The 106,044-nt window shown below is 41.8% G+C and overlaps 3 protein-coding genes and 1 pseudogene across 5 annotated transcripts; 2 read left to right on the top strand and 2 right to left on the bottom strand.

Moving 5' to 3' along the window:
- Positions 1-10,453: 10,453 nt before the first annotated feature.
- On the bottom strand, positions 10,454-56,675 carry MCM8 (minichromosome maintenance 8 homologous recombination repair factor). 2 transcript variants are annotated; one of them, XM_003821352.5, is made up of 19 exons: positions 56,270-56,675; positions 55,142-55,294; positions 54,773-54,877; positions 52,604-52,686; positions 52,047-52,196; positions 50,098-50,201; positions 48,596-48,794; positions 44,297-44,382; positions 37,478-37,629; positions 37,039-37,234; positions 33,029-33,059; positions 31,849-31,989; positions 27,010-27,151; positions 21,852-22,047; positions 20,018-20,237; positions 18,892-19,101; positions 17,666-17,742; positions 11,345-11,534; positions 10,454-10,736 (listed from the first exon to the last, which is right to left on the bottom strand). In XM_003821352.5, exons 2-19 carry the CDS (start codon positions 55,287-55,289, stop codon positions 10,644-10,646), a joined length of 2,523 nt encoding a protein of 840 aa, XP_003821400.2. In that variant the 5' UTR covers positions 55,290-55,294; positions 56,270-56,675; the 3' UTR covers positions 10,454-10,643. The 2 variants fall into 2 exon arrangements, with proteins under 2 accessions (XP_003821400.2, XP_008973066.2); XM_008974818.3 differs by lacking the exon at positions 10,454-10,736 and adding an exon at positions 15,261-15,356 and having other exon boundaries at positions 11,429-11,534; positions 56,270-56,632.
- Positions 56,676-56,698: 23 nt separating this feature from the next.
- Positions 56,699-69,456, top strand: TRMT6 (tRNA methyltransferase 6 non-catalytic subunit). Of its 2 annotated transcripts, XM_034947480.3 has the most exons (11): positions 56,699-57,018; positions 60,767-60,894; positions 62,386-62,495; positions 63,047-63,138; positions 63,269-63,352; positions 63,617-63,741; positions 64,514-64,872; positions 65,264-65,349; positions 65,946-66,048; positions 66,152-66,238; positions 68,565-69,456. In XM_034947480.3, exons 1-11 carry the CDS (start codon positions 56,891-56,893, stop codon positions 68,754-68,756), a joined length of 1,494 nt encoding a protein of 497 aa, XP_034803371.1. In that variant the 5' UTR covers positions 56,699-56,890; the 3' UTR covers positions 68,757-69,456. The 2 variants fall into 2 exon arrangements, with proteins under 2 accessions (XP_034803371.1, XP_054960909.1); XM_055104934.1 differs by lacking the exons at positions 56,699-57,018; positions 62,386-62,495.
- Positions 69,457-77,934: 8,478 nt separating this feature from the next.
- Positions 77,935-81,768, top strand: LOC100979731 (KN motif and ankyrin repeat domain-containing protein 1-like; annotated as a pseudogene).
- Positions 81,769-81,908: 140 nt separating this feature from the next.
- On the bottom strand, positions 81,909-97,346 carry CHGB (chromogranin B). The gene is made up of 5 exons (XM_003821349.5): positions 95,554-97,346; positions 90,870-90,916; positions 90,323-90,416; positions 83,171-84,936; positions 81,909-82,298 (listed from the first exon to the last, which is right to left on the bottom strand). Exons 1-5 carry the CDS (start codon positions 95,600-95,602, stop codon positions 82,221-82,223), a joined length of 2,034 nt encoding a protein of 677 aa, XP_003821397.1. The 5' UTR covers positions 95,603-97,346; the 3' UTR covers positions 81,909-82,220.
- Between the last annotated feature and the right edge of the window lie 8,698 nt (positions 97,347-106,044).

The following is a 106,044-nucleotide window of genomic DNA, read 5'->3' as shown; positions in this document are numbered from 1 at the left end:
GCAACAGCAATGTAAAAATTTTAAAAAATTTAAAAACTATTTAAAAACACAGTTCTCATAGGTAAACATTGATTCTGGATAACCCTGGCAAGAGGGAGTGGGCAGGATTCCAGTCTCTCCCTTCCTTTCATGAGATTGCCTTTATTCACTCTCCGCTTCCTAAGACACTCATTGTGTCTTGGGACTTCTTTCTATTCCCTATATTCAGTCTGTACTTCATCTGCCTCTAATCCTTGGCACTGAGGACACAAACTTGCTTTTGTGTTTTTTCCATTTGTTGCTCTGATAGGTTTTATTTCTATTACTTATGGTATTTGTCCAACCTTTTATTAATTTTTTCTAAATTAATTCTAGTTACTGTGTTGATTTCTTCAACTTCCATACTACTATTTATGGTAATCTAGTTTTATCCAGGCTTTGTGCCCTCAAGAATAACACCATTACCTGAGCTCTTCACTTATTTGCCTTATTGTTTGGAGCTAGCATTCATAGGTTTCTGTTTTAGATACCATTTTAGTTGTATATATTTTTTGTATATTTCAAAATATGGAATTAAATTATACTGTTATCAATGTTTAAAATAGAACATCCCCAAAATTATCTATGTAGCAAATTTTATGTTCTTCCTATTTTTCACTTCAATATAAAATTAGAGAAAAAAACTCCAAGATACAATAGAGTCTGCCAATTAAAATATAATAAACTGTTTTGTATTTAAAAAGCCAGCTCTACTACAAACTGCTGATGGCTAATTGTCTTTAAAAAGTAGGAAAATAAAGTGGCTGGCATTTTGGCCTGAAGGACAATGTCTGCTCAATACTTATGACTAAAGAGTAACATGCTTTTAACAAACTGTTTCCCTAACATTTTAAGACGGGAGAACATCCAGCTATCAGTCTTTGATCTCATTTTCTAGAACTTGACAGAAGTCAATAAATGAACAGGTTAATCTGGGATAAAGGATGGAGAAAATGCAGAAACCCAGTGAAGTAGAGTTTAGAGCAGGGCAGGGGGCAGAGGAAACCAAAATATCCTACAGTTAGTAACTGGTTTATAATGTTCATTTCCTGTTTTATGAATTCTGTAATAATTTCTATCCAAGTAGATTAAACACACAGGCACCTCATATGTCTGAAGGGACTGGGAATATCTGTCATTGAACTTTTTTCCCAAATGGGGAAAAAATTAGAATAGTAAGTCTGTAATAAAAATATAAATAAAAATCTATATATAAATTCTAAGTTTCATGAAGTTCATTTCAAATTTTTCTCTCTCCACCCTTGTATCAGAATTATTTTCATAAGTAACCAAAATGTACTGGTCAGGTGTCTTATCCCAACTTCTGTAGTCAATCATGTAGTGCTTACCCCAAGAGAACGTGAAAAGAGAAAGGATTGTTCAATCTTGAATAATTGGCCTGTTAACTATTTAGCTCATCCTTTCATTGATCCTTTGCTGAGTTGTGAACATAAAAATTCTGCCCCTAGAGGGTAGTGTTGTCTTGCCACTTTTAATGTTTTCCTTGGTTAAGTTGCAAAGTGCTGTGTATGACTGTGCTGTATATTGGAACAAATTACCTCTTTGCTACAACTTCTTGGAACCTGTTTTTAGGCTTTCTGGTTTTGTTTTTTTGTTTTGTTTTGAGATGAAGCCTCGCCCTGTTCTTGCCCAGGCTGGAGTGCAATGGCGCTATCTCGGCTCATTGCTACTTCCGCCTCCCAGGTTCAAGCGATTCTCCTGCCTCAGCCTCTCAAGCAGCTGGGATTACAAGCGCATGCCACCACGCCCGGCTAACTACTCTGTTTTTAGTAGAGACAGGATTTCACCATGTTGGTCAGGCTGGTCTGGAACTCCCAACCTCAAGTAATCTGCCCACCTCGGCCTCCCAAAGTGCTGGGATTACAGGTGTGAGCCACCATGCCCGGGCTGTTTTTAGGCTTTTGAAAATTCTGCAACCCAATCATTCTTTCTCACTTATCACTTCTATTTGAAGTTTAAGCTTTTTGAGAAGAAAATCTTATTCCAAATCTATTATGAATATTTTCTGCCTGGGGATAAATGAACAAAGTCTAGATATATGTGTACTGCGTTCTTATATCAGATATGCAGTGTAATGTAGTGTTACTTGTGTTATTTAGTCTAGGACACAATAAACTTGGGCTACTTTTTGTTTCCTAAAACCAGAAGAAGATAATGTAAAGAAGGTAGTTTTGCAAATGAGTCTTATGTAAATATTGATTGGAAGTTAAATCAAATTAAAACAGCTGGATATGGTGGCTGATACCTGTAATCCCAGCACTTTGGGAGGCCGAGGTGGGTGGACTGCTTGAACTCAGGAGTTCGAAACCAGCCTGGGCACTGTGAGGACCACCGCCCCCCCCCCACCCGCCCCACCCCGCACACCGTACCCCCCGGCTCCCCCCGCCCGCCATCTCTACCAAAAATACAAAAATAAACCTGGGCATGATGGTGGGGGCCTGTGGTACCAGCTACTCAGGAGGCTGAGGTGGGAAGATCGCTTGAGCCCAGGGAGGCAGAAGTTGCAGTGAGCCGAGATTGTGCCCCTGCACTCCATCCAGCCTGGGTGACCCACCGAGACCTTGTCTCAAAAAAAATTCTCTAGGAATCAATGAGAGTTAAATCTTACAGGAGTAAGCTGTAATTACCAGGCACTAAACCCAAAGATGTGTTTTGAATAACCAGGAATCCAAATAAGGCACAGGTTTCAATCATTGTAATAAACGCACCGTCCCACAGCCTAAATAGGAAAAAACTAAATGATGGGATTTAAGATTTGAAACACATGTAAGCAAAAGAGTGCATTGCTGGTAGGGCCAAGCACCTTGGGCATAGCTCCTCAGGACTTGCAGAGATTAACTCCACCTAAACTCTATAATTTAGATTACTGTTTAAATTATCAAGAGATCTAAACTAATTCTCCTTTTCATTTTTGTTATTTTATTTTTTATGTAAGAGACAGGGTCTTACTATGTTGCCCAGGCTAGAGTGCTGTGGCTCTTCACGGGGCGATCCCACTACTGACCGGGACGGGAATTTTGACCTGCTCCATTTCTGGCCTGGGCAGGTTCACCCCTCCTTAGGAAACCTGGTGGTCCGCCACTCCCAGGAGATTAACATGTTGATGCCGAACTTAGTGTGGACACCCAGTCAGCATAGCACACTATAATAGCCCAGAATTCCTGGCTTCAAGCAATCCTCCTGCCTCAGCCTCCTGTGTAGCTGGGACTACAGGCATGTGCCACTGCACCTGGCTAAACTAATTCTTATGTCAACTTCTAGTGCCAACCTTTCCACATTTCTTCCTGAAAATGTATTGATGTCACTAGAATATGTGAACAATTAAGTCATTACTAAGTTTTTATATGGTTGTTTTGGAACCTTTAAAAAAAAATAACATTCTCATAAGGCAGGCATTATCTACAAATAAGAAAGTAAAAAGGGTTGGTTTTAATATTTTTTTCCTCTCTGCTCATATTTTAAAGGTGATAAAGGGATTGTTAACATCATTTAGTGTACAACTAGCTTTATTTTCCATTCCATTCCTCCTTCCTGTAAAGATTTAAGAATCTTGTTTTCCTTTTGTTACAGGGTCCCCAACCCCTGGGTTGTGGACCAGTACCAATCCATGGCCTGTTAGGAACCAGGCCACACAGCAGGAGGCGAGCGGCAGGCAAGCGAGCATCACCACCTGAGCTCTGCTTCCTGCCAGGTCAGCAGCGCATTAGATTCTCATGGGAGGGTGAACCCTACTGTGAACTGCACATGCGAGGAATCTAGGTTGTGCGTTCCTTACGAGAATCTAACTAATGATGACTTGAGGTGGAAGTTTCATCCTGAAACATCCCCCCATCCAGGTCCGTGGAAAACTTGTCTTCCTTGAAACCAGTCCCTGTTGCCAAAAAGGTTGGGGATTGCTGGTTCAGAAAGCCTTGTTTTAACATTACATCCAACTATCCTTTCTATTCAGATCATGTGACAGAATTTCCAAAAATGGTAAACCACCTGTTTCCCTCTGGTCCTGCGGAAAAAAAATTAAACCAGTACTGTGGTCTCTTTAAACAGTTTATTTCTGAGAAGAACCTTCAAATGCGAGCACAAGATAATTTTTTCCCCTCCAAATCCTAGGCATTTTAGTTCATTTAAAATGGGTTTATGTAATACCTGCAAATGGAACACAAACATAACCATTTTTTTCTTTCTTCTCTCAGCCACATGAAGAATTTTGTTTTTGAACATGGTAAAATATTCTTCAGCTATTAATTTCCTGTACATACTTCATAGTCCTTATTGTTTATATTTTGGGTTTTTTTTTTTTTTTAAGAGACATTGCACTCCACATAGACTCGCTCTGTACCTAGTCTGGAATGCAGTGGTGTGATCATGGCTCAGTGCAGCCTCAAACTCCTGGGCTCAAGCAATCCTACTGCCTCAGCCTCCTGAGTAGCTGGAACCACAGGCACATGCCACCATGCCCAGGTTATTTTTTTTTTTAAGAGATAGGGTCTCCCTATATATTCCCTGGGCTGGTTGGTCTCCAACTCCTGACCTTCAACAGTTCTCTTGCCTCGGCCTCCCAAAGTGCTGAGATTACAGATGTGAGCCACCATGCCCAGCTCTGTTTACATTTTTAAAAACCATGTCGCCACACAAGCGAGCATTTTTTATTCAGTTAAATCAGATTGTTTAATAACCTTAACTGTGAGGCTGGGCACAGTGGCTCACACCTGTAATCCTAGCACTTTGGGAGGCCGAGGTGGGCGGATCACCTGAGGTCAGGAGTTGGAGACCAGCCTGATCAATATGGTGAAACGTCTCTACTAAAAATACAAAAATTAGCCGGGCGTGATGGCGCGCACCTGTAATCTCAGTTACTCAGGCTGAGACAGGAGAATTGCTTGAACCCTGGCGGCGGAAGTTGCAGTGAGTCGAGATCTCACCATTGCACTCCAGCATGGATGACAGAGCAAAACTCCATCTCAAAAATAAAAAAACAAAAACCTTAACTGTGGCATACATACTGAGATGTAAAAAAAGATTCTAGAGCCACCCACAGTCCTTGGCTGAAGGCCTCCTTCCCTCATCTGCAAAGCCAGCAATGCTGCATCTGTGCCTTCTTCTGTAGTCACATCTTCCTCTGGCTCTCTTCTGCCTCCCTCTTCCACTTTAAAGGTTCTAATTATATTGGACCCATGCAGATAATCCAAGATAATCTCCCTATTTTAAGGTCACCTGATTAGCAATCTTAATTTCCCCTTGCTATGTAACCTAACACATTCACAGGTTCTGGGCATTAGGATGTGATGTCTTGCAGGGCGGGTACTATTCTGCCTAGCAAACATGTGAATGCAGTGTTCTGAGGTGCTTCTCAGGACTTAGAAGAGTCATTTTAATACTAAAGATAATATACATTCTCTAAGGAAGAGGAGTTTGCAGACTATCCAGTGTTTTCAATATATCTAGATGTTTCAACCTGAGGAAGCTGATTACTATATATATATATATATATATATATATATATATATGGAGAGAAAGAGTATATATATATACTCCATAGAGTATATATACACTATATATATATACTCTACTCTCTAGAGTATAAAGACTATATATAGTGTATGTATATAGACTATATATAGTGTATATAGAGTATATATACTCTATACATATCTATATAGTATATATATACACTATAGAGTGTATATATATACTGTAAGTATATAGTATATATAATATATAGAGTATATAGTATATATAATATATATACTCTATATAGAGTGTATACTCTAAAGTGTATATACTCTATAGAGTGTGTATATATATACACACTCTATATAGCATATATACTGTATATGGAGTGTATATATATACTCTATATAGTGTGTGTATATATATATATACACACACATATATACTCTCTCTATATATATGACATGTTGAAATTACTATACATTTCTAGAAGCAAAGACTAAGAGTCTGTAGTCCCAAGGAATTACTCAGTGACTTTGCAAGTCTATGTACTAAGAATAATTCTGATTTAAATGTCAGAATCTGGCTCAGTTTTTGTTTTAACCTTTTTTTTTTTTATTTTTAATCAGTGTTATGTATACATATGGTAAGTAACTCCATGGTATAGAAAAACTGATGATGGAAATCAATAGGTGCACTCTGCCTTTCCATTCCCAAGCCCACACTCTAGAGCAAGCCTGGTATAGCTTTTGTTTTCAGTTCTTCTGAGGGTTAAATAAAACGAGTAGGTAGTTTTGTGAATTAATATTGCCTTATAATTTTAAGTATAGTACATGACCCAGGTGGAGTGCTTTAGATACAGATGTATGAGTGATTAGTTGCAGGAAACACAAACTACTGTAGCTAGCCACATTTAAAAGGACTGTAAAACAGGGAACTGGATGCTTGCAATATTGTCACAAGGGCTAGGAGTGGGTTCCATACTGGGTCTCCAGAATTAACTCCCAGAAAAACACTGCAGGTCTGTCTGGCTTGCCAGAGGCGCTGCTACCCCACAATAATGAGAAAGGTGAAGAATCAGGGTTGCATCCACCACGCCACTTGCCTCAACAACTGACTGCAAGAATTCTGCTGCAGGGAAATTAAATGTCTCCTCAACCACACATGCCACCAGAACACAAGCAAGAGGAAGATGGCTCTCTCCTCAGTTCTGCAATCCAAATCTCACACATGGGTGTCTGATCAGTGGAACCCAATTCACATCTGGAAATCTACCTGCAAAGGGATTCTGGGAAATGTGGTTATTTTCTCACCTTCCAGCCCCTGCATTATAGGAAGGCACACTAGGAGAGCAGAATGGACACTGAATACCAAATCACCGTATCATTGTATCTACATTTATCCACCTCTTTGGCTAGTCAATATCCACACCATTGTTTATGAATTCAATGCATTCATAAACAATATATGAATATTGTTTAATATTCTTCTGTATAACAACAGCAACTATAACATGCTAATGTAAGTATGATATTTCCCTTCTTTATCAAAGGAGAGCTATAAAGATCCATCAATCACAGGGTGGTGTTTATTCCTCTTCTGGTTCAGTTATACCCTCACCTTGGTATCTCTATCCTAAAAATGAAATGATCACGTTGATTACCACCAGTACAATTTACTTAACACAACATTGGAAAAGAGAGGAGGCTGGGCATGGTGGCTCACACCTGTAGTCTCAGCTACGCAGGAAGCCCTGGAGTTTGAGACCAGCTTGGGCAACAAAGGAAGACCTCATCTCTACTAAAAATCAAAATTAGCTGGGCATGGTGTTGCATTCCTGTAGTTCCAGCTACTCAGGAGGCTGAGGTAGGAGGATTGCTTGAGCCCAGGAGATCAAGGCTTGATCATGTCACTGCACTCCAGCCTGGGCGACAGAATAAGACCCCCATCTCTTAAAATTTCATCTCGCAGCCAGGTGTAGTGGTGCATGCCTGCAGTCTCAGCTATTCAGGAGGCTGAGGTGGGAGGACTGCTTGAGCTGAGTAGTTCAAGTCCATACTGGACAACATGGCAAGACCACCATCTCTTAAAAAAGAAACTTTTGGCCGGGCACAATGGCTCACGCCTGTAATCCCAACACTTTTTGGGAGGCCGAGGCAGGCAATCACCTGAGTTCAGGAGTTAAAAACCAGCCTCACCAACATGGAGAAACCCCGTCTCTACTAAAAATACAAAATTAGCCATGGTGGCACATGCCTATAATCCCAGCTACTTGGGAGGCTGAGGCAGGAGAAACGCTTGAACCCAGGAGGCGGAGGTTGCGGTGAACCAAGATCACGCCACTGTACTCCAGCCTGAGCAAAAAGAGCAAAACTCTGTCTCAAAAAGAAAAAAAGAAAAAGAAAAAGAAACTTTCATGATGTAATGTTTTCTTGCTTTGCATGTTTCTGTTCTGACATTTGTACTTAGGATTTGTTTTAATCAGCAATGGTGACATAGAAACAATTGCCTATGGAAGATTACTTTCATCTCCCAAGAGGGCATGCCATGCCACACCAGGCCACATGAGGAAACACCAAAGTCAGTCAGGCAGTAAAGAAGCAAGTGAAAAGCCTAGGCCAGAGCTTTGTTGCTACAGCGGTTGAAAGGTGTGGGGACACCCACTATTGGGCAGGAAGTGAAATACTATATGTTGGGGTTTGTGGTTGGAGGGACTGTAATGTGATGTTTGCACACCCATAAAAGCTGGATTGTAAGGGAAAGCTAAACAACTTTTGTTGTTAGTTTGGCCCTGTGATTAATGGATGCTAAATACATAATCTAAGGAAACACGGAACAATTTCTTCTGAAAATGTAGGTTTATGTCTTTTTAAAAATAAATTTATATAATAGCCTTAACCTTTGAGACTTATTTTCCTCTTTGAACAATAAATTAGTATATTTTCTCTTCTGTCTACCACTTTATTTTGGTTGATATTATTTATGTGTTGACTTTTGTGAAATGTTTTAAATTCTATTAATAGATTTTTTTTTCAGCTTTAAATATCTCTTATTTATTTAGTTTGGAGAAAGAGTCTCACTCTGTTGCCCAGGCTGGAGTGCAGTGGTACGATCTTGGCTCACTGCAACCTCTGCCTCCCAGGTTCAAGTGATTCTCCTGCCTCAGCCTCCTTAGTAGCTGGGACTACAGGCACACACCACCATGCCTGAGTTATTTGCTTTAAATATCTTTTAACCCCTAGCTTTTAAAGACTTCACTATATTTATACTACTATCTACTTTCTCCATTTTTTTTTTTTCTTTAAGAGACAAGGTCTTGCTCTCTTGCCCAGGCTGGAGTGCAGTGGTATAATCATAGCTCACTGTAACCTCAAACTCTCAGGCTCAAGTGATTTCCTACTTCAGCCTCCACAGTAGCTAGGACAATAGGCATGCACCACCGTGCCCAGCTAATCTATTTTTTGTAGAGATAGGGTCTCAATGTGTTGCATAGGCTGGTCTCAAAACTGGCTTCAAGTGATCTTCCTGCCTTGAACTCCCAAAGCTCTGGGATTATAGATGTCAGCCGCTGCACCTGGCCCCTTTTGATTCCTGATTTTTCCTTCCTCACTTAAAAATTTACATTGTGGTCTATGGCAATAGTCTCCGCATCTTAGTTCTGGTCCTATAGTTAAACATCTGATATACACTGCCAGTTCTTTTTATTTACATTTTCCATTCATCTTCGTTTGCGGGAAGCCATATTTTAGTAGATTCTCCAACAATGGTTCACATTTCCTGAGTTCTTGGATGTTACAAAGTGTTTGTTGGATTTATACATGATTGACAGTTTGGCTGGCAACCCTGTAACATTTGAATCCTCTCACAACATATGAGAAATTCTGGTCTTATTGATCCCACCACCTGAAAGTAGAACCAGGAAAACTCCCTAGCAGCCTATGAAAGGGGCATATAACATACCCTTTTTCAATCAGATGTCTTTGTATGCGACTTCTTTTTTGAATTCAGCAAGTTAGGGAGGCATCTCATGCAGAATCCTTTTGTTGCTGTTCCGGTGTGGGTGGGGGCATTCTTCTACCTATTCCTGCTGCAGAAGTGGCAAAGGTGGGGCAGGGAGGCAGCAGCACTTTCTTCCAGTGCCCTGTGTGGCAGTGGAGTCTCAGCAGCTTCTTCCTTAGTCCAATTCTAAGGCACGGTTTTACAAATTGCTGCTGGAAGCTTACCCTCCTGGTTCACCTGCCTTCTAATAATTCCGTGAGCTAAACAAAATTCTTTCAAAAAACTTCTCCTGCTTAATCAGTCTGTTTCTATTGTTTCAAGCAAGACTACAAACTACAGCCTGTGGAATAAATAAGACCTATTATTAAATAGCTAAAAACAAAACTCAAGTATTTTGTATTCTTGACATGGGAAAATTTTATGAAATTCAAATTTTAGTGTCCATAAATAAAGTTTTATTGGAACACAGAATATGTAATATATTCATTGGTTTATGTATTTGTATGCCTACATCTGATATGCAAAACTATGAAATATTCATACATATAAAAGGCAGGTCAAAAATATAACTATAAAAAACTTATAATTTACTTTTAGCCCTTTGGAGAATTTATTTAACAATTAACACATGGCTACCACTACAATTTTTTTTATTTTTTGAGTCAAGAGTTACTTTATTGCCCAAGCTGGAGTGCAGTGATTGGTGTGATTGTGGCTCACTGTAACCTCAAACTCCTGGGCTCAAAGAATCCTCCTGCCTCAGCCTCACAAGTAGCTGAGACTACAGGCATGTGCCACCATACCCAGCTAAGTTTAAATTTTTTTTTTTTTTTAAAGAAATGGGGTCTTGCTATGTTGCCCAAGGTTGGTCTCGAACCCTGGCCTCAAGGAATCCTCTCACCTTAGCCTCCTGAGTTGCTGTGATTACAGTGTGAGCTACTGCATCTGGAGACTTTATCACTTCTTAAATTAGTTTATTATATTTAATGCTTTTTTCCTATTATAATACTTTTGGGACATCATTTTTCAGAGAACAGTATTTGACTGTGTGTGTGTGTGTGTGTGTCTGTCTGTCTGTCTGTGCATGCGCGCATATCTTCACTGAGATGGCTTTAATCTGCAATAAACCCAGGAGGCCCTAACTTGGTGAAGTCCTTTTACATAGTTTGAAGCTGGTAAACTTTTGGGCCTTTTTTCAAGAGGTAACCCTGGTCATTTAGTGATCCAATAAAATTTTCAAAATCAGCAACCTGGAAGAAAACATCAAAAGGTTTAGCCCATTAAGTAACATGTCAAAATATTACTTTTAAAATAAATCTCTCAAATAATAATATGTACCTGTAAAGTTTCTTGGCCAAATAAAATTATTTTTATTTCTTACAGAGCAAACTGCCTATATTTGAGTTCTGGATTCTATAATGCCTAAATAAATAAAAAATAAAAATTCCAATATGCAGAGAATATTTTACATTTGTTTTAGGTTAGCTGAAAAACAAAAATCAAGCTAACTTTTGAAATTAAGAAGTTAATTTTCCATAATGTGTAACAGCCCATGTTTGAAGTGCTATTACATTGATTTTCACGAGAACTTTGAAGTAGGAATTGGTATAATCATGTCCATTTAACAGATGAGGGATCCAACGTTAAAAGATGTTAAAATGACATATCCACAAGAGACAGTCAGAAAAACATAGAGACTGTCTTACTACAATGTTTCCCTCTGACTATCAAGATGCTGAAAAGCCTTTGAGAAGAAGCAGGTATGAATCTTAAATAAGTAAAAACTGTTTCTGTTCTACTATATATTAACAAGGACCTCCTGAAATTATTACAAAAGAGATTAACTAGTTTAACATACCTGAATGTTTAGTTCTTTGGCAATCTGCCGAAGTTGATGAAATTGAAATATATTATTATAAGTTCTTTCAGCAACGTTGTTGAGAGCAGAAATAAATCTTTTCGCTGTTGACCTGTTGCTCATTCCAGAACCATGCTGGGATCGCTCAAAATCTAGGTTCCCAAATTCATCAGAGTAAGTTCCTAGCATGCTTAAAAAGAAAGGAAGAAAAAATTACCCAATGTAGCACTGCCATAGAAATTGTTGTCCTGGGCTTTCAGGTTACAGAAGAAAAATTTGGAAGTAGCCACAAGGCTCACTTAGCAAACATTTCAACATGTGTTTATTAAGGGGCCACTCTGAAATTCACTATGACGGATTGATAAGGAATAAAAATATTTTGGACACAGTTACTGCTTTTAAGAAACTCCTAAATTTGAAGAGAGAAATGCATAAAAACACAATATTGATAAACTACAATATAAATACCTGGGACATTCTTTTTGATTCATGAAGAAAAGAAATTCTAAATATAATAAATTTAGACTTCACTGAATAAAAATGTGTCCTATCTCCTGGAGCAGCATCTGGCCGCACCAGTATTTTAAATAAAAGGTATTTAAAATACTCTAGGAATGAACTAGAAAGGTTATGGTGAGTTGCATTGATACTGGTTAGATATTAAAGGATGCACCTATTACTGCCAGATTTCTTCTGCTTTCTCTTATTTTCACAATATCACCAAGGAAAGAAGTACGTACTTGATAGTGAATTTTAGCTAAAGTCTGAAAACACTAGTTAGAAACATAATTAACCATCCTGTTTAATCCAACTCTATTGCTGATTCCCCGCCTGAACAATGGGATAGCTATATTTCACAGCCAGACTAATTGGCAAAACTGTTATTTAATCAGGAATTAATTAATTAGTCAAATACATACTGGTCACCTGCTGGGCAACAGGCTTACAGTGGTGAACAAAACAGGTATAATCCCTTCCCTTAATGAGCTGCCGGAATGATTTTAATGGGTTATAAACAATAAAGCTCCCTTTTGTTCCTTGAACAGTTAAAAGCCTACATTATGCAAATAGGAATGAGTCATTCAAATAAAACTATTAAAATGATAAAACAGTAAGATGGTAAGTGTTTTCCTCTGAAATACAGCATAATCTCTTTTAAGATGAACCTCCCATATGCTTGTTTCTCATGAGAAAGTTGTTAAAAATGCTTTCAGTTAATAATAATAGGTAACATTTGTCTTAATTATATTTGTTTAACATAGGCTATCCCACTTAACCCTCCCAGCAATCCTGTGATTTAGGAACTATTCTTATTCCCATTTTACGGATGAAAAAACATTCTTATTAGGCTGGTGCAAGAGTAATAGAGGTTTTTGAAATTGCTTTTCTTATGGCAAAAACTGCAACTACTTTTGCACCAACCTATGCTAAGCTTAAAGTGACTTGCCAGAAGTTACACAACTAGTAAGTGGCGTATCTCAGATTTGAATCTGCTACACTGCTTCAGATTTTAAAAAGCTATGTAAAATATTTGAGCCAGTTTCCTGAAATAGAAAAAAACAATGATCTCTCACCTTTAAAGGTGGCTCTGTTCTCTTCTGCTACCTAGTATGTTTTCAATTTTAGGAGAAAGCTTATGTGAACTGTCTACTAAATATAAGCATTTAGTTTTTTAAAATACAGCTAAGTGCTCTGGTAACTCAGACAAGCTATGTCACAGTTTAAGAATTTTCTTATTCAACTGTTGGCTTCCCAGTTAAAATGTAATCTTAAAAGGTTTAAAACCACATTAAGGGCAAAGATTGAACGAAGCTGAAGAGATGAAAACTCTGAAATGGAAGATTTAATGAATGAATGAATCATTACTAAGGTCAACTTTACTATCAGTGCAGGACATTTACTGAAGGCCTACTTTATGACAGGCATGATTCTGGGCCCTGGGAATATACTGGTAAATGAGTCAGATAAGGTCCCTGCTCTCATAAACTAAGGACGGAATGCATGTTGAGCATAACAAACAGATAATTCATAATCTAATTTCATTGTGTTTCACTGGATCTTGATCTCTACCATGAACATAGTGTCAGGTAATTCCAATCAAACTATTTTCTTTTTCCTGAAAATTTTTATGAATGCCAGTAAACATACTGAGACAATTCAGGGAAACAATCTGGTAATGTCATGTGGGTACTGTTTACACTTAATAATATGACCTCTTTTTTTCAGGGGCCCAGATGTAAACTGATCTGAAACTTGTTCAAATTTACCACCAAAGCAATTCTGGGAAGCAGTACGAATACAGAGTTCCATGAGGCAACACTCAAGAGTTCCTCTTGGACAGGAAAGCACATGCAAACACTGTCCAACGTGAGTATTCAGACATGCAGAGAAATCTTATACCAAGTATAACCAACCATAAATGGGCAATATAGCATTTTTATTGAAAAGGTAATTATAGCCTAATTTACTCTGCTTAAGCATGATGCTCAGATAGGAGAACTAATCTACCGTGTCCACAGACCAATGAATTTACTGTGGGGAAACAGTAAACAGTTGAGGTGACGCCTGTGGTCTAAGGCCTGCAGAAATTGAGCAATGGTAAAGCCTCAAGAGGAGAATGTTACAGGTTAAGAGAGAAAAGGAGCAGGGTAGTGTACCCCTTAATTTGCTCGACAGATGAACAGTCTACAAAGTAGAAACATGACATTCAGGAGAGCCAGGCACCAGAAGACCCAGAGGGCCAGAGATCATTAAAAGGAAAAAGAAATCAGGAGTGGGAATCTCAGCCACACTCCCAAAGGTGGAGGGTTCAAGTGCAGGATGCAGAGAAAGCAAGATGCACACATTCTAGACTGTAAGTCAACAGGCAACTTCTCATCATTAAATAAGAAGTGCCTATTTTTGGTCTTTGTTTTTTTTATAGGAAAAAAAGTTAAAAAAAATTCTGAAATTTTGGTTGGGTTGTGACTTACTTTCCTAATGGGAAAAAATATCTCTGCTAGGTCAGTCTCTAGTCTGGTCTCTTAGAAAGCCATACCCACAAGAAGTCAGGCAGACAACTAGATTTTGTGGCCATTCTTTTACTTCATATGCTAGCACACCATGCCCCTAGCAGCAAGTTGTATGAGAAAGTCTAGTAAATTCCTACACTATCTGGTTGCTTATAAATGGCAACTAGAGGGTCTCCAACATAATGAGATCAACTGGAGAGGGACTAAAGCCAGGTTGGTAAAATTTTCAGCTACAAGATCCCTCAAACCCTAGTACTGAATCACATAAAGAGAGAAAATTGATGGGTCAAGGACTGTGTGATGTCAGGCGCGGTGGCTCCCACCTGTAATCCCAGCACTTTGGGAGGCCAAGGTGGGCAGATCACCTGAGGTCAGGAGTTCAAGACTAGCCTGGCCAACTTGGCGAAACCCTGTCTCTACTAAAAATACAAAAAAATTAGCTGGGCGTGGTGGCAGGTGCCTGTAATCCCAGCTATTCAGGAGGCTGAGGCAGGAGAATCGCTTGAACCCAGGAGGCAGAGGTTGCAGTGAACTGAGATCACGCCACTGTACTCTCCAGCCTGGATGACAGAGCGAGACTCTGTCTAAAAAAGAGAGAGAAAAAAAAAAAAAGCACTGTGTGATGCCATACCAATAGGATACTTAGACACAGAAGGTAAGTTGTTAGAAATTAGCTGAAAGGGTTGGGAGTCAATAATTATTAATTTTTCTTATTATGAGGCAGTTACTTTGGTGCCACCAATAAAAAATTAAGAGCTGTCAATTCTAGAATCTTTAAAGCTTTCAAAGACAGCCGGTAGAACCTCACGGTTGCTTACAAACTCTGAGACTGAATTAAGGAGAAAGGTTCCTCTTCTTCCATGGACTCCCTCTAAGGGCAGGAAACAAGCTGCAGATTCTTGTACCTTCAGGAGGTGACATGGGTGCCCTTCTACCCATCTGCATACTTCTAGAGGCAGCAGAGAGAAGACAGCAGCCTCCAGGGATGGGCCAGTACCAGGCTGGGGACAAAGAGACAACTAGGTAAAGTCTCTCCCTATGAGGAAAAGACAAGAAGAAAAGGATCTGCAGCTAAGACATACTGCACAATTTAGATGGAGAGCACTGAGGACTAGACCATAAAAATTCTTTGAAAAGGGTAATTTTGGAAACTTCTTATCTAGGGTGAGATCTGCCAGTTTTTGAGGCCTTCGGTTTATGGTATAACTCAGAGAAAAGGGGATCTGTTCGGCCTCATCTGAGTATCAACAAAACTTGCACTATCAGGCCAGGCGTGGTGGCTCATGCCTGTAATCCCAGCACTTTGGGAGGACAAGGCAGGCAGATCACTTAAGGCCAGCAGTTTGAGACCATCCTGGGCAACATGGTGAAACCCCATCTCTACTAAAAATACAAAAATTAGCAGGTGTGGTGGCATGCACCTGCAGTCCCAGCTACTTGGGAGGCTCAGGCAGGAGAATTGCTTGAACCCAGGGGGCGCAGGCTGCAGTGAGCCAACATCACACCACTGCACTCCAGCCTGGGCGACAGAGCCAGACTGTCTCCAAAAAAAAAAAAAAGACTTGCGCTATTGATAGTAAACAGTGTTTACTGAGTGTTCTCTAATGTATCAGAACCGTATTTGTCACTTTATTGAGCATCACTGCATGACACCTCAGAGCACAATCCTTTGTGGTGTGTTTTACACCAGAGGAAACTGAGAAGCAGTGTGTAACTTGCCATGGCAGCTCCAGGTTGAACTCCAAAGCCCTTGCTCTTCCAGCTATGCTGCACTTTTATTCACAGCCAAAGGGGAACAGCTGGGCAAAACCACCTGGTTCTGACACCATGCAAACCTCAGAATCAGCAGCTACTAGGACAAAAGAATTCATCTACCTTAGAAGAATTAGAAATTACTTAACAAAATAAGATAATTTCATCTTCAATATATTTTTTGGTCTTGAAAAAGTAGATTCCTAACAGATAATGTATTTTCATTGCTATCAGAGGATATTAAAAATGCATTCTAAATGAAAAAAGCAAGGTATAGTATGTATATGGTATGTTGTTATAGTTACCATTTGTCTACAAAGGGGAAAAAAGAATATATAGATATGTAGTCACACAAAAAACTGCTAATAATTGCCACTGGCTAGCAGGAAGAACGGGGTAACTATTAAGCTGAGTAGGAGGAAACTTTTTCCACTATATACTTTTTTTTTTTTTGAGACAGAGTCTTGCTCTGTCACCCAGGCTAGAGTATACAGTGGCACAATCTCAGCTCACTGCAACCTCCACCTCCCAGGTTCAAGCAAATCTCCCGCCTCAGCCTCCCAAGTAACTGAGATTACAGGCGCTAGCCACCACGCCCGGCTAATTTTTTGTATTTTTAGTAGAGACGGGGTTTCACCATGTTGCCCAGGCTGGTCTGAAACTCCGGACCTCAGGTGATCCACTTGCCTCGGCCTCCCAAAGTGCTGGGATTACAGGTGTGAGCCACCATGCCCGGCCTATACTTTTTGAACTTTGGAATTTTGAAGCTTATGAAAGTATGGACCTATTAAAAAATTTTTTTTATCTGGAATAAAAAAAACTACCTAAAATAATATTACTGATTTTTAAAAATCTATGTCTAAGGTAAACATATATGCTCAATTAATTTTTCTTTTCTACCTTCTAGGAATCATTATCTACTAAATGATGTAAAATGCAAAGGATACAATTTAGCAATATTTATCAAAAACCTATAGTATTTACTGTTGAACCCAGAAATATCGCTTCTGAGAATTTATCATGTAGGTGCACAACTTACCCACATATGAAGTATCTTACGTAGAACATTACTCATTGTAGCATTATTTAAAAGCACAAGAATGGAAAATATTTATGTGTCAATAGGGGACTGATCAAATATACTATATAGTATATCTACACAATAGAATACTCTAGCTATAAAAAAAGAGTCTCTAATAAAAAAAGGTCTCTGGATATATTGTTAAAATTCAAAACCAGTACAGAAGAGTATAAACAGCGGACTGTGGAAAAGCAATGGGTGTCTGGGTGAAGGGCGAGTAGGTGGTAAATAGCTCTTCTCCAGTAGGTTTTGGAACTGATTTTAGCACTATGTAAATGTATTACTCATTCAAAAAAATTTCTAATGTAAAGATTATTTACACAGTGAGAAATATTTTAAACTAAGAAACGGTACTCTGTTTAGGAGGAAAATAAGTGACCCAATGGGCTAAATAAAAGTAGCCTTGGCCTATCACCTAATTTGAGATGGGAAGATAACTGGTATTTCATGTAAAACAATTTGAAATTTTTATCTTACCTATATTTCATAATTTCCACTATATCCTCAGCATCTTCTTTGGTTGCTTCCTCTCTCAATTCCAACCTTGCTCGTGCCTTTAAAAGAAAACACCATTTTCAGATGATGAAAGATGAATATATTTACCATAGTATGTCTAAGCTTTACTTCATTTACTCATTTTACACAAAAACTGACCTTTAGGCGAAGAAGGTTATAACATCAAAAGTCAAAATATGAAAGTAATTCTCTGGGCTGGGGGTGGTGGCTCACGCCTATAATCCCAGCACTTTGGGAGGCTGAGGTGGGAGGATCACTTGAGCCCAGGAGTTCGAGACCAGCCTGGGCAACAAAGTGAGGACCTGTCTCTACAAAAAAATTTTCAAATTAGCTGGGTGCGGTGATGTATGCCTGTAGTCCCAGCTACTTGGGAAGCTGAGGTGGGAGGATCCCTTGAGCCTGGGAGGAGAGGCTGCAATGAGCCTTGATCATGCCACTGAACTCCAGCCTAGGTGACAGAGGGAGACCCTGACTCAGGGCAAACAAACAAAAAAAATCTGTGAAACCTTGACTATGAAAATTACAACTCACTTAAAATAAGGATAAACCTCATTTTTACTTATTAACGTATATTTCTGAGTAATCATTTCAGGAGATTTGATGATGAAATATACTTGGTTTTCCCTTGCCTTTTACTTTTAGGAAATCATACCTAACCAATATGGTAAAACAACAAAGAAGAATTAATCAGATTTTAGGAGCAAAAAGCCCAAACTCTGAGCTAGCTAATTTTTACTGCCAGAGTTCTCTTAGTATTTCAAAATGTGAATAGATATTACTGCTGTTAAAAACACAGGAACTATCCTTGTGGACCTGTCATGTAAAAAATAAAATACTCAAGATACCTGACACATTCCATGTTCCCATATACTCAACTTGGGTCTCATACTCCTAGTTAACCTAACCACTTTTCAGATATTCCAGGAGTCTCCTAAGGGTCAGTCAAAGAAAAACAAAAGAAAAGTTGCATGCTAAGTAATTGATTCTGTGACTAGAAAGAAGTAGCTATACTTGGATATGTTATAGACATGACAAAATCTTTTAAAAAACTTTCATCCATCCATTTCTAACATCTCTCTATAGAAAGAAAAATGGAGTCAATTATGCAGAAAATACTTCAAAAGAGAAGTCAAGGCACACCCTTCCCCTTTAAGCCAAAAAAAGCATGACCATAAAAAGAAACAAACCTCTGTCAGACGAATCAAAGATTCCAGCTGCCTGGTAGTGATTGGTGAGCTATTTAACCTCTGGCTCTGTTTCCGGAGCTCAAGGTAAAAATCTTGAAGAACTTGAGCAGCTTCTGTGGATAGCCTTGGGTACACATACTGCCGAGCATAGCCAATGTACTTTCTCAATAGCTGGTGGGGAATGGGATCTATTGTTTCTCCAGGAACCACCTGAAGCATGATTAAAAGGCCCAAGATAACAAAGATAAGTAGCAAATAAAATATTTCTGCTAAAATAACTTGTTTAGGCCAGGTGCAGTGGCTCACGCCTGTAATCCCTGCGCTTTGGGAGACCAAGGAGGACACATCACCTGAGGTCAGGAGTTCAAGACCAGCCTGGCCAACACAGCAAAACCCCATCTCTACTAAAAATACAAAAATTAGCCGGGCGTGGTGGCACGTGCCTGGAGTCCCAGCTACTTGGGAGACTGGGGCAGGAGAATCACTTGAACCCGAGAGACAGAGGTTGCAGTGAGCCAAGATCACACCACTGCACTCCAGCCTGAGCGATAGAGTGAGACTATGTCTCAGAATAAGTAACTTGTTTAGATACATATACAATTCTAAAAGACTCTCCAAATCAACCAAACACTTTATCTGTAGGTCTCATCTTAGCTGACTTAGATTCCTTTTTTTTTCTTTTTTTGAGACAGTTTCGCTCTGTCACTCAGGCTGGAGTGCAGTGGTGCGATCTCAGCTCACTGCAACCTCCGCCTCCCAGGTTCAAGCAATTCTCCTGCCTCAGCCTCCCAAGTAGCTGGGATTACAGACACGCGCCACCATGCCCAGCTAATTTTTGTATTTTTAGTAGAGATAGGGTTTCATCATGTTGGCCAGGATGGTCTCGATCTCTTGACCTCATGATCCACCTGCCTCGGCCTCCCAAAGTGCTGGGATTACCGGCATAAGCCACCGCGCCAGGCTGACTTGGATTATTTCAAATGAAGTTTACATAAACTCTAGTATGGAAATATTAAAAAGTTCTGGTAAAAAAAAAGTTTGTATTCTACTGCTCTACAATAAGCCACACACTGAACTTTGACATTCAAACAGAACCAAACTGAATAAGGAGAAGAAACATTTATACCTTTAGTCTTTCTGATAATGGTTTCTCAGAAACTACTTCAAGTACCGAAGTATTTGAATCTCGACTATTCATACGAGCTACTGTGGCACTGCTAATGGTTCTCTGCTTTCCAGCTCTTATTGCAATCACATGTTCAGAGAGTAAGTGATCATGATGCTCATTTGGAGTATCTAACAGGATAAAGACCAAATCAAATCTGGATAGTAGTGCACTCCCCATTCTATGAAGCATGAAAGAAAGAAGAAACAATGATTGGAATCAAAAGGAAAAACTAGAAAACTGTTTACTCACTTGTTTACTACTCAAGTTCCACGCAGAACTTGAAAAACCAAGATTTAGATTAAAGAAATAAGCAAATAGCTTCTTGGATTCGATATATCCAACCACTGCAACATGGGCACAAGAATTACATGTATCTACCCTGGGTAGGTTGAGGACATGGCTCTTTCTCACACCCCCAAACCCACTGAATTCTTCATGTCCTATTATCACTAATTGGCAATACTGCTACATGGGATATCAGAGGTTAGCTAGTTCAGTATTTTGTTCATGATACCATTAAAAAACAGAATCCAAGTCTGCTGGATTTTTGTTCAATAGATCTTTCTGATTTTTCTAATATAGCACTTTGTCATTTTACTAAAGAAAAACTACCAGTAGGTTGATTTTTTTGGTGGTGGTGGTAAATACCCTAAATCTCCAAGTACACATTGTGTATTTCACTATGTATCAAAGACTGTTTCTATATTGATACATTATTAAACAACAGGAAATTAACTCCACCCCCACTAGGCTTAAGGCTCTAATTTTTCAGGAGGTACTCTTTTGTCTTTTTCTCACTTTTGTATCACTTAAATATATTTTTCCTTTTCCACACATTTTGTCCAAGCTGTACAGAATGAATTAGAAGAGAAAGCATACATACAGATATAAACATTGTTTTTGAAAAAAGCAGGATCATACCACATATTTAAGTTTGTTAATGTGCTCTTCTCACTTAATAGTACAGCACAGACATGTTCCCCCATTAGTACATACAAAGCCACTTTTGTTCTCATAATCACTACAGTCTTATTATAGTTTTAAGGTGTTTCCAATGTTTGGCAGCAATAATGCTGCAATACCCATGCTATAAACCTATCGTTGTGCACTTGTATGACTATTTCTGTGAACAGTAGTCCTAAAAGTAGAGTGGCTATAACAAACAGAATGTGCATTTAGAATTGTGATCAACACACCAAGGGGTCCCACAAAATAATAAATTGTGTATGTGAGAAACAATTTCTTTTTCTTTTTTTTTGACATGGCGTCTCACTCTGTCACCCAGGCTGGAGTGTGGTGGCACAATCTCGGCTCACTGCAACCTCCACCTCCCAGGTTCAAGCAATTCTCCTGCCTCAGCCTCCCAAGTAGCTGAGATTACAGGCGGCTGCCATCATGCCTGGCTAATTTTTGTATTTTTACTAAAGATGGGGTTTTGCCATGTTGGCCAGGCTGTTCTCAAACTCCTGACTTCAGGTGATCCACCTGCCTCAGCCTCCCAAAGTGCTGGGATTACAGGCATAAGCCACCCGCCCAGCCACTGAGGAACCATTTCCACACTACTTTGCCAAAAATGATTAATATTTAAAATGTTTGCCAATCTGGTGGATCTCATTGGTACTTCATTGTTTTACTCTGCAGTGTTTAAGCACATTTTTGTACATTTATTGGACATTTATAACTTCTGTGAAATATCCATGTTTTTCTCCTGTAGTTCTGTGAACTATTTCTTTTTCTTATTGAATTAGAGTGATTCAATATATTAAAGGTATAAATATTTGAAGAGACTTACTTTAAATTCTCAGAAACTGTTTTGGCTTTATTGTAATGTCCTCCAACTGGATTTGCAGCAGCAATAATGGAAGTTCTCGCAGGAAGGCTACAAACCACACCAGCCTTAGCAAGACTAATACTTTGCTGCTCCATGGCTTCCAACAAGGCTTGATGTTGATTCCCCATCTTATCAAATTCATCGATTCCACAAATACCTACAATCAAAGTAGAATAAAGCAGAAAAAACATTTTTTCTTTGGTCGAGTTCTAAGTTTTATAGGATAGAAATTGTTTCACAATAATTATTTCCATTTGTTTCAGCAGTTAAAATTATAAAATGTCATACAATGGAGAATTACTGTTTGTTCCGCAGCAAGTTAATACATTTGTCTTATTTAACTGAGTTTTGTGTAATAGTTATTCCTTTAGCATTTTTCATACGCAAGGCACTATGTTGTGAGGATTACAAAAATGAAGAGGAGGTAAGAGTAATTCTCAAAATGCTTAAGGAGTTAAATTCAAATGGGTGAGATGTTACTTACATACACACACACACACACACACACACACACACACGCACAATAAGTATACCTCAATACACATATAATAAGTTTATTATGTTTAATAAGTATATTTCAAAACCTATACCAGGTATTGACTATACACTTGAATGCACTTATAGGGAAATCACTTAATCTCTTTAAACATAATACAATGCACCACCACTAACTAAAGGCACTGTATGTACCAGGAATGTCATGTCTATTGCATAAGTTATTGGAGATTCCCTAACATTACCTCGTAATATTTGTCTTCCTTTCTCCCCATACCAGTTAGTTTAGTATCTGGGGGTCACATCTGAAGGGCTTTGCTGTGGTTAAACCCCTCCATATCTACTCTATACCTAAGTAAGCCTTACTAGCACAGAGGAGTATATGGAAAATAACTGCTGATTAGTCTTTTTGACCCCCAGCTGCTAACCTAACTGGTATGGGGAGCAGGGAAGACAAATATTATAAAGTAATGTTAGAGAGTCCCCAATAACTTGTGCAATAGACATGACATTCCTGGCACATACAGTGCCTTTAGTTTATTTCAACAGATTTTCTTCTATCCTTGAATCCATTTCTGGTTTCATGTTTGGGTGTTCTACTTCATGGAACCAATTATGTTGAATTTCCTTTGTTCTCTATCTCTGTTACTTCCCCTCTAATTGTATTAAGCTTTGTTCTTTTGCATTCACTGCGATTATCTCAAGCCTTTCCTCTTTATAATTTCTCATTCAGCAGTGTCAATTTTATATATTAGTTTAATAACATTGTTAGTCATCAATTTGTCTCTCATAGCCTTATCTTTTTGTTTTGAGCTATTTCATTAATGTTCTTATCAAACATGAAACACTCATGGGAAATTTTCATTTGTTCCTTAGATTATAATTTTGTCTACAGTGAGGTCTTTTACTGGGCATATTAAATGTATTTCTTTCTTCCTACGTTATTTCTTCACAGCTGCTATGCTGTCTCTTTGTCTTGCTCATGTATAATAATGGCTGCTCTGTCCAAACCTATTTTTTCCGACACAGTATATATGAATTCTTGTCAATACGCTTTTCCCAATGTAATTTTGACCCATTTTTTCCTTTCCAGCTACAGTTTGCACTTTTTGGTAACGTAATGATTTAGGAGGGGGAAGCTAGGGGGGCTTTGTTGAACTTTGTGCCACCTTTCTTGCTGATCTCTTCTGAGAGTTCACCCCCCTCTGTTGGGAATGTGTCCCATATTCATGGCAGGGGATCCCAGTGCATTAGCCTGTTCCTGCTGTTCAATGTGGGGCTCTGGGACATAGTGAGCCTTCCCTGCCTGTGCTAAGATCCTAGCAGTGGTACACTCACAGGCTTTATCTCCACCTTTCCCTGAGCTGCCTATTGCTCTGTCTGCCTATACCTCTCTGGATTCATGGTATTACTGGAAATTATCAAGATTGCTAATGCAATTCCTCAGAGATGGGGTAGGAACAAAGTCAAGCTACTTCCTACTTTGGCTGTCACTTTTCAAAGTATAAAGCAGAAGCTGGTAAGCCTTTTCCGCAAAGGTGCAGAAGTATATATTTTAAGTTTCACAGGCCATGCACAACCTTACATATTCTTCGGCTTTTCTGTTTGTTTGTTTGTTTGTACTTTACAATCTTTTAAAAATATATAAGCCAGTTTTAGCTTGTGGACTGTACTAAAACACGCTGTTGGCTGGTTTGACCTGTGGACCAAAGTTTAATGACCCCTTGTTTTAAAGCATAAAACATAAACTTTGAATTTTTTTTTTTTTTTTTTTTTTTGAGAGACAGAGTTTCGTTCTGTTACCCAGGCTGGAGTACAGTGGCACCATCATGTCTCACTGCAACTCCTTGGTTCAAGCGATTCTTGTGCCTCAGCCACCTGAGCAGCAGGGATTACAGGCATGCGCCACCTCACCCAACTAATTTTTGTATTTTTAGTAGAGACAGGGTTTTGCCATGTTGGCCAGGCTGGTCTCAAACTCCTGGTCTCAAGTGCTCTGCCTGCCTTGGCCTCCCAAAGTGCTGGCATTAAAATTTTTTTAAAAAACCTCCAAATCACCTTCTACTTCTAGTTAATGAAAAGTTTCATGGTTTCATGAGTATCATCTTTTTATTACTATATTTTACCTGGTAACTTAGCAAAGATATTCTCACTTCTGATGAGCTATATAATAACGAGATACATGTTTTTGGTATTTATTTATTCAGCAAATATTTACTAGATATAAATGCAATAAATTTATAAATTCAATAAACTGAATGCCTTCTATATACCAGTACTATGTTCTAGGAATGCCAAGTATGGCACTGAAAAGACAAAATTCCCTGCTCTTGGAAGCTTATGTTCTACTCAGCCAATAGGGGTTCTAGGCAATAAAAAAGTAAACAATATAGAAGGTAAAAAGTGCTATGGAAGGAAAAAGTAGATTAGGGTAAGGAAAATAAGGTCTGCTAAGGTGCAGCAGGGGCAGGGAGGTTATAAGTTAAAATACGGTATTTAGGGAAGACCTCACTGGGATCAGGACAGTTCAGCAAAACATTAAGGGGGAAGAAAACAAGCCTTTGCAGCTCTATCTGGGGTAAGAACATTCCAGGCAAACGGAACAGCAAGTACAAAGGCTCTTATGAGGAAATGTGACGTGCCTGGTGTGCTGGTGGTGTCCAAGGCAGAGCCACCAATGGAGCTAGAGAAGAGGAGACATGGGAAGCAGCAGATAAGGAGGCAAAAGAGGTGAAAGGCCAGAACATGAATGGCCCTGGGCCACTCTCAAGACTTTGGCTTTCACTCTGAGCGAGACGGGCAGTTACTGGAGGGTTGTGAGCAAGAGTAACACAATCTAATTTTTAATGAGATTACTGTATTAAAAATAACAGGAAGGGGCAAGCGTGGTTACAGGCATGCCAATTAGATTACAGTAATAATCCATGTGAGACATGATGGTGCCATGGACCAGGGTAATGAAGAAGTGGTTAGATAGCAGATATATTTTGACGGTACAGCCAACAAGATTTGCTGACAGATTAATGTGGGGTATGAGAAAAAGTCAAGGATGGCTCCGTGTTTTCTGATTTGAGCAATTATAATGAGAGTTGTCATTTACTGAGATGAGGAAGACTGTGAAAATAGATTTGAAAGGCAAAATCAGGATTTTAATTTTAGACATGTTAAGTTTGAGAAATTTGTGGAGATACTGTGTAGACAATAAGAAGTATGTGCCTGATATTCAAGGGAAACGAGATTATAAATTTAGAATTTTTCACGGATAGGTAGGTAAAGCCAATGAAACGATACAAGATCACCAAGAAGGTAAATACAGACCTAGAAGACAAAAGGTCCAAGAACTAAGCACCTTAGTTAACAACAGGTAAGAGGTTGTGGAGATGAAGAACCAGTAAACGACTGAGAAAGAAGTAAAGAATGAAGTAAAGTGGCCTGGAAACCAACGAGAGTTTCAAGGGTCTCAAGGAGGAGGGAGTGATTAACTGTGTCAAATGTGGCTACCAGGTCCTGGGTTCAGAAATATGGAAGTCATTGGCAAACCAGAAGGAATGAATGACCTTAACTGGACTGGAATCTGGACACTGCCTGACACATGCATGGAAACATGTTTTCCCAATAAGGTGAAGGCATCACAAAGAGAAACTTAGGTGACAAAGCCCAACGTAGAGGTTTCTTCTTGCTGGGCCCTATGCCTGGATTTCTTATCACCTGTCACTCAAATCCTGAAAAAAACCAATGAGTTCAGTTACAATACGGCAAAACTATTCATTCTCAAGTAGGCCAGGTGTGGTGGCTCACGCCTGTAGCCTGTAATCTCAGCACTTTGGGAGGTGTGGTGGGTGGATCACTTGAGGCCAGGAGTTCGAGACCAGCCTGGCCAACATGGTAAAACCCCGTCTCTACTAAAAATACAAAAATTAGCTGGATGTGGTCACGCACACCTGTAATCCCAGCTACTCAGGAGGCACGAGAATGGCTTGAACCTGGAAGGCAGAGGTTGCAGAAAGCTGAGACTGCACCACTGCACTCCAGCCTGGGTGACAGAGCAAGACTCTGTCTCATAAAAAGAAAAAAACATCGGAAGTAACACCTGTAATCTCCTATTGCAAGTCCTCTGTGAGCAAAGGATGACATCCACCTTTTTGTCAGTGCCAAGGTTTCTAAACTATTTAGAGTTAAATCATAGTAACGCATTCAATAAGTATTTACTGTGCCCCTATGTACTAGGCAATGGGAACATGGCAGTCCACAAGACATCCAAATCCCACCATACAGGGAGCTTACTACAAAGCTTCAAAACAGGCTTTTAAAAAAAATGATCACAAATGTGATAGGTGGTATGAAATGGGAAGTTCAGGGAGCTACACATATTTATTTGATTTTTACATATACTTGTATCTGCTATAAGATTCTGAAAATGAATGACATTAACTACAGTTTCAATTCTGTAGTATAAAAATGATGATACTGCATTTCCAATCATTATTTCTGACAGTGTCAACTTACTGGTTAGGACTTTGCTATCTAAATGTTTCTCTTAAACAGAATGTAAAGAAATTAACTGAAAAGGAAAAGGCTTTTCAAAAAGTCCCAGAATCACTAATTATTCCCTTTGGCCTCTCACCTTGATCACCAAGTACCAGGGCACCAGCTTCCAAAGCAAAATCTCCAGAGGAACTATCTTTTGAAAGAGTTACCGTCAGACCAGAGGTGGTCGTGGTGTTACCACAAACATACACGCCACGTGGGGCAACATTGCACGCTGCCTAAGGAAACAAAAAGTTTAAGAGAATCATCCAAAGTAAAAGGGAAGTAATAGCTAACAGCAGTTGCTCACAAACGTTAGGTATATGCTAGGTATTCTTTTAAGAGCTTTAGTGTACAAGGTGCACCATCACCAGCAGAGAAAGGTATTATTATATCCTGATTTACTGATGTCAAAACCAAGGCCAACAAAGAGTGAATGAGGAACTACACAGCTATGAAGGTGGAAAGTCAGGATTCAATCAAACCCAGGCAGTCAGATTCTGAAGTCTGTGGTCATATAAATACTCAACACAATTCCAATTTATGCTTCATTTTCAAGTTCGAAAAGCAAAAACATGAGTACCAATTTTAATTTTGAAGGTTCCAATGCTTCTTTAAACATCAGGTAATAAAATGACTTAATACATGCTCACCTTCTGAGCAAACATGCTATAACAGGCCAGAAAAGTAAAGAGCACAAGAGTTAAAAGCATAGCTCTCTGGAGTCAGACAGACCTGTTTAAATCGTGGCTCCACCATGCACCAGCTGTGTGGCTCTCAGACCTCTCTGAGCCTCAGCTTCCTTATGTTTTATCACAGCATTGCCCTGAACAATAAATGAAATCATGTATGAAAGGCATTTAATTTGGTACCTGGCACATAAGTGCCCAATGTAAAACTGCCGTGTATGGCAGTGCACTGCCCAATTCCAGGGGACAGTATTCACATCTCGAACACCCACTGTTATCCTATGCTGCTGGCTCAATAAATAGTAATTATCATTATTTTTGTTACTTATATAGTCTTTCCGAGAAACCTTATAACACACAGAGTATGATGGTTTACTAGGTGGTAAGAAGAAAACACAAAAATATAAAGTAAATGGTTCATAACAGTTGGTGTTAGCCTAATTTTTAATTTGTTTTGTTATATTTATTATTTTTGAGGCAGGGTCTCACTCTGTCGTCCAGGCTGGAGTGCAGTGGCACAATCCTAGCTCACAGCAACCTTGAACTCCTGGGCTCAAGTGATCATCCCACCTTGTGATATCCTACCTTGTTTTAACCTGAGTGACTCTCTCCTAGCAGAGAGAGAGCCGGACAGACTCCAATTTAGTTTCTTCACTTGTAAACCCTTTCACCTCCCTCCAGGCATAGCTAGTGTAAAACTGACTCAAAGCACGTCTAGGAATGCACCTGTTGATGAGATGCTGAGGCGAGTTGCACCAGCAGCTCCTGGGGGCACGCGCAGTGCATGGCACCCAAAACCCCTACATTTATCTCTTTGTGATAGTTTAAGCCCCTGTACCTGGAACTGATTATTTTTTTGTAACTGCATTTGTAACCAATAATTTTTTTAACTTTCTGCCAGTTCTGCTTCTGTAAAAATTGCTTCAGCTAAAATCCCCCCTCCCTATTTAGACCATGGTATAAAAACAAAACTAGCCCCTTCCTTGGGGCTGAGAGAATTTTGGGCGTGAGCTGTCTCTGGGTCGCCGGCTAATAAAGGACTCTTTAATTTGTCTCAAAGTGTGGCGTTTCTCTATAACTCGCATGGTTACAACAACCTCAGCTTCCCTAGTAGCTGGGACTATAGGAGCATGCCACCATGACTGGCTAATTAATTTTCTGTAAGAAACAAGGTCTCACTATGTTGCCCAGGCTGGTCTAAAACTTCTAGGCTCAAGTGATTCTCCCACTTCAGCCTCCTGAGTAGCTGGGACTATAGGCACATACCACCACACCTAATTTTTTTTTAAATTGTTTTTAGAGATGGGATCTCACTATATTGTCCAGCTTGGTCCTCCTGCCTTGGCCTCCCAAAGTGTTGGGATTACAGGCATGAGCCACTGCACCCAGCCTGTTAGTCTCGTTTTTAAAAACCCTGGCTTAGTGTGGCTTACATGCCATACTCTATACTATTTAGGATGTTTAATTTCCACTAACATTACAGATTCTATTTTTAAATTGAGCCAAAGGCATTATTCCAGGTCTGAAAAACAAGAAAAACTGCCAATGTAACTTCTTGGTATTAACACTTTCAATACCACTAGACACATTTTAGAACAACTATCTGCCAAGAAACATTTATTAAAAAAAAAAAAAAAGGCCAGGCGTGGTGGCTCATGCCTGTAATCCCAGCACTTTGGGAGGCTGAGGCGGGCGGATCACAAGGTCAGGAGATGGAGACCCTCCTCGCTAACACGGTGAAACCCCGTCTCTACTAAAAATACAAAAAATTAGCCGGGCGTGGTGGTGGGCGCCTGTAGTCCCAGCTACTTGGGACGCTGAGGCAGGAGAATGGCATGAACCTGGGAGGCGGAGCTTGCAGTGAGCCAAGATCACGCCACTGCACTCCAGCCTGGGCGGCAGAGCGAGACTCCATCTCAAAAAAAAAAAAAAGAGAGAGAGCAAAAAAAGGAAGTTTTATATACTGCAAGCAGTATGTATAAATTATGAGATTTGTACAGATAAGACACTCTAGGGGTTAAAACAGGCTCCCACCTATAATTCACTAATTCCAAAGTTACACACACAAACATGTATAATACCACACAAAAGACAGAAAAGAAAGCTGTAACAATTCAGATCCCCACTTGCATCTTTTCCTCCATATTCTAAACATAATGTTTTCTTTTCTTTTTTTTTTTTTTTTTTAAAGACAGGGTCTTGCTCTATTGCCCAGGCTGGGGTACAGTTGCATAACGATGGCTCCCTGCATTCTCCAACTTCTAGGCTCAAGCAATCATCCTGCTGCAGCCTCCGGAGTAGCAGGGACTACAGGTGTGCACCACCATGCCCAGCTAATTGTTTTATTTTTTGTAGAGATAGGGTCTCACTTTGTTGCACAGGCTGGTCTCGAACTCCAGGCCTCAAGTAATCCTTCCGACTTGGCCTCCCAAAGTGTTAGGATTATAGGCGTAAGCCACTGCACCCAGATTCCTGTTCATGATGAGCTTTGTTTCACCTGTAAGGGGTACCCTGAGCCTCTGTTGTCAGGCTACATTGTAGCGAGGTCTCAGAGCAGAATTTATTTTTTAAAAAGTAGCCCCAGATGGCCAAAAGGAACCAAACATAGATGAAATATCTATGGAATTATAATAATATCTAGGAATTAAAATGACTGGTTTAACACTCAACCACAGGCAATAAAGGATGACTCAGATATGAAGGACAGTGGGTTTATAATGTAATGACAAGATCAAAGCAGTTCTCAAGGCTGGCTGCATATTAGAATCATCTGTGGACTGCTGTACACATATAAACACTAGGACCCTAATAGAAACTCTTAACTCAATTGGCTTGCAGTGGGCTATGGTATTTTCAAAGAGCTCCAAAAGTAATTAAGATGTGCAGCCAGGGTCCCAATCCTTGGAAAAAGATTTAGGAGCCACACTACTACAACTTACTAAAGGGCCAGAGAAGCCCTGGTCAATTTTCCACATCGAGTGAAGAAGGGGGCCACAGGCATTTTTAGAAAGCACAGTGGCTGAGCACAGTGGTTCACACCTTTAATCCCAGCACTTTGGAAGCTAAGGCAGGTGGATCTGCTTGAGCCCAGGAGTTCGAGACCAGCCTGGGCAACATGCCAAAACCCCATCTCTACAAAAGAAGCATTAGCCAGGCATGGTGGCACATGCCTATAGTCCCAGCTACTTGAGAGGCTGAGTTGGAAGAATTGCCTGAGCCCAAGGTGGAAGCTGCAGTAAGCCAAAGTTGCGCCACTGTACTTCAGTCTGGGCAAAAGAGGGAGACCTTGTCTCAAAAAAATCAAGTAGAAAGCACATTACGGCTGGCTTACCGGGTGTCACTTTAAGGAAACTACAAGCATACCAATAAGCAGCACCTTCTAAAGCCATCATAAAACCCAGGAAAGGAAAACCACTAGGCTCTGACTGGCAGAGGCAGAATTTTCTTGGGGATCTGCAAATGACCGATCACAGCAGTTGCCTTGCTTTGGGCCGAGCGTGGTGGCTCACGCCGGTAATCCCAGCACTTTGGGAGGTTAAGGTGGGTGGATCACTTGAGGCCAGGAGTTCAAGACCAGCCTGGCCAACACAGCAAAACCCTGTCTCTACTAAAAATACAAAAATTAGCTGGGCGTGGTGGTGCGCACCTATAATCCCAGCTACTCAGGAGGCTGAGGCACAGGGATTGCTTAAAAGCGGGAGGCAGAGGTTGCAGTGAGCCCAGATCATGCCACTGCACTCCAGCCTGGGCAACAGAGTGTGACTCTGTCTCAAAAAAAAAAAAAAAGGTTGCCTTGATTTGGACTCAGAAGCAGCGGAGATGTATACAGACAGATCCCACACCTTTAGCAGACTGTTCTTAAAGCCCAATACAGTGTTTATGTACTTGTATGAGGGAGAATAGGTGACCCTGCTTTAACTCCCCTGAACTATTCTGTTCATAGGTGAGGTCACATAACAACAACAACAAAGACTAGCAAAACAATGGTTAGAGAAATGGTTAATATTTCCTAATAGTTGATGTCTCAACAGACCAAGATGTTTGTACAGCCTCTGTAACAGGAGACTGGCTCAATTTAAAAATATGGTCAGATGTAAGTTACATATTACTCACACAAATTCCAATTCATTTACACCACCTAACCATGTCCTCTGGAACACACACTACATGCTTTGAGAAAATTCACTTGTGAATTATTAACGCATTTTACAAGCAAAAGAACAAACACTAAATGACTGATTGTCTACCTGTAGCATCTGACTTTTTCCTAGGCCTGGATCTCCAACAACAAGGATGTGTGGGTCTCCCCGAATTGGAATTCTGTTTTTGTCATCTGCGTATTTCTGGCTTCCTCCAAAGAGTGCTAATGCCAAACCTGCTTTAACAAGCTCAAGTGCGAAAAAAGAACAAAAAACAGAAGTAAGGAAAACATAAAGGTGACTAGTAAAGGGGGTATTCCTCCTTCTATAATATTAATTTGTTTGGGGATTGTTTTAAAAGCATGATAATTTTTTTCTAAGAAAAGGAAGTCTAAAAACAAACTTCTATCACGTAAATGATTAAAAAGTAAAAACTTGAAAGCATATAAAATCAGAGAGCTATCTTAGAAATTACTAAGACCTACCTTGCAAGGCATAAATCCATTCCACAAAAAAGAGAAATATTTGTTTTTGCTTTAATACTGGCAGTGTCTAGTCACTTTAAAAGCCCATTTCTTACCAAAAGTAGCTGGGTCTGGTGGCGCATGCCTGTAGTCCCAGCTACTCAGCAGGCTGAGGTGGGAGAATTGTTTGAACTTGGGAGGTGGAGGTTGCAGTGAGCTGAGATCGCACCATTGTACTCTAGCCTGGGCGACAGAGCAAGACTCCATCTCAAAAAAATAAATAAATAAAATAAAAGCCCATTTATATTTACTCTAGTTGGTAAAAGTTTTTTCTTAAAAGGAGCTATATGGCTGACACCTATAATCCCAGCACTTTGGAGGCTAAATTGGGTGGATCACTTGAGGCCAGGACTTACAGACCAGCGTGGGCAACATGGCAAAACCCCATCTCTACACATCTCTACAAAAAATACAAAAAAATTAGCTGCACATGGTGGTGCATGCCTGTAGTTCCAGTTACTCAGGAGGCTGAGGTGAGGAGGATGACCTGAGCCCCAAAGCTGGAGGTTGCAGTGAGCCATGACTGCGCCATCACACTCTAGCCTGGGTGACAGAGCGAAACCCTGTCTCAAAAAATTTAAAAAATTTTTTAAAAAAAGGAGCTATAGTTTGCTTGCCTCCCATATCATTAATTTACAAATAAAGATTCATATTAAGATATAAATAACTGGCCAATAGAAATTTGCTACTTTCTGTAAAGTTTTTATATGTTATTTTTGCTAACCTTATATACTTTTTGAGTAAAGATAAAGTAAAATACTTACTTCATGACCAAAAATGACAGGGCAAAGCGAGCTGAAAAACAGAACACAACTTATAAATTCTAATTTATACTTCATTGATCCATTAGGAGATCTCCTTTACAATTTGTTTAACTTGCTTAATATCAACAAAGACAAATGTAAAAAATTTACATCCCCTCAACTGAAATTTTATTCTTACAGTACATTTCTCAAAATTCTTGGTTAATCTATAAAGGTTAGAATTTTTTAAAAACTCTGCATAAGGAAAAGAGGATACTTGCAAAGCATCTTAAAGTAACTAAATACAATGTTGCTCTTCTTACACAACTAGCCTTAAAATGCGTCACAATCATGGTCTTCCATTTTAGGATACGGGATTATATTGTATTTTATGTGAACAGACATCTTGAGACTGTGCAGCCAAGTCACTGAAAGGAGACTAAGAAGTGAACTCAGTATATAATACTCTAAGATGGGATAAAATTTCATTTTTTTCAGTTCAAGTCAAAAGGTCAAATTAAATAAGAAAATGAGGCCGGGTGCAGTGATTTGTAGAACCAGGAAGTCCAGAAAGGTGGGATAACTAAAGCATGGGCTTCCAGCCTACAGGTAAATCTAAACATTTTCTGGTTGACAATTGGTTGAGTTTGTCTAAAGACCTGGGATCAATAGAAAGGAATGTTTGGGATGCAAGAGGTTGTAGAGACCAAAGTTTTATCATGCAGATGAAGCTTTTAGCTAGCAGGTTTCAGAGAGAACAGGCTGTAAAATGTTTCTTATTAGATTTAAAATCTGTGTTGATGTTAATGCCAGAGAGGTATAATAAGGCATGTCTGACCCCCACTTCCCTTTGTGGCCTGAATCAGTCTTTCAGGTTAAATCTTAAGAGCCCTGGCTGAGGAGGAAGTCTGTTTAAATGGGTGGGGGGCCTTGGAATTTTATTTTTGGTTTACAGGTTCATGCCTGTAATCCCAGCAAGCACTCTGGGAGGCCAAGGTGGAAGAACTGCTTCAGCCCAAAAGTTCAAAACTAGCCTGTGCAACAAAGTGAGACCCCAATATCTATAAAAAAAAAAAAATTAAAAATTAGCCAGGCGTGGTGGCACACACCTTTAGTCCCAGCTACTTGTGAGGCTGAGGTGGGAGAATAACTTAAGGCCAGGAGTTTGAAGCTACAGTGAGCTCTGATTGTGCCATGGCAATCCAGCCTGGGCAACACAGCAAGACCCTGTCTCTAAAAAAAATTAAGAGAAAGAGTATAAAACAGTACATTTATATTTGTCAATTTTATAAACAAGGAACAAACAAAAATAGGGTGGGAGAGAAAATCAGGAGTAAAACGTGAGTCTTTATTCCCTTTTAATATATGTAAACACAGAAGGAGGTGGTGGTGTGCTCATATCCCCTTGGCACTCACTGTTCAGTATGTTCCGGCTTCCTACTGGCATCTGCACCTGTCTGCCAAAGACCTTTCTATGGCCACACAAGCATCGCCGGCAGGCAGGATGGGCAGGCCAGAAGTGCTGCGGTGTTTAATACTCCTGGGGGCAGTCCCAAATGTAGGCCCTTAAATGGACAAATACTGAAGCTGGCTTTCCACAGTGGAGTTTTCCACTGGCCCAGGAGGATTATGTCCCAGATGCTAGTGGGTCACCTGTTCGTTAAGGCACCTACACTGGCTGCCATCATTTCCCTACCAGTAACTCCAGAATCACCTCCCAAGTAAACTATGTTGATCCAAATCATTGCTTCTGAAGGAACCTAAACTAAAACATAAACTTCTACTGTCACCTAGGCTGGGTTGACAAACTTTTTCTTAAAGGGCCAGAAAGTATTTTCAGCTTCACAGGCTATACTGTCTCAGTCACAACTATTCAACTTGTAGTGTGCAAGCAACTGTGAACAGTAATGTAAGTAAACTGGGTGGGGCTGTGTTTTAATACAATTTGACTTACAAAAACAGGCAGCCTGCCTAGTTTGCCAATCTCTGCTAGACTGATAATAGAGGACCATGAAAAATTCTAGTTTTGATGCTGAAATCACAAACATGGAGGGGGAAAAAGCAAACTGTGGGAAGAAAACTAAAGTTTTCCATACTTACTCTTCTATAAGTATGGGAGAAGAGGGACCACTAAAAATGTTCAGTTTTAATTTACAACTGTTAAGAGGAACCAAAGATGTTTGGATTGTCGACCAGGTTGCTTCCTTGGCCACCTGCTCAAAGGACTCACTCCAAGACCACCCCAGCAACCCTAAGTTAGAGCAGCCTCTCTTCCAGGGTGGGTCTGAATGGCTTTTATTCAGAGGGAAGTAGGATTTAAGGACAAAAAACCCCTGTGGAGCACTATTCTTTACTCAGTCAGCTAATTAACATATTAAAGCCAGAAAGAAAAAGCATCAAATCCTCTTACAGACCTGAGCCTACTGAACAGCAAAGCATGACAAAATCTTTTTTTTTTTTTTTTTTTTTTTTTGTGAGACAGTCTTGCTCTGTTGCTCAGGCTGGAGTGCAGTGGCGCGATCTCAGATCACTGCAACCTCCGCCTCCCAGGTTCAAGAGATTCTCCTGTCTCAGCCACCCAGGAAGCTAGGATTACAGGCACCTGTCATCATGCCCAGCTAATTTTTCTATTTTTAGTAGAGACAGGGTTTCACCATATTGGTCCAGTTGGTCTCGAACTCCTGACCTCAGGTGATCCACCCGCCTCGGCCTCCCAAAGTGCTGGGATTACGGGCTTGAGCCACTGTGCCTGGCCAAGATCACTTTTTATAATATAATGCATTTCAAAACGTTCTCAGTTCTTTACCTCTCTTAGATATATCTATTATTCAGTCTCTCTCATTTTCTCCTATTTCTTCAAAATTACCCCACAGTTGTCAAAAAATTATCAAAAGTAACAGTATGTTGCAGTAGTTATGTTAAGTACACTATAAAATCCCACTTAATCTTTAGAACAACCTTCTGAGGTAAGTCTTATTATTTCCATTTTAAGGTGATACAAATAAAGGGGAAATTAAGTAATATGTCCCAGATCACACTGGAAGTAAATGCCCAAAGCAGGAGTCTAACTTAGGTTTGTCTCCAAAGAAAAGCTCTTAACCACTAAAGCAAAAAATGCCTATACTTTGCTGCTTCTCCACGGCATGGCAATAGCATGGAAATAAAATTATCAAATACTTTTTGAATATATGTTAATTCGATTTGAATCTCTATGAGCAACACCCTACATAGAACTAATTGAAATGGCTTTGGAATTCACTGTTCCCTCACTCTTCCGTTGAGCGACAAACTTCTTGTATAAGACAGTAAATATTCTGTATTGTTTAAACTAGAAATCAGCAAATTTTTTCTATAAAAGTTTAAAGCAAAAATATGTGAGCCATATATACATTCTCTGTCACAACTATTCAACTCTGCCACTGTAGCACAAAAGCAGCACACTATGTAAATGAATGAGTGTGGCTATGTTCCAGTAGAACTTTATTTATGGACACTGAAATCAGAATTTTTTTTTTTTAAGACAGAGTTTCACTCTTGTTGCCCAGGCTGGAGTGCAATGGCACGATCTTGGCTCACTGCAATCTCCATCTCCCGGGTTCAAGTGATTCTCCTGCTTCAGCCTCCCGAGTAGCTAGGATTACAGGTGCCCACCACCAAGCCTGGCCAATTTTTGTATTTTTAGTAGAGACAGGGTTTCACCATGTTGGCCAGGCTGGTCTCGAACTCCCGACCTCAAGTGATCCGCCTGCCTCGGCCTCCCAAAGTGCTGGGATTACAGGCGTGAGCCACCATATCCAGTTGAAATCTGAATTTCATATAAGTTCATGTGTTGTGAAATATTCTTTTAATTTATTTCAACCATTAAAAAATATAAAAACCATTCTTAGTTCATAGGCCATACTCAAGGGGATGGAGTGCTGGATTTGGTACAATGGTTTGCCGACCATTTTGACTAGTTTTTTGTTACCTGTAGCCAAGAGAACCCCCAACATGCATCTATGTAATAAAATTTCAAATGACAGCATACATACTTGACAATGAGTTTAAACAGGTTTTCTTCAGCTTGAATCTCTTGGATGGCATAAAGGTCTTTAAGTGAGAACTCCATCAACATTCCACGCTTACACCCATCCTCAGAAGTCTTTGTTTTCTGTCCTTTGCTATTACTAATAGAATTTGCTTCAATATACAAAAGGAACATACACTTGTCATTCTTATTTCGAGAACCTGTAAATTAAAAGTGTTAAATACAATAGTTGGTATTTTCATTTTCCCTACAATGACTCAACTAGAATATAAAACAAAGTCATAGGGAGCTACAAATACATGTTTTTTTTAAAAGGGAATATTTCATCTTATGTAAGCAACAAGAAATTCCTCAAATTATTTGAGGTTCAGGAGCATCTTAGAAAAGATGAACGTTGATGAATCATTATTGAGAGACAAATAATGAAAAGAGTTGTACCATACCTTCTTCCGCATTTGAGACTTTGACAATTCCAGTAATAGTCACTGTGTCTCCCGGGACACAGCTATCCACAAGATCATGAACAAGCTCACATTCTATTGTTCGTGGAATCCGACCTGCTTCTCTCTGATCATCAGACATCAACTCCTGGATTCTAAAAAGTTTAAATAGTTTTCAGTTAGAATACTTACTTTGGATGGTTTCTGCAAGATATTAACTATTCAGGGTTCACATGATGCTGAGGAAGATAAAAGCAGATTTGCTTATTAACAGTTTAATGGTATATCTAAAATTACTTCAGCAGTTTCCAATTCAAGATAGCCAAATGAACATATGTATTTGCCTAGCCTCCCTCCAAAATGTCCACCAAAATGAGTCACTAAAAATTTGGGGGTATGTAGAGGTATCATCAGCAAATGAGATATTAATGAAATTTTTGAAAACGGCAAATGGTAAAGATGGATAAAACAAAATAAAGTCCAGAATACACATGGGCAAAAGCTATAAGCGTACAAGAAAAGTGGGACCCAACATTCTTAGCAGAGCCCCAGAGAAGCTTCCAAGTTGGATGTGGCAGGAATAGAGAGCAGGAGTAGATGGCTGGAAGAAAACAGTAATCAACAGAAAGACAAGTCATTGAATAGCTGTTGAGAATTTTTGGAGAAGGTGAGTGGACAGGTGGGTAGGGGAAGAATGCGTACTTTATCATCTGGCAAAAACCAGAGCACTGTTCTAAGGAAACAAACCCATCCCTTCTATGAAGGGAGCTAAACTGTGCAGTGAGAATATCAGAGCTTCAGAATAAAGATTCTTCATTCTACCATTTGAGAAACCCAATTCCAATTCAAAAACACATTCATAAAGCAAAATCTGATAGCCCAAACCCCTATCTTTGTATTCAGAGGTAAAGTCTTGTGAGAAAAAACTACTACCTAAAAAATTGCAAAGGAAACCTATCCTACCTACTTCAAATACTTTCTCATTCCTCATCAGACATTTGAAAATTAAATGGCAATAATTCAGGGAGTATTAAAAACAAACTGCCTAAGAGTTTTGAGAAAATATTGCCATGATAAAACAGGAATAAGCCACTACAAAAAGGGAACTATGGGGAAACAAGTACAAAATCAACAAAATTTAAAGCATGTACATAAAAATCAAGCATTTATAGAGAAGACATAAGAAAAAGCCAAAGAAATCTAGAAAACAGAACAAAGAAAATGAAAGAATGAGGAAAAAGTTAAAACAAATAATCCAAGGAATGCATCTGATAGGAAGCTGAGAAATCAGTCAGATATTCTAGAGTTGAAGACAAAAGATCCTGCCAATCAAGCAGGATAGAGACAACTAGATACACTTTCACTGTTTCACAGCATGATAGATAAAATGGTTACAAAGAGGAGGAAAAGTCCAGTCCTCAAAGGAATGAGAATCAGATGAGCACCAGACCTCTCATAAACAGCAGAGAAAATTAAAACCAAATAGACTTCAATAGCTAGCAAACTCTTAGCCAGACTAAGATCCAAATAAAGACATTTTCAGACATGCAAGGGCTTAGAACTTTTTACCTGTCCTGTATACTTTCTGAAAATTTACTTGGGAATATTCCTTAGAAAAAAATGCAATGAAGCAAGATCCCAGGATGAAGCAGGAATGCAGGTCTGGAGAACTACTGATCCAGACTCAAGCAGAAGGAAAGTGTGTTTTTTTGTTTTTGTTTTTTAAGAATAAAAGGTGGATTCCATGTATTCCATAGTATATTGAAGAGAGAATGGAAAATTTTGGTGAAATGGTACAGGCATACTCTAAGAAGTAAAACCAGCACTTAGAAACCTTAGGAAAAATAAAGTACTAAATGACAAAGTTACAGTCCAAATATGATGCACACTAAAATGTGGGATAATTCCAAATAACTAGCAGAGTATAAGAAAAGATAATTTGATGCTTGAGTCATTTTCATTTAAGGGGTAAAAACCAACAAAACAAAACCCAGTGACATAAATTACAGCTCCTTTGCTTGGCATTTGATCATTCACTTGGTTCTTTGTTGAGCTATATTTACATTTTTATGTTAATAAAATGGGAAGGGAAAGGAGTAGAAGGACCGCTGTAATAAGGACTTACCAGACGAAAAGGGGTGTTTGATATTGGGACAAAGCTGGAGGTTTTATGTTAATTATTGTGGTAATAAAGTTAATGGCCCCTAAATTGGAAGAGACAGTGGAACGTGAAGATGGTTAGATCCACAGAGGCTTGTGCATGTGCTAGGTTTTTTGCTAACGGGGGATAAACCGTCCAGCCAGTTCCAGCACTGGCTTCGACCACTGAAGACGCAAGTAGGAGTAGAAAAGATGGAGGGAGAAGTCAGAAGCTCATATTATTTATCCCGGGGAATGCCATATCGGGCATTTTTATTAACATAAAAATGTAAATGCCTGTTTATTGTTTTTGTTAGACATGACCTATAAATAAACTCTGGAAGACATTATAATTAGAAGACAAAAGGTAAACCTTGACAATTTAAAGTAATGTCGGAACTGAGAAAGTCTAGAAGATAAAAGAACAAGTATGTTTCTAATGTCCTGAGCTCACATAGAATGACTGCAGTAAAGCGAAGGATGAAAGACACAAGAATGATATCTAAAGTTATGTATAATGTAACAGCAAGTTGTGGGGACTGTGCCTTTCCACACTGATTGAATTTTTAAAAACATGCACATGTTATTATATTAAAGCTTTTTTTACTTAATAATTAATGTAAGTACAATCATTGAATATTAAAATAATAACTTTGGAATACATTCATCATACATCTAGACTACCTCTCAATGTTTTTCAGGTCATGGGCCAGGCGCTGGCATCCACCTAACGTGCACGACTTCAAACCTTGCTCCAAAGATCACTCACCACTTCACAATCAATTCACCCCCCCACACCCACTTTTTTAAGATGAGTCAAGTGCAGTAGTGAGAAGGGAGGAAAGAGTAGAACAAGAAGTTTGATCTGTAAGTGACTGTGAATAATCAACTGAAATAACTTACTACCTCCAGACTAACCCTTTGTCCCTCTTAAGTGGTAAAAGTCCCACAGACTGGGTTGGAAATCAGGCTCTACTATACTCATAGGCCACACGATCATACTCAAGAGTCTTAACCATTTCCTCTTTTATAAAATGGGGTGTTTGTAAAGATCTCACTATAGTACAATTAATTATTATATATGTTGGTCTTAATTTTTCAGGGAAGAAGGGGGTGAAGCAGTTAGCAGCAGATCATCTTATCTTTTCCCTAGGTTCTTAGTTCTTAGGACCATCTCATTTCAGCCAGGTTTGCTAGAGAGCACTGACTTCAAAACCATTCATTATTTTATATTTAGGGATGAGCTATAGATCTACAGCTAGAAAAAATGTAATCAATTATGGGATGAAAAATACATACACAAAGAAAACTCTGACTTGCAAAAAAAAAAAAAAGCTATTAAAAAACCCTATAGTAAAATGCCCCATTGCAACATTGAGAACATAAAATGAAACATGCCATTTCAAAGGAAGTCTTTATTTGAAAACTTCAAAACAATATTATTTCTATCACAGCTCAATATGGAATGAAGCATACAGCTTTGCTTATGGCCTGTATCCAGTTCAATTAATCACATAATTGAGATATAAAATCAACTATTTCTCATTAGGACACAATATTTGCATAATGAATCCTTTCTGGAATCTGACAGAGAATAAATTTCAAATAAAGACAATTAGGCTAGGAGCGGTGGCTCACGCCTGTAATCCCAGCACTTTGGGAGGCTGAGGCGGGCAGATCACGAGGTCAGGAAATCAAGACCATTCTGGCTAACACGGTGAAACCTCTAAACTAAACCTCTACTAAAAATACAAAAAAATTGAGACCGATCACGTGAGGTCAGGAGTTTGAGACCAGCCTGTCCAACATGGTGAAACCCCATCTCTACTAAAAATACAAAAAAAAGGGACACGGAGACCGGGCTGGAGCCAGACGAGCTGTCGGGTGGCGGCGCCGCAGCCATGGAGGGAGGCGGCGGCGGCGGCTCGGGTGGCTGCGCTGGGAGGCGGCGATGAGAGGCTCGCACGCCTCCAGCCCGGCCCCGGCCCCCCGGGACGGAGAGCCGAGCAGCCCCGGCTCTGGGCTACGGACTATGGGCGAATAGCTCTGACCACCCGGCGAAGCATGCCGCCTGCCTTAGGCCTCCCAAAGTGCCGAGATTGCAGCCTCTGCCCGGCCGCCACCCCATCTGGGAAGTGAGGAGCGTCTCTGCCTGGCCGCCCATCATCTGCGACGTGAGGAGCCCCTCTGCCTGGCTACCCAGTCTGGAAAGTGAGGAGCGTCTCTGCCCGGCCGCCATGCCATCTAGGAAGTGAGGAGCGCCTCTTCCCGGCCACCATCCCATCTAGGAAGTGAGGAGCGTCTCTGCCCAGCCGCCCATCGTCTGAGATGTGGGGAGCGCCTCTGCCCCGCCGCCCCATCTGGGAAGTGAGGAGCACCTCTACCCGGCCGCGACCCCGTCTGGGAGGTGAGGAGCGTCTCTGCCCAGCCGCCCCGTCTGAGAAGTGAGGAGACCCTCCGCCTGGCAACCACCCCATATGAGAAATGAGGAGCCCCTCCGCCCGGCAGCCACCCCATCTGGGAAGTGAGGAGCGTCTCTGCCCGGCAGCCACCCCATCCAGGAGGGAGGTGGGGGTCAGCCCCCACCAGGCCAGCCGCCCCGTCCGGGAGGGAGGTGGGGGGGTCAGCCCCCCGCCCGGCCAGCCGCCCCATCCGGGAGGGAGGTGGGGGGGTCAGCCCCCTGCCCGGCCAGCCGCCCCGTCTGGGAGGTGAGGGGCGCCTCTGCCTGGCTGCCCCTACTGGGAAGTGAGGAGCCCCTCTGCCCAGCCAGCCGCCCCGTCCGGGAAGGAGGTGGGGGGGGTCAGCCCCCCGCCCGGCCAGCCACCCCGTCCGGGAGGGAGGTGGGGGGGTCAGCCCCCCGCCTGGCCAGCCACCCCATCCGGGAGGGAGGTGGGGGGGTCAGCCCCCCGCCAGGCCAGCCGCCCCGACCGGGAGGGAGGTGGGGGGGTCAGCCCCCTGCCCGGCCAGCCGCCCCATCCGGGAGGTGAGGGGTGCCTCTGCCCGGCTGCCCCTACTGGGAAGTGAGGAGCCCCTCTGCCTGGCCAGCCGCCCCATCCGGGAAGGAGGTGGGGGGGGTCAGCCCCCCGCCCGGCCAGCCGCCCCATCCGGGGGGGAGGTAGGGGGGTCAGCCCCCCACCTGGCCCGCCGCCCTGTCCGGGAGGGAGGTGGGGGGGTCAGCCCCCCGCCCGGCCGGCCACCCCGTCCGGGAGGTGAGGGGCGCCTCTGCCCGGCCGCCCCTACTGGGAAGTGAGGAGCCCCTCTGCCCGGCCAGCCGCCCCGTCCGGGAGGGAGGTGGGGGCGTCAGCCCCCCGCCAGGCCAACCGCCCCGACCGGGAGGGAGGTGGGGGGGTCAGCCCCCCGCCCGGCCAGCCGCCCCGTCCGGGAGGTGAGGGGCGCCTCTGCCCGGCCGCCCCTACTGGGAAGTGAGGAGCCCCTCTGCCCGGCCAGCCGCCCGGTCTGGGAAGGAGGTGGGGGGGTCAGCCCCCCGCCCGGCCAGCCGCCCCATCCGGGAGGGAGGTGGGGGGGTCAGCCCCCCGCCTGGCCAGCCGCCCTGTCCGGGAGGGAGGTGGGGGGGTCAGCCCCCCGCCCGGCCAGCCGCCCCGTCCGGGAGGTGAGGGGCGCCTCTGCCCGGCCGCCCCTACTGGGAAGTGAGGAGCCCCTCTGCCTGGCCAGCCGCCCCGTCTGGGAGGGAGGTGGGGGGGTCAGCCCCCCGCCCAGCCAGCTGCCCGGTCCGGGAGATGAGGGGCGCCTCTGCCCGGCCGCCCCTACTGGGAAGTGAGGAGCCCCTCTGCCCGGCCACCGCCCCGTCTGGGAGGTGTACCCGGCAGCTCATTGGGAATGGGCCATGATGACAATGGCGGTTTTGTGGAATAGAAGCGGGGGAAAGGCGGGGAAGGGATTGAGAGATCAGATGGTTGCCATGTCTGTGTAGAGGGAGGTAGACACGGGAGACTTTTCATTTTGTTCTGTACTAGGAAAAATTCTTCTGCCTTGTGATCCTGTTGATCGGTGACCTTACCCCCAACTCTGTGCTCTCTGAAACATGTGCTGTGTCCACTCAGGGTTAAATGGATTAAGGGTGGTGCAAGTTGTGCTTTGTTAAACAGATGCTTGAAGGCAGCATGCTCGTTAAGAGTCATCACCACTCCCTAATCTCAAGTACCCACGGACACAAACACTACGGAAGGCCGCAGGGTCCTCTGCATAGGAAAACCAGAGACCTTTGTTCACTTGTTTATCTGCTGACCCTCCCTCCACTATTGTCCTATGACCCTGCCAAATCCCCCTCTGTGAGAAACACCCAAGAATGATCAATAAAATAAATAAATTAAAAAAAAAAAAAATACAAAAAAATTAGCCAGGCATGGTGGTGGGCGCCTGTAGTCCCAGCTACTCAGGAGGCTGAGGCAGGAGAGTGGCGTGAACCCAGAGGGAGAGCTTGCAGTGAGCCAAGATCGTGCCACTGCACTGCAGCCTGGGTGACAGAGAAAGACTCCGTCTCAAAAAAAAAAAAAAAAGAATTATTTTAACATACAAACTCTTCATCAAATAAACCATCTATTATACACTATTATACACTTTGTCATTTAGATAAAACGTACAATATAATACAGTAAAATTATGGATTTTCTCAACAGTGTGACATCTAAAGCCTGCCTTTTATGTAACAGTCTGATCGCTTACTTGATTGACTGCCAGTCCATTGTAACTGTGAGAGGAGAGCTGCGGAGAGCAGTAAATGACCTGCCTCGACACACAGGCACAGGACACTGAATGAAACAAAAGTAATTCACATTCAGATTTTGATAAACTATAATCACACCTCAGGAAAATTCAGTTAAAACATTTCATTTAATATTGTTTTAAAAGTTGGTCTCAGGATGCTAGTAAAGTAAAATCCACTGAGAGATTAATGACTTTCTATTTCCTCCTGCAACAATTTAATATCGACAGCTTTTGAGGCACTTTCCAATTGATCCTTCTCACTTACTGTTCTCATCCTGCTATGGGTATGCAAGGTGCTTTGCTTGCCTCCCAGACGAAGCACTTATTGCTTCCTCTGTGCCCATGCCACCTCTCGCTCCTTCAACAACCCTCTCATTCTGTCCCACATGCCCAATGCCAATCCTCTCCTTTTCAAAAGGCTTTCCAGGGTTTTCTTTAATCCCCAGCTTTCTCATCTAGGCTCCTTTTGCACTTTCTGTAGAGTGTAATATTTATTATGCCACACAGGCACTTGTTTGGTGTTTGGATCTCAAGAAGCATTTATAAATTCAGATTGTGGCAGACTGTATTTGCCAAATATGATCGCAACAATATTTATCTTCAAGCCTTTTTAGAACCTTGCTACTCCTCCATTAAGAAATGAAGGCTAATTCCTTCTCCTGGAATTTGAGAAGGCCTGTGACTCACTTTGTAACCAACAGAATGTGACACAGTGATGTTGCACGACTTCTGAGACTAGCTCACAAAAGGCAAGGCCATTTCTGCCTACCAACTGCACTTCTTGACTTGAAGCTGTCAGCAGCCATATAAGCAGACTGAGTGCCCTGAGCTGCTATACTGTGTGCAAGAAGCCCAAACTAGCCCACACAGCCACATGGAGAAGAAGATGCCTGGCCAGCCCCCAGCCACCTTGCTGTACTCCAGCCACCATCTGACTACAACTCCATGAGAGGCATGGAGCCAGAACTAGCCAGTTGAGTAGTTCTTCCAAACTCCTGATCCACAGAAATCATGAGAACTAATAAAATGATTGGCTTTATTTTCAGCCACTGAGTTTTGGAGTGATGTGTTACGCAACAATAGTGGCGGGAATAGAGATCAACTGAAACAGCCATCTTTCTGTCACTTCAAAGCCCCACAGTTCAGACAAATGGAGGACCTCTTCACGACATCACTCATGAGTCAATGCTACTACCTAATTTATTAGGGGGCATGAAAATACACTGAACAAATACTGTCTAGAAAATATCTGATTTAAGGAGGTCAAGGCTGCAGTGAGCTGTATTCATGCCACTGCACTCCAGCCTGGGTGACAGAGTGAGACCCCGTCTTCAAAATAAAAGGAAGAAAATACCTGGTTTAAATCAGGATTTAAATTCTGGCCTCTAAGCTAAAGGTTATACCTTGAACCTTAAGCCAAGACAAACACCAGATGAAACCCATCTATCAACACCACTGATTATTCAGAACCAATAGCTGAATCTCACATACCCTCTTCTTCTAGTAAGAGAAAGAAGCCTTAGGAATTTCAAACATAAACATCTTATGTTTCCCTTTTTAATTCTTCAAGGGACGATTTACCTCACTAAGGATTCAACCCTTCACATGAGCAAAAATTTAGCAAATGTTAAATTTATTAAAGCCCAATGGTGATAAAGATGACTCTGGGTACCACCGAGGAAACATTATACATCCATGGTAACAAGGGCTTAATTAATAAATGGTGTCAGGATAAATAGCTTTTCACCTAAAAATTATATCACCAGTTTGTTTTTTTAAGAGATGGGGGTCTCACTATGCTGCCCAGGCTAGTCTCAAACTCCAGGGCTCAAGCGATCCTCCTGCCTCAGACTACTGAGTAGTTGGGACTACAGGCATATGCCACCATGCCCAGCTTATATCCCTAGTTTTATGCCCTTCACCAATGGCTTAAATTCCAGATGGACAAAAGATCTAAAGATAAAAAACAAAACTTAGGATTCTTAGAAGCAATGTAGGAAATATGTTTATAATGCTTGAGTGAAAAGGGCTTCTTATTTATTTATGTATTTTTTGAGGCGGAGTTTCGCTCTTATTGCCCAAGCTGGAGTGCAATGGCTTGATCTCGGCTCACTGCAACCTCTGCCTCTTGGGTTCAAGCGATTCTCCGGCCTCAGCCTCCCGAGTAGCTGGGATTACAGGCATGTGCCACCACGTCTGGCTAATTTTGTATTTTTAGTAGAGATGGGGTTTCTCCCTGTTGGTCAGGCTGGTCTTCAACTCCTGACCTCAGGTGATCTGCCCGCCTCGGCCTCCCAAAGTGCTGAGTTTACAGGCATGAGCCACCAAGCCCAGCCGAAGAACGGCTTCTTAAGCAGGGCATAAAATATACAAATTATGGAGGAAAAGACAACAATTTGATCATGTCAAAATGTAAAACTGTACAACAAAAAAACCCACAAAGTTAAAAGACAAACCAAAGACTGGGAGAAAATATCTAATGTATATAATCAACAATAATTAGTATCTAGAATGTATAAAGAACTCCTATCAATAAACTAATAGAACCAGGCACAGTGGCTGGCACCTGTAGTCCCAACTACGTGGGAAGCTGAGATGGGAAGATCACTTGAGCCCAGGAGTTCAAGGTTGTAATGAGCTATGATCATGTCACTACACTCCAGCCTGGGCAACAGAATGAGACCCCATCTCTAAAAAACAAAATTAAAGAATAAACCAATAAACAGGAAAATGAACATTAGATATAAATAGAAAATTCGATAAAGAAACTGAATGGCCAGTAAAGATATGAAAAGATGCTCAACCACAACAGAAATCAGAAAAATTCACATTATAAATGCAGTATTATTTATACCTAACAAACTGTCAAAAATGTACAAGTCTAACAATACCAAGTGTTAATGAAAAGACAGAGAAATGGTAACTACTTAACACTACCAGCAAAGATTTAAGTTGGGAACAATACTCTGGAAAGTAATTTGGTAACATCTAATACAGTTAAAAATAAGTACAGCCGGCCAATCCCAGTACTTTGGGAGGCTGAGGCAGGCGGATCACGAGGTCAGGAGTTTGAGAACAGCCTGGCCAACATAGTGAAACCTTGTCTCTACCAAAAATACAAAAATTAGCCAGGCATGGTGGCGCATGCCTGTAGTCCCAGCTACTCGAGAGGCTGAGGCAGGAGAACTGCTTGAACCCAGGAGGCGGAGGGTGCGGTGAGCCAAGATCGCGCCACTGCACTCCAGCCCGGGCAACAGAGCGAGACTCCGTCTCAAAAAAAAAAAAAAAACAGTACAGCCTACAACTTAGTATTCCTCTGCTAGGGAGACATGTACAAGAATGTTCTCTGTAGTACCATTTGTTCTTATAAAAAACTGGAAAGAGCACAATTGTCTACCTCCAGGAAAATGGATAAATTGTGGCTATTTATTTAAAGCAACACTCCACAATAGTAAAAATGAAAGAATTTGATATGTATTAAAATAGGTAGAACTTCAAAATAACCAAGTAAAAAAACAGCTGCGTGTTACATTCAGGATACCATTTACGTAAACACAATACAAAAAACTAACTCTACACACGTAGTCAAGAATAAAAATGTAAACTTGAAGAATACATGCCAATTTCAGCATAGTGGTTGCATCTGGGGAGCAAATAAAGGGAATAAAACTGAGAACAGAGAGACTTCAACTTTATATAACCATATTTTTGTTACAAATTAAGCTAAAATAACAAAATATTAATATTTGCCAAATCATAAATGTTAATTACATTATTCTCTGCACTTTTCTATAGCTTTAAAATCCAGTTTAATAAAGGCTAATAAAGATTTAAAAAAACCCATCACTTCTAAATAGTAGAAGAAATAAAGGGGAAAAAAACTTGGTGTGTATACCTAGAAGTCAACAGAAATATGAATGGAAGGGATGCATATTATCATAACTTCAGGATAATGATCATCCCTGGGAATGGTATAGGTAAAGGGTAAAAAACAGACACTAATTGTGCCAGTAATGCTTTATATCATTAAAAAATGTGTCCGGAGCTGAAAAATGTAAATTCGGGGTGATGAGTAGTGGAATGTTTTATTTATTTCTGTATTTTTCTTACCCTGAAGTATTTCATAATATAAAAGCAGAAAATTGAAAATAAAAAATAAAAATAAGCTCTGTGTTCAGAAACACTGGGAAATGTTTTCTGTATTCTGATTTGCCTTCTTTACCAAGATAAATAAAGAAGCAGTTAAAGAACTATTACCTTTGTGGGAAGACTGTATTTTCCATCTGGAAGAGGAAAGCTCTGAATTTCTCCACATGCAGCACAAAGAAAAGCCATCTTGGTGCAAAGAGGCTTTATATTACTGACACGAACCACTGTCCCTCTTAGAGCAATGTATTTTCCATAGTAATTTGCTCGGACATTCTTGAGCTGTGTCAAAGGCTCATAGTTGTACACCCTAAAGACAAAACAGGAAGTAATGAACAGAAAGTTGATGTTTTTTATATTTTCACAAGTTCCTTTTAGGAGCAACTATGGAATTCTCAAACCAAATAATCCCTTCGATATATCAGAAATATCACAAGAATTAAACCATTCTTGTTTTGTTTTGTTTTGTTTTCTTGAGACGGAGTCTCGCTCTGTCGCCAGGCTGGAGTGCAGTGGTGCCATCTTGGCTCACTGCAACCACTGCCTCCCGGGTTCAAGTGATTCTCCTGCGTCAGTCTCCCGAGTAGCTGGGAGTACAGGTGCGTGCCACCACACCCAGCTAATTTTTGTATTTTTAGTAGAGACAGGGTTTCACCATGTTGGCCAGGATGGTCTCGATCGCTTGACCTCGTGATCCGCCCGCCTCGGACTCCCAGTGCTGGGATTACAAGCGTGAGCCACCGTGCCCGGCCAAACCATTCTTAACAAGAAACAACACTAAATCTTACTTTTTCTTCTCGTCTCATAGGCTGTTCTCAAGGAAAAAAGAAAAAAAAAATTTAAGGAAAAAAATAATGCCAAAAGGAAAATCTACAGATTCAAAAACCTTTGGGTTTCTAAGTTCTTTTTAAAGAACTGCTAGGAAATTTTCTTCTATAAATTCTGGAAAAGAAAAACAAAACGCTGATGATTACCTTATAATGAATTCTTCTAATGAATTTAAAATCTTAAAGATGAATTCAAGAAAAACAAAATAATTTCATTATTCCCTTGTATCTAACAGAAACCTAATAATTTAACAAAGAACACTTAGTGTATTACAGACTGAGTATATCCCTTATCCAAAATGCCTGGGACCAGAAGTATTTTGGAATTTTTGGTCTTCCAAATATTTGCAATATTACTAGTTGAGTATCTCTAATTCAAAAATCTGAAGTGCTCCAATGAACATTTCCTTTCAGTGTCATGTCAGGGCTCAAAGTTTTGAATTTTGGAGCATTTTAGATTTCAGATTTTCAGATTAGGGATACTCAACCCATACATGGATTATTAAACTTACACAGCAGGGTCTTGATAAGTTCACATCCAAAACCAATGTTTACAAAAATCTGCAGGTTAGGAAATCAACATTTTCTTCCTTATTTAGGAAGTATCTGTCATGATGTCTTTGAATAATTTTCAATGAGTTTATTTCAGTGTGATGATCAATGAGATGGCAAGGAACTCATGTCCTTTTTACTGATTTCCTCATTTTTATAAAATGAGCGTTTTCATTCTTAAATGGCCTTCAATGTCCCATTCTAAGTAATACTTTAATACATCAAATTCCTCACCTTGCATGAATATGTGGCACATTTACCATTGTTTCTCCATCACTAGACAATCCTTCCTGGGCTTGTAACTCAGCTGCATGCCTTTCAAGGTCCTTAGTTAACACCTAAACAGGACAGATATTTACTCTGAAGTTGGAAAACAAAACATCCTCTTTATAAAGAACTCTATTTTTATAGAGAATATAAAGTTTATGGACAGAAACAGAATAAAAACAGAAAACTTTAACAGCCCTTTAAAAATCTAATATTTAATTATGACTACTTACTTTATAGTGGATGTTTTACTTTGGATTTTGCTGTCCCTGTGCTGAAAAACTCCAGCATCCCAGTCTGCTACTTTCTGTCCCAACTAAACCTAACATTAAAAGCCCTTATATTAGTCCCCAAAACCATCACCTCTTGATACTAATTAAAAAAAAAAAATGCATTCCTATTTCTCTATATTCACTGATCAATCAAGACACAGAAAATAAAAATGACCTTTAAAATACCTAATACTCACTCCCTTGGCATTTAACATTAAATAATATAAACAGGCTGGGCGCAGTGGCTCACTCCTGTTATCCCAGCACTTTGGGAGGCCGAAGTGGGTGGATCACCTGAGGTAAGGAGTTTGAGACCAGCCTGACCAACATGGTGAAACCCCATCTCTACTAAAAATACAAAAATTAGCCAAGCGTAGCGGTGCATGCTTATAATCCCAGCTACTTGGGAGGCTGAGGCAGGAGAATCACTTAAACCCGGGAGGCAGAGGTTGCAATGAGCCAAGATCACCCCATTGCACTCCAGCCTGGGCAACAAGAGCAAAACTCCATTTCAAAATAAATAAATAAATAAACAACAAACAAACATTTAATACCACTTGTACACAGCAGTTTGCTGGCAACCTAAGAGGCAAAATAAGATGCATATATACAGCTGTAATTGTCATAAGGACCATAAAGATGTACAGACAAAATACCATGCAAGTTTTGAAAAGTGGTCATGAGAAAGGTTTTACAGAGAGACAACTGAGCTAGGCCCAAATAATCTGTCCATGTGAAGGGAAGGGGATTCTATATTGAATGGACAGCACAGGCAAGAGGTAGAAGAATGCCCCTCTGAATGCCCCAGCACTTTGTGTATGCCTATCCTGAGATTTGCTATTCATTACCTTGAAGCATGTATCTGTTTGCTAGCCTAAAAAATGTTTTTGGCCGGGCAAGGTGGCTCATGCCTGTAATCCTAGCACTTTAGGAAGCCGAGGCAGGTGGATCACAAGATCAAGGGATCGAGATCATCCTGGCCAACATGGTGAAACCCCGTCTCTACTAAAAATCCAAAACTTAGGATACAGTGAGGTTACAGTGAGCGGAGATCATGACACTGCACTCCAGCCTGGCAACAAAGTGAAACTCCATCTCAAAAAAGTAAATAAAAAATAAATTTAAAAAATTAAAAAAGTTAAAAATGTTTTCATATATGTTGTATTACCTGACCCTGAAAAAAAACTCAGGCAAGCACAGTACAAATTGTTATTTACATTTGATATACAGGGACACTCAGTGGTTTGCTTCATGCCACAGAACCTAAATCTAAGGTTGCTCTTTTTTGCTCTAAGTTCATAACTGATAACACCATGATTCCTTGTTTTATCTTCCCTATGAGATTGTATAACTTCTTGAAAGAAAAGTTTAATTTCTGCACAATCTTTAGCAAGATTAAGCAAATCCAAATAAGTTGGAAGTAAATATTTCATTTAGATAAGCTGTTGTATATAGAATGAATGGTATCTTTCAGAACGGAACTGCAACCTCTCAGTTCTAGCCAACATCTTTTCGTAAAAGCTAAGTATCTCTTATAGAAAGTACAGTCACTGTAAAATCTTCCTTTAAACTTAGACAAGGTGTGCATGTGTGTGCAAACATTAAAAAAGTTTAGACAAAAGTATGCATAAGACAAATAGTTACCTGATGTATTGCCAAACCCATGCAAGCCAAGGTTTTCTCAGGTGCATCTCTTAGTTCAGTTGCTATATCTGGTATCAAGTTAGTTACTTCACCACCTTCTGTCAGTTCTTTAAAATCCACCAAAATACTTCCCTTTCTTTCTATTTCATCCTATAAAATAAGTATGAAAACAATAATTGCTTTTCTGTAGTCAATTACCATTAACTGAGCATTCTATTACAGACTTTGAGAAAGCATACAATGTTTATATGTGATAATGGTAAGTATGACATAAGTATAAGCTTTGTGCCAAGCATGGTTCTGATATTTTAAATATATTAACGTATTACTGCCTCTTAACAATCCTTTGAGGTAGGTATTTATACCTCTATCTCCAAATGAAAGAAAACTGAGGCACAGAGAAGTAATTAATCAAAGTCCATACTGCAGGTAAGTGGCAGAACTGAGGTCTGAACCAAGGAAGTCTGACTCCAGTGCCTATGATCATAATCACAAGTACCTCGAATACATTGGTAAGATGGCACATGACTGGTAGCTTTGCTGTAGAGGACTCTTACCTTGTCATACAAATCAATATGCCTTGTGAAAAATTTTTCAAATGCTTGAATCTTCTCAACCAAAGGAGAGCTATCGCTGTAAACTAATCCAACAAATATGGCATTAGCACAAATAATCACACATGTACATGCATATTTTTCATGAGACAAAAGCAGCACTATATACATGGTAGATGATTTTTTTCTAATTGCTTTGTATTTTGATTACATTCATATAAGAACTAGTATAGAATGTAAACTTAAGATTCTAAAACAAATTTAGGTTTGCATAATGTGAAATGCAGACAGAAACTCTCTCTCTCTAAAAGCCCCACTATCTGGGAAACTTTGTTTTGCATCTTTGACACCTAATAGGACATGTTAGTTCAGATAATTTAGACAATAAGCTTAAACTAAAAATTATAATAAAGCCAAAGCCAGACACATAAACTAAGCTCTTACTCTGACAGAGCTGAAGACAATCACGATCACAGACTTTCCTGAGATCAGGAGACAGACCAACACTTGACCCTGGTGGCAAAACTGAAAAGCTTTTTTTTTTTTTTTTTTTTTTAACACTCTAAAGTTCTACATTTTCAAATATGTCTCTCACAGAAGAACAGTACAATAAAGTAGTTTGCAAGCACAGATGGTGAAGGCTAAGGCACCTCTTGAACTCCATCTTTAGGACTGTCCAAAGATCACTTATAGTGTTCTGAGCTATCTGCTAGGGGAGCAATGGGAGTGCTGGTGGCTAATACATCCTAAAGGAACAAAAGATCATTCATGAAACAGATTCTATTGATGGAAAAAAACGAACAGATTTCCAATAAAGAAAACATTTGTAAAGTACTCTATTCATTCACAAAATGACTACTGCATGCCTGGTATGGGGCAGGGAGGGTCCTGGACCTCAATCATCTAGTTTTCCTAAAAAAAAAAAGTATGCGGCTGGGTGCAGTGGCTCACGTCTGTAATCCTAGCACTTTGGGAGGCCGAGGCGGGCGGATCACGAGGTCAGGAGATCGAGACCATCCTAGCTAACACGGTGAAACCCCATCTCTACTAAAAACAGAAAAAATTAGCCAGGCGTGGTGGCGGGTGCCTGTAGTCCCAGCTACTCGGGAGGCTGAGGCAGAAGAATGGCGTGAACCTGGGAGGCGGAGCTTGCAGTGAGCCAAGATCGCGCCACTGCACTCCAGCCTGGGCGACAGAGCAAGACTCCATCTCAAAAAAAATAAAATAAAATAAAAAGTATGCACACACACACACATACACACCCCTCATGAGACATAAGAAACAAATGGGTATTTCAACTGCACAAAAAAGACAGTTCCCTGCACCTATACAGACTGATGTAGGTTAACTGGTATTCCTAATTATCAAAGGGAGATTCCTTACCTGTGTTTCTACACAAAGCTGTATTTGTTATTGTCCCTTGATTTCAAGCCCACTGTTCTACTTCCTGCTCTGCGATGCTATAATTCAGATCTGTACCCTACATGTCTCAGATTCTCTTTAAATTCTGCCAACTGAAGGCACTTTAGAGGCTGGAAGGTGGCAGGAAGAGAAAGGAATTTATTCTTGTTTCCAATTCTTTTCAGCATCTCTGCAGCTGCAGAAGATAACAATAGTGCTAGCCTCCAGTTCCAAGCACCACTGAGTCATGCCCCCTCAGTTACCAGTGGCAACCAGCTTCATTTGCCTTAGTGGTCTAAGCACAGCTCTGTAAGGTAGCCTTCAGAAGTCCAAGCATAGCTTTGTAGGGTGCCCCTCAAAAGTCAAAATAACAGCTATGCTGTGACCTCTCCAACCTTTGAATTCCCACATTCTGGTAACCTCAGAACTTCTTTTACTCTCTTAGCCATAAGGATGGTTGCTGCTTCCTGAATTACTACTTTCTGGGGGGTTACCTCAATACTTCCTTTCTGCTCTTTCAGTCTTCCATTTTTGTATCCAATTTCTTGTATTAAGTCCCCTTTTTGAAATACCTAGCATGGTTTCTGCTTTCCTGACTGATATAAAGTCTAAAATGCTTTTGAAACATAAACATCATTTAATTGTTTGGGTGAACTAAGGTTAAAGCAGGTATATGTTAGTAAGTGAATTACAGTAATACAAGATGTAGCATCCAAAGACAAGTTAAGAAAATATGATTTATGGTGCTTTTTTGTACTTTTTAAACCCTACCTTCAGAGAAATAAAGCTTCCAGCCTTTATATGGTATGAATCGATCCAATGTTGACTGCATTGACTGTGGGGTCTTTGTTGAAAGCAAAAACTGTGGGGTTTGTTCTGAAAAAAATAAAATACTAGGTTAGTAGAAACAGAGTGAACATTTTTCCAATATGCTTCTCTTTCCAAATGAGACTCTCATTAATAGAGTATCCAAATTAGAGGTTTTAGTAAAAATCTGGGACATCAATGTTCAAATACTTACTAAGGAGTAGCATGAAATAAAAGACAAACCAAAGTATGAGATAAACCGCCTTGTATGATAGATGTGAATTGCTTCCTTCATTAAGTGAAAAAAATTGAACAATCATTGACCTCACCTACCAGAAATACGTTTTCCTGTGGTTTTACTCAGATCAGGTCTGTGTTCTCTTTCTCTCCATTTTCCTGAGAAGTTCCCACCGCCTCTTCCCCTTTTCCAGCTTTGAAATCTTCCTCGTCCAAATCCTCTGCCTCTATACTCTCCATTCATCTCTCCTAAAAGATAGACATTAAAAAGGTCTTCACCAAAACTGTAAGGAAAATAGTGCTCCTAAAAATGTATTAATAAAAAGGGAAAAATTAATGTATTCTAGGTTCAAGAGTAGCAAACAGGCTTGCAAAGTTGTACAGCTATGATACAAGACCCAAATATTCTGCAGTTAAGTTTCTAATCTCTATCGCTTTTTAAGGTATACCATAATAGTTTAATAACTATTAAATATGGTTTACATATACTAGACACTCACAGGTTAAAAATAAGGACAGGTACTGTACCTGTTTACAAGTCCCCACTACAGAAATGAAAATAGGACAGGTAGTTAACTCTATGAAAACTTATTTGCAGTATTTGAGACTTATTATCATACGGCAGGACAGGATGAACATAATTCTGGCCTGTGAGACACTAGGGATACATCATCATAGCTTCTTACATACAGTCAATCCTGCAGTGTCACATCCACTTCTTGTGCAGTTTTTCTGTAAATCCAAAACTGTTCTTATAAAATACACGTCTACTTAAAAATGATTCATATCCTAAGTATACAAGTAAATATATACCTGTACACTGCAGTGCAATTCATTATCAAATAATCTACCCAAATCCTTACTTAAAAGGGGTTTAGTTAATAAAACAAGATAGTGACTAGAAAGTTCACGATTTAACGGCATGACAGGGCTCCAATAATTAGGCATTACACATTATGACACTGATGCTCAAAGAAATTAAGCAAACCGATCAAGATCAAAGTTGTTTGTTGACAGTACAGAGATAAACCTTTCAGCCTCCCAAGCTGAGGCGCTCCTTCAACAACGCTGCGTGCCATAAAACGAGACGATATGCTGAGAACAGTAACAAATTCAAAAAAACGTTAAGAAGTAGGACTGGAGAAAGAGTAAAAAGAAACAGTTGGGCACCTGTGCTTCTTCAAATACTACTTTATTTACATCTCCTAAGGCTAAAGTTCTTACTTGCTCGGGACAGAGCTCCCAAAGCTCTCCCAGTTCACAACTGGGCCGGCTCCAGGATACGCGCAGATCTGTCCGGCCGGATTCTCCCTCCCTCCCTCCCTCCCGCAGAGAAGCACCACGGGGCTGAGAGTCTCCGGGATCTTAGCTCCTCAGGCGACTCCTGCCAAGTCCGCAGTTCTCTTCAGCCGCAGCTTTCCTGTCGTCCCCGCGCGGTGCTGAACCCCACTGTCTCAACGGCTCGGGAAACTCAGTTTCCCCACTGCAGCTTCCAGAAGGTGTCTGTAGCGCACAGCGCCGCAAAAATGCCTCAAGCGAAAACCAGGTCTTCCCCTAAATTCTTTTTTGGCGCTTCAGGGATCCAACTTCCGCTCAAAGAAGCGGCAAGACGAGAGGGGCGGGGCGGAGTGCAGCCAATCAAGGAGTTTGGCCAGACGGAAGCCGAGAGGGTTCCGGAAGCGGTCTTGAGGTCTGGGCCGGAAAGCGGAAGCGGCGTGCAACACGTGGGGGCGGTGCCGGTCGGAGGGCTCCTAGTGCGCCAGGTTGTGGGAAGTGAGGCTGGCGGTGGCGACAGCCGAGGAGGAGGGGCGGGACGCCGTGGAGCACGGCGACCGGCTGAGCGTCATGGAGGGCTCAGGGGAGCAGCCGGGCCCACAACCACAGCATCCCGGAGACCACCGCATCCGCGACGGCGACTTCGTGGTGCTGAAACGTGAAGATGTGTTTAAAGCAGTACAAGTCCAGCGGAGAAAGTAAGTCAGATCGCTGATTTTAGGGGTCTCCCGCCCCCACCTTGTAGATACCCCCTCCCTCCAGGTTTCTCCACAGAATTCTCCCGCCAGGGTGCCATTCTTGGCTCTCTCGGTCCCCATTCCCCGCCCTCGTTGTCTCCTCGGGTCTTTCTGTCACAGAAGGCTTTTCCACCAGGATCCCGTCCTCGAACCTCATAATCTCCCTTAACCCTCCTGTTTTTCCCGGAGCCCCCTCCATGATTTCATATCTGGCCGTCCACCTTCAGCATCCTTTTCAGTCTTTCCACAGAGTTCCTTCCCCAGAATTCCATTCTTGGCCCTAGGGTGCCAATGCCTCCCTCTCCACACCCCTAATCACCTGTCCTGAAGTTCTTTCCCTAGGACCTTGGGATCTTCACTGTCTTTCCAGAGACACCCCCTCCTTTCTTCACTTTAGGATCTCATCCTTGTCTCCAGAGTCTCCTTCAGGTTCCCCCTTTTTTTCCACCATAGAATCTCCTACTTCCCTAATCCCCCAGTCAGGATCTATCCCACAAAAAATGAAACGTCTCCTACCTAGTCTGGCTTTCTATCCTCTTCTCTACCCAAGCAGGATACACAGAATCGATGAAGGAGACAATTCACCACAGAGTGTGGAATCACTTTGAGTTTGCCTCGTTTTACTCACCAAAGGATTCAACGCTGGGAAAATTGCTAAAAAGCAATTTGCTCAAGGCCTCAGAACTCGAAATTAGGTTTGGTTTGTGCACCTGCTGACTAGTATCGCTCTGTTTTATAGTAGTAAAGAAGTGGGATTTTGATAACTTTCTGGAAGGGCTGGTGAGGTTGTTAAGTCCTAAGAGCTTATTAATGGTGAAAATTTATTGGGATATTTGGATTAATTTATCTGAGAAATACAACCACAGTGTTTTTGTTTTTGAGACGGAGTCTCGCTTTGTCACCCAGGCTTTAGGGCAGTAGTGCAATCTCGGCTCATTGCAGCCTCTGCCTCCAAGGTTCAAGCGATTCTCCTGCCTCAGCCTCCCTAGTGGCTGGGACTCTGGCACCATCACACTCGGCTAATTTTTTTTTTTTGTATTTTTAGTAGAGACGGGGTTTCACCATGTTGGCCAGGCTGATCTCGAACTCCTGACCTCAGGTGATCCACCCGCCTCGGCCTCCCAAAGTGCTGGGATTACAGGTGTGAGCCACCGCACCTGGCCACAGTTTCTTTTGAGCTAGGTTATTGTATTACTTTTGACAGAGATAAGTTGAATGCAATGTCAGGAGAACAGCTTTCTGCAGACTGGGAAGTATGAGATTTGGAATTTCTGATAAGTACTTACTTCAGATGAATTCTTTTACTCCTGGTTTAAGCAAACTGTTGACTGGTATTTAAGGTGAAGCAAGCATCATAAAATAGTCAAGAAACAAGTCTCCAGAGCACTAAGCTGGTGATAACCAAGCTTTTTGCACAAGCACTAATTTAGTAAAGATAAAAAGTTTCTTTTATGAGGGGTATGTTTCTTTTAGTCCGGAAATGTAATACCTGCACCAACCTTTAACCATTTTTAAATTCTTCTTTTTTTTCTTTTTTAAACTAATTAATTTTTTTTGCAGAGACAGAGTTTCACTATGTTGTCTAGGCTAGTCTCCAATTCCTGGGCTCAAGTAATTCCGGCCACCTCAGCCTCCCAAAGTGCTGGGATTACAGGCATGAACAGTGGTTGACCTTCCCCTTTTGTGGTGCCAAAAGGGTTGGAGACCACTGCCCTAAACATTTATTTGGAAATACTTTTCAACAGGCCCTCTTCTTCGCAGAAGTCATAGTGGCAGTTTCCATTTTATTTAGGAAATGACTCTCTAAGCTCAGCTGCATCCCAGGTCAGACTCCCTCATCACCCTTGGGGCTACACTCATCTGATTGGGCAAAAAACAGTCCAGGCTCTCTGAGAAGTAGATTCTGCAAATCCTACTCCTTCCCAGTAAAGATGTGGCCTCCTTATCCCTCTAACTGGGCCCCACATTCCCGACTGGGGCAGTGACCTGTCAAACCAGCCAGTTTTAAGTGACACGCATCATCCCCTCTGCATATCACATAGGCTTGCAGAGAGGTAAACCCACCCATCTCAGATCCAGTGTTTTTGTTTGGTTTGTTTGTTTGTTTGTTTTGTGAGATGGGATCTCACTCGGTCCCCCAGGCTAGAGTGTAGTGGCGTGAACTTGGCTCACTGCAACCACTGCCTCTTGGGCTCAAGCAATCTTCCGCCTCAGCCTCCTCAGTAACTAATTTGTGTACTTTTTGTAGAGAAACTCCTGAATTCAAGTGACCCTCCTGCTTCAGCCTCCCAAGTAGCTGGGACTACAGGTGTGTGCCACTACACCTGGCTAATTTTTTTATTTTTTGTAGAGACGGAGTTTTTCCCCGTCAGCCAGGCTGGTCTCAAACTCCTGGACTCAAGTGACCCACCTGGCCTCCCACAGTTCTGGGATTACAAGTGTGACCCTGTGACCCACCACACCTGGCCAGATCCAGTGTTTCAATAGCACCTAGATGATTAAAGGATGAGGGTAGGGGGTGCACATCTGGGCTGAGCTGAATTGCAACATCTGAGGAGGTTTACATTAGCAAATATTTTGAGTGTCTGTTACATTCTGTTGTATGTAAGTATCTAGGGACCCAGCAAATAACAAGAATTGGCCATATCTGAATCGCTTACGATCATACAGGATTTCCCTCAGATGGTTTGAGTAAGCTTTAATGAAGATGCGACGCAAAAGTGTGGCCGATTTAGGGAACCAATAAAGGTGACACACCCAGAGACCAGCAATGGTGGTAAGCCTCTGACACGGGAGCGTGGGTGATGTGGCAGTATATTCTGTCGTAGTCAGCTTCCTGGCGGCACAGAGAAAGGAAGAGAAGGAGTGGGATGGGGCACAAACAGAATTAACCACCACCTGATTCCCAGAATTCAGTGTTCTGTGCACATGGGCCATGTCCTGAAGCTAGGTGGGCTTTCTACCGTCCTTAGGTCTTTGCTGGAGTAGACCGTGTGGTATAGTGGAAAGAATGAGGCTTGGGGTCAGACACAGATTTGAATTTGAATCCCAGCTCCAACAACACCTTGCAACTGTGAATCTTGGACAAGATACTTCTCCCTGGGCCTCGGATTGCTCTTCTGGAAAGAGCTATGTCCCAGGATTACCGTGAGAATTAAATCAAAAAGTGTGAATCACACCTAGCACACACTGCCTAGCCCCTGGTTGGCACTCAGCAGATGTTAGTTTTCTTTTGAGAAGAAAGGATTGTGTTCCTGTGGGATTTCTCTTTTAAATTGCAATAAGATAAAAAATCTATGTCATAGGAAACCTCAAGTTGCCTGGTCCTCAGTAGAGCATTGTCAGTGTTAGGCTCCATTTCCAAGTGTGTAGATTGTCAGCGTTTATTTGCAAGTATAATTTGCTTTTATTAGATAATTTTCAAATAAAATGGCCGATCAGACCAAGCCCAAGAAATTTGTTAAATCCTTGTTACTTCGATGAGTCTTTGCTTCCCCTTTCCAAAATTCAGTGTTCTTGTGGCTTATTCATTAATTTTATGTCTCTATCCCAACCAGGTTCTCTCTAGTTCCTTTGTTGCTTTATGTTCAGAGATAATGCTGCTGATCATCCATTGTGGAGACCACTTTTGAAATAAACTGTAGTGAACATGTCTTTTCTGTACTGGATACAAAAGATATTCAGTTAATTGATTACTTTTTTTCCCTAGAAAAGTAACTTTCGAAAAACAGTGGTTCTACCTGGATAACGTCATTGGCCATAGTTACGGAACTGCATTTGAAGTGACCAGTGGAGGAAGTCTACAGCCCAAGAAGAAGAGGGAAGAGCCTACTGCAGGTGCACATTTTGGATGCGTGAAATAGATGCTCTCCAACTGACTAGTCAGAAACATCTCAACCTCCACCTAATTCCCAAGTGCTAGGCCATGCTATCCCAAAAGAAATCTTAACTCATAATCTAAGAACTGCAGCTCAGTGGAGTGAAGCAAGTACTGCCTTTGGCCATGAGATAACCTGGATTCTGGCTCCAGCCCACCATTAAATGGTTCTCTGTTCTTGGGCCAGGCATTTAATCCTATGAGTCGTTGCTGCGTCATTGCAAGAACATAATGTAAAGTTCTTTCAGTGCCCAGAAGTTATGTAACAGCTGTGAGGTGGTTAGCATATGGTGTAGAGGTTAAGAGGTCTGATTTTGGGTCCAGCTAAGTTCAATTTCTACCTTCATCACTTGCCTTGTACCGTTGGGCAACTTATTTGATTTCTGTGAGTCTTATATCCTTATACATGTAAAATAGGGTCATAAACACATTTAATGCCTAGGTTGTATTGAGTGTTCTATGATATGACTCATAGGAAGTTCTGAATAGTGTCTTGCTTTTAGTAAGGGCCCATAATTTTAGCTATTACTATTATTATTTCTTAACAACCTCTTGTCCAAAAGCTGCTATTGTTAATTAAAATTATATTTATTAAAATGAACATTGAGAGTATCTTATTAATTAAAACACAAGTAATTATTTGAAGTTAAATACTATTAAAGTTTTGAGTCAAACCTGTTATTTAGATACATTTAAATTAATATCCATATTTTTACTAAGCACCAAATATATGCCAGGTATAATTTGGCACTGCAATTATAGCAGTTCATAAGATAGACTGTCGTATAAAATGTGCTTACCAGTTGGAACACCAAAAATAATCAGGTAGACAAGCAAACAGCATGATTTCTGATGGTGAAGTGACACATGCTATGAAGATAATAAAGCGGGGGCGTGTACTAATTCAGTAAAGCGAGAGAATGAGCTCAGCCTCAAGTGATAGAAAGGATCCAGCCACTCAGACATCTGTCATAGAACCTTCCAGGCAGAGGAAGCAGCAGGTGCCAAAAGCCTGCTGTGGGACCTTGCTGGGTGTGTTCAAGGAACAGAAAGAAGGCCATTGTGGCTGAAGCTAAAGTGTCAAGAGATCAGGCCAGGAATGATAGGCAGGGGCCAGATCATTTATGACCTTGCAGGTCATCTTTGGAGTGTATTCTTATTGCTATGGGAAGCCACTGTATGGTTTTAAGCATGGGGTAGATGAGTCAAATTGCATTTAAACAAAGAGCACTCTGGCATCCAGGTGGATAGTAGGGGGGCAAGACTGGGAGCAGGAAGATGACTTAGAGGCTTGGAGTAGTTTTGGCAGGAAAGGATAGTGTGATGGGGGCAGTGCAGCTGGGAGGCCAGACTTGAGTGGCTGATGGACTGGATGTGGATATGAACTCAGAAAAAGAAAGTGTCAAATAATTTCAGACCATAAATGTCAATAGAGCAATTTCTTTCCTTAGAGACTAAAGAAGCGGGCACTGATAATCGAAATATAGTTGATGATGGGAAATCTCAGAAACTTACTCAAGATGACATAAAAGCTTTGAAGGACAAGGGCATTAAAGGAGAGGTAATATTCAAAGGATTTTTAGTTTTGTTTTTGTCTGTTTGGCATTTAGGAAACTGTTTGGTTTTTAAAGCAGACTGTACCTAAGGTAAAACAAAAAAATAACGTTATAGCTTTGACAGAAATAGGTTGAAATGTACATGTTACTCAACATTTCAAAGATTTTATGTCTTATATACAGAAATATAAGTGAATGACATTACTAATGTCAGTGGTAGAGAATGTAATAACAGTGCATATCAGGATTTAACTTTGTTCCTTTTCAGTAATGTTTTCAGCCAGTGTCTTCAGAAATTAGTTTCCTTTACCTCTCTTCTCCTTTTGTTGGATATCTCTGTTCTTTTACCTTGGTTTAAGTGGAGTTATAAAGTACTTGTATTTTATTATGAATTCCAAATAGAGTATAGAAATATAAAGTTCATCTATTTGGACTTCTGTGGAAAAGGGATTGGAGAATCAGACCATTGGATCCATTCTTGGGTAAGAAGCCTTTGGAAATTACTTGTTTTGTGAAAGTAAAGTTTCAGAAAATCTACCTGCTCCTTTTCTTATAGGAAATAGTTCAGCAGTTAATTGAAAATAGTACAACATTCCGAGACAAGACAGAATTTGCCCAAGATAAATATATTAAAAAGAAGAAAAAAAAGTAAGTAGTTTTTATTTTAAAAGGCCGACAATATTAAACTTCTTATATGTTTATAAAATATACATTTTATTACAAATAAAATATTTTAAGTCATTTTTTTAAATCAGCGTTCTGTTTTTTCTTCCCCCAGATATGAAGCCATCATTACTGTTGTGAAGCCATCCACCCGTATTCTTTCAATTATGTATTATGCAAGAGAACCTGGAAAAATTAAGTACGCTTTGTTTCCTTTCAAAAGTATAATTGGGGGAAGTATGTCTTTAAGAAAGTCATGATTTTAAGTAAAATGAAAAAGCTTGCTCACCTGCATAAAGTATCCTCCTACCTCATAAATTGTAAGTCCTTTTACTGTCACCTCCAAAGCAATCAATAATCTTATCAACACAATTTTAATAAAGCAAACAAAACTTGAAAAATGATGATTAAAATAATAGGCTTTACTTAGCTAAAAATGAACAAATTATTGTTTTTACTTTAGCCACATGAGATACGATACACTAGCCCAGATGTTGACGTTGGGAAATATCCGTGCTGGCAACAAAATGATTGTGATGGAAACGTGTGCAGGCTTGGTGCTGGGTGCAGTGATGGAACGAATGGGAGGTAAGATTTAATATTTCCATTTTCAACAAAACCCCACCCTGATGTGAGTAAAGGTGGTCCAAAAATGTAAACTCATGGAACGCCAAATTGAATTACTTCAGGGTTAACAAAGTGACTTGGGTGAACCTGCACGGCTCCTAGCATGGGGACCTTCTTACACAGTCTCCATCACCCAGCCCCCCACCCTTGGGTACCCCCAAACCCATGGCAATTGTCCTTTCTAGCTTCACTGTCAGTGGGCATGATGCTGGAGCCTGTGGCTGGCTAGGGCTTTCGGGACAGTGATTTTAGTAAACTCCTGGGTAGCTGGTGCTCATTTCATTGGGCCTAAATTGAAGGGATTGAGTGGGAAGATTACTAAGCATGTATTCTCTCTGGAAGAATACAACACAGCCTGATTTGTCTGGTTTTTTTCTGACCCCATAGAAGGTAAGAACTTGTAACTGCTCCATTTGAGGATCGGAGTGAGGGGAAGCAGAGTCAGTCACCGATCATGTGACATCCAAATTTGCAGACACAGGGTTTTACAATAGTATCAAGTGGGGATAAGCTTCTCTGAGTCTTCCTGCTATCTGCTTTAGAATTATATTGCCTCCATTGGTAATACTCATAGACTCCAAACAGACTCCCTGAGGAGCTGCACCATCCTTCAGCCTCTGAATAAAGTACTAATAGAAAGACCTTCAGTCTCATTACTGTGGAGGACTCACTGAGGGTTTACGTGGTCTAGAGTCACTCCACGGGCAGATGTTTGTTTCTTTTATCTGTTCAGGTTTTGGCTCCATTATTCAGCTATACCCTGGAGGAGGACCTGTTCGGGCAGCAACAGCATGTTTTGGATTTCCCAAATCTTTTCTCAGTGGTCTTTATGAATTCCCCCTCAACAAAGTGGACAGTCTTCTACATGGAACATTTTCTGCCGAGATGTTATCTTCAGAGCCAAAAGACAGTGCTTTGGTTGAAGAAAGTAATGGCACACCGGAGGAAAAACAGGCTTCTGAACAAGAGAATGAAGACAGCATGGCAGAGGCCCCAGAGAGCAACCACCCAGAAGACCAGGAAACAATGGAAACAATTTCTCAAGATCCAGAACATAAGGGGCCTAAAGAGAGAGGAAGCAAAAAAGATTATGTAAGGATGCCAAGAGTCCCCACCACCCCCATAATCTCAGTCCCTCAGTTAACTTCAGTTAAGTCATGAGATTTAGTTTGGCTTTGGTGTATTAGCTCCCAAGATGATAACTATCAAAACAGAGAACAAGTGTGTGTACATGTATACAAACGTGTGATTCGGTCTTTGGGATGGAGCTTTAGGATACAGAAGCGTTGCATAGATAGCTTAATCATGGTTTTTATAGTATATAGGCTTTCTTGTGTATTTGCAACTTCCTTATAAACAGCCTGCTTCTATTGGTTTAGTCCAAGTTGATAAATATTGTTGAAATGTTTTGACAGGCCAGAGCATTTCCATAAATTTGACTGAAAGACCCCAGTACATTGATTTCTTATTTTTCTTTCTGAAGATTCAGGAAAAACAGAGGAGACAAGAAGAGCAGAGGAAAAGACATTTAGAGGCTGCCGCTCTGCTGAGTGAAAGAAACGCAGATGGGTGCGTTGATGGAAGAAGGCAGGAGACTCCTCAGTGCCTGTGGGCTCTGCTTCAGACAGATTGGCATTCTCTTCCTCCTTGTCTGCTTTGATTCTAGTGGGACCCGAGATGAGGATTTTGTCTTGGGGGTTTTTTAAAGAAAGGAGGCTGAGGCTGGCAGGGGTGGGGAATTGATGATGCTGGTTTCAGAGTTTCAGAAGAAATTGAATCTTCTCCATCACTGCATCAAGATGGGCCTTGTGGTCCCACTGGATGCAGGGGATGGGGCACTCAAATGCTGCGATACAGGCTATAACAGATATCCACAAAGCAGCTTATGCAGTGTTGGATTTGTTTCCAGGTGACTTTTTTTTAAAAATCAAGAATGTCATTAAATGCGACTTAGAGTTGCCAAGTACCACAAGAGCTTCTAACCTAGTTCGCGTTTCCTAGAAAGAAATAGCTCATGATTGTATTCTGTTTTGGATTTCTAGAATGTTATATTTAAATCTCTTTGTGAGTCATGCAAATTAAATACATCATTTTAAATGCATTTTAAAACCTGTGCTCCACTTTGAGGGTGTAGAGAAATAATTTGTCTGGCATTTTCCTTACAGTTTAATTGTAGCTAGTCGTTTCCACCCCACTCCCCTGCTGCTGTCTTTGCTGGACTTTGTGGCCCCTTCAAGGCCGTTTGTGGTCTACTGTCAGTACAAAGAGGTAATACTGGAATGGAATGGGCAGGAATTCTTATGTCTGAATGTTGATTCTTAAACTGCATCCCAGGAAGTAGTTCTTAACAGAATTCTGTTTTTGTCTGCAGCCTCTGTTGGAATGCTACACAAAACTGCGGGAGAGGGGAGGGGTCATCAACCTCAGGCTGTCTGAAACCTGGCTCAGAAATTATCAGGTACGTGTTCTTACAGCCAGTCCCAAGAGCTGCCCTCCCGAGACTTGACTGTCCTTGCAGTAGTACTAGAAGTCATTAAATAGAGTTATCTCAGCCAGGCACAGTGGCTTATGCCTGTAATCCCAGCACTTTGGGAGGCCAAGGCAGGCAGATCGCTTGAGCCCAGGAGTTCAAGACCAGCTTGGGCAACATGGTGAAACCCTGTCTCTACAAAAAAAAATACATAAATTGGCTGGGCATGACCCTGTATCTACAAAAAATATAAAAATCAGTCAAGCATGGTGGCAGGTGCCTGTAGTCCCAGTTACTCAGGAGCTGAGGTGGAAAGATTGCTTGAACCCAGGAGGTCGAGGCTGCAGTGAGCCGAGATCCCACCACTGCACTCCAGCCTGGGTGACAGAGTAAGACCCTGTCTCAAAAACAAAACAAAATAAAAATAGAGATGTCTCTGTTTCTTTCTACAGGGATGGAGATTTCTCATGGCTGTTACTCAGAGAATATGCCCCTGACTTTTTGTGACCCTTTTTTTCTCTTGTTATGTCAGAATATATTACTCTGTAACTCTGCCCTAAAGACATTTAAAATGCAAACCATTATGGTTCTTATTTCCCCAAGGCCTCAATATCACTGTGGATGATGTAATTGACAATAGCAAAATTCCCAGGTGGATGAGAAACTGGCCCTTTCCTCTCTGCCAGGATGTTTTTGCAGCAAGTTTTCAGGATTTACTGGTGGGCTCTGTGTCAGTTCAGGTCTTCTAGAAGACATATGCTAAGATGGAAGTTGAAGTGTAAGAGATTTATTGAGGGAAATGCCTTAGAAAGATAAGGGGAGAGGGAGCAAGATTGGTGGTGCAGGTTGATGCCTGGGCAAGGAGTGGGTAGAGAAAGGAGGATGGTAGGAAGAGGCTGCAGTGCTGCTCTGGAGAAAGTCTCCATGAGGCTGATGGCGAGCCCAAGTGGAAAGATCGCCATTCAAGGAGCCCTGTGTTAAGCAGAAATGCTCCAGCTCTGGTACCCATGCTCAGTTACTGACTGGAAGCAACCCATGGCCTCCCTCAGTGTGAATGCTGCAGTGGATCCCAAAGGAGCGGCAGCTGGAGATGTTCTACTGCCTGAATGCCTCTCAGCCGTTCCCTCATGAAGGGAGATCTGAGGGGAGCACCTCCATGCTGCCGTAGGCCCCGTCTCATTGCTTGGTGTCTTACCACACTGTAGTGGGGATGCTGTTGAGCCTTGGGTAACCCTGCCCTTTGTGGAGGTTGTCTGTCTTGGCTAAGGTTACAGGAGAAAGGAGAGAAGCTGCCTTGGCAGAGTTAACAGGGTAGCGGGGAAGGGAGGTTTGGAGTGTAGTACATTCAGTAGCAACTTCTCCATAGACCCAAGCTCCATTATTGGCCATGAAGCTTCCTGAAGCCAGGAGAAAGAAAGCTATATGCACAGTTCTAGAGTACTGCCAGGACCATTACCCATTCTCCACCAGAAACATGCTTCAGTTTCTAGATAAACCTGGGCTGAACTGAAAACTGCTTCAGTTCTTTTTCTTCTCTTTTTTTTTTTCATTTTTGAGACAGAGTCTCGCTCTGTCGCCCAGGCTGGAGTGCAGTGGCGCGATCTTGGCTCACTGCAACCTCTGCCTCCCGGGTTCAAGCAATTCTCCTGCCTCAGCCTCCCGAGTAGCTGGCATTACAGCTGTGTGCCACCACGCCTGGCTAATTTTTGTATTTTTAGTAGAGACGGGGTTTCACCATGTTAGCCAGGCTGATCTCAAACTCCTGACCTTGTGATCCGCCTGCCTCAGCCTCCCAAAGTGCTGGGATTACAGGCGTGAGCCACCATGCCCGGCCAGTTTTATTTTTCAAAAGAAAATCAGTTAAACCAATTTCTACACTTTTCTTTGCATTGTAATGTGAAGAAATGGGTCCTTAGAAGTTGGTCCATTTAAAGCCTGGTGCCGTGGCTCATATCTGTAATCCCAGCACTTTGGAAAGCCAAGGCGGGAGGTTCACTTGAGGCCAGGAGTTCGAGGTTACAGTGAGCCAAAATCTCACTACTGCACTCCAGCCTGAGGAACAGAGTGAGACCCTGCCTCTTAAAAAGAAAGAGAGAGAGAGAAAGGAAGGAAGGGAGGGAGGAAGGAAGGGAAGGAAGGAAGGGAGGGAGGGAGGGAGGGAGGGAGGAAGGGAGAAGAAAAGGAAGAAAAAGAAATGTCCATTTAAATCATCAAGAGAACCTGTGTTGTTTAAATTCTGATTTTTGGTATATGTGTTGTTAGCATGGACTTTATTGTCTTAGGAAAGCATGAATGTCTTTTCTGTCTTGATTAGGTTTTGCCAGATCGAAGTCATCCTAAACTGCTGATGAGTGGAGGTGGGGGTTATCTTCTCTCCGGCTTCACCGTTGCCATGGACAACCTTAAAGCAGACACCAGCCTCAAATCTAATGCAAGCACTTTAGAATCACACGAGACTGAGGAGCCTGCAGCTAAAAAACAAAAATGCCCAGAGTCTGACTCTTAACCCTTTTGAGAATTGCTCTGAATTTTGTTCTCAGGCATTATACAGTTAGTAATTAAACTTTAAATGCCATTACTACTTGTTTTTTCATATCCCAAGAATAAGAACATGTCTATGTACCCGTTTCTAGAAAGGAGGAGTATATGCCTTTTGTCTATTTCTGACACAGATGCATTTGGTCTGTCAAAACTGCAACCATGGGGTATGTAGTATGACCAACTGCATTTAACAAAACTACTCTAAGTACTTCTAAATATTCTGTGCAAATATCTTGAGAACTTCAACATCCTAAAAATGTGTTTCTACAAGACTTTATATTTTAAGCTAAGTGGAATAATACAACGTAACTAAAACATGGCGGGTACCGAAAGGAGGGCAATTCATGGAAGAAATTTCCTCTGTTCATTCCGTTCTCTTCAACCTGAGCAATATGGATGTGTGAGTGTGTGATTTATTATGGTACCAAAAATGTCCGCCTTCTTTCCTGCAGTGGAATAAGCTTTTTTGAAATGCTAAGGTTTTATTTTAATAGTTGACAACCTGGGAAAGTTCTGAGTATTTATTTTACTGCTCTTTTTTGTGCATAGAAAGGTTTAGTAGGGTACTTTTTTGCATTAATTTGCCAATACTCTTATTCTTTGTTCTAAATAAAGTGACTAGAATTTTTGTGTACTATTCAATTAAAGGAAACAAATGTCTTTTCCCCCTCTGTGGTCTTATGGATACACATTTGCACACACACACATGTATGTATATAGATGTTGGTATATATACACACATATATTTATATATACATAGATATATACATACACATGCAAGTGGAGACATAGATTGTACCACCTGTATGAATATGTATGTACACATGGGGACAGAAAGAGTGTGCAATCTATTTGAACTATATCAAAGTCTTGTGCAGGACTTAGACCAGTTCTCATTGTATTAGTGTCATTCCTTGTCAAATGTCCCTAAAGTGCCTTTCTTGATTATTAATGCTGAAGAACTCTGTCATGATTAGATGGTTACCCTTTCTAAGCTCTGAAAAACTCTTAATCATTTGATCATGTGCTGTAGCAAAGAAAGTGTTTAGAATCAGCCAAGGCTCTTGTTCATTTGAGAGATTGAGTCTTGCTCACTGGAACATGGTCATTGTTTGCGTTGCTCCTGTCATAGAATAGGCCTGTATCATACAGCAAGGAACATCTCAGAAAAAAAATTTTTTTTCCAAATAGCATGTGCTATGCCAATGTGATTACTAAGTACAATTTTGAGTCCTTTATCCTAATTGCTATTAAAGAATAAAAATGTTGGCCGGGCACAGTGGCTCATGCCTGTAATCCCAACACTTTGGGAGGCCCGGGCAGGCGGATCACCTGAGGTCAGGAGTTCAAGACCAGCCTGACAAACATGTTGAAACCCCATCTCTACTAAAAATTCAAAAATTAGCCATGCGTGGTGGCTAACGCCTGTAATCCCAGCTACTTGGGAGGCTGAGGCAGGAGAACCGCTTGAACCCGGGAGGCGGAGGTTGCAGTGAGCCAAGATCACGCCATTGCACTCCAGCCTGGGCGACGAGTGAAACTGCCTCAAAAAATAAATAAAAATGAAAATGTTTCCTACTGTGATTCTTCTAACAGTGATGCAGTCAGTGATGTCATGTGGGCTTTCGGCCGATTGTGACATATGGTCTGTCTATTGTAGAGGACATGCCTGGATTGGCACCTCACGGAACGTGTTGCAAGCTGGTGTCACACACACATATAGCTAATCAAGTTTGGACAAGGAGAACAGAAAACTGCATAGATTAGAATCAGTAGTGGCTGGTCTCCTGGTTACTGGTTTGCAAGTTGCATTCCATTCCCTAAGTCTTTTCTCTTGAGTTTCTTGAGCAAGGGGTCTGGGGTCTGAGCTACCAAGGCCCTGCATTCTCATGTTACCTTGTGAACTCATCTTACCAATGCCAACAGCATAAGTTAATCTGTATTTTTTTTTCTCATTCATATAGTTTACTTAATCTGAGTACAGATGACTGAATTCTGTGGTTTGCAAACTTAGCAATGGAAAACTTAGAATCCCCTGGAGGGCTTGGTAAGCAGAGGCCATTGGACCCTCCACCCCACAGAATAAAATTTCAGTACTTCCGGAGTGGTACAGAGCATTTGCATTTCAAGTAGTTTCCAGGTGATACTGGTGCTGTTGGTCCAGGAACCGCCCATTGGGAACCACTACCGTGTGCATGCACTTCATGGGTACAGTTAAATACAGGATGTTTTTGTCTTGTGTTTAAAGTGGACATTCACCTTTGGAGCAGATGAACGGATAATTTTATGATTTTTGGACATCCAGCCACCAGAGGAGTTATGTAGAATAGCACTTTAATGAATGGCAATCAAGAAGTCAAAGACAAAAATCATTCTGTAACATCCATCCTGTTCCTCCACTGGACTAGGGTACTTGGCAATATAGCATGGCACCCATTACAGGGCATTTTTTAGCTTAAAGGTACACTAAAATTGTATGAAGCAAATACTGAGCAATCATTCATGCACTGGTTGTATATTGAAAAGCCAAAAATAGCCTTTTCTCAATACATAGTGAAGCTTTGGGGAAAAAATGGAGTGTTTGCATGTTGTTTTAAAGTGTTGGTTGTAAATATTGTAAGAACAGTACTAAATACTAAAACGCATGTCCTAAAAATCCATGATCAGGATTCACTTTATCCTGATTTTGTAATGCATTTAAGTGCAGTGCTAGAAAGGAACAGAGTGTATCTAATAACTTGAAATATAATGTTGCTCTAGGCTAGTATTAATTTTTATAAAAAGGATTACAATTTTCCTTGAACTTAACTATGTAGCACAGGTCAGATGGTGAGAGAGGTAAGTCCCTGAATAGCTACTTAAAAAGCAACCAGTAACCTTTTAACTACCATATTAACCTTTACTAGGCACCCACAGCTATCTGAGTTTTTATGAGAAAGGGCAAAATCTTTGAAGCATAGGAAATGAATATCATACTCTACCCACTCCTTTTGGAAGGCCTTTTTTACAGTTCTATTAATAACCTGGGGCTTTTTTGTTTTTGTTTTTGTTTTTTACTCTTAGCTGAGATATCATTAAAACAAGACTGGAAAGATTTTGACATTTCATTTTTGCTTTGACAGGTAACAAGGTGCTGTGGATATTTTGTTTTGAAAGAGGGGTAGGTCAATCTGTTGGATGTTTGGTCTACATAGTGTTATAATTCTAAGCCAACAAACTTTAAAAAGTGGAGAAATTAATCCAGGGGAAATGATAGCAGGCATTCTTTTGCCTTTTGGGAATACTTTTCCTTAATCAAATGCTTAGGTGGGTAGTGACCTCTCAGTGCTCTCCTGTCACCTGTGAGTGACACAAAATAGGAGCTATAAACTAGATTAAATTAAATTAAATTAAATAATTAAATTATATAGACCAGACTTGTTGGCTCACGCCTGTAATCCCAGCCCTTTGGGAGACCAAGGAGGGTGGATCACTTGAGGTCAGGAGTTTGAGACCAGCCTGGCCAACATGGTGAAACCCCTTCTCTACTAAAAATACAAAAATTAGCTGGGTGTGATGGCAGGCACCTGTAATCCCAGCTAGTTGGGAGGCTGAGGCAGGAGAATCACTTGAACCTAGGAGGCAGAGGTTGCAGTGAGCTGAGATCACACCACTGCACTCCAGCCTGGGCATCAGAGTGAGACTCTGTCATTCATAAATAAATAAATAAATAAATAAATAAATAAATAAATAAAAGTCATATGGTGACAGATTCAAGAAAAGAGATAAAAATAAGAAAGAATATGATTAATTTAAATCAGCGGGCAGCAAATCTGGCCCACTACAAGTTTTTTGTATGGCCTGTAACGAAAGATTTTTACATTTTTAAGTGGTTGAAGCGGAAAAGTAAAAAAAATAAAATAAATGTGTGACATGGGAAAATTACATGAAATTCAAACTGAAGTTTTATTGGAACGCAACCACTCTTAATTTGTTTATGTATTGTCAATGGCTGCTTTCACACTGTGGCAAAGTTGAATAATTGTGATAGAGCCCATATGGTCTCAAAGCCTAAAATACACACTTTCTGGGCCTTTGTGAAAAACTTTGCTGATCACTGATTTCAGTGGTGTGATGAGACGGATTGTGGCACTGGTGGAAACGGGAGAGCAGCCCTTTGGAGCAGCCACAGTGGGAAGCAGGTTTGGTGTGAGCAGCAAGCAACAATGGACAGTAGTGTGACATCCAGAGCTCCTTCTCAGTCCGCTGGACCTATCAGCAGTGTCTGACACCATCCATCCCTCTCCTTGCCAGGCTTTTCCTCCCTTGGCTTCTAGAACACCACTCTCTCCTGGTTTCCCTCCTACCTCTCCAGCCTTTCTTTCTGTATCTCTCTTACTGGTTCTTCCTCATCTCTGAAACTTCTAAACATTGGCATGCCTCAGGGCTCAGCACTTGCACTTCTTCCTTTTCTTGTCTACACTCACTCCCTAGGGTGTTTGGAGGATTTGGGGACTGATCAAAGAGAAAGACATGACCATGAGATGGCAGCAGCACACACATATTTTATTGGTGATGGTGACATTCTGACAGGTTTGCATAGGGGTAGGGGGATGTCCCTTAGAGCAAGAGTCTGTCCAAAGAGCACACACTACAGGTGTTGCTACTCGGGAGAGGAGGAAAGGCAAGGATACCCCCGAGGGAGGGGAGAGTCAGAAACAAGGCTTATGTGTCTAGGTGGTGTTGCACAGCAGCACAGAGGGGAGTCTCTGGGTCAGAGAGCTCCGAAGGACAGGGACGGCTTGAGGTTTGTGTTTTTGTTTTTGGCTTTATTTTTCTGAGACAGGGTCTCACTCTGTCACCCAGGCTGGAGAGCAGTGGCATGATTTCAGTTCACTGCAACCTCCACCTCCCAGGCTCAAGTGATCCTCCCACCTCAGCCTCCCAAGTAGCTGGGACTACAGGCGCATGCCACCACACATAGCTAATTTTTGTATTTTTAGTAGAGACAGGGTTTCGTTATATTGCCCAGGCTGGTCTCGAACTCCTGAGCTCAAGCGATCTGCCTGCCTCAGCCTCCCAAAGTGCTGGGATTAACACCGCACTTAAGGTCTTATAACCACAAGGCTCTATGTTATCAATGGCCAACAGATGCTGGGTATAGTTTCACCGGGTATGTACCAGGAAGGCCCTGAATGGCTAAAAATTGGCGTCAAATTTGTTTAAAATAATTGGATGTGTAAAAATTTGAGTTTGGCTTCTGCAGTAATCAGTGTCAGCCTGCAATGAAGAAATAAACAATCTATGAGCCAATACACAGAGGCCATCTTTGACTCATTTATATAACTCTAGGTGATCTCACCCAGTTTTAAGGCTTTAAATACCGTCTCTATGATGATGACTCCCACATGCAGTCTTCAACACAGGCCTTTTCCTCCAGCACTGGCTCATATACCCAGCTCAACACCTCTGCTGGGTATCTATTCACGTCTCAAACTTAACAAGTTCAAATCTGAGCTCCCCATCTCTCCCCTCCCAAACCAGTCCCTCCTGCAGTCTCCCCATCTGTTTTCCCAGGTGCTCAGGCCTAAAGCCTTGGTATTCTCCTCTCATTCCCTCATGCCACACCAAAACCAGCAGCCCTACCTGTCAGCTCTGTCTCCAGAATAGATCTAGAATTCTACCACTGCTCCCCATTCCCAGTGCCACCACCTTGGGCCCTGCCATCACAATGACCCACCAGGGCCATTACAGTGCCCTCCTTATTGGTTTCTGTGTTTCTGCCTTCACTTCCCCTACAGCCATCTCTCAACCCAGCAGCCAGTGTTGTTATAAACATAAAGCAAATCCTATCAGTCATCCGTTGAGAACTCTCCAATTGCAAAACAAAAGTCCTTACCAGGACCTACAGAGAGCCCTGCGTGACCTGGCCCCTGCTGCCTCTCTAAGCTCACCTCCTACGACGGTCTCCCACTCTGGCCTCTTGTTCTTCTTCAAACATGCCAAACACATTCCCGACCCAGGGCCTTTGCACCTACTATTCCCTCTGCCCGAAATGTCCTTGCCCCAGGTGTCCACATGGCTCACACCCTTTCTTTAGGTCTTTCATCAACAGATACTTTCTCAGTGAAGCCTGTCGTATATGTGAGTGTCAGGATCCTGGACTGCAGAATTGTAATTACTGCAATTAATTAATTATTTCAGCACCTGAAATCTCCTGATTATATTATGTGTTTGTTGTTCGTTTGTTTGTTTTGAGACAGAGTTTCGCTCTTGTTGCCCAGGCTGGAGTGCAGTGGCACGATCTCAGCTCACTGCAACCTCCATCTCCTGGGTTCAAGTGATTCTCCTGCCTCAGCCTCCCGAGTAGCTGGGATTAGAGGCAACTGCCACTACGCCCAGCTATTTTTTGTATTTTTAGTAGAGTAGAGTTTCACCATGTTGACCAGGCTGATCTCCAACTCCTGACCTCAGGTGATCTGCCTGCCTCGACCTCCCAAAGTGCTGGGATTACAGGGGTGAACCACCCACCCGGCCTCCTGATTATACTATGTTTTACAGTGGCATGGTGTGTATTTTCATTTTGTAATAATAGGACCCTTTCTCTCCTCCTGTCCCACCTCTGTGTTATAACTCCTTCTCGATAAACTTGTCATGATATTATAAATCATGACAATATATTCAAATAAGAAAATAAATCTAAAAGTTAAATTACAGGTGGCTGCATCTGCACACAGATTTAGAGGATGTGGCACTGAGGCCATTGTTTCTCATTGTATTAGATACCTAGGGCTGCCATAACAATGTGCCACAAGCTGAGTGGCTTAAAACAACAGAAAAGTATTCTATTGCATATCTGGAGGCCAGAAGTCTGAAACCGAATTGTTGGCAGAGGCAGTGTTCCCTCTGACAGTTCTAGGGCAGAATCCTTCCTTAACCGTACCAGAAAAATCTGGTAACCCAGGCATTTCTTGGCTTGAAGAGGCATAGCTCCAGTCTTTGCCTCTGTCTCCACATGGTATTCTCCTCTGTGTGTGTGTTTGTCTCTGAATTTCCATCTTCTTGTAAGGACACCAATAATACTAGAAACTCTAATGACCCCATCTTAACTGCGGAGACCTGATTTCCAAATAAGGTCACATTCATGGGTGCCAGTAGTTAAGACTTCTTCATTTTGGGGACAAAATTCAACCCATAATCCTCATTTATAAGCCTTTCAGGACTACTTAATGTTTTTACAATGGACATAAATTATTTTGATTAAAAGTGGGAAAAACAGTGGCCCAGATTGTTCTTCACTTCTTCCTGAAGAAATGGTGACATCCCCAAGATCCTAATTGTACCATCTGAGCAGCACGTATTGGGTGGGATTCTCTTGGATGTCTCCTTCATCTTTGATAGACCATCTACACCTTCACGTTTCCCTCCCCTGGGGTGTTTGCAAACTAAAATGAAAAGATGTACTAATGTGCAGAGCCTCAACAAGGCAGATGCCAGGGGGAAGCTGGGGGGTGCCATATGCATTGCACTCTAGCTTCCAGCAGCTTTCCTTGTGAGCAGTGCCCAGTGTGTGAGTGTGTGTGTGTGTGTGTGTGTGAGAGATTTGCCAGGCTGGCATTTGGTGTATTGCTGGGTTTTGTTTTCTCTCCTACAGAGAGTAAATCATTTTTCACCTTGGGCCCCTGAATCTCTCTTTAGGAAAGGATTTTGTTTTCTGCTGGGCTGTGATAGGAAAAAAGGAAGAGACATTGTACTCTGTGCATGTGAGTACATGCTGAGCATTTCCCAGTATCTTGTATCAGGATATATTAAGACAAGGGGTTGCAAGTGCAGGTATACTATTTGGCATAATATAAGCCTTGACTTTGGATAGTTTCTTAGGTCAGGGTCCCCCAGGAGCAAACCCTGAGACAAGTATTTGAGAACAAGCAGTTTATATGAGAGATGACCCCAGGAAACACCAGCAGGGTCACCAGTGGGCAGTGGAAAAGGTAAAGGCAGCCAATAAAGGCTGCATTATTGGGCAGGTCACTGCTGTGGCACCTGGGGCATGATCCACAGAGGAAGTCTGGGAGGCAGTGCAGAATATGTGCCTCAGCGTCTCTCCACCTGAGGGGGGTGGGTGCTGGCCTGCTTTATTATGGGTTGAATTGTGTCCCCAGAAAAAAACGTGTTGAAGTCCCAACCCCTAATACATGTAAATGTGACCTGATCTGAAAATAGGGTGGTTGCAGATGTAATTAGTTAAGATGAGGTCATACTGTAGGATGAGTCCTTAATTCAACATGACTGGTGTCCTCATGAAGAACACCATGTTAACAGGCAGACTCACAGGGAGAGAGCGCCCACGTGCAGACAGAGGTGGCAGTGGGAGCTCTGCTGCCACAAGCCAAGGAAGGCCTGGAAGAAGCAAGGAAGGAAGAAGCAAGGATGAAGCAAGAAACCAGGAAGAAGCAAGGAATCATCCTCCTCTGCAGGCTTTGAAGGGAGCATGGCCTTGCTAACACCTTGATTTTGGACTTCTGGCCTCCAAAACTGTAAGAGAATAAATTTCTCTTGTTTTAAGCCATCCGGTTTGTGGTGATTTGTTATGGCAGCCTCAGAAAACTAGTATGGCATGTATTTACCAACCCCCCTTGTCCACTATAAGAGCTACCTCCTCCAGCAGCCTTCCCCTCCTCATACCCCCATCACTGCCCTTTACAAACAGGCAGTCACAATCCCATGGCCAGAAAAAAAAAAATGCAGGCAGAGAGATAGCAAGAAACCTTCTAGAAGTGTGTGTCCAGGTTTAGAAAAATTTGCCATCAGATTTATAGCACTGATGGGCTCCCCATATGACGAAGCAGCAATGCTCCTGGAAAAGTATGTCACAGAGAGTTCATCTAAAAAGAATCTGGTTAAGTAGCACAGGCAATTCTTGACTTAGCCAAGAGGAGGAGAACCAGGTCTTCCTTGATGGATAAAAGTCCTACGTGATTTTAAGTCTTATTTTTGCCTCTGCTGGGGCTCAGCCCACACCATCCCAAAATATGACTGGAGGAGACCACAATGTGCCACCCCAAAATATACCTCTTTGGCATATTTCGAGCTGATTATTCAGAGAAACTACAGACACAGGAATGGCTCTAAAAAGCTGTACTTTTTACAGGGAAATTTACATCTAGAAAGGAATCTACATTAGTAAAGTATCTGTATCAGGAAGAAGGCTGCTCAGAGGTAGGGATCTCAGAAGGAAAGCTGGTCAGCAGCCAGGATGCCTTCCCTGCTCAGGAAAGGACATGGTCTCTAGTGAACCTGACAGATGACCAGATGGCCGCTGGCCTCCATATGCACAAACAATGAAAGTACACTGGAGCCCATTATGAAGAAGAAAGATGGTAACAAAGATTCAAATGGCATGAAAAAGAATCTTCAGTTTGTTGGCATTAATGGAGGTTATGCAACAACTTCAAGTGATGATTTCAGCACAGATGAAAGCTCTTCTTCTGAGTCAGATGACGAGTGTGATGTCATTGAGTGTCATTGAGTAGTATCCTCTTGAAGAAGACGAGGATGAAGACACTTGGGGAATGGCCAAAGGGCACCATGCCATTAACATTGAAGGTTTCAAGTCGGCCAGGGTGGAAGATGAAATGCAGTTTCAAGAACGTGAACCTGAGAAGGTGAAAATCAGAGGGAGGTATAAATTAAGTGAAAAAATGTTGTCTGCTTGCAACTTACTGAAAAATAACATAAATGACCCCAAAGCTGTGACCAGCAAAGATATGAGGTTCTGTCTGAACACCCTCCAGCACAAGTGGTTCTGCGTGTCCAGTCAGAAGTCAGCCATTGCAGCCACCCTGGGAGACTACAGAGCTGCTTTTGAGGCTACCTCCCTGGATGCCCTCTACTAGGTCATCAACTTGGCAGATGGCAACAGCAACACAGCCCTCCATTACAGCGTGTCCCACTCCAATTTTGAGATTGTGAAGCTGCTGTTGGACACCCACATGTGTAACGTGGATCACCAGAACAAGGGGCTATACCTTCATCATGCTGGCGGCCCTCGCAGCTGCGGAAGCAGAGGACATGCAGGTTGGGGAAGAACTCTGGCTGAAACGTGAGCCTCAAAGCCAGTCAGCTGGGGCAGATGGCCCTCATGCTGCAGTCAGTTACTGTGCAGATCGGCATGGTGTATGGTCTGCCGGCCTGTGGGGCTCAGGTCAACCTCCAGGACGACAAGGGCTCCATGGTCCTCATTGTGCCAGCAAGCACGGGCACATGGAGATCATCAAGCTGCTGCTGGCCCAGCTGGGCTGCAACGTCCACCTAGAGGACAATGATGGCAGCACCATGCTCTCGATCGCCCTGGAAGTGGGGCACAAGGGCATCACTGTTCTTCTGTATGCCCACATCAGCTTTGCAAAAGCTCAGTCTCCGGGCACCCCTAGGCTTGGAATGAAGCCACAGAGTTTCATTTGATTGATTGTATGCAAATAGCCCTCCATTTTAATGCCACCATTAAGCTGCCAACTGTGCCTGTTGGAGTGACAGACACTGAATGTATATGCATTGTGCCTGAGCTCACCAGCAAACAGAAGCATAAAGCCCAGGGCTAAAGACTGAAGCTTTCACAGTGCAGAGACTGCCAGCCTGGGCACGCATGCCTCCTTTCTGGCCATCTTCTCTCTGCATACGGTGCACTTTAACCTACTCTGTGTTGCTGTTGAGTCTCTGCTCTGTTATGTACAGCCATAGGGAATTGTGACCTGACCTGACCTGAATGGGCACCTTCTATTCCGTCTCTCCACTCCCAGACCACCACCACAGAGAAGTGCCAGGTTCTCATTGGCATCACGTTTTAAAATTTTTCCACAAATATTTATATTTACCAAATGTGGCACCGTTAGAAAGCTCTTCCAAAATTCCATCCCAGCACAGTTTTGTTGATTTTTCTCGTATTATTTTAAAGTAAGAAAGTTGATCATCAGTAACTTCAGTCTGGGCTAGATAGAACTCTCAAAAAGTATGAAACTTACAAAAGAAAATATTTTCAGTTGGTTTTATCTAGGTAGATGTAAATATGACTTTTTTAAAAAAAGAGTATATGAAATTGGCACAGTATTTTCAACTTTTATATTTCATACTAATTAAAGACATGAAGAACTACATGTAACATTATCATATTTTTGTTAATAATTGCACAATTCTGTATCTAACGATAAAGGTTGAATTGTGTTAGAGGAATTGGCTATGTATTTGCCTCTAGAGAAATATAGTGTAGTTCTCTGTATTTATGGATTCCTTTATACTGTGTCACATTTACTTTGGTCCTACATGTATTTAAATGTTTGAAGTGCCTTAGACTTTTGCCATATTTTCAAAATAAAATTTCATTAAGCTCTAAAAAAAAAAAAAAAAAAAAAAGGAGGCTGCTGGATCACTTTGATTACGTGAGAGATTTTATCTGCATAACAACACAACCTTTATTTATCATACAATTCCTCCTGCTACCTTCCCATAACTGTGTCCCCCAGGAACCCCAAGCCCCCTATTCTCTTCTGTAGCTCAGGATGCTATAAAAACTTCAATCATCTGGCCCTTCTGATTCTTCTATTGTGTGGGACTCCTGGGCCTATGCATGTAATTAAAATGTTTTTTTCTCCTGTTCATCTGCCTACTGTCAGTTTATTTCATAGACTTAATTATCCAACCTTCAGAGAGTAAAGAGAAGGTCTTACTCCCCTCTGCACCACCTTCCAGAGAATAACTCTTTACCAAAACTGTGAAAACAGTAGAAATCAACCAAGTAGAAGCCACCAAGGGTGAGGAATTAAATGACAGGTAAAAAAAGGGAGAAGGGGAATTGTCCAGCTGCATTGTCCTAAGAAGCTGCAGGAATGATTACGGCAGCAGCTAACACTTCCTATGCCATTGATATACACGAGGCACTGCTCTGTTTTGCATCAACTCTATCATCCTTGTAACAACTCAATGAGACAAATATCTTATTTTATTGATGATCTTGAGGTTCAGAGAGGAAAAGTAACTTGCCCAAAGTCAGAGCTACTTAGTAACAGAGTCAGCAGAGTAAGAGCTCTACCTTTTTTTTTCTTTTTGAGACAGGACCTTACTCTGTCGCCTAGGCTGGAGTGCAGTGGCACGATCTCGGCTCAATGCAGCCTCAACTTCCAGGGCTCAAGTGATCCTCCCGCCTCGGCCTCCTGAGTAGGGAGGGACTATAGGCGCACAACACCATGCCTGGCTAATTTTTAAATTTTTTGTAGAGACGGGGTTTCGCCATGTTGCCCAGGCTGGTCTCAAACTCCTGAGCTCAAGCAAACCACCTGCCTTGGCCTCCCAAAGTGCTGAGATTACAAGTGTGAGCCACCATGCCTAGCCTCTCTCTCTCTCTCTCTCTCTCTCTCTATATATATATATATATATTTTTTTTTTTTTTTTTTTTCTGAGAGAGAGTCTCGCCCTGTCACCCAGGCTGGAGTGCAATGCCTGATCTGCGCTCACTGCAACCCAAGTAGCTGGGATTACAGGTGCCCGCCACCATGTCCAGCTTTTTTTTTTTTTTTTTGTATCTTTATTAGAGATGGGGTTTCACCATGTTGGCCAGGCTGGTCTCAAACTCCTGACCTCGTGATCTGCCTGCCTTGGCCTCCCAAAGTGCTAGGATTACAACTGTAAGACACCGTGCCCGGCTGCCTCTATCTTCTTAAGGAGTAGAAATCAGACAAGATCTGAGGGGCCAGGGATCTGTCTTGACAATCCAGATGTTTTCACTCCCACCCCGGAATTCTTCCCATTATCCAAGCTTTCTTCTCAGCCCTGAAAAATGAACTTTGGCTGGCTACTTGTAGAGCTCTTTAGATAAAGGAATTTTTAAAGTAATATCTTATGATTGTTTTTGAAACAGGTTCTTCAAGCCCCTGTAATCTCTCTCAGCATGGGGGAGTAGATGTCTTTTTCTAATCTATTTCTCTTTATATCCTGCACATTACTTCAAAAGGTTTGCTTTTTTATTCTATTATGCATCCAAAACCCAACAAATCCTAGGGCCATCTTTTGCAATTTACTTCAAAGAATAGATTTGAAAAGTCACACGCCTCTCTCTTTGCCCAAAAGAAGCTGAGAACAATGAAGCTTTTGGTCTCAGGTGAATCTTTTATTATTTCCAACTGAGACAAACATTTTTTCAAAGACAGTAGCACAGTCATTGTCATAAGCATGTTAATATGTCTATTTTGCAGAAAAGAATATGCTACAAGTCATGCAATTCACATTTTCAATAGCATTCTGACAGAAATTAAAGACATTTCCAATTGTGTCAAACATTTAATGAATAGTAAGTTCTACTTTCTGCCCTTGGGTAGATAAATGGTGTCTTTCAGTGAAGTGGTGAAAAACAGATCATGTGATGGCTGCTTCTTAACAGTGCCCACCGCTCCAATGACAGTCAGCCCCTTTGGCTGAATTTCTCAGCTATCTTCTGTAGTTCCAAATCCATTGCAGCCAAGTTTTCGAGTTCTTTTTTCTGGAAAATACAGAAAAGTGGAGGCATGAGGTCCCGAACCAATTTCTTTTGCTGTAGTTTGATGGAGTATGAGTGGAAAGGGGAATTTTAGGCATGTTAGAAGCTGCATTAGTCAACCTATGTCAGTAACTCTCAAAGTGTGGTCCCCTGACCAGTGGCATCAGCCAGGAACTTGTCAGAAATGCAGATACTGGGGTCTCACTTGGGACCTACTAAATGAGGAACTCTGGGGGCTAGGAATCCCTCATGATCCTGATGGACATTCAACTTTGAGAAGCACCAACCTACATAATCAATATTAGGAAAAGAAAACATTGTTTGGGTAGGTTCAGCTCCAATAGTGTTACCTCTCCCAGATACAAATTTCTGATGGCAGTAGGGCATGAAATAATAAAGATAGCAAACTAAATGGTCAAGCAAGTAAACTTCTCTATCACCTATTCTCCCTGCCTCAGGGAGAGAGTGATGAACAATAAGAGGACCAAGGGGAAGATACCAGAACAGTAGTTGTTAACGTTGGCTGAACGCTGCAATCATCTGGAAGCTTTAAAATATTCTGATGATCAGGCAGCACCCTAGGCACTAAGTAGACAGAATCTCTAACACAGTAATTTTTCATGCTCTCCAGGTGACCCCAGTGTGCAGACAAGGTTGAGAAGCAATGCAACGAAGTGAGGTGGACAAGGATGCGGACGAGGGCTAGAGGTGGGTGGAAACCGACCCCCAAGGAGGCCTCCACTCCATTACTAGAGCACCATTTTCATAGTGATTAATTCCCACCAATTTCTCCCCGTGAATATCGGATAGTCTTGAACGTAATGTGCTAACATTGACCAGAGTAAGTACTTTCAAACAGAAGCCCCAAACCATACCTCGTCCTCTGTCAGGACTGTCTGGTCAGCCCTGTCCTTTTCATTTTCTGCCTCCTGGTGGGTGCTCACCGGCTCCTCAGAATCATAGAAGTCTGGAAACTCAGCTGACTTCTTCCTGTAGTGAAGGAGCTGGTCCAGTTGGGCCACCCTGTCATACTGCCTTTTCAGGTCCAGCTTGGGGACCCTGGCGAGGTTTCTCTTCTCATACCCCCAGTTCACATCCTCAGAGAAGGGCTTTTTCTCCCACCAGTCATAGTTGTATTCTGGGAAGAAATTCTTCTCGTTCAAGTTCAGCTCATTTTCCTCCTCACCCTCGAGAAAATTGTCATTCATGTTGTCTCTTCTTTCAAAATGGCTGCTCTTCCACTGGAGAGGGTCGTAGTATGGGTTGAACAGTTCCCCTAATCTCTTCCTCTTTTCAGCTGTGTGATGGGAGCTATATTGTTTATCTTGAAACCTAGCCTCCTCCCTGTTTTCTTTAGTGTCCTGCAGGTCTCCCTGCTGCTGCCACTTCCCTGGGGCTCCTTCCTCACCGTAGTTGAGATAATTTCTGTCCAGCTCTTTCCACGCATCTTGTGGACGGCTCCTTGCCTTGTCCATCTGGTTTTCTTGGACACGGTGGTGTCCTTCACCCAAGAACCTTTTCTCTTCTCTGGTGTCAGACATGAAATAGGCACGTGGCTCCCCTCCCCTGCCTCTGTGATGGCGTCCCTTTCCCGGCTCAAGGCCCCTCTCTTCCTCACTTTCTTCACCATATCCATGTGCCATGTTATCAAGCTCTAAGCTGGGGTAGTTTCTCTTGTCCTCCTCATCCCAACTCTCCTCACTCTGAGGTCTTGGAGCCCTGTATTCCTCACTTCCTCTGCCCCTATAGCGCTCCCACTCCAGGTCCTCAGGGGCCTGGACGCCTGGATAACCCTTTATTTCTTCTCCATATTCAGGTTCTTCCTCTGAAGCCCTGTAGTGGGTTGAATGGTGGTCCCTCTTTTCCCCTAAACTGGCCATGCCGACGTTTGACTCCTCAGATTCCTCCTGGGGGTGTCCCTTTTCCTCAGAGGGAAGACTCCCTCCTTGAGAGGACCTGTCGGGCCTGCTCCTCCCGTGGTGGTGTCTGGGCCTCGTGCGTCGTTTGTCCACCTCAGAGGTGGCATCTTCCTCACCTTCCTCAGATTCTTCCTGGCTTCGGGGTTGGCCTTTAGACTCCTGGGGGTGATTCTCCCGGCTCCCTGCCTCCTCTCCACTCTCCTGGCTACTCTTCTCTCGGCTATGTGTCTTCTCCTGAGAATGCCCGGCAGCATGTGTTTCCGATCTGGCCACTAACTCCTCTTTTTTTATAGCTGAAGCCTGGTTTCTTTCATTGAGAAAAGCGTTTTGTGTCTCTCCTGGCTCTTCAAGGTGTTTCTCTTCACTGCTATCTTCCCCTCGCTCCCCTTTTTGATAGTTCTCTCCCTCCTCCTCCTCCTCATCCTCTCTCTGGCTCTTCTCAGAATGGCGTGTCTTCACTTCTTCGGAGACTTGGCTGTTGGAGGGATAAAGGCTCCACTGGGGCTCATCCGCTCGCTCTCGGCTGTGCCCGCCTCCCTCTGCCCATTTCTCTGTGTCTGCCTTTGTTGGGCCTTGGATGTCCTCCTCCCCTGGGGCTCCTGCCTCTCCCCTGCTGGAGGACTCGTGGGCTTCCGAGGCATCAGCTGGGTCTCTTAACAATCTTACTTCAAACTTTGTGTTTTCATTTTCAGTTGTCTCTTTGTCTTTGACGTCTTTTCTACCTATAATGAAAATGAAGAGGAGGTATAATTTCAGAATTGCTTGTGGTTCCACAAGCACCAGCCTCAGTAATCACTACAAATCCTGATGACACTGAATATTGCTTGGATAATTATTTAAGTTAATGAAGAATATACTCAGATTCCTTTTGAAAGTAAATGCTATGAAAGCTCCTTGACTGTGTTTAAATCTGGTAATAAACTGTCTATATTTTTGTGTCTTCATAATGCCCAGCCAGCTTCTCTCATTGGTACTACCAATGATCAAACTGAAATCGAGATATAGATTTATGAAATATTAGAATTTAGAGGCAGAAAACATCTTAGAATTCATCTAATCCAGTCCAACCTCTTCTTTTTGCAGACATTGAGACTCAGCATGGTATAATCCAAGACCATTCTTCCCATATTTTCTTCAAGTAGGAGTTAAAAAGTTAGCATTATGTGAATGGCTGTAACAATAATCCAGCTAGATAGTTAACTAGCCAAGATAAGAAATATCAAGATTCAAAGGAGGATTTAAACATTTGAAATTATTAGTTTATATCAGACTTTTATTATCCAATCAACTGTAGGCTCAACCTAGCAGTATGTGATATATAACTTAGTAGCTGGTGATAAGGGTATACATTTCTTGCCTGAGAAAACTGCACATCAGTGGAAAGGGCCATTTCTTTTTTCACTCAGGTTCCATCCACCCAACATGTTCTCAGATGTTGGGGACAGACTTCAGCACAGTGAGTTATCTTTGTGTTTCCAGAGTCAGCGTACATGGTATAACTGATATTTTAATTGAATGCTGTTCTCGTCCATCTTTTCCAAATATCAATAGCTCCTTTACTAAGTCCTCCTTAATTCAAGGGCACCCCATGAAAGGAGACAGGCAGTTAGCACTGTCTCAGTTGTTAGCTGGGAGGGCTTGGATTTCAACCTATGTCACAGAGTTCAGATAAAATGCCTGAAGCCAAGGCCACTGACAGCTCTGGGTCTACACTGCAGGCACCATAAGCCCAAGTGCTGTTGAGCACTTGAAATGTGGCTGGTCCGATCTGAGACATGCTATATATGTAAGATACACATCAGACTTCTGAGAATAAAGAATAATGTGAAATAATCTCAACAATTTTTATATCATTATATGTTGAAATAATATTTTGGATGTATTGGATAATATATATTTCAAATAGATCAGATTTATAAAATTATATGTCAGAAAAAATTGGATAAAAATAAAATATATTATTGAAATTAATTTCCACCTGTCTCTTTTTACTTTTTAAATGTGGTTACTATAAAATTTGAAATTATATTTGTGGCTCACATTATATTTCTATTGGGTGGCACTGATAAGTTATTTTGAAATGATATTTGCAAAATGGAAAAAAATTATTTATTTTGTAAAAATGTCCAAGAAATAGTGGACTCTCTGTACCTCTCTGTTTAAAGTCCAGTCTGGCATGATAATAATATTCTCATGTTTATGAGGCAATGAAAATGTCCCTGGCCTTTTCCAGACAACTGAGAGAAGGCCCATCTGTCACCAGTCTCTTTGCCTCTTAAAAGCCAGTGGTGTGTGTATAGCATTGGGGCATGGCTAGCCAGATGGGCACAGGGAAGCATGGTGGCTCTGGGCAGTGCTATTGACTAAATGTTTGTGTGATTCCAAAATGTTGAAGCCCTAATCCTCAATGTGGTAGCATGTGGAGGTGGGGGCCTCTGAGAGGTAATTAGGTCATCAAGGTAGAGCACTTACAATGGGATTAGTGCCCTAAGAAAGGAGATATGAGAAAGAGATGATTTCTGTCTCCACCAGATGAGGATACAGTGACAGAAGGCAGCCATCTACAAGCCAGGAAGTGGGCCCTCATAAGACACTCTGATCTTGGACTTCCAACTGCTGTAACTGTGAAAAATAAATGTTAGTTGTTTAAGCCATCCAATCTATGGTATTTGATATAGCAGCCCAAGCTGACTAAGACAGACAGATACTGATGTCATTCTGAGAGTTGGTTGAAATAGAGCTGATCAGACAAGATCTCAGCCTCCAGGGGCCGAGTCACTGTGGTCCCTTTCCTACTGCCTACTGGTTTGTGAGTCTTAAGTGTCAGGAACAGAAGTATTTTTATTTTTTCCCAATTAAATATGTACTGCCTGAGCAGCATGTGCCTGAGGCTTAGCTCTTCCTACTAAATTTAGCTTTAAGCCCCCGCAGGTGGGCCTGGAAGAGGGCTGTGATTAGCAGCACACACTCACTGTCAATCTGTAAAATCAAGGTGTGAAGCTCACACTTACTTTCAAGCGAAAACAGGGAAATGCATCTGTCATGCTGTAAGGATGACCAGATCATCCCTAGTCAAAGAGATTCTTGTACCTGTTAAGAAATTAGACTACGTCTTCCCTGAGGTCTCTTAGATCCATAAAACAATGATTCTGTCCTACTCCCCAAATACTCATTTGCTCAGTGAGTATATGCTGACTCTGAGACAAGCAAGTAGGAGTGGGAGTGGAGATGGGCGTGGGGTGGAACAGAGGCTGTATAAAGGCATTCATCCAACCAGTTGGGCAAAAGCTCCACCAGTCTTCTGCTCAGTTTACGACATGCCAACAAGAGAGAGAGAACTAGAATAGGATAAAAGTTGCAAACTGGTGCATCAGAGGTAAATTCTGTTTGACCTAAACAGCAGTTTTAATACATTTGAATTCAGAGGCGATATGAAAATACCAGGAGATGTCTTTTAAAAATCAAAATTTTAACTTCTTTTGAAAAATCCCAAGATTTGACAACATAGTCTGTATTTCTCCATAACGGGATTAGAGCTGAGAATTACCTGCTCCGTCTCAGAAAAGGCATGTGCCCTCCAGTCTGTGAGTCACTTCCTGTCCTGCCTTACTCTTTTGTGTTACTTGTCTGTCTAGCCCTGGCTGGCGTTTAAGGCTCAACCACAGAAGAGCTCTTAAACCTTCGCCATCTCAGCATTCTGTCACTCTCTGGGTATAACATCTCCAGGATCCTTAGATACATTTGATTTTTCCCAGTTTCCCTACGTCTCTCTCAACAGACATCAAAAGACCTCAGGGCATAATCAGGGCTGGAGCAGGGGCTAGAGTTACTATGCCATAATCTAAGGGCTAAGATCTTGGCAGGCAGGCATAGGCAACTTTTCCTAAGCAATTGTGGTTCTTTAGTGAGCTGATGGGACAGACCCCTCACTTTTGCATTGGTCTAGTAAACAAAGGAAGGGAAAGGGAGATACCAAGACGGGTTTGCCAAAAGGAGCAGCCTTTACTCTCTGCCTAGTGACCCACTCTGCTCTTACTCACTTCCTGTAACTGCTGGAAAAAAGAAGTTGGAAAGAAACTCAGAAAGAGGTATGTGGGCGGGGAGTGGTAGGAAAGCTTCCATCCACTGTTTCTAGGGTCCCTAAAGGCTCAGGCCCCCACAGCTACCATTGTTACCTGAAGCCCCCAAAGATTGAATTAATTCAGGTTGCTCTTTTTTTTTTTTTTTTTTTTTTTTTTTAGACAGAGACTCGCTCTGTCACTGAGGCTGGAATGCCGTGGGGCTATCTTGGCTTACTGCAACCTCCACCTCCTGGGCTCAAGCGATTCTCCTGCCTCAGCCTCCCAAGTAGCTGGGACTACAGGCGTGTGTCACCACGCCCGGCTAATTTTTTGTATTTTTAGTAGAGATGGGGTTTCACTGTGTTAGACAGGATGGTCTTGATCTCCTGACCTTGTGATCCGCCCGCCTCAGCCTCCCAAAGTGCTGGGATTACAGGTGTGAGCCACTGCACCTGGCCTCAGGTTACTCTTTTGGCCAATCACTATTTGCTTTTTACCATTTCATGCATGAGGGCTCATGTATAGCTATAGCAAGAGAGTCTTGTCTGGCAGCGAGAGGTGTTTTTTTGTTTTTGTTTTTGTTTTTGTTTTTGACAGAGCCTCACTCTGCCACCCAGGCTGTATCCAGGCTGGAGTGCAATGCCACGATCTCAGTTCACTGCAACCTCTGCTTCCCAGGTTCTAGCGATTCTCCTGCCTCAGCCTCCCGAGTAGCTGGGATTACAGGCGCCCGCCACCACACCCAACTAGTTGTTGTATTTTTGGTAGAGATGGGGTTTCACCATATTGGCCAGGCTGGTGGCAATGAGAGATTTTTTTTTTTTTTTTTTTAGATGGAGTCTTACTCTTGTTGCCCAGGCTGGAGTTCAATGGTGCAATCTTGGCTCACTGCAGTCTCTGCCTCCCAAGTTCAAGCGATTCTCCTGTCTCGGCCTCCTGAGTAGTGGGATTACAGGCACCTGCCACCATGCCTGGCTAATTTTTTTTTTTTTTTTTTGTATTTTTAGTAGAGACAGGGTTTCACCATGTTGGCCAGGCTGGTCTCAAACTGCTGACCTCAGGTGATCCACCTGCCTCGGCCTCCCAAAGTGCTGGGATTACAGGTGTGAGCCACTACGCCCACCTGAAAGATTTTTAAAGGTGAAAAAATAAGATAAAATCTACTGTTCCCAGCCTGACTAAAAGTTTAAAAGCAGAGGACAGTGTTGTTTTCTGGATTTGTTTGAATCAGTGTGGCTTCATGCATAACAGAGACTGCATAGTCTTGTAAAATTGACCTCATAATGTCAATTTCCAATGGGTACTGCTTATATTACTGTTCAAATTTTATTTTCAGCAGAAATGGTTTCATATTGAGAACACTTCACAGGCTGGACTCAGAAAGCCATTAGTCTGCCTCACTGGAATGCACTGCCTCTACCTGAAACCCTTCCAGTTCTCAGGCCTGGAACTCCTGGTACCATTTGCTGGTACCTTCTATTCTAGTAAGCTGTACATTAAAATATCTTAGCTAATTTGTTGTGTAAATAGGCCAGAATTTTAAGTCACCTTTCTAAGTTTCTTGCTTCTCAGCTTCCTGATTCTCACTGTCAGAAGAGCAAAAGGCAAAGAGAAGAATGATTTTTAAATCTCCCTCTGTCATTGTCCAACACTTCCATAACCCCCCCTCCTCATCTAATCACAAACCAGCATTTCCCAAACCCCCTCCACCCAAATGAAGTCCGGTTCTAAAAATCCAAAGTATGGAACTAAGGAATTTAAGAACGGATAGACATCTGAAAGACTATCACTGAGTTCAACTCCTTCATTTTCCTTTGAGGAAAAGAGAGGCAAAGGGTCTTTCCTATAGTCACACAGCTGCGAAGTGGTGAAGCAGGAACTAGGAGTCATATCTTCTGTCTCCCAGATACTGGCCTAGTCAATCAATACTCTTCCTAGTGCATTATGCCCCCAGGTCATTTGTAGATAAAGTAGAAGGTGATGTGGAGGGAGTAGGAACAAGGATCACTGCAGCGACCAAGATCTGCCTGCAGTGTGGGACACTTACTCGTCTTCAGGACTTGGCGGCACTCAGGGGTGATGGGTGGAGCGCTGGACTTCGACAAGGCATTTGAGAGGACCTCAATGATGCAGCGAGTCACCTGGGGGGAAACCCGAAAGCAGGTTGGAGAAGCTGGTATCACTGGATGACAGACTACTCAACCCAGAGCTGCTGTCAAGGAAGAATTGATTACGTGACCTGGGCTGATGCAGTATTCTTAGGGCGGAGATACAGATTTACAAGAACAGAATGAAATCTTCCAAACTTCTACACAGAACAATGCAAGAAGGCACTGAGTTGGGATTATCTGGAGAAGGGAAATAAACACCCATTTCTGAACCAATGGCACAGCTATCCTCAGGGGTGCTAAACCATCCTGACAGGAGATAGGAGCTCAGTGCAGGAGGGGCATCCCTTGCTCACATTCTGTCAGCAATGAAAACCTGGCTTTGTAAGATTATGTCGTGCGTGTGTTCGGTTTGGTATAATAGGGACTGGGAGAATCTAGAGTCTAGATACAAGTCTAGATTCTAAGATTGACATTGCAACTTACCATTTCTTCATTGTGGTTCCTGTTATCCACTGGCATGGAATTGACAGCTTTGAAGGAAAAAAAGAATGGAAAATGACTTGAGTTGGTTTTTGAAAGCTGTGTGACCCCAACTGACAAAATCACCTCACATTAGTGTTGTTTTTCCCCTGGCAATGTCTTAAATATATTTGGAAACAAATGCTATTTTAGATCCGGTATAAATCAAATCTAGACCACAGACAAGGAGGGGACTTCTGGGGAACCACAAATGTCCCATTTTTTAATCTCAGTGCTGGTTACACAGCTGTGCGTATTAAGCTGTATACTCATGATCTGTTCCATTTTCTATATATTTTATTTCAATTAAAAGTTTAAGCTAGGGCTGGGTGCGGTGGCTCATGCTTGTAATCCCAGCAGTTTGGGGGGCCAAGGCTGGTGGATCACAAGGTCAGGAGATCGAGACCATCCTGGCTAACATGGCAAAACCCTGTCTCTACTAAAACTACAAAAAATTAGCCAGGCGTGGTGGCATGCACCAGCTACTGGGGAGGCTGAGGCAGGAGAATTGCTTGAACCCAGGAGGCGGAGGTTGCAGTGAGCCAAGATCGTGCCACTGTACTCCAGCCTGGGTGACAGGGCCAGACTCCATCTCAAAAAAAAAAAAAAGTTTAAACCAAACTAAGTCTAATAAAACAAGAATGCCCTCCTTGGTCCTTCTCTGCCTACCCCAAATAGGTAAAGATCTGTGGCTCTGTCTCCGTATCTCTGTTTCCAAAAATATATCCTCCCAAAACTTACTTCCTTGACAAAAACATGGTTATGGATGTCTTCCATAATTAATTACCTCATTTTTTACCCACAAGGCCTTTGCCTGCACAAGCTCGTTTATGCATCCGTATCAACATTGTGTTTCTCTTTCTCCACACTGTTTGCAACCATGTAAAGAACACGGCAGATATCTAACCCTCCTAGTACAGCATCAAGTCCATAATATTATATGCAAATTGGTGTTTAACCATTGGTTTATAAGAATATTTTAAAAGAAAAATTTTAATTTATTTCAATAAAATTTCATGGGATTCTGCCTATCTTAAAACAGTGTTTGAAGTTGCTTTGTCTTCTTCAAAATGCTTCAGGTAATTTTAATTTTTCAGTGCCATTTTTTTTCTCTCTCAAAGCTGCTTTGATTCTTTTTTCACTTTGACTTTGTTCTAAGCCCTTTCTATTAGTACAGCCCAAAGCATTTACATGTAAGTCCATCTCTACAGTTCTCCTGGCATTCCTGTAGCAGGCAACTGAGCAGGAGAAGCTAGTGCAGAAAATTCTTCTAAGTCCCTGAGAAGAGAGTAGAGCTAGCTGGGGCAAGTTCTCAGACATCAGACATGAAAGCTATTCAAATGCAGCAACCTGACCTTTCCTTGCAAAATGCTTTGCTCTAAGCCTCTTTAAACATTCCCCACCCCCTATCAATTACATATCATGGGGCTCAACCTGGAAATAAAACACCTATTCATTTACTTACTTTACCAAATTTTTCTTTTCAAAGCATGATCTGGGATCACTTCGACTGCTTCAAGAAGCCCAAAGTTATGCTATGAAGACCCCAAGTTCCTCCTGAAATGCTTATCAGGCAAGATCCAGTTGGCCCACTTTTGGTACCCAAGGTCCAATATACTCAACTGTTCTTTCATCCTCCAAATGGCTACTTGAGAACACACCCATTTCGGCACTTTCTCTTTCCGCTGGAAATCTGTAATATCTTCTGCAAATAAATGACTGCGAGAGAATAGCTCCCCTAATAAATCAGATGACTTTTAAAAAATGCAGCTTTACTAAGCCTTCTTGATAATGCAGTTTCTTGCTAATACTTTCCCTTTTTTTTTTACAAATGTAAAATAGATGTTTTTATTAACTACTGGTATTGATGAAGTATTAATAGTTACCAGACTTGGGGGCAGAGAAAGATTTTTCTTTTATTACTCTGGACAACCTGTAGCTTAGGTTTGTATTTATGAAACCGTTGTTTCTCTGACTGAGCCTCTTCAGATCTCTTTTTGATGGAAAAAAAAACTAGGGTCTGCTTTTGAACATACATTACACATCTTGGTGAGACATCTAGGTGCTTCTGTATTTTTCCGGTAAAATTTGTGACAACAAGGTAATAGCCAAAGGCATGTTGTCATCCTTAAAGTAGTTCAACTTACTTTTGCATACAGTAAGATTCAGGTGGCACAACAGAAAATCTAATGCTCTCTGTAGGGATATAAGAAAAAAAAAAGAAACCTACTGCTCGTGTTAAAAGTAAAGCAATCAAATGGTAGAAAAATTATCAAATAATCTGGTAAATCTGAGAGTAACTTCTGATGTATTAATATCTAATACTGTTAAGGTTTGATACCGGATTGAAAATATAACTGTAAAATAAGTTAAACAAGCTCTTCTGAATTTAGAAACCATTTTCCCGGCCAGGTGCAGTGGCTGATGCCTGTAATCTCAACACTTTGGGAGTCCGAGGCTGGCGGATTACCTGAGGTCAGGAGTTCGAGACCAGCCTGGCCAACATAGTGAAACCCCATCTCTACTAAATATACAAAAAAATTAGCTGGGCGTGGTGACACACACCCGTAATCCCAGCTACTTGGGAGGCTGAGGCAAGACAATTGCTTGAGCCCGGGAGATGGAGGTTGCAGTGAGCTGAGATTGCACCACCGCACTCCAGCCTGGCCAACAGAGCAAGACTCTGTCTCAAAAAAAAAAGAAAAGAAAAGAAAAAGAAAGATAAAGAAACCATTTTACCTAGAATAATATGGATATCATTTTACTACTTCCCTTATATTAACTTTTAGAGTGCACAGTAGCTTCCATAGAAGGTTGTGCATATCTTTCAGAAGTTCTTAAGGATAAGTGAATGAGCTAGATGGTTTCTTGAGGCTTCCCCCAGCCCTGTAATTTTGCAAATTATCAGCTCTACTTGAAGTCTAACATGTCTCATTGCCAGAGGCTGTGGGGAGGTGGGAATGGAGAGGTGCTTGCTAGTGGGTTTGTGGTATCTTTCTGGGGTGATGAAAATGTTCTGAAATTTGATAGTGGTAATAGTTGCACAATCTGCGAATATACCAAAAACCACTGAACTATATAATTTAAAAGCGTGGATTATATGATATACAAATTAAGCTCAATTTTTAAAAAGATTATGTCTTCATTTTAGCTGCTATTAAAATATAAACTTTTATTTAAAATATTCTGTTACATAAGAGATCTGTAAGTATTGTACCACAATAGTTAAATCATTCCCACAAATGTCACTGTTTTTGTGGTCTACAGCCTCCTAAGCAAAGCAATTCTTTTCTGAAAGTATTTTGACCAGAAATAATTATAAATATTCATTTGATTTTCTTTAATGAAATTGAGAACATTTATTGACAATTTGTGAGAATGACAAGAATTTTAGCAAATTCTGAATGTATATAGCTTACAATAAAATTAATTACGACTGGCTTTCATTTTGTTTCTACCTTTTGGATCTAGTAATTGCTGCCAATAAAAGCTTCATATTCATGGATGGCAGTATCTCAATTCTAGGTAGGAGTCTCAATCCCAGATATGGACAATTTTCTAAATCATTAAAACAGCTGAAGAAAACCTGTAGTTTAATTTGGTGCTAGTATACTTACTTCTCAATAGTCTGAAAATCTCAATACCCATAGGTGACTCGACTTCAACACACACACACACACACGCACACACACACACACTTCAGATCTTCAGAGATCATTTGTTTGAGATTCAGGGAAGTTTGAAAGATTAATCCTACAATCTTCCCTACAAAAGGGAAACAGTCAAATATCTACTACTTAAAATTCAATCCTCCTAAATTGGCTAAAACATTTTTTTTTTTTTTACTACTCCAAAGGTACTTTTGTGGTTATTTTGTACTCTAATAATTTTCCTGGAGTACAGAAGTCAAAATACTGCGGTTTCCATTCATAACTGAAAAATGAGGAGCACATGTTCTCAGGACTGCTGAGGCTTTCACAGGTTAAAAAAAAATAATTCCTTTGAGTGTGAAATTAGAAATTACCTGTCCCTAGAGATGGAAATACAAACTAGAGGAACATATTATATTAAACTTGTACATACATGAGCACACATACACACACATTATATATGGACATGTTAAGAAAAGGGATATATCTTATATATATATGGGACTCACTTTTATCTCATCATACTTACATGACAATAACAATAATAAGGGAAATTATGCAGGCACTAAATAGCATCATACGTGTATTCCTGCCTCTCTGTAGTCGCCTGGCTTTAAAAAGCCAAACAGATACAGAATCAGACAACAGAATCTCTCTAGACGGGCAGAGAGAGTGTGACATCTTAGAAGCGAATACAAAATGTGGGGTTTCCTTGCAGGTATGGCACGTTTTCTTCCTTCCTATCTAGAGGAAAACTCAGATACAGAAAGACTGAGGCTCCCCTAGTTGGGCTAGGAAGCCCTCTAGCTTTTTCCAAGTCAAACGGGTGGGAGGAGCTGAAGGAAAACACCCAGGGAGGAGAAGAAACGAAGCAAGAGGTAAACCTTCCCCTCAACCCTCCCTCTCTCCCGGGATCCGCCAGCCTGGCTGCGGGAGCGGCGGGGAAGAGCGAGGCTGGCGCTGTCCGCGGTGCTGACCGGCCCGCCGCGCCCACTCACCCGCCAGCCCCACGGCTCCCAGGAGGCTGAGAAGCAGCGTTGGCTGCATGGCCCCGCTCGGCGGCCCCTGTGCGGAGAGGAAGATGGCGGCTGGACCGGAGAAGCGAGGCGCAGGAGGAAGGCGCGATGGAGCGGCCCCGGAAAACCAGCGTGCCTCCTGGTCCCCGCGGTGTGGCGCGGCTGGCGCAGGCCCCGCTCTTTTAAAGGGCAGGCGGGGGCCGCAGGGCCGGGAGGGGCGGGCAGCCAGGAGCGGGCGCCCCCTAGCTCAGCCCTGACGTCACGAAGCAGCACCCCCAGGCGGCGACGCAAATGGGCGGAAATTTACGCCAGTCCAGTCGCCTGGTGTGCAGGGTCTGGAGCGGGGGTGGGGGAAAGGCGGGCCAAAGAATGGACGGCCGAGGGGAGTAGTGCAGATCTGAGATGGTAGGGGAGGCGGGAGGTCCCGCTTCGAGTGCCTCAGCCTGCTCCCCATCTCCCCCCACACACCATCAAATCTAAAACCGTGTGTTTGAGACTATATGCCTGTGTGCTGAGATGTGTGCGTGACGAGGTCTGTTTGTGTCTCCTCGACCTAGCTGAGGAAAACACTCCTGCTACCGAGAGAGAACTAAATGGTTGGTCAGGGAAAATGGAAAAGACAGTGATAGCTTTAAAAGTTAAAAGTGCAGCCGGAGAATATGGGACCTGCTGTTCTCTCAAACTTTTCTTTTTGTCTGTATATCCATCTACCTATCCATGATTATATCTCCTATTCATGATTCTCTGTCTCTCTTCCTCCTCCCTCTCTGAATACATAACATATACACATGGTTTAAAAAAAAAATCAGACGGTACAAAAGGATTTACGATAAAAGTCTCCCTTCCCCCTTTATTTCCAAATCTCAAGTTCCTCAATTCCTCTTTCAGTCAACACAACTTTACTACTCCTATAATTTAGGTTTGACTTATTTTGGAACATATACAGCTGCATCTTCTTTTGAATGATGTATTACATTGAATGGATACAATAGAATGTATTTAACCAGTTCCTTTTCTAATGAGCATTTATTCAGGTTGTTACCCTTTGGTCTTTACTCCTTTACAACACAGCCTTAGTCTCAGGGGTGGGTCGTGTAATAACCTGCTAGTAAGAAATAGTCGATGCTACAAACCCTGTGCATCCTCTCTTGCTTTCAAATTGAGACAGTAAAGTATTTTTGTTATGATGTGTGAGAAAAAGACGAAAGCATCTTCCAGGATATTTTTGATGTGGGTTCCCTCAGCCTAATGAGGAATCGGGAAGCAGCAGCAGGCAGGTGACCTGCACAGAATAGGAATAACACAGGCTTTGTGGAACGGAGTGAGACTTCACTGGGTTCTCTTCATTCAGGGAATGAAGATGTCTGCATGCACAGCTCAAGCGAGGTTTCAGTTTACTTTTCTTGAAAATTAATGAGGTTCAAATTCTTTTTGTATGTGCTGAATGAATGGCTACATCTTCCTGAAAAAGCTGGAAAGTATTTCACCAAGACCACAGCCACAGAACAGTTAAAAGAATGGACTTAAAAAGGATATTAGTGGAACAATGGATAAATGTTGAATAAGATCTATAGGTTATTGTATTGTATTGTATTGTATTGTATTGTATTGTATTGTATTGTATTAGTGTTGATTTCCTGATTTTGAAAGTTGTACTGTGTGCCGGGTGTGGAAGCTCACGCCTGTAATCCCAACACTTTGGGAGACTGAGGCGAGTGGATCGCCTGAGCTCAGGAGTTCAAGACCAGCCTGGGAAACATGGTGAAACCATGTCTCTACCAAAAATACAAAAAAAAAAAAAAAAAAAAGAAAAGAAAAAAAAGAAAGAAAAAAAAAGAAAAGAAAAAGAAAGAGAGAGAGAGAAAGAAAATTGTACTGTGATTATGTAAGAAAATGTCCCTGTTTTTAGGAAACACATCTTGAAGTAACTAGGTGTAAAAGGGTATCATATATACAACTTCCTTTCAAATTTTTAGAAAAAAATATAAAGATAGAGAAAAAGAGAATGCTAAGGTAAGTATGGCAAAATGTTAACATTCAAGGAATTGAGGAGAAAGGTATAAGGGAATTTTTTTTACTATTTTTGCATTTTTCTGAAATCTGAAATACTTTTAAAATTGAAAAAAGAATATTTGGGGCACAAAAGAGTCTGTTTAAAACCTCTGTAGAGCAGAAGGTACAGAAAAAGAAGCTGTTGAGTGAGGGCTGTTCTTTGGCTGCAGATCTGCAAGCAATTTTTCCTCTAGAGCTGAAATTTTATAAGGGTTCTAATACTCTTTAAGATGCGCTGATTGCCAACAATTCTTTAAAGTTACCACCTTCCAGGAGCATCTGCATCTCGACTTTCCAGTGATTTCCTTCTCTTCTTGCTCCCTTGAAAAGCATGGAGTTAAACAATGTTAACATCATCTTGTGGCTTCTCAGGCTGGGGGCTTGGTCTGAGTTCATTACTCATCAAGTCCTGAAGCAGGAAAGATCTCTTTATTTTTGTCAATTGGAATGAAGAAAAAAAAGGCAACCCTGGCCTACACCCAGTTCCCACATTCAGACTTAGCTTTCTTTTTAAATTTTTCATCATTGTACAAATGTTTTATGATTTTTGCCTTTCACATTTAGATCTCTATGGAAAAAACAGCCATAAGGAGAAGCGTTTTTTTTTTTTTGAGACAGAGTCTCGCTCGGTTGCCCAGGCTGGAGTGCGGTGGTGCCATCTGGGCTCACTGCAAGCACTGCCTCCTGGGTTCATGCTGTTCTCCTGCCTCAGCCTCCTGAGTAGCTGGGACTACAGGTGCCCGCCACCACACCTAGCTAATTTTTGTATTTTTAGTAGAGACGGGGTTTCACCATGTTAGCCAGGATGGTCTCGATCTCCTGACCTCGTGATCTGCCCACCTCGGCCTCCCAAAGTGCTGGGATTACAGGCATGAACAACTGTCCCCAGCCATATTTTTTAGCATATTATCACCCAGTTGTGCTGGAAATTTTTATTGAAGTGACCATCCTTTCCCAACTGCTCTGCAATGTCACTTTGAAAAAAATATCTACAGTCCATAGGTAAGTTGCCAGAATCTTCCAGAACATTGGTCCATTCCATATCACTGAACTATTTGTTCCTGGAAGCAGCACCACACTTTCTCTATCACCATATCTTCTTAATTTTTAATAAGTCTTCTTTTTTTGTTTTTTTTTTTGTTTTTTTGTTTTTTGTTTTCTGAGACAGGATCTCAATCTGTTACCCAGGCTGGAGTGCAGTGGCCCAATCTTAGCTCACTGCACCCTCTGCCTCCCAGGCTCAAGTGATCCTCTCACCTCAGCCTCCAGCATAGCTGGAACTACCAGCATGTGTCACTGTGCCTGGCTAATTTTTTGTATTTTTTGCAAAGACAGGGTTTCATCATGTTGCCCAGGCTGGTCTTGAACTCCTGTGCTCAAACAATCAGCCTGCCTCGGCCTCCTAAAGTGCTGGAATTACAGGTGTGAGCCACTGTGTCTGGCCATTAAGTCTTGATGTCTGCTGAAAAAGGTCTTCCCACCTTGTTTTTCCTTAGGATGGTATGGGCCATTTTTGGCCCTTTGCATTTTCATACAAATCTTGTAATCAACTGTCTATTTTCATGAAAAAAAAAAACCAGTTAGGATTTTGACAGGAATTACATCACGTCGATAGATCAGTTTAGGAACTGTTGGCGTCTTTCCAATATTGGGCATACTTAGGTTTTGGTTTTTTTTTTTTTGACATGGATTAAATGATCCTCCTGCCTCGCTTCCCATTGTGTTGGGATTACAGCTGTGAGCCACTGTGCCTGGCCCAGACTTAGCTTTTTGATTGCTGTTAATGTTCTGAATATAATCTTATTTCAAATACTACAAAATACCAGGAAAATAAGACATAGGAAAGAGTATCTTTCAGAAATGCTCTCAAATAATTAAGGGGGAAAACAAACATACCTCCTTTCGGAACTAGGGTTTAGAATAAATCATGGTTTTGTACATGGCTCCTGAAATAGATTTTCCATCAGAGGAGTCCAGCTGGGAAAATGAAGCCAACAGAGGGAATTTGATACAGGAAACAATACACAGAAAAGTTGAAAAAGGGAAGAAAAGAAGAAAGTGAGAAAACCCAAAGATTAGCAACTGCAGGCGCTGCTACGCCCATAGGGATGGAAGGATAAAGAAAGGATGTGCCTACCCGGAGCCCAGAAACATTAGCCACTTAGTAGGAGTGGGAACCTCTGCCAGCTAGGTAGGTGGGATTTGGGGCCACGGGGAGGAGGGGCTGTATCATGGGAGCCGGAAGTACAGAAGAGAAGCAGCCACTGCTAGAGATGCATCCCCTTCCTCCCAAGAAGAGAAAAGGGCAGAAATACCTTGGCTTCTTCTCTTTAGTGCTAGTGCCTTTTAGTGGCTGAACCTACCTGGGAACAATTGACAGAGAAGCCTGGGAAATATAGTTTGCAAGAGCCAGTTCCCTCAGTGACACAGAAAAGAGCAGGGGAGGGAACTGAAAAGCAAACCAACAAATAAATGCCATGTAGATCAAAACCACTCAGGAGTAGAGGTATTGAATTTAGATTTTCTCTTAAAATTCACAAATTCATTTCATTTGCATATGTGAATGCTGATTAGGTGTCAAGCACAGTGGTAAATACATATTTCTTTGGTCATAACAAGCTACATGATCAATCACAACATTAATGGTGCTCTGCCTACTCTAGCAGAGTTCACCAGCCAGTCAACGAGTAAAGCTGAGGGAGGTGTAGGTTAGACTCCTGTTCCAGAAATGGAGGGCAAGAGAGCACCACATCCAGTGAAACTGGCACCACTCTGGAAACTGCTGACCTGCAAATGGACGTTTACAGAAGTCCATGGGTTTCTGGCCAACAGGATAAATATTGATCTCTTGTGAATTTAAGTGTTTTCCTAATAAAGGGCACTATGTCAACAAGTAGTTTTCGTTGGGTAGTTTGGTCCTAGAACACATTTAGTAGCTGGTTTCTTAGGTCAGATTCCTGATGCACTTGAACATAATTAAGACATCAGAAACCAAACTTTCATCCAAAGAGAGGATGGAAATCATTTTTTAAAATCTACCAAATTATGGGTAAGATAACTCCATACGACTTGCATGCAGATACATATTAGTAAAGATTAACATTTCTCAAGGGAAGGCAAGAGGTAGAGCCACAACCATTCAGCTGTGACAAAGCAGGGGACGTTCCTCTAAAAATCTGGAGTTTACATATAATGCGATGGTCAGATGAACAGTCTCACTTCTTATAATTGGAGAAAAATCAAGCAACTAATATTGAGAAGTAGGATAACTATGCTTTGGGTCTGATGAATTGATAAGAGCCAAATCTCTTGACAAATCTGTAGTTTGCCACATATCACTTGGAAAGGATCTAGAATGAAGGGTGCTTGCAGGTCTTTTTTATGTCCCGCCCCGAAAGTCACACTCAGTTCGTAGAACAATTTAAAGTTTCCAAAGCACTTTCACAGATGCTGCACATTGGATTTTTACAAAAAAATGTTATGAAACTGACTGCTCAAGACTCTTAACACCCTCTTTACAAGTGAAGGATATGAGGTTAGTTAAAATTAAAAACGTGAAGTATTTTGTTTATGATCAAAACATTTGGTGGAGAGAAGCAGGTTGAGATTTGTTTTTGGTTCACTTCTTAAAATTAATTTTAAGGCAATTATTTTTTCAAAAATTGAATGTGTTAACATAGAGTCAAGTGATGAAGTGCACACACCTGAAGTATATAGATCATTAGAGTTTTGCCCATGTATACAGCCATGTCGTCAACACCCTGATCCAGAACATTCCCAGCACTCCAGGGAGCTCCCTTGTGCCTTCAGTCAACACTCCCTCCAGAGATAACCACTCCTCTGAAATCTACCACCATAGATTATTTTGGCCTGTTTTAAAACTTTGTATATGTGGAATCATGTATTAATAGTATGTGCTCCTTCGTATCTGACTACTTTCACTCAATATTACATCTGTTGTGTATAGCAATAATTCATTCCTTTACATTGCTATGTAGTATTCCATAGTATGAATGGTGAAACAATATATTTATATTCTATCGTTGGCAGATATTTAAATTGTTTTCAGTTTGGAAATATGAATAAATATGCGATGAACACTTGTGTAGTTGTGTCTTGGCAGACATAAGCTCTTGTTTCTAATACACTCATTAGATATGTGTTAGATGTGTATGTGAAATTGTTGGGTCAGCTCTAGTAGATACTGTGTTTTTGTTTGTTTGTTTCTTTGTTTGTTCTTTTGTGACAGAATCTCACTCTGTTGCCCAGGCTGAAGTGCTGTGGCATGAATACAGCTCACTGCAGCCTCGACCTCCTGGAATCAAGCAATCCTCCCACCTCAGCTTCCCGTGTAGCTGGCACCACAGGCACATGCCACCATGCCCAGCTAATTTTTTTTTTTCTGTAGAGATGGGAGTCTCACTTTGTTGCTCAGGCTAGTCTCCTGGCCTCAAGCAGTCCTCTCACCTTCACCTCCCAAAGTGCTGAGATTACACGTGTGAGCCACCATTCCCAGCACATACTACCAGGTTTCTGAAATGGTCGTACCGGGGACTGGGATTTGAATTTGGATTGTTTGGGTGTTGATGCTTTTGTGACATAACATTTCCACCTAGTGCAACCCCCACCCCAGAGTTGGAGGGAGAATGGGTGTCTCGATTCTGGGATGCTTTGGGTAGACGGCTGCTAGAAAAAGACCAAACCATGCTTCACTTACTTCACACATATGCTCAAGCCTTGGACCTAGGGCCAAAGGTTATTCTTAGTTACTCAGTGGTAATGCACAGATAAGGCAGAGAGAAAGAGCCTGAAACCCACTGAGAGAACACTCTCTTCATTTTACTCATTTTCTTAATCCTTTATTTAATACCTATTTATTAAATTGATAGCAGAAAGACTATGTCAGTGTGGCAGGATAAGAGCATGCTCCAGTCTCCTTTGATTTCAGGCTCCAGAAGAGACTACGGAGATATTTCACACACATGTTCTGACGCATATGCACACACACGCCTGTACGCACACACACACACACACACACACACCCTGCAGCAGATGCTGCTTGTTCCTTGCCCATTTCCCTCATCCATACCACTTGGATAGGACTAATGAAAAAGATTGGAGGAGCTTTGGGGTTTCTCTGATCCTGAAAGCAGAAGGGAACCTGGGGGTAACCGTGGAGGAATCTGATGGGGTACCTGGTGGGAGTACAGGCAGTGTGGCCCTTCCCTCCTCCAGCACTTGTGCGAAGCAGTGGGTCGCTGAGATGTCAGGCCTGCATCCTTTTCTGTTGGGATTCTTTCCACCTCTTAGTAGCAACTTCTTTCCACCTCTGGTGCCTTGATACTCACAACTTTTTTCTCCTCTTCCCCTGAAAAAGGCTTCTTCATATGGCACTCCTTCTAGGGACTTTTGAAGTTTGGTCTTATTACAAAATATGTACATAAATATGTAGAATTTCCAGCACCAAGTCAGACGTGGTGGCCAAGACCCTGAAATCACACCACTGTCAGGCCAGAAATGCTGATATTGAGAACCTAGAAGCAGTCCTGTGCTGTGTTTTGAGCTCTCCCTCCCCTTCTCTTCCTGCTGCATCTCCCTGGCCCTTCTCTCTGTGCTCATCCTCAGGAGTCATGAAATGTTAAGTTGGTTCTGCTTCTGCTATTCTGAGAGATTTGGCTGACTTTGCTCTGAGAGGAGGCATTCTTCTGCAGATGCTGAATTTTTAATTATTTATAGTGAATATTAGAGCGTACCAACTCCCAGGCAGACCTCTCCTCAACAAAAATGTATTCTATAGATGTAGACTCCAGGAAAACTTTATGTAGGTTAATTTCAGTTTTACAGCAATGAATATTTTATTTTTCAGTAATTCATAATGGCCCTTGAGGAGCCATTATTTTTATGTAAATATGCATAGTCTAAAACCTCCCAAGATGTAATTGCCCATATTTTTGTTATGGGTAACAAAGATAAAGCTCTATAGTGAACCACTTCTCCTAAGTTATATTAAAGGGTTGCTCTCCCTCTCTTTTTCTTTCTAGTTTAATTAAATTTTTTTAGAGACAGGGTCTTACTCCATTGCCCAGGCCAGAATGCAGTGGTGTGATCATGGCTCACTATAACACCGACCTCCTGGGCTCAAGTGATCCTCCCACCTCAGCCTCTTGAGTAGCTGGGACTACAAGTGTGTGCCCCCATGCCCAGCTAATTTTTAAAATTTTTTGTAGAGATGTAGTCTCACTCTGTTGCTCAGTCTGATCTCAAACTCCTAGCCTCAAGCAATCCTCTGGCTTCGGCCTCTCAGAGTGCTGGGATTACAGGTGTGAGCCACTGTGCCCGGCCCTCCTCTCCCTCTCTTTCTCCCTCTCCTCCAGCTGACTTTCCTTCCATTTATATTCATTCAATCAACTCAGAAAGAGCACCAAATAATTTTATATTGCCATATAAACATGTTACTGTCTGAAACTGTAAATTACTAATGGATGAGCTAGTCTCACCTTAATCTTTTTGTCTTTTAGAAGGCATTTTATCCTGCCAGTTATGAAAATAAATATTAGAAAACTTACTGGATTTGGTCTCACTCCTCAAAGTGCAATGGAGGCAGAATATACAGTTAATTTTGGAAAAGACAAAACTTTTGCAGAAATATAACCCAAGGGGCAATGTGGTATTACAGGCCCTACAGACTAAAGTAGAAACCTCAGGTACTATTAGGCCCCAGTCTACTGGAACATGGACCAGTTTCCAGCCTAGAGGTAAAAGAGGAACTAAAGAGGCATCCAGAAGATCTACCCAATTACAGCCCAACAAGAGAGTGAAGAATGGTCAGGTTGGCTGGGCACGGTGGCTCACGCCTGTAATCTCAGCACTTTGGGAGGTGGGCAGATCACATGAGGCCAAGAGTTCGAGACTAGCTTGGCCAACATGGTGAAACCCCATCTCTATTAAAGATACAAAAATTAGCCGGGCATGGTGGTGCTCGTCTGTAATACCAGCTACTAGGGAGGCTGAGGCAGGAGAACCGCTTGAACCTGGGAGGCGGAGGTTGCAGTGAGCCGAGATCACACCACTGCACTCCAGCCTGGGTGACAGAGTGAGACTGTCTTAGGAAAAAAAAAAAAAAAAAAAAAAGAATAGTTAGGGCATCATGAAGGATGGGAGCTGCCTCCAGAGAAACAGCTTAGCCATTGAAAAATGAAGCTGCACCCTTTGATTCTTGAATTTACCCAAGGACTTCATGAAATTGATAGCATTCTTCAAAGCTAGAGTGGTGGCTTGTTTACATAATAATGTAGTGTTTTTATGGAAATGCTTAAACACGGTTTTGGCAGTGGGGTTGTGGAGGGAGAAAGAAACAGGGAGAGTACATAAGAGGCAGAGTGTAGCACGCAAGCTCCTGCCCTCTGCTGTGGGTAAACCCACGCAGTGGTATTCATGGATGCTGCTGCTTCTTGCTTTGAGGAAAAAGGATACATAGATGATCATGCAAAGCTCAAAGCAGGTACTGAAATGCCAAGTCAGACAGTGGCCCGCAAAGCTTTCCTTTCCATAACCTCTTTTATACTTCTCCTGATCCCTCTAGATGTAAGGAAGACACCAAGAAAACTTTGGGAGATAAGGAAGAAGTAACTCAGAGACCATGCTCTGTCTCCTTATCATCCTGTTGTAAGCATCCAAATGACCCAGATTACATAATCTGCCTGCCCCATGAGTACCTAATTAACATCCCACCATACCAGATCCAAAAGTGAAGAGGTAGTTTGCACAAAATGTGCTATTAAAAAGTGCTATTGATGCTAGGAGGCTCCAAACCAATATTATTCCTGGAACCATTTCATAATGACTTGTTCCTGAAGACATCCAAGGGGACAGAGTCCATGATTGGAATTTCAGACCCAGTGCAGAGGTTCCCCCAGGGACACTCTTTAATTAAGAATCTTCTCAAGATCCCTCAGTTTATAGCCTGTGGGTTGTGGCCCCTAGTGGGCCGGTTCTGCTCTGACTCCATCTGGAAACAGTTCCTCTCATGATAACATCGAAGTGGACATTTCTGTGAGGACTGCAAAGTGGGTGGTGGGTTGGAAGGCCGTCCAGAGCTCCTGGGAGGAGGGTCTTGTTTATCTCTGGACCCTGACAGCATCTTGCCCAACTTCCGGGATGATTCCCTGGATCAGGATGTCTGCATTTCAGCTGATTAAGGATCTTGTGGCATCACTTGACTGCTTCTACAGTTCTCGTCTGTCCAAAACTAACACGTTTTGCCCCATTCCTATGGGCTCAGCCTTGCCTGAGTCTCAGAACCTCCCTTAGACTCTGTTAAGGGAGATACACAGAGTTCAGCCCCTCAGAGTTCAGTATCAGGTCACATTTGTAGGTGGTCTGGCCCCATCTGGAGTCTGAGTTCTTGTAACTAGTCTTGTT

Source organism: Pan paniscus, chromosome 21 (genome assembly GCF_029289425.2).
Source record: "Pan paniscus chromosome 21, NHGRI_mPanPan1-v2.0_pri, whole genome shotgun sequence".
Lineage (NCBI taxonomy): Eukaryota > Metazoa > Chordata > Mammalia > Primates > Hominidae > Pan > Pan paniscus.
Note: the sequence above shows the minus strand (reverse complement) of the source record. Positions and strands in the feature narration are given on the sequence as shown.

Coding starts and splice junctions, on each gene's coding strand:
- MCM8 (XM_003821352.5), bottom strand. CDS start 55,289: ATGAATGGAGAGTATAGAGGCAGAGGATTTGGACGAGGAAGATTTCAA. Junction 27,152..31,848: donor GAAAAAGTCAGATGCTACAG/GTAGACAATCAG, acceptor TTGTTTCCTTAG/GCAGCGTGCAATGTTGCCCC. Junction 10,737..11,344: donor CCAAAGAACTAAACATTCAG/GTATGTTAAACT, acceptor GTTTTCTTCCAG/GTTGCTGATTTTGAAAATTT.
- TRMT6 (XM_034947480.3), top strand. CDS start 56,891: ATGGAGGGCTCAGGGGAGCAGCCGGGCCCACAACCACAGCATCCCGGA. Junction 57,019..60,766: donor GTACAAGTCCAGCGGAGAAA/GTAAGTCAGATC, acceptor TTTTTTCCCTAG/AAAAGTAACTTTCGAAAAAC. Junction 62,496..63,046: donor ACAAGGGCATTAAAGGAGAG/GTAATATTCAAA, acceptor CTTTTCTTATAG/GAAATAGTTCAGCAGTTAAT.
- CHGB (XM_003821349.5), bottom strand. CDS start 95,602: ATGCAGCCAACGCTGCTTCTCAGCCTCCTGGGAGCCGTGGGGCTGGCG. Junction 90,417..90,869: donor GGAACCACAATGAAGAAATG/GTAAGTTGCAAT, acceptor GTTTCCCCCCAG/GTGACTCGCTGCATCATTGA. Junction 82,299..83,170: donor CAGTCCTGACAGAGGACGAG/GTATGGTTTGGG, acceptor TGTATTTTCCAG/AAAAAAGAACTCGAAAACTT.